The sequence below is a fragment of the Tursiops truncatus genome, chromosome 13 (genome assembly GCF_011762595.2).
Source record: "Tursiops truncatus isolate mTurTru1 chromosome 13, mTurTru1.mat.Y, whole genome shotgun sequence".
Lineage (NCBI taxonomy): Eukaryota > Metazoa > Chordata > Mammalia > Artiodactyla > Delphinidae > Tursiops > Tursiops truncatus.
In genome coordinates, this window is record NC_047046.1 from 54,247,622 (window position 1) to 54,391,800 (window position 144,179).

The window sequence follows — 144,179 nt, forward strand, 5'->3', positions numbered from 1 at the left end:
ACCTATGTTGTATATGTTGTTAAGAAGAAAATCAACTTTGATTGTTCAATGCCCCTAAGATTTGGAGGTTTGTTTGTTATTGCAGTGGAACATAGTCCATCCTGGCTAACAAAAATGCTCATTAAAAATATAGATTTCTGGACCATATTAAACCTCTTGAATCAGAATCTAGAGCAAGTGAAGCCCAGAATTCTTAATTTTTAGCAAGATGTTCAAATACTAAACTTCCTAAATTTTTAGAACGAATGGTGTATAGAGATGTTAGTTAATAAGAAATGTATATCAGGGCCAGATTATAAAAGGACTTAAATGCTAGACTCAGGACTTTGGTTTCTTTCCTGAGGACAGTAGAAAGACCTCATATAATTGAGCAAAAGGCATTTGGGCTCATGAGGTACTATGGAGGAGGGAATTTAGGTACAAAACAAAACAAAGACACAAACAAACAAAAATAACACCACAATTTGAAGCTATTGTCACAACTCAGGATAGAATATCACTTAGGTAGGCATTTTGACTTTGTCCTTGAGTATGAACTTTTGAATTCAGAAGAACTGCCTCTTAGGTATGCGTACATGTCAGAGGTGTGTGAGGTGGGGGATGACCTATTGGCAATTTGACTGAAAATCTAAGGTATAATTTGAAAAAAGACTCATATAGTGAAATCTGCTTAAATTACCAATCACTAGAATTTGGGACATTAGATACTTAGAGACATTGGATTAACTTATTTTTGGCTTTGTATTTAGGCTGAGGACTACATTTCCTTAGGATAGTAGAGACTAAGTTGTTGAGATATAAAGGGATAGATAGATAAATAGATAGATAGATAGGAAATAGATCTAGGTTTATGCGTTTTTCCAAATATATAGAGTGAAATTAATGTAAATTAATTATAAAATGAGGCATTTCCCTGTATCCACTATGCAGACAATGCATAATTAGTATAGCCTGTAACAAATCACTTACTTCTTTCTAAACTTTCCTCTTTTAAACTGTGCTTATGTTTAGATGGAGCTATATCCTAATCTCTATCTCATCAATACCATATTAGCATTTTACCTGGGTCTGACCAATGATGGTGTTTCATTTCCTTTCCACAAAAGTGAGTCCAGATTGGGCATAGACCCTATATGGGTCTCCGTGAGTCACGTCATGACTTTACTAAAGCCATCAAGAAAGAGGAACTATTTTCACTACAGAGTTGATGATATGTTTTCCCTTCTTCCTAATGTAGATTTTTTCTTTTTTTCTTTTTTTTCTTTGCTGCAGTTAGGCATTTTTGTCCTCCAGGAAAGGAGAGAATATGATGTAGAATAAATTCATCTCAGAAATGAAAGTGAAATTAAAAATGGCCTTAGATTCTGGGAGGAGGACATGAAATAAGAAGTGCATGGTTATTGCTTTCCACTCCTCGGCTGAGGTTTCAACCAAGGAAGGAAATATTTAAAAATATTATGTAAGATGAGGAGAAAATCCAAAACAGGGAGGGCTTTCCTACCATTTAGAATTGGTGGAGGATAGAAACACACAGTGCTTAGGACAAACACTGGGTGGAAGTAGCACAATGGAAGAACATCTCTGGTGAAAGAGAACAGACCCAGATTGTGTGTCTATTTTCCCAGCATGGGTATAATGTGGAGTAAGCCTTGGTAAGTGAGGCAGGAGGGATCTGGGAGTCAAGAGCCAATGTCCTTGAAGCAAAGGACATCCCTGAAAGGCCAATGAAAATGGCAGGCAAACCAGCCACATCTACCCATTTCCATGGGATACATGAGCTTTGCCCATACACAGTCACCATATGCGGTAGGAGGAAATACGTGGGTTGATATCTGAGTTGGGAGAAATGTTTGAACCTCAAATTTAATCAAATGTTTATCTGCAACTCCTTGAAATACCCTAAAATAGATTGGTTTAAAGTGGCAGAGACACAACTACTGATCCTGCGCTCTAGAGCCTGTGAGCCACAAGTACTGAGGCCCCATGCCACAACTACTGAAGCCCATGTGCCTAGAGCCTGTGCTCCACCACAAGAGAAGCCACCACAATGAGAAGCCCGTGCACCACAGCAAAGAGTAACCCCCACTTTCCACAACTGCAGAAAGCCCGCACACAGTGACAAAGACCCAATGCAGCCAAAAATAAATAAATAAATGTATTAAAAGAAATAAAATAAAGTGGCAGAGACTGTGGTATTTTTAATAGGTGTGTGTAGAGTGGAGGAAAATGTCACTTTCAGCATTAATGGAGACTCCAGAACAAAATTAGAGCAGTTATACATGCAATATACTTTTATGTCTTTGCATCTCGGAGTATATGTAATGTCTACTTCTGCAGATATATCCTAGGATGTTACAACCATCTTTGCCATTATGTAGGAAATGTGCAAAGAATGAAGATCACAAAGAGGAAAATGTATCAAGGAAAGAGGCTGAATCCCAAACATGTCTTTGGCATACCGAGAATACACTTGCATTGACTGCTCAGGTTCATGAAATAATAGTACATTCTTCCTTTTTTTTTTCACTCTTATCCAGTTTGCATTGTATTGCAACTTACTAAGACAGCAGTGTAATTACATTTACTAGCCGGGTAACCTCGAGCAAATTACTTATATTTCTGAGTCTCAGGTTTCTCCTCTGTAGAAACACAGTGTTTTGGTAACACTTAAAAGAGAGAATCCCTGCAAATAATTTAACATATTACCTTACTCAATTTATAGTAGTTTTGTTATTATTAATAACCATTCTTAGTCATTTAGCAAGAAAAATCTTACAAAAAGGTATAAGATGCCTTGCATTTTTCTGCCAAACACATATTAGAAATATCCATTGTTTTTTTTTCTATACGGTAACAATCAGTCTCTAAATAACTACCCACATGGATGATAAAGATCTGGCTAAAATGTTAACTTTCCCCCCTATCTTCTAGGTTCACAGGACCTAGTTATCATTCCTGGGATATTCTATTTATGTATTTATTTATTTATTTATTTATGTATTTATGGCTGTGCTGGGTCTTCATTGCTGCACGTGGGCTTTTTCTAGTTGCGGCGAGTGGGGGCTACTCTTCGTTGCAGTGTGTGGGCTTCTCATTGTGGTGGCTTCTCTTGTTGTGGAGCATAGGCTCTAGGAGTGCGGGCTTCAGTAGTTGTGGCACATGGGCTCAGTAGTTGTGTTGCACAGGCTTAGTTGCTCTGTGGCATGTGGGATCTTCCCCAACCAGGGCTCAAACCCATGTCCCCTGCATTGGCAGGAGGATTCTTAACAACTGCTCCACCAGGGAAGCCCCTGGGATAGTCTTCTTGGTTAAAGACATTTTTGTTTGCTTGAGAGCTCAATGTTTTTCCATATCACTAAGTCTGAAGTGCAAGGAAAAAAAAAAACAAAACACAGTTTAAATTATTATTTTTTTGGCTTCTCACTGCAGTAAAACATAAGTTGGCTGAAATAATGAGATTCAATTGCTCATAAGTAAACTGCAGCTTAAGCAATGACAGCTGGACAGTATTTGTTGTCAAGCTTCTGTTTCAGAGGCAAGCTTTGTTATTGACTCATTTTTGACATATTTTCTACAGATTAAGAGTTTGGGGAAATGGGCCAAGAAAAACTTACCAGAGTGCTAAACTGAACTCTTATGAAATACAAACTCTTATAGGTTAATTCTGATCTCCTTTTCAAGTACTTAATCTTAACTTACTGACACCAACTCTCAAGTGTTTTTTGTATCATTTATTTTTCAGTTATCCAGGTCCTAGACTCAAATACCTTGATTGGCATAAATTCCAATTAAGTCTGATTATGTTTCTTTGGAAGAGTTAATTAAATTATTTCTTTTAGTGTTCTGGAAGGAAAATGCCAAGCCATGTGGATTGCAAATGACCTTTAGAACACTTAGAGATTTGCAAACATGTGATGCACCAGTTTACTGACATTCCCATCCCTGATGAGACATAGAAAGAATAAGTAGATTTCACTTGAGTGACACTTCTGAGGAAAGATCATTTTCATCATCACCAGCCTCCTTGTGTTAACCCATCTCTATGATTTTAAATGTCCTGATAATCTTGTCATTTCATAGCTATTTTTCTGGCATAGTTATAAAAGTCAGAATTGAGAGTCTTGATCCATAGCATCTTTCTAGGAAAAAAAAAGACAGAAAACTATAAATTGGGGTAGGTAGATAGGGATTAAGAACCAAATCACTATTTAAGTTAGGCCAACACGTAACTGGGTCTTCGGAGTCTTCTCTTGCCTTCCTGACAGGAAAAGTAGACCCTGATTCAGTTTCTTATTGATGTTGTTTGTCGGCATACTTGGTGGTGCTGTTTGGTGGTGGGTAGGATTTTACTTCCTTAAGAAGATGCTGGTCTTTATAGGCAAGAGAACTGGACACGTTGCTTAGAAGGCAGAGAGAGGACCATCCCTTTGGTAGTCTATCCACTTCAGTCTACTCTGACTGTGGCTTCTCTCTTGGCCCTTTCAGACCTCTGCCAAGACAAAGGTCAACTGCCTTTTGTTCTAGTCCCTCAGAATTCAACTTTTTTTCTAAGTGAAAGCTAACTAATAGTACCAACTAATACTTTCTGATGAAATAATTTTTAAAATTCAGCTAAGAATAGAGGTTAATAATCTGTCTACCCTTCAAAGTCTAGGCAGATTTTATCTTTTCCATTTAACCTCCTTTGACTAGTCCATATAAAGGGGTTTCCCCCTCCCCCTCCTCTGGACCTCTGTAAGGTCTATTATGTTCTATCTCTCCCACATGCTGCTTTGTATTGTTCCTTAATGTTTTTGTGAATGAAATATGCTATGGCACCATTTTTTGTCATATCAGAACTTACACTCTCAAATAATTGTTGCCCATTGGGCGATTATACAATTATTTTAATGATGCTGCTATAGCTCACAACACTGTTTGATCTCTTCTTTTGGAATTTACTTCAAAGCTTTTTTTTTTTTTTGGTAGTACTTTTTTTTAAAGACCTCAATAGTGGTAAATCTTCATCTTTTGCAGATGGATTTAATTTTTGGAAATAGCTAAAAGTCATTCAGAACCAAGTCTAGTGAATAAGATGAGTGATCAAGCTGGGTAATACAGTTTGTGGTTAAAAACAAGATTTGATTATAACCTAATGAGACTTGTATTCTTGTGTCATAAACTGACACTGCGAGGAATTCCTAAACAGAGGTCTAAAACTGAACTGTGGTAGTTTTCCTTAAATAGTTGGTGAGCTTTTGTTGGCAACTAGGCTTTTACTTGATGCACAGAAATTGGAACATAAATCTTTCATTGTATAGATGAGAAAACTGAGACTCAGAAAGGTGGGTTTACTTGCTCAAGTTCATCAGACTAAGAAAATCATGTATAACAATTGCAATAATGCAATGATGGAATAAGATATCTTTGGAGGTGGTGAATAATCACTTCAGAGTGTATTGATTAAATCAGGAAGTTCATATATGTTATAGTACATCAGGTAGCTTTATTTTTAATAACTAATGGGAATGTTAAGACTTTGGCTGAGATGTAATTTGAAGAGCTCCAAAACCATTCTGTACCTACAAATCATGGAGCTGGCATTTAGCTCCAAATGTCATCTTGAGTGTAGAAGAATCTCAACAGAATTCATTAAACCTCAGGAAAGTACCATGGAGTTAATTTGGCTCAACTACTCACCTAAGGATTGATCTACTACAGTATTGAGGATCACATTAATATTTGCTTTGTTTTTAATTTTCTAGGGATGGACAACCCAATATATCCAATTGCAGCTCCATTTATTGTCTTTCTTATATTAAGTTGAAATCACTGTATTGCCCAGGTATTGTTTCTACTTCTGACTGCTCTGTGACCACTAGATACATTCAGAATAAATCTAATCACTTTCCTATATATTTGAAGAAAACTATCAAAAAAGCCCTAATATTTTCTTCTTGAAGTTAAATATTCCACTATCCTCAAACATCCTTCATATTAAGCAATTTCAAAAACTCATTCCCATACGAGTGGCTTTTATAACTTGAAATTCTTCTGTGAATTTGATATATATATATATATAGTTTTGTTTTGTTTTTGTTTTTGCTGTACGCGGGCCTCTCACTGCCGCGGCCCCTCCCGCTGCGGAGCACAGGCTCCAGACGCGCAGGCCCAGAGGCCATGGCCCACGGGCCCAGCCGCTCCGAGGCACGCAGGGTCCTCCCGGACCGGGGCACGAGCACGCGCCCCCCGCATCGGCAGGTGGACTCCCAACCACTGCGCCACCAGGGAAGCCTGAATTTGATATATTAAGCTTGTTTTTGCCCTCCTCAGAGCAAACAGGTTCTCCCTTTGTCTCTTGAAATTCGGGATCCTGAAATATGCAGACTGTAAGAGAAACTGGGATACCTTAAGTGAAATGGGACTGGATTTTCCTTCAGTGGGGATTGGAGCCTCTATCAGTACAGAGCATTCCGAAGTAACCTAAAGAACTAGAGTCTTTTTGAGAATTTTGCTTTATGTTTCAGGGTTTTGTGTTTGATAATATGAAGGCCAACTAAATCCTGACTCTGACCTTTATTTCATAATATTTTCTTTGGATTCATATTGCATCTTTTCTCAAACACTTTATATTATTTTCAAAAGACTTCATACTTCCAAAAATCTTTCATTTACAATTTTATTGGATTACATTGCCTTAAAAAGTCAAGCATTATTATCTTTTCTTTTGTCGGTAAACTATCCAAGAGTTGTGCAAGTGGAAGCCAGCTATCAGGGGTTGAATAAATTGTACGTTACTGTGCATGTTGTATAGTAGGCATTACTTTTAAAAAGAAGGTAGATTTAAATTGTAAAGCTTTTTTAAAAAATGTTGTCCTCAGAGCTTTGTTTTGATACTGCATTGGAAATCTCTGAGTGGAATAAAGTTATGAAGAACCTGGTTTGAAACGCTATTCTAAAAACAATTTTAGCTGTATGTACCATATTACAAAACAGCTCTTTCTATTGTTGATTGCTCTGAAGTTTTACAGTTACCTTTCCATCAAATCAACCTATAGGAAGTTACTTAGCCTCTGTGGACTGCAACTATCTCACCTCCAAAAGAAGTGTTTGAGAATTAACTCTGTTTCGGCCTTGATTTGTATGGACCGATGTTGTGTACCTTGCAGTTGGCTGGTTGGAGATAATTTTTTCAAAGGCACAACTTTACATTTTTCCACAAAGTCATCTCTTTATCTATTTATAGGTTTAGAACATAAATCTTTACACAAAATGGCATGAAAATATCTCACTTGACTCCAAACTTCAAATTCCTATACACTAGTTGAATGTTACATGTTTGCTATGTTCCAGATAATACTCCAGATCCTGGACATACATCAGTGAAGGAGACACACATGAGGTGCCTACTGCCCCCAGGGAACTTGTATTTCTATGAGTCAGACTGTATGCATTGTGTGGGTCAGTGATATTTGCTATAATATAAATAAAAGAGCCTCATGTGACCCAAAGGAATTGGGATGCACCTTTTTATTGGGGAGCAAGAAGACTTCTCTGAAGGGGTGACATTTAGTCTGAAACATAAATAGTAAGAAAGAGCCAGCAATGCTAAGGCCTGGAAGAAATACAGTTAAATATGTAATACTTAAAAAATGCAAAGGGATAAAGAGAAGTTGTTTAACTTATTTTATTTATTGTCTGATTGCCTTTCATCTGCCCATTAGCTCCCTATGTATTTATTTCTAAGAACACATTGAATAGAAAGAGAAGAAAGGTATCCATGTCTAGTCTCGCCCGTTGAAATTTAATATTCAGGTATTGAAAAAGGCTGTTTTCAATGATGCAGGCATCTCCTCTCTAAAGAAAAATAGGTTCTAAATAATATTTGGCTGAAGAAATGAAGTTTCATTTTCTTTCCCTATCCTTGTAGAGAGTACATTCCTATGAATATTCCTGGCATTTAACAAAACCACAAAGTATGTATGGTATCTCTCAACTCTCCCATTATTTATGATTTCACCAAATTCAACAATTGCTTCCTGTTACTTGAGGCTGTGAATATTCTTCTTATGTGTCAACTTATCTGGGGGACAGTACTAAGATATGTGGTCAAACATTATCCTGGTGTTTTTATCTTTAATTTGTATTTAAATCAGTGGACTTTGAGTAAAGCAGATTGCTCTCCATAATGTGAGCGGTCCTCATCCAGTCATCTGAAGACCTGAAAAAAGAAATGACCATTTCAAGCAAGAGGAAATTCTCCAGTAGACTACTTTTTGGACTTTATCTGCAACATTGGCTCTTCCTGGTTCTACAGCTGACTGCCTTTGGACTCGAACTGCAACTCTTTCTTGACTATCCAGCCTGACAACTGCCTCCATCAGATTTTGGATTCACCAAGCCTCTACACCTGCATGATCCAGTTCTTTAAAATGAACTGAGTCTATTGATTCTGTTTCTCTGGAAAACCCTTATTAATATAGGGCCATTCAAACTGTAGTGCTCAACACAGGCCTCTTATCCAAAACTAAGCCTCTTATCCTCATTTGTTCTTTCTACTGACTCAAGGTAATCCACATTTGGATAGATAAACTCTTGATATGAACTTTACTGTGTTACCATTCTCAACAGTATTTTTATTGTGAACTCCTTGGTAGGAAGGCCTAAGCCCTGTAGAAAAGTCATACAGCAGTGACAGAGACAATGGGGCCCATATTCCATAGTCATTTTGTTTTGTTTTGGTTTGGTTTTGGTTTTGTTTCTAAATACACTTTACTATTTTAGAGCAGTTGTAAGTTCACAACAATATTGAGCAGAAGATACAGAGATTTCTCTTATATTTCCTGTCCCACACATGCATAGCATCCCCCCTTATCAACATCCCCCACCAGAGAGGTACATATGTTACAATTGATTAACTACACTGACACATCATCATCACCCAAAAACAATAGTTTACCCCTAGAGTTCACTCAGTGTTGTACATTCTGTGGATTTGGATAAATGCATAATGACATACATCCATCATATAGTATCATACAGGGTAGTTTCACAGCCCTAAAATTCTTCTGTGCTCTACATATTCATCCCTCCCTTGCTCCCTCCTAACGCTTGGCAAATATTGATGTTTTTACTGTCTCCATAGTTTTGCCTTTTCCAGAATGTCATGTAGTTGGATTAACACAGTATGTAACCTTTCCAGATTGGCTTCTTTCACTTAGTAATATTCATTTAAGTTTCCTCTATGTCTTTTCATGGTTTGACAGCTCTTTTCCTTTTGTCACTGAGTAATATTCTGTTTTCCGAATATACTACAGTTTATTTATCTGGTCTCCTACTGAAAGACATCTTGGTGGCTTCCAAGTTTGGGCCATTATGAATAAAGATGTTATAAACTTCTGTGTGCAGGGTTTGTGTGAACATAAGTTTTCAACTCATTTGGGTAGATACTAAGAAGCATGATTATTAATTGTATGGTACAAGTATGTTTAGTTTTGTATGAAACTGCCAAACTGTCATCCAAAGTGGCTATTCCATTTTGCATTCTTTCCAGCAAGGAATGAGAGTTCTTGCTGATCCACCTCCTTACCAGCGTTTGGTGTTTTCTGCATTCTGGATTTTGACAATTCTAATAGGTGTGTAGTAGTATCTCATTGCTGGTGACATATAATGTGAAGCATCTTTTCATATGCTCAACTGTCATTTGTACATCTTCTATGGTGAAGTATCTGTCAATGTCTTTGGCCTATTTGTTAATTGGGTTGTTTATTTTCTTACTGTTGAGTTTTTAGTGTTCTTTTTATTTTTGGATAATAGTCCTTTATCAGCTATGACTTTTGCAAATACTTTCTCCAAGGCAATGTCTGGTCTTTTCATTCTCTTGACAGTATCTTTTGCAGGATAGAAATTTTTAATTTTAATGAAGTCCAGCTTATAAATTCTTTTTCTCATGGATCTTGCTTCTAGTGTTGTATCTAAAAATCGTCACCAAATCCAAGGTCATCTGTGTTTCTCCTATGTCATCTTCTAGAAATTTTGTAGTTCTGCGTTTTGCATCTAGGTCCATGATCCATTTTGAGTTCTTTTTTGTCAAGGGTCTGTGTTTTTTGCATGTGGCTGTCCAGGTTTTCCATCCCCGTTTGTTGAGAAGACTATATATCTTTTCTCTATTGTATTGCCTTTGTTCATCTGTCAAAGATTATTTGACTATATTTATGTGTCTATTTTTGGGCCCTCTGTTCTGTTCCATTGATCTATTTGTCTGTTCTTTCACTGATACCATACTGTCTTGATTACTATATCTTTATAGTAAGCTTTGAACTCAGGTAGTGTCAGTCCACCAATTTTGTCCTTGTCCTTCAATATTGAGTTGGCCAAAGTTTGCTTTTTAATCATAGCTTAGAAGCCAATGTTTATCAGACTAAAAGCCTGGCTATAAAATTTTTATGCGTAAAAAAAAGACTAGTAACAAAAGTACAATACCCTTACAAATTTAGGAAAATGATATGCGTTTAAATGAGATTTAATATTATATAAATCTAGACATATATTTAATGCTTGAGAACTTTGGCCTGTGCTCCTTTTCTATTTGGTTGCATTGCTTAAGAATGGGGGTTTAAAGTTTCTCTCTGTGGGAAGAGGAGGGAAGGAGAGACCTACTGATGCCTCAAGGAACTGAGAGTCATAGAGGATGAATGACTTGCTCAAGATAGCCGAGGTAATGCCAGAGCCAGAATTCAGGTGTTAGCTGCCCTCACTTTCTCTTTGGAATTCTTATCATTTCCCATGGAAAGCCCTGGACATCTGGAGCATAACAAATCAGCTTAAAGTATGTTCAATCAGAAGGCAACACATTTTTAAAAAGACCTATTCTCAAAGGGTGAGTAGAATGCAGCCCATGCTGTTTCCAGACTAGCAGACACATTTCAGTCTTTCAGGGCATATAACAAGAACCTTTGGATTTGGATGGTAACAGTGCTTAAAGCTATTTGATGGGCAATTCCCCACAACTGACTTCACCTACCAAAAGAGAATCTGCTTATAGTCACTTCTCCAATAAGCCTTTGCTTATCCCCCTGCACTATCTACTCCATCTACACGCAAGTTTTCAAAAGGGCTAAGTGAAGACAATGCTTCAAGTGGAAACATTGCTTATGTGAATTCCATTTGTTTCCTTAAGGATAAGTGTTGAATGTGAGATTGCATAATATTCAGAATCTAGCAAATGGGCTTAACTGAGCAGAGAAGACATTTTTCTCCCCAGGGAGGTAAAACTAAAGATAAAAAATGCAAGCTGAACTCTGGAGAATATTCTTTCCAGTTATATAGCAATCCGTGATACTGAATCTCAAAATTGTAGAATGCAGAGATTTTCCAGCTCGGCCCCATCACTTCATGGCAATGATTGGTGCCATGTGTGAAATACATACAATATCCTCCTTACTGTGCTAATTTTTATATTGTTCGCTCATGTAGTCTTCACAAAAAAACTAAGAAGTTGGAATTCTCATTTTATTTGCCTTACTCTCATTTCCCAACTTCCTGCTAATCATCCCTTTCCTTTGACTACAGATAAAGACTTCTTCCTTGAACGTCCAATACCTGGCACATGACAGGTACTCTAAAACTAATGAATGGATAAATGAATAGCTAACCTTTGAACTTGGTGATATCAGTATGTTCATTGAATTATTAGAGGAGTGATCTGATATTTGGTTTGGTCAACAGAAATGTCAGATTCTCTTCATGGTTCAACTAGCCAAATATCTCAAAATACAGGGTGACCACATTCTCTATCCTTTTAGAATATTAGCCTCTCATGGGTGTGATATTAAGATACAATTGGACCTGGGAAAGTCCAATCCTAATGGACCCTGATGTGGATGGAAGATAGATGTTTTATACTCTTTAATAATCATTGACTAAATACATTCCTCCTCTGTTAAGTAACTTAAGATATGTGAGAGAAAAGTTGGCATGTGACTGGCATTTAAAGGGTTTACAAATAAATTGGAAGATCAGGTTTATTCACTTAAACCTATGAGATAATTCTAATGTAAGAAAGAACAAAAATGTGACAAATATATTTTGTAATTAAGGGATGGTTCTAAAGTATATCAAGACTATCAACCCAAATCTTACCCATCATTCAAGCCCTTAAGTCTCATCTAGTTCATCAAGACATTTTGAACTAATTTTATCAAATAAGGTATCTTTGCACTGTGATGTTCATCCTCAATAGTTTATCACTAGATGAATAAACAAAGCCCCTATGAATAAGTTTCTATTTTCTTTTTTTTTTTTTTTTTGGTTGAGCAGCATGCGGGATCTTATTTCCCCGACCAGGGATTGAACACGTGCCCTCTGCAGTGGAAGTGTGGAGTCTTAACCACTGGACCACCAGGGAAGTCCCTCAAATGTTAATGAAATGACTTAGAGTACTTAAAAATAAAACTGAAGAGTTTACCACACATTAAAAAATCAACCACTGGACTGAGGGCAGAAGTTTAACTTTTCCCTGAAAACTCTGAAGATAAATGATGGCTCATGAAGAATCCATGTTTAACTCATGGCTTTCTGTGTTCCCCTGGAGCACACAAATTCCTGTTCAGATTCTTAATTTAAGAGTGTAAATTTCTGAAATTGACCTATCTCTGGCAACATTAGCCAGCCACATAAATTGTGTGAAAACTGAGCTTCTGTGATTTGGTCTGCTTCTGAAATCAAGTATTTTGGTCAGTCTCTGAAGTCAGGTGCATCACAAAATTTTGTGAATTGTCCTGAGCTTTTCTTTTCAAACTAGAAATGGCAAGTGACATTATATTTCATAAATCTTGTGAATTAACATTTACTGAGCTTCTAATATACCTTATTAGATCCCATAGCTAAGGGATTACAAAAAACAATATAATCAGTAACCTTTGACGAGTTCATATCACTGTACATTAAAAAAAGAACTTACACTTTGGGGCAGTAAGTGCTATAATAGAGATATTAACAGGGGCTCATGAGGACCCAGGAGACAAAATGACTGAAAGTTAGGAGAGCTATGTAAAATCTCAACAAATGTGTAGAAGCATACTATGATGACTTTCAGCCCCAGTGGTTCTCTTTAGGAGTGTTTCACCATATCCAGTGGTACATAAGTTCTGTTTTTTATGTAATCAACACAAATATATTAGCTATTCACTGTGTACCAGGCCCAGGGCCAGACGTCAGGGATAGAGAGGTTCAAGGCAAATAATATCACTGCTCTCTTCAACCTAACAACCTGTGTCAGATGTTTTATGTACACATTATTTAACAAGAACTGTGATGGTTGTTTAATAAAAAAGAAGTAACAAAGTGAAGCTGACTCAGTCTAGAGCATTAGTAAAGTTCTCCTTGTGAACTGGAGGCAATGATGGTTGAACTGGATACTGAAACTGAATAGGAATTACCTGGTGAAAGTCATATTCATTGGGAAGAAAGTAAGGGGGTTGTAGTGAGAGAGCCTGGTAGAGAAGGACCATTCCAAAAAGAGAGAATAACTTGAGGGGAAAGATGATCCAACTCCTCACTAACTCTTAGCATAAGTTTGTCTCAATTGTCATTTACCCACCACATTGTCTCTGCTTGTCCAAGTACTCTACCTTGAAAATGGGTGATGGCTTAGATGGGCAAGGAAGGTACAGTGAAGTTATTTACTTATCAACCCATGCAAATATGAAAGAGGAGGTAGATGTTCACAAAATATGACATGACAGACCTATGTTGGTGTCCTGAATTACTCACAGATATTTTCCCAATAATACACAGTGACCTCATAGAATCATAGATGCTAGGATCAGAAAGGAATCTTATAAAGGAAAAATTATATTAATTTATTATAAAAAATAGGACAGCTTGGGTGAACTTAGATTTATTCAACTTCAAGGCAGAGCTCAAACTAGCAGCCAAGTTTCTTACACTTTTAATTATATAGTAAACTTCACCCACTGTACAATATACCTTCTGAGGTGATGGAAATGTTCCACATCTTCACTGCCCAAGAGAGTAGCCTTCACCACCAGCCATAATTGGCCATTAATCACTTAAAATATTACTGATGTGACTGAGAACTAATTTTTAAATTTTTCTTAAAACTTTAATTCAGTTAAATTTAAATATTTGCTAGTGGGTATTATATTGGATAGTGCAGCTATAGTACATTCGTCTTATTTAAAAAAAATAAAATAGGAGAGTTCTTTCTATTTTAAAGCAAATGAAAAAAAAATCAGATTCATTCACAGGACTATCATAAGACTGAAGGGAAACAGAAAACATGCAAGGATTGCCACACAGGTTCACATTATTTTTAAGTAATATCAACATACACCACAAAAAAAGCTATTTATGGAACCTACTTTTAGCCACATAAACAGTAAATTTCAATTACAGTATTTAATTGGCACAAGATAAACTGTATGTATATTTAAACTACTGATTTTTGACATATCATGTCTATGCATGAAACCATCACCACAATCAAGATAAGAAATAAAATATGCATCACTCAAGAAAGTTTGCAGATGCCCTTTTGTAATTTCTCCCTTCTGCCAGCTTTTATCTCCCCCCCACCCCTCCAACACCCAGATAGCCACTTATCTGTTTTCTGTTACTATAGATCAGTGTGAATTTTGTAGAAACTTACATAAATAGAATCACACAGTAGGTTCTCTTTCTAGTCTGGGTTATTTGGCTCAGAATAATTATTTTGAGATTCATCCATGTTTTGGTAAGTTGTAATAGTTCATTCATTTTAATTAGTTGTTTACCATTATATAAATATATCCCAATTTGTTTATCTATTCATCAGCTGATGAACATTTGGGTTCTTTCTAGGTCTTGGCTATTAAAAATAAAACTGCTATAAAATTTTTGTGTAGATCTTAGCATAGATTTGTATATTTATCTTTGTGATTGTATCAGGTTTTGCTTACTGTATTTTGAGGCTTTTTTATTAAGTGGGTAAATATTTATAATTGTTTTTTTTCTCCTAATGGAAGAAGTCAATATAATGAAATGACTATATTTGATAATGACTATTTTTAACATTATGTTTAAATATGTTTAAACATAAACATATGTTTATGTTTAAACATATTTTTTAAACATAAAAATGTTTAAAAAACATTGTGTGGTATGTTTTTATTCATTCTTTTACTTTTAACATATTTGTCTTTATATTTAAAGTGCATTTCTTGTAGGTAGCCCATAGTTTTGTCTTGCTTTTGATCCAACTAACAATCTCTGACTTTTAATCAGGATGCTTAGACTATTTTTATTTACTGTGATTATTGATATGATTGGGTTTAATTCTACCACATTGCTACTTATTTTCTATTGGGACAAATGATTTTTGTTCTCTTTTTCTCTTTTTCAGCTTTCTTTTAGAATAATTGAGTATTTTTTATAATTCTGTTTTATCTCTTTTGTGTCTCATTAGCTATAACACTTTGTATTGTGACTTTAGTGGGTGTTTAAAATTTATCTTTAGGATTTCTTCAACTTATAGTAGTCTTTCTTCTTGTGATATTATGCCATTCATTGTATAAGAATATTTCAGTTGTATAATTCTACACCTTTCCTTGTGAACTTTAAATTATTTTTGGCATGTATATGACTTTTATATGTGTTTTAACCCTAAAACACATTGTTATTATATGTATATGATATATATATATATAATTCATATATATATTGTTTTTATTATTTTTATAGTATAGTATTATTTTTTCTCTGTATAGATCTAGTTTTTTCTTCTGCATGTAGGGTTTCCTTTATCCTTCGTATAATGCATGTATGCTATTGATGAGTTCTTCCAGCTTTTATTTTTCTTTCATTTATGAAGGATGTTTTCACTGGATAAAGATTTCTAGGTTTAGTTTTCTCTTGCTAGCTACTTTTAAGATTTTTCTCTTAATTAATGGTTTTGAGCAATTACTAGCTTTACTGAGTTTTGGGGGATTGAATGTCATTGTAAATTTTGAATTACGGTGCTTTGTTTTCATCAAATTTGGAAAACATACGACCATTATTTCTCCAAGTATTTTCTTTGTTTTGTTTTGTTTTTCTGACTCCTTCAGGGACTCTAATTATACCTCACTTATTTCCACTACCCCTCCCAGGGGTAGTTCTGTCTCTTTCTGCCTCTCTTTCCCTTTCATTGTTTCATTTTGGAAAGTTTCTATTGCAATGACTTTAAATTCATTTTCTTCTGCAATATTTAATCTGCTATTAATACCATACAGTATATTTTTCATGGTGGACTTTGTGATTTGCATCTCTACTAGTTTCATTTACATTATGTTTATATCTTTCATGTCTCTGCTTAACATGTTCAATATTTCCTCCCACTTCTTGAACATATGAGGTACAATTATAATAACTGTTTTAGTGTCCTAGTCTACTAATTCTATCATCTGTGTAATTTCTGTGTCAATTTCCTTTGATTAATTTTTCTCTTCATTATGAGTTTTATTTTCTTGCCTCTTTGCATACTTTGTAGTTTTCATCATATACCAGACTGTAGATTTTAACTTGTTGAGTGCTGAATACTTTTGTATTCCTATATTCTATAAAATTTATTGAGTTTTGTTCTAGGATACAGTTAAGTCACTTGGAAACATTTTGATCCTTTCAGGTCTTTCTGTAAAGCTTTGTTAGGTAGGATAAAAACAACATTTGGTCTAGGATTAATTTGCCTTTACTACTAAGGCAAAACCCTTCTTTATCTGACACTCCATGAATTATGAGGAATTTCACTCTAGCTGGTGGATGCACAAAATCTCTCTGTCCGTGTGAGCTCTATATGTTTTTCCCCCTCATCCTTTGGAGTAGTTTTTCCCCAGTTTTAGGAAGTATCCTCGCATTCATGTGCTGATCAGTACCCTCTGCAGAATCCAAGTTGTCTCCCTGGGTAGCTCTTCCCTGTCTGCTCTCTGCCCTGCACACTTTAGCCACCTGGCTTCCCTGGACTTCCAACTCCAACTCCTTAACTGAAGAAGTCCAGTGAACACCTTCTGGGCTCTCAGTTACTGACTGCAACCTGGAAATTCTCTCTTGTCAATAAGCAGGGACAATCAAAGGGCTCATGTAATTTGATTCTTATGTACAGGAATTACTGTCCTTTATAAGTTGATGCTCAGCATCTTGAAAGCCACTGTTTCATACATTCTGTCTATATTTTAAGTTGTTTCAAGTAGAAAGGTAAATCTGGTTGCTATTATTCCATCTTGGCTAGAAGGGAAACTGCCCAAATCACTGTATTTTTTAATATGAATCCTTGATAACCCTCATTCCACTTGTCCCACAAATAAAATCAATAGAATATTTGTTTGATTTTCTAGTAAGTTGCTGTATTTGCCATCAATTATTTAAAGTATTTCTTGCGAGTCTACTAGATACTGAGACTGCTCTCTGTTAACAAAGAGCTTTCTTTTTTTCTCCTCCCTTCCTTCCTTTCTTCCTTTATTTACTAGGCAAAACTTGAACATAAGGTCAATGCAAATAATAATAATGTTTCATTACCCAATGAAAAAATACTGTTAATGTTCTAGGAAAATGAAGAAATTTGTCAGAGAAGTGCACATTTTAGAGATGAAGGGGAAATATGATTGGAGAATTTAGATTGTGAGAGGCCTAGGGAAGTGGGAAAGATGGACTTCTTATGGCACAGTGTGAACGACCAACTTCAATCCTCCTACCTACACAAAACTTGGAACTTGACCTACATTATTAAAAAAAATGCATAGTACAGTGAAGTAATTTATAAGAAGACTTACCCCATGTATTTCACATTTCCCAAGTCTCAAGCTCCTATAGAGTATGAGTAGAATCCAAAAAAGGGAGTTTATTAAATTGGTTTGACCTGTGTTGGAAGCTCTTTTCAAACTTAAAATGTCTCCAAAGTAATAGCTCTCCTGTTCTTTGTTAAAACAGTGCCTTTAAAGATAGGAAAGAGGTGAATCATTCACTCTTGGCCCACTGTTCTTAGGAGGTTTGAAGAAGTTGCTGGTCCTTGTTCCTTCTGCCTTTTGTATCATGCCATCCCAAGGCACTCCTTGTCCTAACATTGCTCTCACCCCTACCAGTATTGTGTACCTTTTGTGGTTATCAGGATGTGCATTCAAATACAGTGTGAGGAGATGTGTCTATATGATGTATCATGGAGTCCAATATTTCTCATCTTGGCTTGGCTGAACAACTGCCTTGGGCAAGCTGAGGATCATTGCCCTCAAGGCGGTTTACTGGGCTCCCTGGAGTGTTGTTATTGTGTCCCCATTAGATGAGAGTCCTGAGATGAGCTAGGGGTTAGAAATGGAAGTCATGGCAGTTTATTGTATTCCATTCATCATGTCTTGCTTGTTAGCATGCTGTTTTATAGCCACATTGCTCCACAGTAGAACCATTTTAGTGTGCAAACTCCATATTTTGACTTTAATTTGAAACAGATACGATATAAAGATAAACGAGTTTATGTTTCTCATTCACCAACAGGAATTGTCCCCGGTAGTTTATAGGTGATCAGTCAAGATGGGACAGGAAGCCTCCCCAATGCATATTAAATATCATATTCACAAAGGGGGAAATAAGCAAGCACTACTAACAAATGTTCAATTTCACTCGACTTTCTAATTTCCAGAGACATGGCTGAAAAGGCATGGACAGATACTGATACTTCAAAGAAAAATCACTGCCTGGTTTCTTGGACAGCCAATGAGAATGGAGCACACCATTTTCCAAAAGGTGCATTCTGTGTCATATGCTTCCTGTTCAAGGTACAGCTGAGACCCTTCTATGCTTTTCAAACTAAAGGGTTTTATATTTATATAAATTTCAAGCACATTGATACTGACAGATCAATCCTTTTCACCCGTATATTTTTTTAAACATGAAGAAAGAAGACAGCTTAGGCATTTGCTGTTCACCTTTGCAATACTTTCAAAACCATTACATCAATCAAAAACCTATTTATTGAGTAGCTGAAATGTGCACATTCCAGTAGTATAAGTGATGTAAATTAAAAGTGAAGTAATATACCTTTTGACTCTGATCTTAAGCAATATTAAAATTAAAAACAGTGAAATGCTTTTGGTAATGAGTAACAATGATGACAATTTATTGAATACATATCACCAGCAGACATTATTAGATATCTTAAAATTTATCTCTAATCCTCATAATAAGTTTTGGAGTATGTATAACAATCTTTGTCTTATAAATGAAGAAATTAATTAGCAGAGTTGGTTAAGTAACTTGCCCAGGCACACAGACATTGAGTAGGAGAACTGGAATGCACACTCCCATCTGTCTTTTGTTCAAGGATAAATTCCACTGCAACACACTAACTCTTTGTATTAGTTTCCTATGGTTGCTGTAACAAAGTACCAAAACTTGGTGGCAAAAAACAATAGAAATTTATTTGCTCACACTTTTAGAGTCTGGAAGTCTGAAATCAAGGTGTCAGCAGGGTTGATTCTCAATAGAAGCTCTGAGGGAGAATCTATTCCATGCTTTGCCAGCTTCTGGTGGTTGCAGGTAATCCTTGGTGTCCCCTGCCTTCCAGAGGTATAACTCCAATTGCTGCCTCTGTCTTCATATGGCATTCGCTTCTCTTTTTACGAGGACATCAGTCATATTGGATTAGGACTTGCTCTAACCCAGTATGACTTCATCTTAACTTGAGTACATCTACAAAGAACAAATGTTTCCAAATATGGTCACATTTATAGATACTGGGGATTAAAGTTACAATATATCACCCTCTTTGAGGCCCAATTTAACCCATAACATTCTTCAAGTTTGTTCTGTGTTTTATTATTCAAATTCATGATTACGTTGAAAATGTGTTAGTTCTTTAAAACCCAGAATCTTACACATAATAGGTGCTCAATAAATTCATGATGAATATTGTTATCCCCATTAATATAACAACTTCATTCAATAAAGCTGAAGTTAGTCCCAACATATCTCCTGAATTTATGACTGGAAAGAGAGATGACAGGGTTTTCCTTTGAGGAAAAAAATTAGCTCATACTCCTGATATTTAATACCATTACATTGCATTAATAATTTAAAAAATTTCAAACTAGACTGACCATATGAAACTTATAAAGAGACCCTAAATAAATAGGTGTACATACAATTGTACTATTAAGAGAGTGACAAATACTATAAAGAAGAAATGCATTGCACTGGTTATAATGAATTAAAGTGCTGAGGCCCATATTTCTATATAATTGAAGAATTAACTTTTGGCATGAGAGAATACAGGAATTATATATATATATATATATATATATGGATTTGAAAGTATTTTCTATAGAATACCTTACCTCAGAAGAGTTTATTATTATATTGATAATTAAATGCATCTTATGAAATGCATCTTCTGACATACTTTTGATGATTTGTAACAAACTGAACCATTATCACTTCACCGAAGCCCGTATTTGTTGATTTCTTATGTAATTAAACATCCATTGAAGAGTTTTGTTTTTCCCTCTAAAGATTGATTGTGATAGTTAGAATAGAATAGAATGTGATAGTTAGCAATGTGGATATAAGTCCATGTTGAATTTTTGACACCTGAAATTTAGCAAAATAAAGAGAAAAGACAGAAAATAAGGGTTTGGATAATATCTATTGTTAAGTAGAAGAGACCCTGGATTGAAAGTAATATGTAGTGATACCAAAATCACTTTGATCTTATTTTGTGACTTTAAAATTAAGGTGGTTGAAACGGATAATCATTAAGGATATTTTTCAGCTTAAATATTCAATGATTAAAGTTTAATTGGTCTAATTAAAGGGCATGCTATTTCTCTCATTGATATTACTTTTTTGCTGTTGTTGTTGAGAGACCATGGGAGAGTGGAAAGAGTGAATGGTTAGAATATGGAAAGTCTTCAAACTGAAAGGGAAAGGAAAGAGCCATCAACTCCAGCCAGGAGAAGGCAGAGCACTTGGAGGTCTCCGTCTAGTTAAGCTCCAAAAAGTCAGGCTCTACCTCAGGTAATACAGAAAAAAAAAAAAAATTGTTGTTGTGATTTTGTTTTAAACATACTACACAACAGATGTTCCATTACACTTTTCTGTCACAATGTCTAAATAAACAGAATGGATTTTGCTTTTTCTTTTGCTATCTCAATTTCAGAAATGTTAATTAGGACATTCAAATAGGTTATTTTCTGTGTTTGAGATGGAATTCTCATGAAACCATTCCCAGAGGTCCTCAGCCTCACTCCAGCTGCTAAGGAACACTTGCACCCAGTACACACTCAACTGTGACACAAAGGACACCATCTCATTCCCTGGCAGGGGAAGGGTCAAGTCAGCAGGTTTTGTCTGAATAATTTGTCATTTTCCTGAATGTCTCTGAAATATCTGGCCATGTGTATGATCAGTCTGATTTTGTATCCACAAAACTGAGAAACATAATATGAAAAGTTTTTCCTTCCAGGTTTTAGTCTGACTGTGATTGGTTTACATTGCATTCACTTCGTAGATATAGTTAAAAGAAGAACACAATGAGCAATTCCAATCCCAGAAATGTTTAATTCAAAGTCTATGCTCATATCTCATTAGATGATGAGTTGTGTGAATGGCCCAGAGTAACAAATAAGGTAGGAATTTGTGCCAGTAACTTAGCCACTTCAAGTCTGTGTTTTCCATTTATAATATGCGGAGACTCAAATGATAATACTGTGAAACCTGTCTCAGGAATAGAGAGCTATTCAATAAGTCTAGTTCTCCCAGATCTATTTTAATTATTCCTTATTCTACCACATGGTCCTATAAACAACATGGAATGTTTCAGCCATTGTTCTTATACTGTGGAGATGATGGAATCTGTATGATTATAATGATCGATGTGTCACAGTTTTCCAGCAATTCATCTCTGTTGTTTACAACACTCAATTTATTTTCTGCCAGTGCTGATTGGATGATACTACATGCTTCACAGTCTATAGTTTTTAGAATACATAACTTTGAGTCTATGGATTCAAAAAAGGATATACTAGTTTTGTACTTTCTAAGAGGACTCACACCCCTGCACCCTGATACCCAGTGTTGTCAGATTTCAAACACATATTTCTCTTCATGAGTAAGAAAAAGTAAATAAAAATTTCCAGGAATCCTCAGAAATTCCTGCAATCATAAGATATCCTATATTTTTATAATAATTTATTTATATATTTTAACTTTGTAGTGAACCACTATAATAATACACAGGAAATTATTTTTCTATGAAAGAGCTATATAAAGCTTTAGATGATTTTGTGTGGAAAACAAGGAAAAGATACAATAATCAGTGTGTAGTTTTGTATTATTATGAACAAGTATATTGTGACAAAATAATGTATTTCAATAATACATAAAAATGATGTCTACCTGATATTGTCATTTGATAATAGAAATCATTAAGAAGCAACTATTTACACAAAATAAAGTTTAAATAAAACTATTTAAAATATTGAAAGATATACCATAAATACTTAAAAGCTACTCTTAAAATAAAAATTTAAAAACATGGCAAGGGTTAATCTCCCTGTTCCATATTCTTGATCTTTGCATCGTGGCAAATATTGCCAATGAGGAAAATTTTCTTTCATTTTTCAGTGATATTGTGGTTGAATTATTAAGAGTGAATCCAAAAGCATCTTCATAGTGCTGTTTCATACAAACTTTCATTAGTTTACTATTGCTGCTGCAACAAATTACCACAAAATTACTGGCTTAAGACAACACAAATGTATTATCTTATATTTGTAGGTCAGACGTATCATTGGGCTAAAATCAAGGTGTCAGCAGAGCTGCATTCTTTCTGGAGATTCTGGAGAAACTGTCATTTTTTTGCCTTTTTCACCTTCTAGAGGCACCTGCATTCCTTGGCTAGTGGTTCCTTTCAGCATCTTCAAAGTCAGCAATGTGGCACTTTCAAATCTTTTTCTCTCTAACCTTCTGCCTCCCTCTTCCATTGTTTGACATCTGTGATTGGACCCACTTGTATAATTCAGGATAATCTCCCCTTCTCAAGATCTTTAACCTAATCACATTTGCAGAGTCCCATTTGCCATATAAGAATATTCACAGATACCAGGGATTAAGATGCAAGCATCTTTGGGGGCCATTATTCTACATACCACAAGCTCATTCCTTTTTCAGTGATGGAAGTGTTGTATCTGCTTTACAAAGAACTATAGTTTATAGCAAATATTCAAACTCCAGCATTCATCATTGGGCAACATTTGATAATGTAACATACATCTCTCCTAGCATCATTCATAATACATACAAACTCACCTGTTGAAATTGCCAATTTGAGGACTTATTTTGCTTCCAACTTTACTGTTTGGAATATCACCTGTACAAATGTATAATGAATATGATACATCTAAGTTTATTAACATATGTATTATTGGCAAGGACAACTCATTGTTTATAGCAGACAGGGCCGCAAACACGTAATATGGTATCAGTTACGATGCAGGAAGGTTAATTATACTGTGACCACTTTTCTCCTGTGTTCCTGTCCTGACTCCCAGAAGTGGCTCCATTTCTTGCTCTTGCTTGGACTTAACATTAGCAGTTTCCTTTAAATTAGTAGTCTCAATGCTGATTGTCACATTTTAAATTTCACAAAATTATATTTTTCCCGATTTCCCCAACTTCTTAACAGATGTTTTCTCAGAATACAGAAAGTCATATAAATTTTCTAAGAAATGTCAGCCTGGAACTCCTACAAAAAAACACTGATTACCAGAGCAACCAAATTCCTGGGTTGACTGGTTACATAGAAGTTTCTAGGCATTTATGGTCTACAGTAAATTGACAGTTCCTTTGTAAGAGATCTTACATCATTTGAGCTAAATATTTGGATATCCCTCCTCTGTTAAAGTTCCAGGGCCATGGGGAAGTGTTTTGAATCAATTAGAAATGGGTTCAAGTCACCTGTCTGCCAATTAATGGAAATAGCTTTTTTTTTTAATATCTACTGAAATAGTTTAACCATTTGACACCGTGTATCATAGTAATTAAGAGCATAGGATGAAGCCAGATAGCCTTAGTTCAAATTCTTACTTTATCCCTAATTACTTGTGCAATCACAGGACAGTTACTTCACTCCTCTGTACATTAGTTTCCTCATCTGTAAAAAGAGGGTCATATTATTATTTTTTTCCTAGAGATTTTATTTTTCACACCTATTTTCTGAGTAATAGAATAGCTATATTTAGTTCCCTCCTCTGAGGGAATCATTGTCTTAAAATTGTTGTGCAAACTTCCTAAGCATTTTCTTTATATGCTTACTATGTGTTGAAGTCACAAAAGACATAATTGGCATCTTTTAAAAATATTATGTATTATCTTGTTTTAGTTTTCATTCCACAGCTTGCTTTTTCTACTCAAAATTATTATTTTTTATGTTTGTCAAACTTGACCAAGTAGATCCCATTTATTCTTTTTAGTTGCTGTATACTATTTCCTTGTTTGGTTATAATCCAACTCCTACATTATCTCTGGTGTACATATGCAAATATTTCTCTAGGATATAGACTAGAAATCAAGTTGCTGGTTGTTAAGTATATTTTCTTCACATTTACTGTGTATTAGTAAATTGCTTGTGGCTTTTCATTTACATGTCTTGCCACCAATGCTTGATATTTACTTTAATTTTTTTCTTTCAACCTGATGGGTATGAAATGGCATCTCATTGCTGTCTTAATTTTCAGCACCTGATTACTTGCAGGGTTACACAGTTTTTCATAGTTTTTTGTTTTTTTTTTTTTTTTTTTTTTTTTGCTGATTCAAGTTTCCTCCTTAGGGATTATTTATAGACTTAAGGCAAGTTTTCTATTTTTTTTCTTAATTTTATGTAGGAATTCTTTTATTACATAGAGATACCCTGAAGTTTAACTTTGGCTTCGGTATTCATAAAAAATATGATACATGGTTTTATCAGACATTGAAAGACAAAGTAACCTGTTTGATTTCTGACACACTGGTCATCTACCTGCTCAGTGCAGGCATGGCCACATACATTCCCATCATCTCTAATCAGCACAGTGATGTCAAGAATATGAACAAGGGGGCTTCCCTGGTGGCGCAGTGGTTGAGAGTCCGCCTGCCAATGCAGGGGTCACGGGTTTGTGCCCTGGTCCGGGAGGATTCCACATACCGTGGAGCAGCTGGGCCCGTGAGCCATGGTCGCTGAGCCTGCGCGTCCGGAGCTTGTGCTCCACAACGGGAGGGCCACAACAGTGAGAGGCCTGTGTACAGCAAAAAAAAAAAAAAAAGAATATGAACAAGGTGTGGACCCTGAATTGATATTAACATCTGAATATTCATTGATATTCATTTTTAAATTTAGATAGGCATTCTAGATGCAACTTGAGATGAAAACCTCCATGGGCTTCTTCAGGCAGTTGAAATATAAGCATATTTATTTATTACAATAATAAAATCTTGAGATAATTAATGCTGATTTTGAAAGCTGTTAATTTGTTGTACAAAAATTATTAAGAACTTTCAAATAGTTGAACAATATTAGCAGTTATTATGAATAGCAGAGAGTGCATTAGATAGATAACATTAACAAGAACATAATATCCACTTTGAGCCAGCAAATGTTTATAAAAATTTAAATGCTAATAAAAAGGCAGGATAATAGAAATTAGATTATATCACAATGCTAATCTTTAGAAGCATAAGAGCTATATTTAATTTTTAGTTAGTTAATTCAGCTCAGGCCAAGTGTTTTCAAGAAAAAAAGTCCCATTTGAAAAATCTTCTGATCCCATGAGGATGAATTAAAAGCAGAATTTCAACTTTGCCACCTCTAAATGTCATGAGGAGGAAAAACTGCAAAATCATGTGCAATGATATCCATGATAAATCATTTTTCATCTCAACATAGTGAAGAATGTGAAGAGTATAAATCCTAGAAGAAAGAGTGGAAGGGAAATAAAATAGTTCAAACAAATTTTCTTCTCATTTATCCAACTTGAAAATCACACTCTTTAAAAGTACACCTTAAGAACACAATTTCTCATCTGTTTGAATCTGGACGCCCAAACTTTAGGCATGGTTGAAATACATTTTAGAGACTGCTAACCATTTTCAGTATCTAAAGTTGAAGGATTTTTGAGATATGCTCAAAACTTAAAAAAAGAGTCTTCTAGAAATGTTACTGACTTTTCCCACCTGAATTACCATTTGATGCATATAACTATATTAGTGATGTATGGCATATCTGCTACAAGTGAACTTCACTCTCAGTGTATCAGTGGGACTGTTGAAGCTATTAGTACTTAATAGTGCAGAGAAATGATTGTTCCTGTACCATGATGTCACACTTTTAAATTTAGCCATTCAAATTCTCAATAAGTAAATTGTCACACTCATTTATATTTGCAAAAATTCAGATTTAATTTTGTACCAGGAAATTGATTCTATAACATTTACATTCAAAGCTAGCCAAATATTTGTTATTCAGTGACAATAGGTATTTGGTAAATGTCTACCCAGTAGATATTACTCTATTATTTATTTGCTTTTCAAATATATATTTTTTCAGCCTGTTACTTTACTTTAGGATTTTGTTTATGGTATTTTTTGCATAAGCTGCAGAACTTTGATGATTCAATTCCATTGTCCTCCTTGCTTGTTATAGCTACAGAGACTTTGACTGCCAGTTAATTCCATTATACATAATCCAGAATAAGTCCAGAGTCAGGTCTTACATTGGTAACTCAGGGTTCCTGCATCCTAGATATATTGTGGTGTAATGAAAGTCGGTCATCTTGTTCAGGTTTTCTTTTTCAGTATTCATCCAGGAGACGAGCATTCTCTTACCACTCCCAGGATTCTCAGATCCCTCAGTGTGGTACTTCTGTTATTGTGTAAGTCCATTTTGCGGACCCTTTTGCACACCATGACAGGAACACAGTTTCAGTCTGCAATGCTCTGGGTACAAATGTTGTCCATTGCAAAGGTGAATAAGAAAAGAGCACTGCCCTCCACACCATGTGTCCCCATGGAAGAATAGATATGTAAAAAATAGTTACAAATAAGCATGTTATTCACTAAAGTAAATGTATGTAATTAAATAATTATGATAATTTTTCTATGTATGTAAATACAGACTCTGATACCTAATTGAGAATAATAGCCATTTTTGTTACTCAGTATAATTCATAAATACCTACCTTGGAAAGATTATAAAAATCTCTCTGAGAATTTCAGATTTTGGAGATGCTGGAAGTCAGTGTTGAACTGCTCATTTCATCCTTTAAAACTGAATATATCCTAGCCCACTGTCCCTGTGAAATCACCAAGCCTGCAGCCAAAGTCTGCTAAAGCATCCTACTCCAGGGAACTTGCTCTTTGATGCCCACTCTCAAGTAGCAAACTCTGGGATTGTTTCGTACTACTCCATTGCACTTGGTGAGCAGGGTCTCCCTGACAGAGTTTTTACAGAACCCAGGGAGTAGGGGATGGAGCTTCAAAACCCATGTGTGAAAATAACAAGGGTGAACTTCTTGGCCCTGACTGATTTCTCACTAACTGCAGTGGTAGCAACAGCAGCTCAGTGCCCTTATGGGGAATGTTAGGGCTCCTAGAAAGCTTATTCTTCCCTGAAAGTCTGCTCCTACTTTGAGTTACCTTCCCCATATCCTTTAACGTGTCCTGTTGGTGTCTTCCCATCAGACAAGGCAGTGTCCCGTTTCAACAACAATAAAAATCTTAGCTAAATGTAAGTTATCTAATATGGTACCTAGAAGATAATAGATTCTCAATAAGTATTATGGAAATAAATATACAATGAAAACATGCATAATCAAATCATCATTATTAAATATGGAAAGAACCCCAGATATGATGCAATAAAATTGCAACTGAACAGGGTCATTTACTTGAGAACTCTCCTGCACAAAGCAGCACATTTTAATTTTGAACAGTTTTTACTGTTAGAACATTCTCATTATTTAGCCAAAATCTGCCTTCTTACCATTCTGTCACCAAGTCTCATTTTGCCCTGTGTATATTTTCAGAGTAACTCTAACTTTTTTCCTATATGAGTCCTTCAAGTATTGAAATATAATCATCTTTATCTCTTCTTTACTTCTCTTTTTCTTTTGTCATTTTTCATTACAGGACTCATTTTTCAGCCTTTTAATACAAAGTGGCCTCCTTCAGAGTACACCGTAATCTCTTAATTCTTTTCATGTGTGTTAATTACAACCTAACAACATCCCTCTTCTGGTCTGACTGCCTGAGGACCGTGGGATTTCCATCTCCCTTGTTCTTTCCAGACACTGCATCCTGGAATCAGCCTCAGTTTGCATGGACCCCTTATTCACCATAATTTGCCTATTAAGCAGTAATACTGAGGTTTTGCTTTCACTTAGCATTTTGAACACACCTCTATTTTCTGTTTCTCATACTGTACACCAGTCCCTAGTTTTCACAGTAACTTTCAAGATCTTTGAGGGGAAATGCAGCTCATTTTTCACCTATAAATTCCTTATACCCGGTTCAATGTGAGGTATCTCTCAGGTCATCAAAAATACTTAATGAGTGTATAAAAATAAATGAACAAATGAAAGACCTAATTTCTATTTTTATGTAAACAGTTTTTAATATGTGTACTACTATTCTCTACATGTGTCTCCCTTTTTGCTCCTAAGTATGGAATTCTATTATTTTATTACTTTTTAATGATCAAAATGCACAGAATTGAATTAATTTTGCTCTGCACTTCATGGAACAATTTTGCCATTGGCCAAAGTCAGACTTTTCATTTGTTCCTATGAAACTTCAGTGTGGTGTCTTGTATCCATTACTCCTGCCTATTATAACTTGTATTTTCTATGATTAGCTATCTCACACAGCTCTGTATCATTTGCAATTTGTTCAGCAGAGTAAGAGGATTAAGAGAGCAGAAACAACAACAAAGAATAGATGATAGATTAAGTGCTGAATTTTAGAGCTGGAGACTTTAAATGCTCCAGGAATTTGGCAGAGACATAGAGCTTGAGCATGTGAACCAGATAAGCAAACAGTAGAATCATGGAGAGGTGAGCTGGGTTAAAAAGGCTGGCTGGGATTAGAAAAGAGAGAAACCTGTGAGCAAAAGGAAACTAAGAGCCCTGTAGTTGCCAGACAAAGAGGGGTAGGCTGTCTAAAGAAAAGTGGTAGGATAGTCATTTGGAGAGTTTGAATCAGGATTCCTCTTCCTTCTTACCCTTTCTCTATTAAGGCAGATGAAGTAAGAGACATTGTTGAGAAGCATCTTGCATTTTCTAAGAGCCTTTCTGTAGGCATTACTTTAGAATTTGGGGATTTGTATTGGAAAGAATACAAAGAGAAAAAAAAGAGGGCAGGTAGCATGTAGAGCAGTAGTGAGTAGTAGTAATGACCTCTGGGTCTCTTGTCACCACTAACCCCCCTTCTTCCATTCCAGGCAGAACGAGCCTTTAAGAGACCTCCTTCCTACTTTTTATTTAATTCATACTCCACCCTCCCATAGGCCTGAGGACTCTCCTACTGGCTGCCAATAGAGAAGTCACTCAGATGGTTACTGTCTAGCAATCTGTGGAATCTTGGAAATCCCATATTTAGCTGGGAGTGTGAAGACCTCATTACTTAATATTTTGGATCTTTTCTTATCAACCACTGTGATGCTGATGTGCCTCTTAGATGCTGGACCTCCATCAGCTCTCCTTCTAACACTATGAATTGTCTAAGTAACATGGTTTTTGTTTTTCACTTCACACTGACTGATAAAATATATACAGCCAGATTTGTTCCTGTTTATTGCTAATATTGATATCATCATATAATTCACTATTTAGATTTATTGCCTTCATTTATTGAACCTCATTTTATTTTATTCCATTATTATGTCACAGTACAATCCTCCAATCTGCCTCCACATCCTGGACATCCTATCTGAAAACCGTTGGTCTAAGAAAGTTTGTCTAAAATATAGACATCAATCTAATCAGAGAATTTGGCTTGTGGCTAAGATAAATAAGAATTGACTAATCAAGCTGCAGATGCTAAACTTTTACTAACATCAAGTTTTAGTTTTAAAGCTCTGTTTTCTTTATTGCATTGTATCAGAATTTGTGAATAATTTGCAAATGATATGTTAATAAAGTTACTGAAGAGCTTCTGCCTGGCTTTATGAATAAATATGGAAATATTCTCAAGTACTAAAACAATAAAGATAAGAAAGGAATTGACATATATGTTTCTTTGCAGCTTATCATACTTCCTTGACTACAATCAAAAGCAGGATTCAGGAGTTTAGTTCATGAAATATGTGATGGTGACATAAACAGAACCCACATGGTTTCAGAAGTGGATGCGTCACATCCAGATTCCTGAATCTCCCACGGTGCTGTTGAAGACATTTGATAATGAAAAAACATTGTGAAAGCTGGTTTTCTTCCATCAAAAAATACCATGCAGATTTTAGATACACACAGTCTATTTACTCCAATATACAATGAGGACAGAAGTGGACTTTTAGAGGATGTCTTGTTGAACATGAAATAAAACACAAATGATAAAAACATTCCTAATGTCTATATATTTTCTTGACATCTGAAGTAACTATTCAACATTAGGGACTATTCAAAATACCACTCAATAGTTTGATTGTTTCCAGGTAGTACAAATTCTACCTTCCCAGTACCTAATCATAGTAAAAAGAAAATAAAGCTACATTTCCTTGCAGCTGGGGTAAAGATATGTTTAGGTGCTACCAGTCAGATGCTCCTTGACAAAACTGATTTGTAACTGAATTATGTGGGAAAAGTGGAAGTGTGCAGAGAACCCATTTTACAAAGGCAAATCAAAGCAAAGCTGATGGGAAGCAGCATTAATCCAGGCTTCCTGATTCAGTAACTACTGCCAATAGCAAAAGTAAAGTGACCCTAACATGATTCTGAAAGTTCAACTTAGACTCTCCTTCTACCTAAACTAGAAAAAGTAAATTCTCTTGTCTGTAGCAAGAACCCTGCCCATTATAAGCATCTACCATTGATCTATCACACATTAATTTATCTGAAACAATCTTAAATGTGTGCCTGTTTTACCTGCTTTGGGATTTAATTTATTATGTTTCCTATAGACATGTAAATACATGCCTGTTTTATCTCTATAATATCATCAAAACTTAATGAGACATACAGAATAAGTTATACATTTAGACCCATCAATATGGACTAAATTAAAGAATTTAAAGAAAAATATTTGGAAAATACTTTCAGTATATATATAATTTTGCTTCCATTACCCTACAATTACAACCTAATCATTACATTTTAAATTTTAAAATATGACCACTTATTACATGCATAAGTGAACACAGTTATATGAGATAATTAGACTATATTAAAGCAATCTATAAATTAATCAATAATCATTTAAGGACCACCATTGTGTGACAATCTTGGCTAGGTACAAGTAGCCCAATACATTGTCCACTTTGCATTCCAACTGGAAGATTCAATATATGTTTATTCGACATAAAACTATATGTTCTAAAATGGCTTTTTCCCAAATTACTCACCTGCAGACACTTCAAACTGCAGTTCCAGCTTAATCCATTTTTTGAGCCAATCTTGGCTCCCCAAATTGAGAACATTAGAGCATCATCATGAAGACACAGTGGGAAGCATGATTGTCCTCAACTGCCAATGACCCAGTACTAGATGTATGCAGGGTGTACCTCAGACATCTGTTTGTTTACCAAACCATGACCTTCCTGTAAGCTCTATTGTATTCACTTGGATTCCTATTTGGCATTTCATTACCCTGGGTGTGGGACCCCATCACCTCCATTTCCAACCATGGATGTGACCTTCTGCCAAAAGACCATCTGTAACCACAGTACTATCATACACCTGATTGTCCTCATTGCCTCTGCCTGAAGCCTCCTGCTATGTGCCCCAGCAGGCAGGGTTGGATACCCTCAGATATGGACATTGGCCTAAATCAAGCCTGAGATAATGACAAATCCTAGAGCACGGCAGTGTATGCTGCTAGTTGTACTCTTCTGGGGGCCAACCCAATAAAACAGCTAATATTAATTAAGTACTTCCTATGTGCCAAACACTGTTTTAAGTACTTTGTGTACACTACTTCACTTAATCTTTATAACAATCACTGAATTATATACTATAATCCATATATTTTATATATAACTAAATCTGACCAAGCATGCTTAGGTAATTTACTCAAAATGTGATAAAGGCCTAAATGCAAGATCTTAATGACTAAGCCATGGTAATACCACTCTGTGACCTGTGAGCTCATGGCTTCAGCCACATTCATTTTTTTTTTTTCTTTTTTGTGGTACGCGGGCCTCTCACTGTTGTGGCCTCTTCCGTTGCGGAGCACAGGCTCCGGACGCGCAGGCTCAGCGGCCATGGCTCACGGGCCCAGCCGCTCCGCGGCACGTGGGATCCCCCTGGACCAGGGCACAAACCCGTGTCCCCTGCATCGGCAGGCAGACTCTCAACCACTGCACCACCAGGGAAGCCCCCAAGAATCTATTTTTAAAAAGAAAGTTCTAATCTTCTGATCTAGGTACCCTTTGCTACACATTTTCCTAACACATTTGCCTCTGAGCAGTTTGCAAACAAAGGCGAAGACAGACAAAGAACATATACTAAATTGATCATTATTGTGTCTGAATATTCACTATTTCAGAGAAAAGAAACTGTTCCATCTGATCTGGGGTATGATTATACTGTAGTCCAAATTGAAGTGCTGTGGAACTGGATTGGGCAAGCTTCTCAGTTGCCAGTCATATCACTTACTCCGAGCGGAGTGAGATGAGAGCACTCATGGGAGACCGTGGAAGTGGTTCCCGTACACCTAGACAGATGGATGTTTCCCTTGCATGCCTGGAGTGCAGACAGAGCCTCTCCAAGGCTGCCAGTGCTATCCCATGCAGAGCTCTAGGGCACCTCCAAGAGCTCAGATGCTGGGTCATATGTTCTTCTCCAATCAAACCAGCAAAAGTGTGTCTGAAATCACTGGGCTTGATTGGTGAGGTTTTGTCCATGACACAGCAATACAGTTAGAGAGATTGGATGTAAACATGTGAAAATTTAAATAATGAAAGATTCAAGTTGTTGTTTCAGGCAACAATAAAAAAAAAGACAAAGTAAATATTTCCTGTATCGAAAGAGGAAGAATTCTTGTGATGAATGACATTTCTGAAATTGATCCTCATCATTTACCAAAAACAATTTAAATCATATCTATCAGTTTTAGCAAGGGAGGTAAGGACATAGTTTGGTTTGCTCTCACAGAAGTGGATGAAAGATTCATTCTTGCTTCTCCCGTCCCACCTGTTTCAGTCAAGGTTCTTCAGAGAAACAGAACCAATAGGAGATGATAGATGATAGGTAGGTAGATAGATAGATAGCTTTAAAGGAATTAACTCAAGCCCTCGTGGGGACTGGCAAGGTTGAAGTCTGGAGGGCTGGCCAGAAACTCAGGAGGATTTCTATTTTACAATCTTAAAGCAGATTTCCTTTTCTCTGGGAAACCTCAGTTTTGTTTTTATTTTTATTTTATTCTTAAGGCATTCAACTGATCGGATGAAGCCCACACACATTATCAAGGGTAATTTCCTTTATATAAAGTCAACTGATTGTAAACGCTAATCACATCTACAAAATACTGTCAACAGCAATATCTAGACTACTGTTTCATGAAACAATGTGGAATTGCAGTCTAGCTAAGTAGAAATGTATAAGAAACCATCAAAGCACACTTAGGGGACTCCTGTATACACACACACACACACACACACACACACACACACACACACACACACTCTTGTAAGGTCTCCTATGATGCAGTGCAATTCCCTTAAAACATATTTCTTCTCTAATTGACCCTGGTTTTCATTTCTTCATACCATTCTTAATATTATTATTATTTGCTTTTGTTAAATATTTACAAATCAGCTCCACCTTTTTCATCATACTATTTTCTTTCATAACTAGTGGCAGGTCCCCAATCCCTTTCTTTATAATATTCTCAGGTTCCCCACAGTCTGAGCACACCCAGTCTCCCAGTCTCACTGGCTGGCATCCTTCAAACCAAGCTTTGGATGTTGTCCATTGGTCCACTCCTTGGAGCCCTCTGACTGAGCTCTTCCTTGCTTTGCTTTTTGGGGTTTCTTTACTCAGGGAACCTTCATTTTGTTTTTAACTATTGACATTTTCACCATGGATTCTTTGTTGATTTGCTAAGTACAGACTTATTACTCTCTGAAGCCCTGGTGAATGGCTTTCTAACTTTTAAGGTGCCTTGGCATCTGCTGACTGGTATATAATTATTCATGTGTCTACACATTTCCTCATTTTTTTGAGCACAAAACAGCATGAAGCTTGAGCAGCTTTCCATCTTTCAGTGTATCTCACTCAGATGCCAATGTGTGGTAGGTCTTTAGGATGTACTTTTACTATAAATTTTAAAAAAGGAAGGAAGTTAAAAAAAGAAGAAAGGAAAGAAAAGAAGAAGGAAGGAAGGAAGGAAAATAAGAATTAAATTAGCTGGAGAGAGAGAAAATATGAAATCATGAAATATCAGAATTTTAATAATGAAAATATCTTTAATGATCTTCTGGGTTTGTTCCATCTTTTAATAAGGAAGGAAAATGAGACCCAGAAGTTTTTGTTTTTTTGTGTTTTTTTTGCGGTACACGGGCTGTTCACTGTTGTGGCCTCTCCCGTTGTGGAGCACAGGCTCCGATGCACAGGCTCAGTGGCCATGGCTCACGGGTCCAGCCGCTCCGTGGCATGTGGGATCTTCCCGGACCAGGGCATGAACCCGCGGCCCCTGCATCAGCAGGCGGACTCTCAACCACTGTGCCACCAGGGAAGCCCTTGAGACCCAGAAGTTTTAAATGACTTGTCTAGACAAAAGACAAATGACCTGGGTAAAGTTAGCAGAAGTGGAATATACTTGTGTTTTCCATGACACCATGCTGCCAACACATGTATGATTCATGTCAGTGGACCACTCAATTACCTCCTCTAATGACCCTCCACATCTGCAGACATTTCATCATTACCTTACCCATCACAGGGTGTGGTATGATAGCCACAGATTGGTTCTCAAGTTCTACAGCCCCCCTCCTTCCTGATGGTGGAAGAGCCGCACTCCCTGCCTGCTCTGGATTTGGGCTGAGCCAGGGACCTGATTTGGCCTGGTAAATGGAAGAGAGAAAGGTTGCCAGGAACCACTTTGGTGGCTTCTCTTTCCTCCACAAGAGCACTTCTCAGTGTTTCTGACAATAGAGGCTCTATAAATCTGTTTTTAAGTCAGTATCACATAGAGCAGAGCCTCAAGCTGGCCTATGAAGGGACACATACAGAGATCAAGAAATAAACCTTTTGTGTTTCAAATATTGAGAGTTTGAATTTACTTATTTCTGTGTAACTTAGCCCATCCTCTCAGAAACTGTGGGCATGCTAATGGTGAGTATATTAATTTGTTATGACTGCCATAACAAAATATCACAGACTGGGTGGCTTAAACAACAGAAATGAACTTTCTCCCAGTTCTGAAGGCTGGAAATCCAAGTTCAAGGTGTTGGTGGGATTGGTTTCTTCTGAGGTCTTTCTCCTTGGCTTGCAGATGACTACCTTTTTGCTGCCTCTTCACATAATCTTTCCTTTGTGTGCATGTACCCTTAGCGTTTCTTTGTATATTCAATTTCCTCTTCCTAAAAGAACACCAATCAGACTGGATTAGGGTCCATTCCACTCATTTTAGCTTAATCACATCTTTAAAGACCCTATGTCAAAATATAGGCACATTCTGAGGTACTAGGGTTTAGGGCTTCAACACATAAATTTGGGGCAAACACATTTTAGGCAATAAAGGTGAGAATATCATAATCTGTTTAAGATGTTGAAAAACACATTGTCTAGTGAAGGGAATGCAAGCAATAAATTGATTTGATTGCCTTCCTCGGCCTCCACTCAAAAATACAGCTACAAGTGGGCAAATTTTATTTTGATTTATAGGATTAGTTTTAGTGTTACTTCCTGCCCAGCTCTGTTTTAGAAGAAGCTGGAGATAAAGAGTGAGGAATGGATAGTCACTGCTCACTCAATGTTTGTGAACTCTCCAGCATTTCCTAGCTTCCTTATTAGATGCAGCCATGTTTTAATAGTCAAAGAACTGTAAATAAAAATGATAAATCTCCCTTCCTGCTCAAAGTGTTTTAGAACTGGGAGGCCACCCTGCAGTTTCTCTTCCCCGTTGGTGTGACTGTGGAGCCTGTGTTTTGGGATGTCAGAAAAAAAGTGGGAACAGCCCAGGTTGCTAAGTTACCACCTGGAAGATAGTTGACTTGTGGAGCTGCTGGTCTTATGTCAGATTTGTGTGAGCAAGAAATAAATTCTTATGTATTAAGCCACTGAGACCTGGAGTTGTTTGTTACTACAGCAAATGCCTATCTTATCCTTACCCTTAAAAGGAGCATAGGGTACATACAGAATAGTTGGGGTGTATATGCCCATAACAGCTATGGGCAACAGAAATAAACAAAGACAATGATGCATTAGCAGGGTGAGCTTTCTTTATTTTTGTTTTTATTCTTTTTCATATAAGATGGAAAGAAACCAATAAAAATCGTCATCTGCTTCACTATTTTACCTCAGGTTGGCCTCAGATACCAACCTAACTGAACCAACTTTTCCCCCTGGACAATTTGTACTTCAGAAAAACATTTGTAGCTAAGTTTTCAAAAGGGAGAAAGCAATTTAATGTTGAAAAGGTAAAGCCAACCATACATGAAAAAATGCATATCCATTGCATATTAATAACACAATATAATAATCTACCTCCTCACTTCTAGAAGACATCTCTGAGTCCTTTCCCAATGTTAAGGCAACTCTGAGCTCCAGGCCAATTCTGACTTTTTTCTCCTTGTTTCTACGAAGTGTTTGGGAGAGTTACAAGTAGACTCCAGGAAATCCATTTGAAATGGTACACTGACAAAATTCTCCTAGCCTAGAGAATGATGAACCAAAATGTGTGTAACTATGTCACCTGAAATAATAAAATGAACAGTGATGATTTATTCTACATAAGAAAGGACTTAGAAAGAGCATGGTTTTAATATTTTACATGGTGTCTTGTATATGATTGTAATGCAGAAATTACAAAATAATTTGTTCGTATGATTTGTTTTGAAGCAGTAGCAACCCCTATATTTTCAGGAATTAAAGTAAAGGAGAAATGACTTTCAGAGCTAATGTAGAAGAAATTTCTCTATTGGAAACTATGTGTTCAGTTTAATGAGAGTTGCCCTTTACAATCTATAGGATCTATTCATTATTCATCCAGAAAACAAATTATTAGTATTGGGTTCAGTGATATGTTTATAAATATCAAATAGGTTATACACCCTGACCTCAAATAGCTCATATTCTAATAGGGGAAACAGATGGATGACAGAAAATTCTATAATGGAGGGAGAGACAATGGATATCCACACATAAACAGAGAATCATACATTCTCCTGGTGGTTACTGGAGGGTTTTTGAGAAGGTAACAATTGGGCTGAGACTTGTAAAAAGACAAGGGCAAGAACAGACCATTACAGGTAAAGGAAACAGCTTATGTAATGGCTCAGAATATTAAAAAAAGTGCGTTCTATATGTTATGATCAGAGAAATGTAAAAAACGGTGTACAGCTAGAGCCTTTCATGGTGTGAGATGAAGATGGGATAGTAGAGAAGCCAGGATGTGGAAGCCTAGGTTTTCTTTAGATTTTATTTTATAAGCAATGGAAAACCATGACAATATCTGAAACCCATGATATGATTAGCCACTTTTGTACAATCTCATCCTTTTCCAAAGTTCCATTATTCCAAGAAATAATGGACTTTTACTTTCTTTTCACTTCCACAGTCCTTTTTCTATACATCTTAATAGTATTTAGCTTTTTTCTACTAAAATAGCCTTTATTTTTATCTTTGAATATTCTTCTTTTTCTTCCATTTTGATTATTCCAACAGCACTTAAGTGTCTTTAGTACAAGACTTGTGACCTCTTTGTCTTGATATATCTTACGGTGACAGGTATATAGGCTTGCCTATAATAGATGCTCAACAAAGGGCTATGACTGAGATGCTATGATTTAGTCCTTGTAGCAATCTCCTTATGCCATGGAGAGAATGCCAGATAAAAGTTATAGCAAAGTCTAAGGGGCAGCAAATATTTAATGAGCATGTAATTAAAGTTAGAATACCTGAGATCAAGAGCAAGACATGCCCTGTACCACATGAATTATTAACACATCTGAGACTCAATTCCCTTATGTGTAAAACTGTACTATAACTATGTTATTTATCTCACAAGGCTTTCGTGAGGATCAGGGAAGATGATGTGAATGAAAGTATTGCAAGAATTGCAAAATAATATAAAATTACTAGCAGTGTTGAAGATGATAATAATGTCAATAATGAAGATAATGATAATTAATTTGCAGGTAGCCAGACATACAGAAATACTCTGTACTCGTATAATTCAGGTATAAGCTTTAGAAATGAGAATAACTTTCTCTATCACATTAAGCCAAGAGATATTTATTATCTAAATAATAATTAGATAATAAATACCTGATTTATTTGTCTGAATTTGGTCAGTGGTCCTCCCTCCTGAGATAGTTTCTTTTTGGAAAGTCGTATCATATATTGTAGAAAACAGAATAGGGATTCAGAATTGCTAGGTGCTGGTTCTGGCTCTAACAATAGCTATCTTTTTGACTTTCGTATCCATGGAATGGATAGTTATTCACTTTTGACCTCCTCCACTGGATTAAATTTTTGGTCAAATTAAAGAATGTCAAAATGCACCCCATTGTTTATGCAAAGAAATATGCTATTCTTATGAATGTAATACTGCATGGTGCAATATCAAACATATTCACTGATTTCTGTGGACCTACTTAGGCGAAGAATGGTGAAGCTTGGGAACTCACAGTTATGACCATCAACTACATCATTGACATCTACCTACTCTAAGCTGCACTTGTACATGCAGAAACTTTACGCATAGAAATGGTTTTCCCAATCACCAAGATTGTTGGAGCAAGGTTATTGCAACTGTATGGGCACATAAAACAAACAAACAAACAAACAAAAATAACAGGAAATGAAATGTCAACAGCAAGTGTAATATCTTTCTAATATATGTCCTTCACTTATTGATAGAGTTACCAGGCAGTTCTTGAAAGAAGAATTATTTGTTTATAAACCAGGTACATTATTGCAGCTCTTTAGAGGAAGAAAAAAAAAACATTTTCATCATATTTTCTTTCCCCATATCATCCAATAATATATTTTCTACATTTTCTTGAATACACATTAATTTATTCATTCTTTCACAACTAATTTCTGGGCAACTACTATGTGCTAGTTACATTTGAGAGAGTCAAGGCTGATGGAATTTTCCTTGCTGTCAAGCACCTTTCAATTTAGTAGGGAAAACCAGTCATGTAAACAAATCAGAGCAATAAAACATTACAGTTGTTATGATAGAAGTATTTGCAGCATACACAGGGAAACACAAAAGGGAATGTTTAATTCTGCCTTGGGAGAAAGAAAAGGTTTTATGAAGAAGGTGGAGTTGATTTTGTTCTTAAAATATGAGTGACTTTACAGGCAGACAACAAGGAGAATACTTTCCTTAGACAAAGAGAATGGGGGACTAAAAATATCTCTGTGTAGAATGGGCCAGAGGTTGGATGATCAGCTTGCTGAGTAAATTATGAAGCCAGAGTGCTCAAGGGAAATCATAGATGAATTTTGGAGTCAGGTGGAGGAATTTAGAATTTATAATCTGAACAATGACAAAGCCATTGCAGATTTTAAGCCAGGGAACAACCTCCCATTTTAGAAAGAGAGTGTGGTGGTTGATGAGATAAGAAATGAGATTAGGCACTAGGACATCAATTAAGAGACCCTTGCCAGGTCTATATAAGTAAGAATGGTCAGCCTCTAGGTCCAAGGCAGTGTGAATTGGGTGAGTGACAACATCCCGCTGTATTATTCCCTTTTATTCCTACATCTCTAGTTTCTGCCCTCGTCCTAACCTATCAGAATTTAAAGATGTTTAAGGGTCTTTCATCTTAAAAACAAAACAAACTTTTGGCTATCCACACCATTTTATCTTCCCCTTCATTGCTAAACTTCTTCAAGTGTTATATTTTTTAAAAAATCTTCAGCTCCAATTAACCTCTCCAGTTGAATTGAAGCCCTCAGTAGTCCTCTGGCTTCTGGGAAGTAATGCAATAGTAGTTAAGAGTTCGGACTCTGTATCAAGCCTCAGGTGTAGTTCCTGGTTCTACCACATTGAACCTTACAACTGGGAATAACAAGAGAAATTTTAATCTCTCTGTGCCTCAGTTTTCCCATCTGTAAATTGGGGATAATAATGGTAACTTTTTAGTGGATTTTTGTGATTCTTAAAAGTGCAGATACATTAAAAGTATTTAGAGTAGGGCTTCCCTGGTGGTGCAGTCGTTGAGTGTCTGCCTGCCGATGCAGGGGACAGGGGTTCGTGCCCCAGTTCGGGAGGATCCCACATGCCACAGAGCAGCTGGGCTGCTGAGCCTGCGCGTCTGGAGACTGTGCTCCACAATGGGAGAGGCCACAACAGTGAGAGGCCCACATACCGCAAAAAAAAACGTATTTAGAGTAGCACTTGGCACTTGGTAAGTCCTCAATAAATGTTTGCTAATTTGGAGACTGGTCCCCAAGAAAAGCAATCAACAGTATAAATTGTGTATATCCAGAAAAATAAAGAATAAGATGAGCTACTGTTGTCTTTAAAGGTTTCATAGAAGAAGTGAGACTAAAATAGTCCATTAAATCATAAGGAAGCTATTTGGAAAGATAGCAAAACCAAGGCCAATGTACCAAATCAGTCTACCATTGATTGAATAAACATGTATAGAATATTACCCACATTAATAGCATTGTGCTAGGCCCTGTGGGAAACGGAAAGATGATTCAGACAGAGTCTGCTATCCACAGAATATAGCTCATCCAGGAAGATAAATAATATTAAAAATAATTTTTAAATAAGTTAAAAAGGCATACATGAATGTAGAGCCATGGTCAAATATCTAGATACGGGACAGAGCATGTAGGAATATTTGTCATAATTATCTACCTCTGACTCTGGTGCTGAGCATTGAGGACAGATGTCAGTCCCCCAGATTACAGGCACATTCCCCAGCTGTATAATTGGCAAACAGTATCTTAGTTAATTCAGTCATTAGATGTGCTTCTGTGTACTTTAGTTGTAAACATCTTGGCCACAAGCAATTTTTGCCACAAACATTGTCACCACATAACTAATAGGCTGTAAGGCAATTTAGCTGTGAAAGAAAATAGCTTGTTGACAGTTTGATTTGACATCTACAATACAAAAATCTTGCCAGCTGACAATGATTTGCCCCAAGAGTTTGTTTCTTATTTTGAAACACTCTACATTGAAGGAAAAAGAGTCCAAGGGCCTCAAAGGCAGAGAGTTGAACCCATATTTCCCATAGAACTTTGGAACAACAATCAACAGACATGAGACAGTATGCTAAGAGCAACAACATTGTAGAAGGCTGTCACTATGCAACAGAAAGCTCAGTTACAAATATGCATCTAGTATTTGGAAATTGATACTTCTCTTAATGAAGAAAAAAAATTAGTGAAAAAGAAAAAGAGGGGGACCTTCAAGATGGCAGAGGAGTAGGACATGGAGATCACCTTCCTCCCCACAAATACATCAGAAATATATCTACATGAGGAACAACTTCTACAGAACACCTACTAAACACTGGCAGAAGACCTCAGACTTCACAAAAGGCAAGAAAATCCCCATGTACCTGGGTAGGGCAAAAGAAAAAAGAAAAAACAGAGACAAAAGAATAGGGACAGGACCCACACCAGTGGGAGGGAACTGTGAAGGAGGAAAAGTTTTCACATATTAGGAAGACCCTCACTGGCAGAGACGGGGTGGTGAGGGGGGAAGATACGGAAACACAGAGGAGAGCACAGCAACAGGGGTGCAGAGGGCCAAGTGGAGAGACTCCTGCACAGAGGATTGGTGATGACCAGCACTCACCAGCCTGAGAGGCTTGTCTGCTCATCTGCCAGGGTGGGTGGGGGCTGGGAGCTGAGGCTCCAGCTTCGGAGGTCAGATCCCAGGGAGAGGACTGTGGTTGGCTGTGTGAACACAGCCTGAAGGGGGCTAGTGCACCACAGCTAGCTGGGAGGGAGTCTGGGAAAATGTCTGGGCCTGCTGAAGAGGCAACAGACCATTGTTTCAGGGGGCACGAGGAGAGGTGATTCCTTCCCTGTCTGCCCAAAGAAGGCAGAGCACCTCCTGAACGAGCTTCAGAGATGGGTGTGAGCCATGGCTATCAGCTCAGACCCCAGAAATGAGAATGGAACGCTAATGCTGCTGCTGTAGCCACCAAGAATCTTGTGTGCAAGCACAGGCCACTATCCACAACCCCCTGGGAGCCTGAGCAGCACACCACTGCCAGGGTCCCATGATCCAGGGACAAGTTCCCTGGAAGAACACACAGTGTACCTCAGGCTGTTCCAATGTCACACCAGCCTCTGCTGCTACAGGCTAGCCTGCATTCTAATTATAGCTACCATACCCTTCCCACCATGGGGACATGAGAGAGCCAGAGCCCCCTAATCAGCCGCTCCTTTAACCCCATCCTGTCTGGGCTGGAACAGATGCCTGAGGGCAACCTACATGCAGAGGTGGGGCCAAAACCAAAGGTGAACTGCAAGAGCTGTACAAACAAGGAAGAGAAAGGGAAATTTCTCAGTGCAGCCTCAGGAGCAGTGGATTAAATCTCCACAATCATCTTAATGTACCATGCATCAGTGGAATACCTGAATAGACAACAAATCATCCCAAAATTGAGGCGGTGAATTTTGGGGGCAACTGCAGACTTAGAGTTGGCTGTCCACGACTGCTTTGTTTCTGATTTTTATGTTTATCTTAGAATAGTTTTTAGCACTTGTTATCATTGGTGGCTTTGTTTATTGGTTTGATTGCTCTCTTCCTTTCTTTTAATATTATTATTTTTTTATTTTAATAATTTATTTTTTCATTTATTCTCCTTTTCCTCCTGAGTCTTGTGGCTGACAGGGTCTTGGTGCTCCAGCCTGGTGTCAGGCCTGACACTCTGAGGTGGGAGAACTGAGTTCAGGAAACTGGACAACCAGAGAGCTCCCAGCCCCATGTAATATCAATTGCCAAGAGCTCTCCCAGAGATCTCCATCTCAACTCTAAGACCCACCTCCACTCAACAGCCAGCAAGCTACAGTGTTGGAGACCCCATGCCAAACAACTAGCAAGACAGGAACACAACTACTGCCATTAGCAGAGAGTCTGCCTAAAATCATACTAAATTCACAGACACCTCAAAACACACTACCGGATGTGGTCCTTCCCACCAGAAATACAAGATCCAGCCTCACCCACAAGAAAATAGGCACCAGTCCTCTCCACCAGGAAGCCTACACAAGCCATTCAATCAACCTCACCCACTGGGGGCAGACACCAAAAAAAAACAGGGACTATGAACTTGCAGCCAGTGGAAAGGAGACCCCAAACACAGTAAGTTAAGCAAAATGAGAAGACAGAGAAATACACAGCAGATGAAGGAGCAAGGTAAAAACCCAGCAGACCAAACAACTGAAGTGGAAATAGGCAGTATACCTATAAAAGAATTCAGAATAAGTATATTAAAAAACGATCCAAATTCTTGGAAATTGAATGGAGAAAATACAAGAAAAGTTTAATAAGGACCACAGAGCAGAATAAAGAAAAAAGAATGAGAAGAATTGAGGACAGTATCAGAGACTTCTGGGACAACATTAAATATACCAACATTTGATTTTTAGGTGTCCAAAAAGAAGAAGGGAAAAAGAAAGGGTCTGAGGAAATATTTGAAGAGATTATAGTTGAAAACTTCCCTAATATGGGAAAGGAAATAGTCAATCAAGTCCAGGAAGTGCAGAGAGTCCATACAAGAAAAATCCAAGGAGAAATATGTCAAGACACATATTAATGAAACTATCAAAAATTAAATACAAAGAAAAAATATGAAAAGAAACAAGGGAAAAACAACAAATAACATACAAGAGAATCCCCATAAGGTTAACAGCTGAACTTTCAGCAGAAAATCTGCAAGCCAGAAGGGAGTGGCAGGACATACTTAACATGATGAAAGGGAAAAGCCTACAACCAAGATTACTCTACACAGCAAGGATCTCATTCAGATTCAAGGGAGAAATTAAAACCTTTACAGACAAGCAAAAGTTAAGAGAATTCAGCACCACCAAACGAGCTTTACAACAAACACTAAAGGAACTTCTCTAGACAGGAAACAAACAGAAGGAAAAGACCCACAGAAACAAGCCCAAAGCAATTAAGAAAATGGTAATAGGGACATACATATTGATAATTACCTTAAATGTGAATGGATTAACTGCTCCAACCAAAAGGCATAGACTGGCTGAATGAATATAAAAACAAGACTCATATATAGGCTGTCTACAAGAAACCCACTTCAGACCTAGGGACACATACTGACTGACAGTGAGGGGATAGAAAAAGGTATTCCATGCAAATGGAAATCCAAAGAAAACTGGAGTAGCAATTCTCATATCAGAGAAAATTTACTTTAAAATAAAGACTATTATAAGAGACAAAGAAGGACACTACGTAATGATCAAGGGATCAATTCAAGAAGAATATATAACAATTGTAAATATTTATGCACACAACATAGGAGTACCTCAATACATAAGGCAAATGCTAACAGCCATAAAAGGGGATGTCGACAGTAACACGATAATAGTAAGGAACTTTAAAACCCCACTTCCACCAATGGGCCAATCATGCAAAATGGTAATAAAAAAGAAAACACAAGCATTAAATAACACATTAAACAAGATGGACTTAATTGATATTTATAGGATATTCCACCCCAAAACAACACAATACACTTTAATCTCAAGTGCTCATGGAATATTCTCCAGCATAGATTGTATCTTGGGTCTCAAATCAAGACTTGGTAAATTTAAGAAAATTGAAATTGTATCAAGTATCTTTTCCGACCACAATGCTATGAAACTAGATATCAATTACAGAAAGAAAACTATAAAAAATACAAACACTTGGAGGCTAAACAGTATGCTACTAAATAACCAAGATATTACTGGAGAAATCAAAGAGAAAAGTTAAAAAAACCTAGAAACAAATGACAATGAAAACGCGACAATCAAAAACCCATGGGATGTCGCAAAACATGTTATAAGAGGAAAGATTATAGCAATACAACCCTACCTAAAGAAACAAGAAAAATCTCAAACAAACAACCTAACCTTACACCCAAAGCAGTTAGAGAAAGAAGGACAAAAAACAAAACAAAACAAAAAAAACCCCACAAAGTTAGCAGAAGGAGAGAAATCATAAAGATCATTTCAGAAATAAATGAAAAATAAATGAAGGACACAATAGCAAAGATCAATAAACTTAAAGCTGGTTCTTTGAGAAGATAAACAAAATTGACAAACCATTAGCCAGACTCATCATGAAAAAAAAAGGGAGAAGACTCAAATCAACAGAATTAGAAATGACAAAGGAGAAGTAACAACTGACACTGCAGAAATACAAAGGATCATGAGAGATTACTAGAAGCAACTATATGCCAAGAAAATGGACAACCTGGAAGAAATGGACAACTTCTTTAAAAAGCAAAACCTTCCAAGACTGAACCAGGAAGAAATAGAAAACATAAACAGACCAATCACAAGCACTGAAATTGAAAATGTGATTAGAAATCTTCCAACAAACAAAAGTCCAGGACCAGGTGGTTTCACAGGCAAATTCTATCAAACATTTAAAGAAGAGTTACACCTAACCATCTCAAACTCTTCCAAAATATAGCAGAGGGAAGAACACTCCCGATCTCATTCTACAAGGTCACCATCACCCTGACACCAAAATGAGGCAAACATGTCACAAAAAAAGAAAACTGCAGGCCAATAACAATGATGAACATAGATGCAAAAATCCTCAACAAAATACTAGCAAACAGAATCCAACAGCACATTAAAAGGATCTTACACCATGATCAAGTGAGGTTTATCCCAGGAATGCAAGGATTCTTCAATATATACAAATCAATCAATGTGCTACACTATATTAACAAATTGAAGGTAAAAAGCATATGATAACCTCAATAGATGCAGAAAAAGCTCTCAACAAAATTCAACACTGATTTATGATAAAAACTCTCCAGAAAATAGGAATAGAGGGAACCTACCTCAACATAATAAAGGCCATATAAGACAAACCCACAGCGAACATCATTCTCAGTGTTGAAGAACTGAAACCATTTCCTCTAAGATCAAAAACAAGACAAGGCTGCCCACTCTCACCATTATTATTCAACATAGTTTTGGAAGTTCTAACCACAGCAATCAGAGAAGAAAAAGAAATAAAAGGAATCCAAATTGGAAAAGAAGAAGTAAAGTTGTCACTGTTTGCAGATGACATGATACTATACATAGAGACTCCTAAAGACTCTACCAGAAAACTACAAGAACTAATGAATGAATCTGGTAAAGTGGCAGGATACATAACTAATGCATTCCTATACACTAATGATGAAAAATCTGAAAGAGAAATTAAGGAAACACTCCCATTTACCATTGCAACAAAAAGAATAAAATACCTGGGAATAAACTTACCAAAGGAGACAAAAGATCTGTATGCAGAAAACTATAAGACACTGATGAAAGAAATTAAAGATGATACAAACAGATGGAGAGATACACCATGTACTTGTATTGGTAGAAACAAAATTGTGAAAATGACTCTACTACCCAAAGCAATCTACAGATTCAATGCATCCCTATCAAACTACCACTGGCATTTTTCACAGAAGTAGAACAAAAATTTTCACAATTTGTATGGAAACACAAAAGACCCCGAATAGTAAAAGCAAACTTGAGAAAGAAAAATGGAGCTGGAGGAATCAGGCTCCCTGACTTCAGACTATTTTACAAGGCTGCAGTAATCAAGACAGTATGGTACTGACACAAAACCAGAAAGATAGATCAATGGAATAAGATAGAAAGCCCAGCGATAAACCCACACACATATGGTCACCTTATTTTTGATAAAGGAGGCAGAAATATACAATGGAGAAAAGACAGCCTCTTTCTCCAGTGGTGCTGGGAAAACTAGACAGCACATGTAAAAGAATGAAATTAGATCACTCCCTAACACCGTATACAAAAATAAACTTAAAATGGATTAAAGACCTAAATGTAAAGCCTCTTAGAGGAAAGCATAGGCAGAACACTCTATGACATAAATCACAGCAAGATCCTTTTTGACCAACCTCCTAGAGAAATGGAAATAAAAAACAAAAATAAACAAATGGGACCTAATGAAACTTCAAAGCTTTTGCAAAGGAAACTACAAACAAGAAAAAAAGACAACCCTCAGAACAGGAGAAAATACTTGCAAACAAATCAACTGACAAAGGATTAATCTCCAAAATATACAAGCAACTCATGAAGCTCAATATCAAAAAGCAAAAAAACCCAATCCAAAATTGGGCAGAGGGCTTCCCTGGTGGCGCAGTGGTTGAGAGTCTGCCTGCTAGTGCAGGGGATGCGGGTTCGAGCCCTGGTCTGGGAGGATCCCGCGTGCCGCGGAGCAACTGGGCCCGTGAGCCACAGCTGCTGAGCCTGCGCGTCTGGAGCCTGTGCTCCACAACGGGAGAGGCCGCGATAGTGAGAGGCCCACGCATCGCGATGAAGAGTGGCCCCCGCTTGCCACAGCTAGAGAAGGCCCTGGCACAGAAACGAAGACCCAACACAGCCAAAAAATAAATAAATAAATACATTAATTAATTAAAAAAAAAAAAAATTGGGCAGAAGACCTAAATAGACATTTCTCCAAAGAAGATATACAGATTGCCAACAAACACATGAAAGGATGCTCAACATCACTAATCATTAGAGAAATGCAAATCAAAACTACAGTGAAGTATCACCTCACACCAGTCAGAATGGCCATCACAGAATGGCCATCTTCAAAATATCTGCAAACAATAAATGCTGGAGAGGGTGTGGAGAAAAAGGAACCCTCTTGCACTGTTGGTGGGAATGTAAATTGATACAGCCACTATGGAGAACAGTATGGATGTTCCTCAAAAAATTAAAAATAGAACCACTATACGAGCCAGCAATCCCACTATTGGGCATATACCCTGAGAAAACCATAATTCAAAAGGGATATGTACCACAGTGTTTATTGCAGCACTATTTACAATAGCCATGACATGGACTCAACCTAGGTATCCGTCGACAGATGAATGGATAAAGAACATGTAGCACATATATACAATGGAATATTACTCATCCATAAAAAGAAACAAATTTGAACTATTTGTAGTGAGGTGGATGGACCTAGCGTCTATCCTACAGAGTGAAGTTAGTCAATAAGAGAAACACAAATACCATATGCTAACACATATATATGGAATCTAAAAAAAAAAAGAAATGGTTCTGATGAATCTAAGGGCAGGACAGGAATAAAGACACAGATGTAGAGAATGTACTTGAGCACATGGAGATGGGGGAGGGTAAGCTGGGACGAAGAGGGAGAGTAGCATTGACATATATACACGACCAAATATAAAATAGATAGCTAGTGGGAAGCAGCTGCATAGCACTGGGAGATCAGCTACGTGCTTTGTTACCATCTAGAGGGGTGGGATAGGAAGGGTAGGAGGAGATGCAAGAGTCAGGGGATATGGGGATATAAGTATACATATAGCCAATTTACTTTGTTATACAGCAGAAACTGACACAACATTGTAAAGCAATTATACTCCAATAAAGATGTTAAAAAAAAAAGGAATGCAAAATAAGAAGATGGATCAATGAATAAACAAATAAAGAATAAAAACTATGTATGAAAGACTTGGAAGACAAGCACTTAGATACAACCTACAAAATGAAACCAATTATTTGTGCAGTATTGCCATGAATCTACAGCCATTTTTAAATGTATTCAAATGTTTTGTATTTCACAAGAAAGTCTTTTTGATATTTTTTATTCATTTCTCATGTTTTATGTGTTTTTTAATATCCCTCTTTTTATTTGTTATATTATCTTTTGCTACAAAATTACCTTACAGTCAATTAGTTAAGTGGTGAAAAGTTTTGCCGCAAAAATGCTTGTGGCAAAGATGTCTAAGATACTTATGGCAAAAATGGTGGACACAATTAGATATGGTTCTTATCCTGCTTGTTCCTCTCAGATTTAGCAGATTTAGAGACTGGTTCTGCATTGAAAAAGAGTCTATTCTCCTCCAGGGCATGTGCCTCTATATAGCTGGTGTCACAAATTTTGTGTTCAGGTAGATAATGTCATCATTACTGGAATGGAAATAAGGTTACCTGGGGCGATCTTTTCATATAGTTGGAAGGCAGCCTTGCATAGTGGCCAAGGGCATGGAGTTAGGCAACAGGCAGCTTGCATTCAGCCTTAAGTGTGAGATCAAAGATAAGACCCTTCACTTTCCTGTGCCTTAATTTCTTTATCTATAAAATGGAAATAACAATAGTATCTGCCTCATAGAGTTGCTGTGAGACATCTAGCATGTGGTAAAAATTAACTTCTGTCATGATTATAATTCTTATGAGGTAAAGATGGTGAGATCTTTGTCCCTAGATAACTGGGTCATAGCTGCTGTTTATGGAACTTCACATACACCAGCTTCGCCAACCACTTCAACCTTTGTATTGTCGAGACTACCTGGGAGCATTTGACTTAAACTTTCCTGAATCGTTGCTTTAGGTTTTTATCTAAACATTTTGATTTTCATGCACTTAGAGGTAAAAGGATGTGTCCTATATTAAATGTTGGTCAAAGCATTTTTTTTTATGATTCTTTAAATAAAACCCCACACTCTCCATGACATTAAATTACTTAAAATCCACATACAGAAGTAGTGACTTCTCTCCCACAAATAAATTAAAAAATCCCAGAATGGAAATGCATTAGCTAAAATAAGTGTTTGATCCCCATTTCCTTCTTCCATCCAGAAAGCCTTGAAGTGTGAGTATTACACTACTGCAGATTTCTATGTAGGCAGGGGATATATAGTCTGCTTCTGTAATTAATAACTATTAAAGCTGTTTGACTGATCATATCTTTGGCCTCCTGAAATCTCTTATGTGCAGGTGTTCATTAATGGAATCCATTAAATTAATATATTTCAACAGATAGTAATGGAATCCATTAAATTAATATATTTCAACAGATAGTAATTCAACGATCTTTTATAAGATCTGTCAGGAGCCGCAGCAGGAGATACAGGACTGTCTCAGGGCATTACAGAACAAACCAGGCTCCCTCCCTCAAAAATGACTGGCCTTTGCATACTAAATATGAATGTCAGTGCACTGGGCAGTCACATTAGGTGACTTTGATGCCATTTGCTGTCTGAGAATATGCAGTATAAGCTTTTTATCACTGGTGAAGCTCTGAACAATTTTCAGAGATGGTGAAGGAAAGGTGTGGGGGAGTTCTAACCACTTTATATGTGCCATAAAAAGGGAGAAATTGAGAATATAGCAGGGCTCTGGGAAAGTAATGGGTTTTCCTAGGAGTGAGTTACTCTCCCAAAGCCAAATATATTTGCAAGTTCTCTTAATGGGGCAGCCTCCCCGTTCTGGGAGGGAAATCAAATCCCCAATCCAAGGAAAATCAAAGTCAGCCTTGAATTCTGCCTCATCCTGCCCTCTGGCCCCCTGCCCCAAATGAACCTGAATCCTCTTAGAGGTGGAGTATCCCTTCAGTGGGGCTGGGTTTCCAATAGACAAAGTAGAAACCACCTTCAGCCACCTTCCTGGGGTAGGTGCAAAAGCTGCAGAGCCATGTTTATGGTATGAAATTATACTTGAGAGGTTTTCATAATTCACTGAAATCTGAAAACAAGCCTGAGAGAATCAATAAAGACATTATATAATTAGCAAATTACATCCTAGGGGCTGGTTAATGGACAGTCAGCTTAGAGCAGAGGGTCAGTGAATGAGGGGTGTGGGGCAGGAAGTCACTCTGAGTCACAAGGGGCTGAATGATGAGAACATGCTGGAAAAGTTAGAAGGCAGAAAACATAAAAAGTCTCTTTCATACTGTTTATAAATGAAGTGAAACAGTTTTCTGGTGCTTTTGAAAGGAGAGTGAGGGTTGAGCTGAGGTCAAAGCACCTATGATTGTGATGAATCTCTCTTATTGATGTAATGCTGTTGTCATTCTGAGAATTCTCTAAGACAACTGGTTGAGGCTTGCAGGCTCTATTTTAAAGGAGGTAACTGAGCCTTATCCCTATTCAAAAGTGAAGTCATGGTATCCATGACGCAGTGATGGTAACTATAATTTACTCTTTTCTTGGAAATTCCTGAGGAAACACAGACTGAAGCATCTGCTTTCAGAACCCACCTAACAAGTCAGCAACACCACAAACACCACCATAAAACTGAAACCAGTGTGTGAGAGTGAGCATCCTTATGAAGGTGGGGGGGTGCTTTTAAAATTTTGTTTTATATCCTTGTTCAATATTATATATATATATATTTATTTATTTATATACACACACATATATATGTATGTATACATATATATGTATATATATATGAATCTCTCAGTATATGATGAACCCTATTTTAAAGAAACTTACTATTTACTGAATAAGCTGATTAGAGGAGTTATTTATTTTTTTTAAATTCTTTGTTTTATGAACCAACTTACCATAGGGTTATCTATAGACAATCTACACCTAACATTTTTCCACCCCCTGATTTATAAATATGGGATTGTTCAAAATATAACTCTTGCATAAATATAGGATAGAACCATGATATAAATCTAACTAAACTAATATACCCATAGCTGGCTAGGTTATAGTCAGAATTTATTTAATTAACTTCCTTATTTCATTCAAATACTTCTGGAGATATTATAGGCAAGATTAATCAATGTTAACTACTTATATTAATGATTCAGGTTAAATCTTTTAAATAATAATTTGTCAAATAAATATTCCAAGATACTTGTTAAGTGCTAAGTTTATGAGGAAAAGTGAAACATGGTCCCTGCTCTTAAGAAACTTATCATTTAGTGAGAAAATCCAGGAGCTAATAATTAAGACAACATGCTAAACATGAATGAAGGTACATAAACCAGTGATGTGAGGTTATAAGACAGTCACAGATCTTAACGAGGGTGGGGCTGGGACCTCCGAGTCCTGGGGACATTTGATCTGAGTCTTGAAGAGGTCTTTCATTTACTCAACTTGTATTCATTAGGTGTCAATTATGTTCAGATGCTAAGTGAATGGAATTGAATTTTGTAAGGAGGGATACAGAAGGTCAAAGGAGGAAGATCATATTCAATCTGGAGCTGACAAATTGACAGCGAAAGGGACGGGAATTAATATTTGCTGCCCATGTATTGCCTACCAGGTATTTGCACCTCCCAACAGTTCTATTTCAAGAATTTTTATTCCCACATTACAGATGAAAAACTTGAGTTTCAGAGAGGTTAATTTGCTTGTCCAGGTTCATAGAGCTTGTATGAAGCAGAGATGGAGTGTAAATGGAGCCTGTCTCCTTTCACAGCCATGGTCTTCCTATTCTTGTAGCAGCTGCCTTTTTGTACAGGCAAAGAAACAGAATTATTTAAGATGAAGAGAGAGTCAGGGATGGCACCAGAGTCAATGTGAATTTGGTTGCTGAGGTACTTCATGCTTGAGCTGAAGAAAGAAGCTTCATAGGCAGTAGAACATAATGGAAAAAGTGTTGGCTTAGGGTCAGAATCAAGTGGGTTCATATTCTGGTTCTGTATTAACTAGCTATGTTGTCATTGATACTGAGCCTAATCAGAGGTGAAATGGGGATAACAATATCCATTGGGTCAATGTATACTGAAGTCCAGTGTTTAAGTAAATAATGCATTGTTTAGCTAATGTTATTTCAACTTTCCACTCTGGTCACTCAAGGAAAATTTATTTCTTAATGTTTTGCAGCAGAGAATTTCACTAAAAGAGAGAATTGATATGAATCAAACAAAAAGGAGCTCTTCATATTTATTTACAAAGTGATCATTAACTGCCTACATGTATCATTGACCAAATTCCATATGCAAAGGGCTAAGAGCACTGGCTTTGATTCCTGTGTGGACTGTCTTGCTTCCTCTCCTGTATTTTTACGTTGCTTTGTTTGGGACTTTGTAACAGAATTGTAAGTCCAAAAGATCCATTGAGTCCAGCCATTACCTGCTTTGGGGATGCTTATTGGTTTTGGTTTTGAGATGTCCTACATGGGCTATACTCCTGTTACCTCCATGATATTAGTGTTAATTAGCTACAATTGCCCTGGGACCACCATTTTTCACTATTTTAGGTAAAGTTTAACTGACTTGAACTGATTTAGAAACTTTCATTTACTACCCAATTCACTGTCCTCACAATGCATGAGATGGGTTGACACAATGAGCTTGACCACAGTTGAGAGCATCCCCCCACTCCACAGGAGCAATAAGCAGAAGTGATTTCTGACATTAAGCAATGTCATATGATGACTACATTGGAACATTGAGACAATTACTTTAAGACCAGGCCCCTGAACTATAAGGAATGAAAAAGGATTTTAAATTGCTGGGTGACTATATAACCAGAGTAATATTCACTTTTGCATTAACCTATAGATAGGCTAACTGGTGACACTTAAGGACAGTAGCCACACAAATGGGCCTGTTACATAATCAAAACTGCACCTTTATGGAGAACACTTTTAAGTTAAGCCTAGAGAGTAGAGTAAAAATGAATTGAATAGTATTTCTAAGAGATTGACTCAAGTAGAAAAGCTGCTAGAACCAAAAACCAAAAGAGAAGAAGCATCCAGTTGGAGAATTTTTTGAGTGAGATATAATCTCTCAGGTGATGGTTAAACCCAGACTAGACATGGCAGTAACAAATGTACTCTAAGGAACAATTTTGGTGGGCGGAATAAGTTGGCCTTATTGCCTTAATGGATCATTCCTTTATCTGCTGTGATATGAGAGCTGATGAGATCCTGCCCAAGACAGCAGGACTGCCTCAACACAGATTGTCTCTCCATCCACAGGGGTAAACACTTTACTGGGAGATTTAAAGTGAAATTTAGAATTACAGGGAAGTACCTAGGAAACGGATATGTTTTCTCTTCATTGAACTCTTAAGAGGGCTTGTCAGTAAAGTTCAAGCAAGCAGGTGTGCTGAAAATTGCTTTAAAACCAAAGGGACAGTAGGAGGCATGCATATGCCAGAAATTATAGCCCCCGTGAGAGAGACAAGCCCATTTTTCAGCAGGAGCAGCTGTTGGTGCATCTGCAGACAGGTTGCTGTCAGCAGTGTTGAGCAGGGAAACTTCAGGAGAAAGGCGCTCCCTAGGAGGGAAGAGGCACAAGGTCTCTGGTGCATGAGATTCAGCCAGGAAACTTGGGTGATGGGCTGAGTCCTGGCCTGACATTCTTGGAATTTAGAATTTCATCTGAGATTGGGAGGCTGGCAGAAAGTGGCACTGAGACTTGAGATTGGAGTTTGTTAAATCCTGAGCAATAAAAAATGCAGTTCACTCTAATGAAACTTCCTGGGAAGACTATTAGTATTAAACAGAGTGACTCTCCCCCCAGAAATAATGCTTAAATCACGGTCACAAATAATTCCAAGTCCAGTTCTGCACAAGGCAGAACATGATTGCACTTTCTAAATTAAATTCACTCTTATTGCTTTGGCGGTTGCTGTTTTCTGGAATTAATAGGAATTGCACACATCAGCCAAAGGGTGGCCACACTGTATAGAGGGCATGAAGGTACAAATGACAGAGGTGGGTGGGCAGGCAGAGGTAGGGACCATGACATCTTTATTAGGCATTTACTTTACAGGAGTAGATAGATTAAAATGTCTGTTAGAGTTCGAGAATGAAAATTTCACAAAACTATTGTTGATGTTAAGGCTCAAAATAACACTCTGTATTATACTATATAAAAATTTAACTGTTTCTTTTAATATCTCTGTAAGCATCATATGTACCAAAATTATCTTATATCCTTTATATGGCCCATAGTTGGTAACAAATTGATGTGTACCAGGTAGATACTCATTACTTTTTAAATTAAATGATAATATTGAAAATAAGTCTTTTGGACCTTTATTCATTAATAGTAACCATCTTTATTCCACAGACCTCAATGTGAATCATTTATTGAATTTCAATAAATCAATCACTTATTCATGAGTTCAGCGAATATATGTTGAGTTTTCTAACTATATACCAGATGGTTATTTTTCCAATAAAGAGATTAATGGCATGTGGTTCCTATCCTCAAGGAATTCACTTTGGAATCAATGAAAGAGACAAGAAAATGAGCAATCACAGTTAAGTGTTAAGTATCTTTATTCACCAACATGGACAATGAGCCTCGAGCTCAGCCTGGGGATTGAAATTAAGAAACACTGCTAGGAGGAGGAGATGCTGGTGGATCCTGCTGGTTTCAGGAGATGAGTGAGGACCAGCCAAGTGGACAGTGTCAGTCAGTGTCTTCTAAATAGCAACAATGTGAACACAAGCACAGGGGAGAGGAAGAACACAAACAGTTAGGGAACTGAATACAAACTAAGAGAACCAAAAAGAGAAGTAAGTAGAAAATCATGGACTGAGAGAAGCCTGAAAAATCAAGTTGAGGCCAGAATCTGAATAAAGTCATGCTAAAGTATGTGAAAGTAATTAGAAACCACTAGAAGAATTTGAATAGTAGTGATGTGAGCAGAGTTGCAGTTTGGAAAGGGAGAGAATAGTTTCAGGAAACATTCTTTCAAATACATGGAATAAATCAACCTATATAATATCAATAAGAGATTGATTAGTTAGATACCAATGTTATATCCATATTGTATATGGGAAAATGGGGACAAATCCAGGCAAGTTTATTCATTGTACTATACTCATCAAAACAAGTTGTTGCAGGATATTGTTGAAGATCAGAGTATTCCAGTGCATCAAATAAAATAATCAGAATCAAAAGCAGCATGCAGATCCTTTCAAGTACACCATCATGGATACAGCAATTGGAAACAGATGAACAAAAGATGAGAATCACATTCCATATAAACCTTGTTGCACTAACCAGCAGTCAAGAGAAAAAATACTATAGAGAAAAACAGACTTCAGTCCACTTGGCAAGTGAGTCCATGCTTACTTTGTCTTCCTTTAATACTATACATAACATTGCCATGTGTTTATTGAAGAAAATGACCTTGGAATATAGTTACTTATAAAAAGAATTCTCAAGGATAAGATTAAAGAGAATGAGAACACCAATGTTCAAAACACAGTGGCTGATTTTTTTCTCAATTTGGAAAATTTCAAGTTTGGCTCTAAAAATTTAGAGCTTTAAGTAAACTTGTTTTGGAGGGGTATTGTCTTCATTTCCTCATCTTTACTGTCATCATAAACTTAGTACCTAAATAATAGGACTCATGATATTAAATATGTTGATATTTTCAGTGTGCTTAAAAGAGTGTTTTCTGAACCAGTCTTCCTCTCCCCACACGCCAATCCTATCACTCTCCAAGTCTTACACATGGAATATTAAAAAAATCCACCCCAGATAGATGTTCATAAAAATGACAAATGTCAAAGTTTAGAAAAACTAGGGGAAAATATATATTACAAATGAAGAGACAGTAATTGGACCAAGAGCAGACATCATCATCCTGGGAGATGTCACTAAAAATGTGGGTAATAATGTCAAAGAAATGGGTAAGAAACTCACCAGTCTAGAATTTTATACCCAGCATTATTGAAGAGTGGGCAAAATAGCTATATTTTTTTTTAGGTAAATGCTGAATTATTACCTACAAGTCTTCAAGGAAATCTCAAGTAAATAATAAACTTTATCAAGAGCTGAAGTAGGATCCAAGAAAAATGGCAAATATTGCAATATATAAGATATAATGGTAATTTATTTATCTATTAAATATAAACACTAAGTGTTAACTATTTCACATCTTTTAAAAGGGAGAACTAAAATTCTAAAAAAAATAGTAATAAGAATTACTAAATTAATTACTAAATTAATATATAGCATTTTCCTTGTCATACCCTGAAAGAGAAACTAGTGAATAATTTATACTTTAATAAAGAATTGCATGTAAATATGTATATATATAATATATAAATATATATGATTAAACATTTGAAAGAATAGATATATAATGCAGCACTTTCAAACCAGAAGAAAAGAGAAAAACAAAATGAAGAAAATAAAGAAAAACCTGATAATGTTGGGAGTTTGGGATTGACATATACACACTGCTATATTTAAAATAGATAACCAACAAGGACCTACTGTATAAAACAGGGAACTCTACTCAATATTCTGTAATAACCCAAATGGGAAAAGAATTTGAAAAAGAATAGATACATTATAAATACAATTGAATCACTTTGCTGTACACCTACAACATTGTTAATCAACTATACTCCAATATAAAATAAAATTTTAAAAAATAAATTAAAAAAAGAAAAATAAGTAAATAAAACAAAAACTGGGAAGAGAATAAACAAAAGACAACTACATAAATAAATAGAAAAAGCTAAGTATGATAGAAATCAGTATATCAAGTATATATATCAAGTATATATATTAAGTATATATCAAGTATATCAACAAACACATAAGCATATTAAACTTGCTTATTAATATCAGAAAATATAATATAGATTATTTAATCCATTATGCTACTTGTTAAAGATGCATTAAAAAAAATGACACAGAGTGGTTAAAAAATGAGAGAAAGAGAGAGAGAAAATATGAAAGGCAAAATAACCATAGGAATGCTTTAAAATAATAAAGTAATATTAAATTTATACAACCTATGTCATAGCAAAGAAAATCTAATGGAAAGAAAGATATAATGTAGTGGCAAAAGGAACAATCCTAAAAATGTATCACAGACATAAGCACGTATATTCCTAAAGTAATTGGGTCAAAAGATATAAAGCAAAATCTAACGTAATTAAAAAAAATCGTCAGGTTATACTGAATATTTTCATATAAATTTATCAGACACTGAAAGATCAAGCAGACAAAATAAAGGTCAACATCTAAATGTTTGGAATAAATATATTAATACATATGAAAATATCTAAGTCTACATCTATTTCTACTTCTTTTATAACTTTTACAAAGCCCTATGCTTAAAAAAATAGACTATTTTCAAATGTATATGAAATATTTTTTTTAATCTATGTTATAGGGAACAAAAAAGTTTTCATGCATTTTAAGAATTAATGTCACATCAGCCATCTTTTCTGACTGCAAATAAATAAACAAGGAAAATTAAATAATAAAAAGATTTTGGATTTGTAATATACATATACACTTATATAAGCCCTGAGTGAAAGGAAAAATAGAAATAAAATAATATTTAGAAGCAAACAAAAAGTAAGTCAATAAACATCAAATTTTATAAGGTAAACTTGTATTTAAATTTAAATAGAAATAGATGGCTTTAAGTTATACATAAAAAAAAAGACTGACAAATTATGAGTAAACTTTCAACTGATAAAGCCAGAAAAATAATGTAATTAATACAAACAGTAAAAGAGAGAAAATAATAACAATTAAAACATACACTAATGAAATAGAAAGCAAAACTAACACAAAAAATATAAAAATAAAATTAAAAGTTGTTTCCTAAAAAGAATTAGTAAAGATTAAAGATCTCTAGTAAGAGTGCTCAAAAAGTAAAAATAGCTCGACTGGTCTTCCTTGATGGCTCAGTGGTTGAGAGTCCACCTGCCGATGCAGGGGACACGGGTTCGTGCCCCGGTCCGGGAAGATTCCACATGCCACCTAGCAGCTAGGCCCGTGGGCCATGGCCACTGAGCCTGTGCGTCCGGAGCCTGTGCTCTGCAACAGGAGAGGCCACAACAGTGAAAGGCCTGTGTACTGCAAAAAAAAAATTAAAATAAAAATAACTCGACTAAACCCTATTACAAACAGAAAGAGAATATTACTGCAACAATAATGTTAATTTTAAAACATTATAGCTGAACACTGTGAATAATTTTATACCAATGAATTTGGAGACAAAAGTGAAATGGGCATTCTGATAGAAGCACATAAACTGCAAAAATAAATTCAAAGAGAAAGAATAAATGAAAACTATATATTACGGAAATTGAAATAATAGTCAATACTTCCTTCTTTTTCCTGTTCAATTTTATACACATCATACCTAGATAGATTTAGAATCATATGTAATCCCTGTCTTAGAGAGAATAGGAAATCTATCCAATTTATTTTTTTAAGGCTAGGATAAATTTTTATTAAACTGAATGAGAACAGTGCAAGAAAATATAAATTAAAGGACAATGATATTATGAACATCTAAGGAGATGTAAAATAAAAGGACAAAATAAAGAAATTAAGGATGATAAACAAAACAATTATAGCAAATTAGGAATGGAAGAGCATGTCCTTAACCTGATCAAGGATATCTAATGATTTGGCACAGCAAATAGATGACAAAACCTAAATGATAAAGCTTTATTGTTTACAAAGTACAAGAGAATCTACAAATAGTCTGTTAGAATTAATGAGAGAGACAACATCTTTGCTGTACGCAAGATTTACCTTCAAAAATCTACCATTTCTTTGTAAACTTACACATCATCAATAATAAATCTGAAAAGTAATAATAAAAGATACCATTAAAAATAGTGGACTTCTGTGGTGGTGCAGTGGTTAAAAATCCACCTGCCAATTCAGGGGACACAGGTTCAAGCTCTGGTCCGGGAAGATACCACATGCCGTGGAGCAACTAAGTCCGTGCACAAAAACTACTGAGCCTGTGCTCTAGAGCCCACGAGGCACAACTACTGAGCCTGTGTGCCACAACTACTGAAGCCCACGAGCCAAGAGCCCATGCTCCACAACAAGAGAAGCCACTGCAATGAGAAACCCTTGCACCACAATGAAGAGTAAGCCCCGTTCGCTGCAACTAGAGAAAGCCCGCATGCAGCAACGAAGACCCAACACAGCCAAAAATAAACATAAATAAATAAATAAATTTTAAAAAATGGCAACAAAACTCAGGCACTTAGCTGTAAATCTAACAAAAGATGTGGTAAATAATATTTAAAAATTAGGGAAAATTACACATAATTTTGAAGAACATAAAGTAAGATTTATATAACTAGAGATATATGAAAATTGCATAAATATATGCTGATTTAACTAAAGTTTCATATAAATTCAATACAATTACAAATAAAATCAAAGAACTTGGCCCACAGAACATTTGAAAGGTTAAAATACAAGGAATACTCCAGAAGAAAAGGAAAGGAAGAGGTGGAGTAAAGATTTGTCACATTATGTACCAGATTTATTAAAACACTGTGTGATCCTGGAGCAATGCAGATATATTACACCAATGAAACAGAATGAAAAACCCAAATTAGATCCACTTATGTGTGAAAACTTGATGGGTGACAAAAGTGGTATTGAAAACCAATGGGAGACATTGTCACAAATATTGTTTGAAAAATATCTGTTCACAGGGAAAATAAACATAGATCTCTAAGTAATAAAGCAGAAATTCATTTTAGATGAAAAAGAGTCTATATGTAAAAAGATGAACTTAAGAAATAGTATAAATAAAATTACTCAAAAATATTCAAAATTATTTCTGTGGAGAAATAGACAAATAATAAAGCTATCAAAACGTGTGGAAATGACACACACAAACTTCAGAATAATGATTATATCTAGGCAAGGAGAAAGGGAAAGGACTGCAAGGTGAGGACTTAGTTCTTTTAGTCATGTTTCCTTGCATTAAAGGGAGAGAGAGAAATCTGAAACAAATACAGCAAAAGATTTCCATGTTTTAATACCAGCTGTTCATTCAAGGAGGTAGGTTATATGACTTTTTAGTCATATTTACGTTTGATTGAAATATTGCCCAATTCAAACTCTTATAAGTAATAAAACAAAATAAGCAATATTGGCATCATCAAAATTATCTTTAAAAATAATATTGACTAAAAAACCTACATAAAAAAATCACTTGTAGGGCTTCCCTGGTGGCGCAGTGGTTGAGAGTCCGCCTGCCAATGCAGGGGACATGGGTTCATGCCCCGGTCCGGGAAGATCCCACATGCTGCGGAGCAGCTAGGCCCGTGAGCCATGGCCGCTGAGCCTGCGCGTCCGGAGCCTGTGCTCTGCAATGGGAGAGGCCACAACAGTGAAAGGCCTGCGTAATGGAAAAAATAAAATAAAATCACTTGTATGGTATAACTCCTGTTGTATAAAGTTGTTAAATTCAGCACAATTCTATATGCTACATGTGGATATAAGAATAAGTAATAAAATAATAATAATACAAATATGAAGGTACTCATCAGATTAAAGAATACTGATTACCCTGGGGGAGGGAAAGAGCAAAATGGCTTAGGGAGCTGTAAAGGTCATTTCAATTGAATTTGCAACATTATAGTCCTCAAAACAATTTCACTTTTGATAAATCTGGATAATAGAACACAGTTCTTCATGTTTTAAAATTTTCATGATACATAATAAAAAAGAAATTATAAATCTATAGAGTGTAAAAGAATGACCCTACTTCTCAAGTCAAAAACAGCAACACAAAAAGAAGACTCCCATCATGCATGGGAATTTGTTAGCACATTCCAAGAACTCTTTTTCCTAATAGCCTATGATATTACCTTAGATCATCGATTATTGATGATTATGATTATACTCACTGATTACATAAGATAATCCTTCTCTGCTTTGTTACCACTATATAATATATATCTTACATTGCATTCCCAAATCATAAAGTATAAAGAGTTCTTACTGTTTCTAGATACAGCCCTCTAATCAAACTGAGGGTCTACCTAAATCATTCAGAACAGTTTTCAATCTGTCTTTTGTTAAGGAGCTGAGATCACAAAGAACATCTAAGAAACTCCCTGGGGAAGCTGCATGTTGGAAACAACTCTTCAAGTTAGCTTCTTGTTTAAGAAAAGTGCAGCTTCAATTAGATCGAAAGCAGATTTAAGGTGGCTGTAATTAAACTATTTCAGGTCCTTACGTGACTTTACCAGCTGAGAATGTCAGCCGTGAAGTTGGGCTCCAGAGTGAGGTGAGCAATGAAGGAGATGCTGGAACCATGTTAGGGTACCTGCTACCAGAAACTAGAGAAATACAAAGGGGCCCTGAACTAGTTATGAGAGAAGAGTGCCTAAAAGTCAGATTTCTATTTCTTTAAGATGGGGAAACTCGGCTAAGATTCCCCTCAATGTGGCCAAGTGTTCAGTGGCTGAACTCAGGGCAACTGGGTAAAGAGATATGAGAAAAAAGAGCCATCAAGGGACCATCAAAGGAGATGCCTACTCATTTTCTCTCTTTCTTTCCCTTCCACAATATATATTTTTTTCCTGGTGAAGGAGCACATTCGCAGCCATGACAAAGCCCGAATCCAAAACCATCTATCAATCTGAAGTGGTTTCTACTTTACAATCTCAAACCACCCCACTTCTATCTCTCTAGAGGAAAAATACAATGGAAATGCAAAATACTAATAACATATACATCCTCAACCCTTTCACATGGGTATTGTAAAGACTAATGAGTTACTGTTTGAAAAGACCTTAGTGGCTTCTTAATGGAAGGTAGAATATACATAGTTTTGAAGGTTTTATTTTGTTGTTGTTGTTATAATTACAATAGTTATATAGTCTGTGAGGCATATAGCCAGCCAAGCATCTCCTCCTTTCTTCTTCCTTGTTTATACTTGAAAAGTAAGCCTGTCTTGGTTGTGTTAATCAGTTTTTACTCTGTTGTCAGATACCATGGACCAAACTCTGGATTATTTAGTTAGATGAAAAGCCAAACACAACATTGCAGAAAATTCCCAGACCTTCATAACATTCCTTTCTCTCCTTTCCCACCCCTAAAGTGTATCCCCTCAAGAGTGCTAGACTTTCTATTCTGATACTTTGTCTAATCTGCTAATTTGGTTAGAGAGATCTGGGAAACAATATTAAGCAGCAGAGGAAGGTTTATTCTGTCCCCTTACAAAATAGAAGCTAGTCTTATTTGCACATCCCTAATAATGAATATATGAGCTCAAAAACATCACTCAAGGATAACTGTGCATAGGTCTTTGTTTGTCTGCAAGTTGATTGCTCTAGGTCTTCTCTGATCCTGGGTTCTGAGGTCTCTTTTGCATTTGCTGAACAGTATACCTTTTCCCTGCTGCCCACCACTCTCTTGTTATGTATGGGCTGTCTCTGTCTAAAATTGCTTATGCTGATTTTCCAGACACATTTATTTATGTTCACTCACTAATTGAAAATCTCATATTTGAAGTTATTATTCTGATTGATGTCTGTCATTTTGATCAAGCAGTAGTTCACAGATGCTTTGTTAGAACAATTTTACAAGTGAGTTTATCATCATGCCTTTCTCTCCTGACCTTCTCTATGGCTGGGAGCAAAAAAACTCAGTGGAGGCTCAGAAAGAGATGTTTGGCAAGCCTTCCAAATTCATGTTTCATTGTGTCTTCACTACTAAAAACAATTCTCTTTTAGACATTGTTGCTGGTAATGGAAGAGAGGCATAGCAAGCAGTCAGACTCATTGCAGGGGAAGAAAAACAAATGGAAATGGGACCTCTCCCCATTGGCTGGAACTAACTCTCTGTCCCTAAGCCAAGCCCACCTTCTCACTCTCCTACACAGCTAATATTGTGGGGTGGGGTTACGGGGGACAGTTTCAGTAGGATCATGTTTTCCATGATATGTGAAGCTCAGAGAAGCTTGCAAATCTGAGTTACTGTAGATGGAAGGGCATTGAAATGTGGAAAGGGACTCAGAAAAGAGAGGTCGGACAGAAAAAGCAAAGTTCCAAGCATTTTACACATTTGCAAAATCTTACTAACTTACTTGTTTTGTTAAAAAAAAAAAAGAAAGTGTTTCCTAAAGTATATAAGTTGCTCTGTAACCAAATATATTCACATTCAAATTAATCTTCTTAATACTGCAACGGATATTCCTGTTTTGAATATTAACAATACCCATTCACATAGTTAAGTTCATTCTGTTAAGAAGCTTATTTCAAATTATTTATTTCAAATTTCTCAAATGTACTTGAATCACAACTTTTTATTTATCACAAAGGTTCAGACCAATAAATTATTACTTTTTGAAATACTTTTTAAAACCCTGTATTCGATCATAGGCCTCCTGTGATTAGGTACTTTTGTCTATAGAATCATGAACCATTAGTGTTGGAAGAAATTTGAGCACATTTAATCCAGTCTTGTGTCTAAGGCAAGGAATTTTTCTACAGGAGGAATTCCTCTTAACACATGAGCACTTAGGGTGTGCTTGAATATTTTTAAAAATCTTACCTTATGAGGCCAGAAGGCTAATGGAGGGAAGCTTCAATTTTTGGAAAGAGATTCAGACTGAGTGAAAATTTTGGTTTCTGATCATTTTTAGACAATGACTACACTTTCCCTTAGGACTCCTCCCTATTCCTTTACTTATTTATTTAAAAAAATATATATATTTAAGGTATTTTTTTTGACGGGCATTGCTGTAGACATTGGGGATATTTCAGGGAGCAAGAATGACAAAGTCCATGCCCTCACTGAACTTACATTCATTAGTGAAATCAAACAGGAGGTAAGTAAGTATAGTAAGTCTCCTATGTACGAACCTTCAATTTGCAAACTTTCAAAGATGTGAACATGCGTTCCCATGTCCAATCACATAAGTTAGTTCACGTGTCTGGTATACATTGTCACATGTGTGCATCCTCTGCAAGTGGTTGTGCTCTTGTGTATTGATACTTTACAGTACTGTATAGAGTACAGTAGTACAGTATCTTTATTTCAAACTAGGTCTGCAAGAGGACAACATCACTGAACTCCTTCCTGTGCAACACAAGGAACTTACTAATGAAGATGTGATGGAATTGGAGGCCCAGAGAAAGGACAAAGAGAGACAAGAGGAAGAAGAAGTAACTGCAGAACCGAAGGGATTCACGATGCAGGAAATGACAAGGGGATTTTCTTTATTTGAGGAGTCACTCTTAGTTTTTGAGGCACAGGAACGGTACACGAAGGCTGCAGCAGCTGTTCAGAATGTGCTACCATGGCATCTATGATGAGAAAAAAAGAGCTACTACCCAGACCTCACTGTATAGTTTTTTCAAGAGGTTGATAGAATTGAATCTAGCAAGGAACCAGAACCCGCGCCATCAACGTCAGGCATAAGTGAAATTGCAGCTTGCCCTCCATCTCCTACTGCTGGTGATCCTTCAGCTCTACCATCTCCCACCTCCTCTCCCTCCTCCAGTCAGTAACTCTTCTTGCCTGTTCACTCAATGCCAGCCCCTCTATGCCAGCTGTTGTACCATACTACTGTACTTTTCAAGGTACTGTACTGTGAGATTAAAAATGTTTTCTTCATATTTTGTATTTGCTTTTTATGTATTATTTGTGTGAAAAATATTATAAACCTATTACAGTACAGTACTATATAGCCGATTGTGTTAATTGGGTACCTAGGCTAACTTTGCTGGACTCATGAACAAATTGGCCTTAAAAATGTGCTCGTGGAACAGAGCTTGTTTGTATGTGGGAGACTTACTGTAAGTTAATAAGTAATATAACATCAAGAGATAGTAAATGATATGAAAATATAATAAAACAATTTTAGAGATAGAGAAAGAAGAGGGGAAAGAAGGAGCCTGTCTTTAGTAGTCTGGTTAGGAAAGTCCTCTCTGAGCAGGAGATGTTTGAAGACTCTAAAGGGAAGTAAGAGGAGAGTGGGTTGAACAGCAGGAATGAAGAGCAAGTTCCAAAGGCGTGAATGAGCTGGGTGAGGTGGAGGAGTAGCAGAAAGGCCCTGAGTGGAAAAGGGAGGAGATGGAGATGAGGCTGGACAATTGTCAGAGACCAGACTGCAGACCTGTGGATAGGATACCAGGTAAGGCCTGTGGATTGTGTTCAAAATGGGATGGAAGCCACTGCAGGATCTGGAGACAATGAATGGTATTTTTAACCTTAAGTTTCCAAAGGGGTCACTCTGTTTGGAGACTAGACCATAAGGGCAAGCAGGGAGCCAAGCACAGAGACCATTGCCAGGGTTGGATACTCTCCCCAGACCCCTTGTCCTTTGTGGTCTGCTGCCCATGTTCCTCTGCATGTCCTTGGACTATAGGTCCAGCAATTTTCAGTGGACTTGGTTGCTTACAAGCTCATCTCCACCACCCCTGATAAACCATCAACTCTGTAGAGGCAAGGACAATAAATTCTTCCTGTCCCTAGAACCAAGTCCAGTGTTGGGCGTATGAACACAAGTAAAGCCAGGCAGAATTTCGCTACTCCTTACAAGTGTCATCACTTAAAGATCTGCATTTAAAGGCAATCATGTCAATGTCTTTACCTAACAAGTCACTTTGAGTTCTGCCCTACCTGCCACATATCCATATACAGGTAAAGCCTACCCTATCTTATGAGGCTATCCATAACTTTACCTGTATTATCTGTGTTAACAAAGATTTCCCTACTTTGCTTACAGTTTCTTGTGTCAGTAATCAGATTGTTTTCATTGTTCTTTTCCAGAGTTTGTGGCCATAGAAAACGCATATATGCATCGCTTTATCCCCAGACCCTCATGAATAACCCAAAAAGTGATTAAGCAATGCTTACCAAGAAAATGAATTTGAGAAATTGAGCAGTATGTACAATATCATATTATTAGGATCCTTTAATATAATAAAGAATTCTTCTATTTTTAAGAGCGGGAGTTAAATGATATTACACTGTTTTATAGTAACTAAAAGGATTTGTATTATAAAAAAAATATGGGGGAGAATGGTCAATCTACCTAGATGAGAAGACAAAAGTATAACATGAGTTTCTTAATATAACTAAGGTTTCCTGAAGGGAATGAAGAGAAAAAACACATTAGAAAATATTTAATAAATCTGATATAGTTTTGAAAATGCTCCTTCAAAATATAGTCATGTAGTCATATTGGACTGACTTAGTGGAGAGTAGTTCCAGAATCAGAAAATTATTTGACACAGATACGTGAGAGTGTGACAAGTGAGGTCCAAAGTAAATCAGAGGTTACAAATAGTATTTGGCATTTTGAGAATTCTAAAGATTAGTAAAAAAAAAAAAGAAGAAGAAGAAAGAAAAAACCCCAAACTTCTAAAACATGGGTTCAAACATCACTAGGGTTCAAACATCACTAAGATTTTTCATTCAGTAACTTAGCTTCATGAAATTCTTGACATTTAGTTCAAAAGCTAGAAGTTTTTGACAGGAAATTGATCATGTAAGTTAAAAATAATATGGAATAATGTATCTATTAATAATATTTGTGGCTGCATTTAACTAGATTTCAAATCCACTGGCCGATTAACTCCAGCCGTTTTTTTTTTTTGTTTTTTTGTTTTTTTTTTTTTTTGATTTTTCAGGGTAGAAACCAGCTGAGCTTTTAAACCAGTCAAGGGAAAGTATATTATTTCTATCCTCTTTTTAAACACTCTATAAAGAACTCTTCCGTTCATAATAGCTTTGTTTACTGCATAGTACAGCATGTTCTAATTATCACCCCTGCCTCACTAACCACATGGCTTATGTTCCCACACTCATTAGTTATTTTTATACCTCCTGCAGAAATGAAGAGAACATTAATAAGAATAATACTTGGGGGATAACATTTTTGATAAAATTAGAAAAAAATATGCCTGATAGTACAGGAAATCAGAGCATTTCAGTTAAACTAAAGAGACCCATTACTAACAGCTTACTTTCTTTTCTGTTTTCATTTGTGATTTGCCTCAGTCTCTAATCTGATTCTTTCCCTCTTTTCTCTAATAATTTATTTGGTTATTATTTGATTTTTCCATTTATTTTTCCTTGTCAGAGTGTGCTTCACTCTTTTCTCACCTTTAACTTGAGTATGTCTTCTATCTTTCCTGTACTCTCTGTATTTGGGAATTTTCTCTTACTTCCATTTTCTTTTACTTTATATTCTTCTCATTTTCTCCTTTGCTTTTTTTATCTCCCTCTTTCCCCTCTCACCTTCTATCTTCTACTTATAATAACTTCTCTAATATATGCACAAGAAGTATCTTTTTATACCCCTGATTGGCAAAAATGTATATACATATATATTGATATGGGAATTAATAAATTTTCAACACAAGAAATGGGACCAGCAGGAATGTCAAATGGCACACTAAAACATTTTAAAATCACCACATAAGCTGAGTAAGTCTTAAATAATATTTGCATGACAAAGAATCTAAATAAAGGAGCAGGAACAACTAAATAATAGAAAGGAAAATGGATATAAAAAAGATTCTTTCAAAAAATAATAGATTCACACAGAATCAAAAAAAAATCTTTCCAATCTGCAAAATGTGGAGTCAATATGCTTTTTTCACACAATCTTTCCTAAAATATCTATGTGCTCAAATATTTCATAGGAGACTGAAGGGGCAACAGGTCTCACCTCATTAAGAACCACATTTGCTGTGCTGTTGATTTCACCATTCAAATAGCGGTTACTGTTTGTAGGAATCTTTTCTAGGATAGAAACTTTAAATGGATGGAAAAGAAAACATACATACACACACACACAAGCGGAGAAGATTGCTAATTAAAAGGGAAAGGAACAGCAAGGCGAGAATCAGTCTGTGGATATAAACATTTTCAGTGATGACTCAGGAACACTTTTGGATAGATTACGTCAACTCTTCCCTCAATAGTTGAATATAATCATCCCTGTGAATTGATTGAAGTTTGAAAAAATAGCAACTAAGATGTCTTTCACATACTTATAATCAGCTTTTGGAAATGTCCCATTTTAGATAAAATGGTTACCAGGAGAACATTGGTATGATGCAGAAATACCCCAGTTGACTACATATGGATTAATAGCATTTAGGGCTGAACACCCCGAGAAGCCACTTATCCCAGTCCTTAAAGGCGGAACCACTTTGCTAGGGTGGAAATCATAGATTTATATTGCCTCTGTCCTCTCCGTCCACTGTCAGACCCAGCACAAATTTTAGCCCTGCTTCCCAAGGCTCACAGTATTTCTAGCCACTTGTTTCTCCATCTTAAGAGAACCTCCCATAAAGGTTAGTGTGATACAAATAAAAGAAGGGAGCAGCATCTCCCTTGTTCCTGGAATCTCCTTGACTTAAGACAGCCATCATCCTTCTTTGCTTCCAGAGCACATGTCCCAGAGGGGATCTCCTGTGGAGCTGAAGAAGGTACAATGTAGATGGACAGACCACAGACGGACAGTAGTCTCCCATCTCAATGCAAACAGTAGGTATGTTTAATGGATTTGGGACACAAAACTAACAAAAGCAATTCTGTGCTTTGTTTTACTTTCTGTGTTCTCTTAGGACAGGTGCATTATGGTGTCTCAGCCATGATGATGTAAAGAAATAAGAGGGAGCTGAGGTTATCAGAAAGCCCACTCACCAGGTCACTAGCTAGAGCTGACTTCCAGGAGAGGTCATCTGCACCCACAGGACCCCTGGAAAGTAAAACTCTCAGACCTTGCTCCCAATAACTCCATACACAGCAAAGCCCACACACAGCAAAGCCATGCAACAGCCAATATTTAAGAAATGAGATTCTCTCTCTCTACCTGCATTTATGCCTTGTCAGACATCTTTCAGTGGGGAGAGATGGAGTATCTGCCAGTGCTAGAGATGGTCATGCTCAATTCCTAGTTAGGAGGGGTAGTTTGAGAAACTGGGGCTGGGATAGGAGAGTACGGACTAGAGCTAAACCAGCCCTATAGCTGAGGACAAAATTGAGTGAGGGGTTAATGACTGAGGTGATGATAAGTGTTCAGGGTTCCTGTAGAATCAGGACCTAATTGTTAGAAAGGAGAATTGGGATATGTTTGCTTGGGGAGAGGGACATTACAGAGATGGGGAATGTGAAGGGGGAAGGGGCTGACAATAGCAGCTCTGTCTGGGAACTTAACTTTTGTGCCTGTGAGTGTCATTCCAGTTCCTACAGATTTAAGTCAGTGTAGAAACGTGGGGGGCCAGTGGATGACAAAGACAAGGAGAAAAAATACAGAAGTTTTCCAAGGTCCACCCTTGTAACACATGGTATGAAAAGGACAAATTACATACCATAGCCAAAGCCTCCCCTTCCCTTCCCATCTTGAAACAGGAGTTCCTATCAGGTCCCATGTTATTTTTCCTGCCCTCTCCCAAATTAAGACACTAGAGAAGAAGCTTGTTGTTGCCATGGTTATGTAAAAGCTAGTGCATCCACACAGCCACATGCCTTTGAAAACATCCTCAGCTGCAGCACATCAGGTTGGTTTGCAGAGGAATCTATAGCACCTTAAAGACATTTATGGAGAAGAAAATGCTTGTGTGTTAAACTTGGTGATGAATTGTTACTTTGCTCTTCTTTGTTTTGGCAAAGAAAATCATTTCCTGGTTGTATACATAGAAATGGAAGGTTTCTCTCACTATAAAATCCAAGCATTTGTCCAGCAGAGCTCAGCCTACGTCCCTTTAGTCAGTAGATGGCATATTGAAGGAAGTACATGATATCTAAACAAAATCTGTTTGTTCCTGCCCACCCCCAATGGTTGAGACCATTAATGACATCATTACTCTCTCCCTTATTTTCTACCCAATCAAAATCAATTTTTGGCCTATGAGAGAGAATTTCTTATTCCACAGGAATGCTCTGGCAAGCAGTTCTCATGCTAAAAAGTCAAAGGATAATACATTCTGGTATTTTAAATTAAAGGGCTTATCAGGAAACATTTTCAGGGTTTATTTTTCAAAAGGAGATAAATGTATCCTCTGTAATTTCATATACTTTATAAAATATAAAGAAAACCCTTCAGTTCACTCCATCCATATGCAAGAACAGTCATTTGTAAGAAATGTTTTTTCTCCTCTATTAAATACAGTTCAGTTGCTTTAGGTACTTTTTCCCTTTCTCTCCTCAGGATTTGCTGTCAGCTGTTACTATCAGCAATGATTAAACACAGCAAGCATTGTGATTCATCAAGAACTGATAGATTCATCACTGATATAAACATTCTTTAGTCCCAAGGTCAGATCAGGTAGGAAGCCAGGGCAACTTCACACACAGATCTATGAAGCTTACTTTATGAAAATTAATTTATTGTCATATCATCACTGAACAACGTGCAGGCACACACACTCTTACACTGAAACCATCATTTGATGAAATACAGATTCTTGGAAAGGAATTATTCAGTTAGGTATAAAATTGTTTGTTTTCTAACTTCTTTTTTTTTTTTTTTGCAGTACGCAGGCCTCTCACTGTTGTGGCCTCCCCCATTGTGGAGCACAGGCTCCGGACACACAGGCTCAGAGACCATGGCTCATGGGCCTAGCCGCTTTGCGGCTTGTGGGATCTTCCCGGACCGGGGCACGAACCCATGTGCCCTGCATTGGCAGGCGGACTGTCAACCACTGCACCACCAGGGAAGCCCGTTTTCTAACATCTTGAAACTTCAAACAAAGACACCAAGAAACTAACAGTTTACCTGAGTAATTCAGCCTTCTATCTCACCAGCTTTCTGAAGCTGATACAGAAATCTTCCAGTGAGAGCACAATTATATTATATGCTGTCTCCAAATATGCATATGTAAAGCTTAAAGCTCAGCAGGATACATAGGAAACTATTTTCTCTTAAACATCAGAGAACAGAAGAGAGTTGACCTTGGGACTATATATTGAAAACTTCTCTTTGGATCTGAGTAATGAATCCAAATCAGTTTAAAAGTCCTTAGAGTTGACACCCTTCACCCTTCTGCATCTTGAAATTGCAATCTGAGATGTAAAGAATTTCTGTCTAGTTTTCAATCCTGGACATTCTTTTGAAACTCTCTCCTCCTTTAATTTCTATGACTCAACATTTCGGATTCTTCTTACTCCTTCTCAATCTTGCCTTTCTTCTCCTTCTACCATAATATTTTATATGCCCTGTGTACTAGGTTCCTATTGCTGCGCTAAAATCTTACCACAAATTTAGTGGTTTAAAACAACAGGAATGAGGAGGAGTCAAGACGGTGGTGTGGGAAGATGCAGAGTTAGTGTCTCCCCACAACTAGGGTGGCTGCTGGCCACTGGTGGGGGACTCTGACTCCCAAGGAGATGGGAGGAACCCCAGAGTGTGGCCCACTCAGGGTGGGGAGCCTGTTGAGCTCCCAAGCTGGTTCACCCCCTCCTAAGCCTCATTCAGGCCACGTGGGTCCTGGGGGCATAAGAAGGAGGCTGGGGATATCAGGAGAGGAAGGAGGGAGGGGTCCTCTGGGAGGAGCAGGAGAGGAACAGAAGGTGACTGCCCTGCCTACTCAGGTCTGGGGAGTCTGCTGAGCTCCCAGGCCAATCCCCTGCCCTCCAAAGCCCCCAAAAGGTCACAGGTCCTTGTGGGCATAGGAAAGAGGTCAAGGGGAGAACAGCACAGTCAGGTGAGAGGGGTCCACTGGGAAGAGTGGGAGAGGAGCAGAAGACAACTGCCTCACTCACTTGGACCCGGAGAGCCTGCTGAGCTCCCAGGCCAGTCCCCTGCCCTCCAAGGTTCCTCATTCTCCCAGGTTGCATTGGTCCTGAGGGCATAGGAATGAGGCTGGGGAGATCAGGAGAGGCAGGTGGGAAGGGCCCTCCCAGACCTCAGACTGGAGGAGCAGGAGAGGAGACGAGGGCATTTTCCCTGCCCACTAGAGACAGGAAGCCTGCTGGGCTCCCAGGTGAGGTCCGCTGTCCTCTGAGACCAGGCATAGGGGCCATGCCTGGGCGCCTTCTGTTCCTTGAGCCTAAGCCCCACCTCCCACAGCCCCCAGGACCTTTTCTAGCCCTGTGAGTCCTGAGAATTGGACCCACCCACTGCCCAAACCTCGCCCTTGCTTAGGCCCTGCTCTCCACAGCCAGGGGTCCCACCAACCTTTTTTTTGTTTTTCTTTTCCCTCCTCTTCTTTTTTACTATTGTGGTACTGATGTACCTTCCAGTTGTTGATTCATCTATATTTTTATTTTTACATTCTTTCTAAAATATCTGTTAGTTTCCTAGTCTAATTTTATTTTTTACTTTGTTATTGTCCTCTTTTTTTTTTTTTTTGCCACCCCATGAAGCCTGCAGGATCTTGATTTGCAAGCCCAGCATTGGGCAGAAGCTCCTGCAGTGGGAGCTCTGAGTACAAACAACAGGACTAACAGAGAACCTCAGACCCCAGGGAATATTCATCAGAGTGAGGTCTCACAGAGTTCTTCATTTCAGCACCAAAATCCAGCTCTACCCAATAGTCTACAAACTAGAGTGTTGGAAGCCTCAGGCCAGTAAAACAGGAACACAATCCCACTCATAAAAGAAAAAAAATAAAAAATTGAGATGGCAAAAATATAAGTCACAGATGAAGGAGCAAGGTAAAAACCTACAAGACCAAATAAATGAAGAGGAAATAGGCAATCTACTTAAAAAGGAATTAAGAGTAATGATAGTAAAGATAATCCAGAATCTTGGAAAAAGAATGGAAGCACTGATTGAGAAAATACAAGAAATGTTTAACAAAAATCTAGAAGAACTAAAGAACAAACAAACAGAGATGAACAACACAATAACTGAAATGAAAAAGACACTAGAAGGAATCAATAAGAGAATAATGGAGGCAGAAGAACGAATAAGTGAGCTGGAATACAAAATGGTGGAAATAAATGCCAAGAGCGGAATAAAGAAAAAAGAATGAAACAAATTGAAGACAATCTCAGAGACCTCTGGGACAACACTAAATGCACTAACATTTGAATTATAGGGGTCCCAGAAGAAAAAGAGAAAAAGAAAGGGTCTGAGAAAAATTTTATAGAGATTTAAGAGATTACAGTGGAAAACTTCACTAACATGGGAAAGGAAATAGCACCCAAGTCCAGGAAGCACAGAGAGTCCCATATAGGATAAATTCTAGGGAAAACACACCAAGACACATATTAATCAAACTAACAAAAATTAAATTCAAAGAAAAAATATTAAAAGCAGCAAGGGAAAAAAAAAAAAAACATACAAAGGAATCCCCATAAGGTTATCAGCTGATTTTTCAGTGGAAACTCTGCAGGGCAGAAGGGAGTGTCAGGATACACTTAAAGTGATGAAAGAGAAAAACCTACAACCAAGATTACTCTACCCAGCAAGGATTTCATTCAGATTTGATGAAGTCAAAAGCTTTTCAGACAAACAAAAGCTAAGAGAATTCAGCACTACCAAACCAGCTTTACAACAAATGCTAAAGAAACTTCTCTAAGAGAGAAACACAAGAGAAGAAAAAGACCCATAAAAACAAACCCAAAACAATCAAGAAAATGGTAAAAGGAACAAAGATATAGATAATCTTGAATTTAAATGGATTAAATGCCCCAACCAAAAGACACAGACTGCTGAATGAATACAAAAACAAGACCCATATATATGCTACATACAAGAAACCCGCTTCAAACCTAGGGACACATATAGACTGAAAGCTAAGGGATAGAAAAAGATATTCCATGCAAATGGAAGTCAAAGGAAAGCTGGGGTAACAATGCTCATATCAGACAAAATAGACTTTAAAATAAAAACTGTTAGAAGAGACAGGAAAGAACACTACATAATAATCAAGGGATCAATCCAAGAAGAAGGTACAACAATTATAAATGTTTATGCACCCGATGTAGGAGCACCTCAATACATAAGGCAAACACTAACAACCATGAAAGGAGAAATTGACAATAACACAATAATAGTAGGGGAATTTAACAATCCACTTACATCAATGAACAGTTCATCCAAACAGATAATAAATAAGGAAACACAAGCTTTAAATGACACAATAGACCAGATACAACTAATTGATATTTATAGAACATTCCATCCAAAAGTGGCAGAATACACTTTCTTCTCAAGTGCACATGGAACATCCTCCAGGATAGATCACATTTTGGGTCACAAATCAAGCCTCGGAAAATTTAAGAAAATTGAAATCATATCAAGCATCTTTTCTGACCACAATGTTATGAACTATGTTCATATCATAGAACTATGTAGGAAATCAACTACAGGAAAAAAAAAACTGTAAGAAACACAAATACATGGAGGCTAAACAGTGTGCTACTAAATAACCAAGAGATCATTGAAGAAATCAAAGAAGAAATTTAAAAATATATAGAAACAAAGATAACGAAAACACGACAACCCAAAACCTATGGGATGCAGAGCAGAAATAAATGAAATACAAATGAAGAAAATAGTAACAAAGATCAATAAAACTAAAAGCTGGCTCTTTGAGAAGATAAACAAAATTGATAAACCCTTAGACAGACTCATCAAGAAAAAAAGGAAGAGGATACCAATCAATAAAATTAAAAATGAAAAAGGAGAAATCACAACTGACACCACAGAAATGCAAAGGTTTATAAGAGACTACTAAAAACAACTATATGCTAATAAAATGGACAACCACAAAGAAATTGAAAAATCTTGGAAAGGTACAATTTTCCAAAACTGAACCAGGAAGAACTAGAAAATATAAACAGACCTATCACAGACCTATCATTTCAATGTAATGAAATTGAAACCATAATTAAAAATCTTCTAACAAACAGAAGTCCAGGCCCAGATGGCTTCACAGGTGAATTCTATCAAATATTTAGAGAAGAGCTAACATCCATCCTTCTCAAATTCTTCCAAAATATTTCAGAGGGAGAAGCACTCCCAAATCCATTGCACAAAGCCACCATCACCCTGACACCAAAACCAGAAAAAGCTAACACAAAAAAAGAAAATTATAGACCAATATCACTGATGAACATAGATGCAAGAATTCTCATCAAAATACTAGCAAACAGAATCCAACAGCACATTAAAATGATCATACACCCTGATCAAGTGGGATTTATCCCAGGGATGCAAGAATTCTTTAATATACACAAATCAATCAGTGTGATACACCACAGTAACAAATTAAGGAATAAAAACCATATGATCATCTCAATAGATGCAGAAAAAGCTTTTGACAAAATTCAACACTGATTTATGATAAAAACCCACCAGAAACTGGGCATAGAGGGAACCTACCTCAGCATAATAAAGGCCATATATGGCAAAACCACAGTCAATGTCATTCTCAATGGTGAGAAACTGTAAGCATTTTGACTAGGTTCAGGAACAAGACAAGGATGTCCACTCTCGTCACTCTTATTCAACATGGTTTGGAAGTCCTAGCCACAGCAATCAGAGAAGAAACAGAAATAAAAGGAATACAAATTGGAAAAGAAGGAGAAAAACTGTCACTATTTGCCAAAGACATGATACTCTACATAGAAAATCTTAAAATGTCACCAGAAAACTACTAGAACTAATCAATGAATTTGATATAGTTGAAGGATACAAATTAATGCAGGGAAATCTCTGGCATTCCTATACAACAACAATGAAAAATCAGAGAGAGAGTTAAGGAAACACTCCCGTTTACCATTGCAACAAAAAGAATAAAACACCTAGGAATAAACCTGCATAAGGAGGCAAAAGACTTGTACTCAGAAAACTATAAAACACTGTTGAAAGAAATCCAAGATGACATAAACAGATGGAGAAATATACCATGTTCTTCGATTGGAAGAATCAATATTGTGAAAAGGCCTATACTACCCAAAGCATTCTCCAGATTCAGTGCAATCCCTATCAAACTACCAATGGCATTCTTCACAGAATTAGAACAAAAAAGTCTTACAATTCATATGGAAACACAAAAGACCCCAAATAGCCAAAGCAATCTTGAGAAAGGAAAATGGAGGAATCAGGCTCCCCAACATCAAACTATACCACAAAGCTACAGTAGTAAAGACAGTATTGTACTGGCACAAAAACAGAAATATAGGTCAATGGCACAGGATAGATTGCCCAGAGTTAAACCCCCACACATATGGGAACCTAATTTATAACAAAGGAGGCAAGAACATACAATGGAGAAAAGACAGCCTCTTCAATAAGTGGTGCTGGGAAAACTGGACAGCTACACGTAAAAGAATGAAATTAGGACACTACATAACATCATACACAAAAATAAACTCCAAATGGATTAAAAACTTTAATGTTAGACCAGACACTATAAAACTTTTAGGGTAAAACATAGGAAAAACACCCTTTGACATAAACCACAGCAAGATCTTTTTTAACCCACCTTCTAGAGTAACAAAAACAAAAATAAACAAATGAGACTTAAAAGCTTTTGCACAGCAAAGGAAACCATAAACAAGGCAAAAAGACAACACTCAGAATGGGAGAAAATACGTGCAAATGAAAAAACAGACAAAGGATTCATCTTCAAAATATACGAACAGCTTATGGAGCTCAATATCAAAAAAACAAACAATCCAGTTAAAAAATTTGCAGAAGGCCTAAATAGACATTTCACCAAGGAAGATATGCAGATAGTCAAGAGGCACATGAAAAGATGCTCAACATCACTAATTATTAGAGAAATGAAAATCAAAACTACAATGAGGGATCACCTCATGCATGTCAGAATGACCATTATCAAAAAAGCTAGAACCAATAAATGCTGGAAAGGGTATGGTAAAAAGGGAACCCTCCTACACTGTTGGTGAGAATGTAAATTGATACAATCACTATGGAAAACAATATGGAGATTCCTTAAAAAAATAAAAGTAGAGCTACCATATGACCTGGCAATCCCACTACTGGGCATATACCCTGAGAAAACCATAGTTCAAAGAGAGACATGCACCACATTTTTCATTGCAACACTATTTACAATAGTCGGGACATGGAACCAATTTAAATATCCATTGGCAGATGAATGGATAAAGAAGATGTGGCACATATATACAATGGAATATTACTCAGCCATAAAAAGAAATGAAATTGAGTTATTTGTAGTGAGGTGGAAGGACATAGAGTCTGTCATACAGAGTGAAGTATGTCAGAATGAGAAAAACAAGTACCATATGTTAACACATATATATGGAAGCTAAAACAAAAAAAGAAAAAAATGGTACTGATGAACCTAGTTGCAAGGCAGGAATAAAGAGGTAGACATAGAGAATGGTCTTGATGACATGGGGTGTGAGGGCAAAGCTGGGGTGAAGTGAGAGTAGTATCGACATATATACACTACTGAATGTAAAATAGTTAGCTGGTGGGAAGAAGCAGCAGAGCACAGGGAGATCAGCTTGGTGTTTTGTGATGACCTAGAGGGGTGGGATAGGGAGGATGGGAGGGAGGCTCAAGAGGTAGGGGATATGGGGACATATGTATGCATATGGTTGATTCATTTTGTTGTGCAACAGAAACTAACATGGTATTGTGAAGCAATTATACTCCAATAAAGTTCTATTAAAAAAAAATAAAGCAAGAGGAATTTATTCTCTTGTAGATGTGGAGGCCAGAATTTGGAAATCAGTTCTCACTGGTTTAAATTCAAGGTGTCAGCAGGGCTGGTTCTTTCCAGAGGTTTTGGGAGATATTTTGTTCTTTGATATTTCCATGTTCTAGAGGCTGTGGGCATTTCCCAGCTTGTGGCTGCATCTCTCCAATCTTTGCTTTCATTGTTACACAGCCATCTCTTTTGTAGTCAAATCTTCTTCTGCCTCTCTCTGAGAACAGTCATGATTACATTTACAGTACACCAAGATAATCTCCTATTTGCAAGAACCTTAAGTTAATCAAATTTGCAAAGGCCTTTGCCATAGAAAGTAACATTTGTGGGTTCCAAGCCTCAGAATATGGATATCATTGGGGGCCTTTATTCAGCCTACCACACCCTGCTTTCTCTGCTTTTTTGTTTTCTACCTTCTTGTGGTAATATTTGCTCTACCTGATTGCCTTCTTTATTCAGGGAACTTCTATTCTAAATGTGTTGTGTAGAGCTTTGCTTTACCACTCAAACTTGACACTCCAAGTAGCTGTTATACATTTCCAAGCAGACGGTGTGCTTAAAACAAACAGAAAACACCTAGAATTTAACTCAAAGAGTCCTTCCTCTCTTCTCCACAGAGATAAAAAGGTATCTATCATTGTCATTATTAACTATATTCGAACCTAGAATAATATTGACTTAGATCTTTCTTTTCTCCCCGTATAATTTCTCTCTCCTATAGTCTAGTCTTCCTTTGAGGTACTCTTGTGTTCTCTGTCTTGTCTTTCCAATGTCTATCATGCTTGAAAGCTCTCTTGTGTTAAAACTTACATTATTTTAACAATCTTCTAATAAATTTTCCTTCCCCAGTCTCTCCCCATTCTGGTTTATCAATGCATTTTGCTTCCAAGAGTTGTCCTTCCAAACTACTTTGATTGCTGTCATTCTCTTCCTCAAAGTATTCAGTGGGCTTTTCAATGACCCGAGTCCAAATGGTTAAGTCTTCATCCAGCTAAAGTGGACCCAACCATTTTCAGATGCACATGAGTTTCTCCTAATGATCATCTCTATGTATGAGAATCAAGTCTCCTATTTTCCCATTTTGTGGATTTACTGATGTCATTCTTTCACCTTGACATGCCCTCTTACAGCCCCTTCCTTTGGAGAGCACCTCAAATGCCTCCTCATCCATTATGCCATGCTTGATCACTCAAGTCAGTTACCTCTTTCTTAAAGTCAAAATTATTTTATGACACACTCTCCTATGCCCATTTATATGAATGTTAGGTATTCAGAACATACTTGTTATGTAGATTAACCAGCTTTTCATAGAGAAGGAAAACACGTAAGATATGATTCACAAAACCTTTACTATTGCAAAAGTGTGTAATGTGTATTTTTTGAAGAAGATAGGTATAATTTTCTTACAGGAATATTTAAAAATTCTCTCACATGACTTTTTAAAATTATATCTTAACTTTCTTGGGCAACAGTTTCTCAACTTACCTTCATCCTGCATTTCAGAAGCAGGACAGAAACTTCAAAAAAAAATTAAACTTCTTTCTTTTCTTTTGCACATTATTTGAGTTTGATGGATACCAAGAGACATATATCAGATCCTGAACAGGATCCCATTGAGAGTTCCCATGGCACTTCAGTCACTTAGTCATGATCTATGCTCTCAACAGTTGAAGATAATGACTTCAGGAACAATCTTTCATGGGTTTCATATTAAATGAGACGAAAGTGCAGGCACGGCATTAAAGCACCTTGTTATTTGCAGAGTAACCTTAAATATGGAGTTGATCAAATTTCATAACCTTTAGTTTTAATTCTTCCATCGTATCTTCTTGTACAATTCCTATTTTTAATAAAGATGTGCGTGTGTATGTGTGTGTGCATGTGTGTGTGTGTGTGTTTCTGCCTAAATTAACCCAGACACTTAATACAACATTAACACTTTAGAGTTAAATACAGAGCCAAGGAATTAAAATTTAAATATGCTTATTTTTATGGTAAGCTTATCTATATTACCTTCAGGACTGTATACTTTAAAGAGACTATTATTTTTAAAGTGTGCTAGGGGCACATTATAATGCTAAGAGCCTCCATCTTTGATTTTCTTTATACTGATTTGCATATTTCAATTTAGAATAAAATGTAGAGCTCATTAAGTTCTATTTTTGACAAGATGTTTTCTTTTAACATTAGTCCTAATAGAAAACTCTCCTTTCCAACAATGAAAGAACTTTCTCCAGAGTATAAAATAGTCCCCAAAAGATGGTGGAAGAATTTGAAAAGAATAGAGCCTAGGGGAATGAATATATGCATATTTTCCCAGAAAGAACCATAAAATCTTGTTAAAATTCATAAACATGAAGCAAATAACCACAGATAACTTCTGATATACTAATATTCATAGGTGCACTTAGAATCACCAGGAGAAGGTATCATGTCATGCACCTGAGGAAACTAATATTCCTCAAGCTCTGTTCCCAGTGAAATCTGGGAAATGTGAATTTCCCCAGGAAAATACTGGAATAAATAACATCTTGTGTTTGAAGATCTCTCTGACTAACTCAACCTAATTTCATAGAACTTACATGCTGCCTGCTGAAAGTGGGTCCTACAATAGCACTTTAGTTTGCAGAAAGTGTCAGTGAATTAAAAAGAGACAGACAGAGAAAGAGACAGCAGTAAACCTGAGTTGACCTAAATAATAAATAATTTCTTAATCCAACCAAAGTGGAAAGTAGTTTGGCTGCCTTCTTGGCTTTTCAATTAAGATTCAAGAAAAGGTCAAATGTCTCATGATTTTTGTAAATCTGGCTCATAGTTTGCCCTTCATTTGTGCTACTTCCAAAGATAACCCGCTGCAGTTGCTTTATCACCAGGCTTCCTCTAAGCAGATGAATGGTAGGAAAGCATAGGCTGTGGGTACTCACTTATGAAGCAGCTGTGGTCTGAGAGACATTCAAATCAGTTCAGCTCTATATGGACCCTTTATTAATGCCCCTCAGCAGTTTGCTCTTAATTTTTTCACATTTGTTTATATATTTATCTCAGTGTTTTTATGTCCTTTTCATATTTGTTTTCTTATCTTTCTATTAAAAATGTAAGTTCCTTGAGGGAAATCATTGTATCCCACATTCCTTTTGTTATTTGGGGCTTTATCAATAAAGGGTAGAGTAAATATATCATTTGCATGCAGTGAATGTTGCTGACTGACTGGCAAGCATTTATTTCCTGAATAAAAATGTCACATTCAGAAACAAATTTTGAAAGACTCTGAAGATTACTCCCGAAACTTAGCAACTCCTCCAAGCGAATACAGTCACATCTATAGAACTACAGGTACACAGCTAATAAACTGCCCGACTCCTGTGCTTCGATTTAAAGATCTTCCAAAGACTGGTTCTCTTTGGGTCACCACACTTGCCAGTTTGGACTTTTGAAACCTACTAATATGGGCTGACATAACAAATTAGCAACAAGAAAAGTTCACGGAAGGACAAGTGTGAGAAAGTGTGCCAAATATATTAGCATTCGTTTTGCAACCTTGTCTCCAGTTTGTGAGAAGTTGATGGTTGGAGGTTATGCTTTCATTAAAAATTGACAACATTTTAAATGCTAATCAAAACTGCTTGTCCTTTCTACTTCTATTTATCCTGGAAGGGGAAAGATAGAGAGAGATAGAGAAAGGGAAAAAAAAGGACAGCTTGCTTTGAGCTGCAACAAATATTCTCCCATTGCCCCCAGACCTCTTTGCTTACTCCTGTGTAGGGCAGATAAGAGCTATGCAGATTGAGTGTCAGGACCTCTGCCAGAAGTGTGAAGGGACCACCATATAAGTTAGAGATGTGCATTCAGGAGGAGGACAGAGAAGATGTGTGTGTGTGCCTGTGTGTGTGAGTGTGAGTTTAGGGGTGGCCTTTCATGTGAGTTGTTTTAATGAATGTTAGGAAAGAATTGTGGAGGTGTTGATTTGACAGTGGGTAGAGAAAAGATATATTTTTATAAAAAAAAGGAGCCATTTGGTAAAGAATCATAAGAAACTGTAAAATTAAAAAGAAAAAAAAAAACTCTTTTAAGCATGGCTAGCAAAACATGACTGGCCATGAACCTTCAGAGACAGTACATTTCATTTTAGACCATTCTTAGGAAGAGCTGAGGAGGGTGGAGGAAAATGCTTGGCTCAAACTCCTTTTTGTTCCAACTTTATTAAGATGTAATTGATGCATAACATTGTGTAAGTTTAAGCTGTACAATATCTTGATTTGATACATTTATATATTGCAAAGTGATTACCACCACAGCATTAGCTAACACTTCCATCCCATCACAGAATTATCATTTATTTTTCTGTGGTGAGAACATTTGAGGTCTATTATTTTAGTAACATTCAAGTATATGACACAGTATTATTAGCTAAAATCACCATTTTGTCCATTAGATCCCTATAATTTCTTATCTTATTAGAAGTTTGTACCCTTTAACCAATATGTCCCCATTTCTGCCATGCACCAGTCCCTGGTAACCATCACTCTACCTTTGCTCTGATTTTGGCTTTTTTAAGATTCCACATGTAAGTGATATCATACAGTGTTTTTCTTTTTGTGTCTGACATTTCACTTAGTATAATGTCCTCAAGTGTCATCAAGTTGTTGTAAATGGCAAGAACTCTTTCTTTGTCATAGCTGAATATTTCATTATATACCTTCTTTATCCTTTCACCAGTTACAGATACTTATGTTGTTTCCATATTATGGCTATTGAGAATAGCGCTGCAGTGAACATGGGAGTACAGATATAAGCTGAGTGTACACAGAGATGTGTTTTCCAATGTTTGATATGGAATTACTTTCTTCCTACTCATTGCTTTCTGGCTTTTCAGGAAGACGGTAAAAACATGAGCCAAAGAAGAAAATAGCTCATATTTTAGTATATACTAAAAGATAGCCTGTATTTATAAACAAAATTACTCAATCAGTTCAGCTGTTCCCTGGTCAGATCAACTTACCGATCTATACATTTAATTTCTCACCAAATTGAAGACTCATTTGACCAAGAGTTGAAGTGTGTTTGTGTGTGTTGTCCATATGTGTCTATGTATAAATGCATACATTTCTTTGTGTGTGTATGTCAACAGAGCTCAGTAATCTATAACTGAGAAGATTATGTATGGAATACATACATAATGGAATAGTTTTCTTTGATGCAGATCTATGCTCTAAATCTGTATTTCTCAAATGAGGCCCCATTGCATTCTTTTTTTTTTTTTTAACATCTTTATTGGAGTATAATTGCTTTACAATGGTGTGTTAATTTCTGCTTTATAACAAAGTGAATCAGTTATACATATACATATAACTCCATATCTCCTCTCTCTTGCATCTCCCTCCCTCCCACCCTCCCTATCCCACCCCACTAGGTGGACACAAAGCACCGAGAGCTGATCTCCCTGTGCTATGTGGCTTCTTCCCACTAGCTAGCTATTTTACATTTGATAGTGTATATATGTCCATGCCACTCTCTCACTTTGTCCCAGCTTACCCTTCCTCCTCTCCATGTCCTCAAGTCCATTCTCTATGTCTGTGTCTTTATTCCTATCCTGGTCCTAGGTTTATCAGAACCACTTTTTTTTGGATTCCATATATATGTTTTAGCATACAGTATTTGTTTTTCTCTTTCTGACTTACTTCACTCTGTATGACAGACTCTAAGAGTGTAATTCATTGTTGAGTAGACTGTCTTGCAAATGTCAGAAATATCCTGTTTAAGATTCAGCTGAAAATGGCAAACTGGAAGGATTTTATCATCTTTCTTCTTCTTGTTCTTCTTAGTCTTCATATTCATTTGTCTTATTCATTTTCTTCTTTGTCTTTGTCTCCTTCAGCCCCTTCATCTTCATGATCATTACATGCTACCATGAAGTTAACATTCATCATCTCATTTAATCGTTCCCAAAACCCTAAAATGTAAATATTATTATTATTTCTATGACAAAATGCAAAGAAGGGCTTTGAAAGTTAAGTCCTCTTTCCAGTAAGGGTTGTGCTGGAATTTGAAATCAGGTATGGATGACAATAATGGAAAGGCTCCCAACCATTAAACTAAACCTGAACCTTCCTCAGGAACCCATCACTGATCTGTATTCAGAAATGAATCTTTGTCTGAATCTATTTATATTTTTAATGAATAGTGAAAGTTGGGATAATGAGTTCTGTAAGTTTATCCCCCACTGTGTTAAAAAAATGGTTCTCTCTGTTTATCCTAAATCCTCCTTTTTCAAGCTTCAGAAGGGGCCCTCTGTTCTGGAATTTGATGAATAAGTCCATCTCAAACCTCTCTATTCTTTTCAATTTTAGAGACTTGTAGATTTTTAGTCAATTCAGCTCTGCTTTATACAGTCTGAAGAACCTGATTATATGATGTCCCTAAAGACAATATTTCCCTTCATTTGGTCATTGTTATATTCTCTAAACTTTCTCTAACTATCTTTGAAACAAAACACAGTTGAAACTTAACACAACCAAGCAAAGCATGGCTAATTCCTGAGGTGAAGCCTGGCCAATTGGACTTGGCTGAGCTTCTATCTAAGCTTTCCAATGATGCAATAGTGTAGCTGACCTAACATACGAGGCTCAATTCATGACAGCACATGGAGAATGTTTTAAAATGAATGGGAATTATCCAGTGCTCCATTCTTTTCCTCTAGGTTTTGAAATCTGGTTTAAAAGATCTATTTATTTCAATAGATCTTTTGTAATGACCCATGAGAAGGACAATGTATCATGGTTTGGTTTTGTTTTCATTATTAAAACCTCAACATGATTTCAGATTCCTGGAACTAGGGTCCTGAGTTGTATTATAGTCTGGAGACAGGGCAATATATTAGGAACTCTTGGTGCTGCCTGGGAAAACTGAATGGGAGAAAAGACTTCTCTGGCTCTTTTGGAAATGAGATAGTGGCTCAAAGTCATTAAATCTAACAGGCAATGGAAGATGTGCCAGGCCTAGGGTAAGAGCCAGTAAAGGTAAACGTAAAGGCAGAGTCCACTTGAGGCTAACGTTATCGTTCCCTCTAAGGCAGCTGAAGGTGTAAATATTCCTTGTAGATTTGCTTCTATCTTTTTATGCTGCAGTTCACTGTGCTAGGCTTGAAATCCCCTATGCTTGAGTTTTCTTAGCTTAAAGACCATCTGATACCTTGGTTTGTGTGAGGAAAGCAGCTTGGAAAAATTACTGAGAGGTGCTTTGCATCAATAAATGCAAATTATATGCTAAATAATCACATCAAATAGATAAAACCTCTTTCCAGTTTTTCAATTCTATTATAGCATTTAAATTTCAGAACCAAAATATAGTGAAATATACTTTTTAGCAGTTGGTAAAAAGGGGGCCTTAGAAACATTACGTGGATTCTCTCCTAACATGATAATTGCAACAACAAGCTTGTGCTGTTATAATCACCTTTTACCCTTCTCAGTGACATAGGACATGCTGTCATTTCATTAATATAATTTTATAGATAGAGAAACTCAGGATACTGAGAGTTGAAGTCATTTCCCCAGGGTCACACTGTCAGTGCTGGGAGTAGAGCTAAGCAAAGACAACAAATTCTTAATTCAAAGAATACTATTTAAGCTGATGGGATATTCCTGTGATCGATAAAATGGGGGCCCACGCTAAATGTGGACAGCCGGAGTGTCACACCAAGATATAAGTGAGAGACACAGTGGCAGGAATATCCTGCAGCTTGTGAAAATAATGGAGGTCAACATCAGCATATTCTGTAACTGGAAACTGTTCAATTAAGTATTCATTTCATTTCACAGTCATTTTTGAAAAATAAATCTGTGTTTCTTTATACCTTTAAGCTCAGTAGTTTTATGCATTAAGTTGATGTGCATAACAAAATGTGGACTATTCTTTAAATTGCCAGATAAGAGCTACCATTTATATATTGAAGTTGTAACAATCACGTGCTTTTAATTCATTTCACCTTCGAATATCCAAATGTTTCCACTTTGTAATATACTGCAGGATGTATTAGATGCACTGAGTCCATCTGATTCAAAGCTTTCTAATTGCTATTTAGAGTTTACACCAAGCAGAAAATCAATGTATTCAAAATGTAGTAGCTCTGTTTTTAACTCTAGTCATTTGCTTAAAGAGTAATGTCAAGCTGATAATTGAAATATGGCTTAAAACCATGCATTTTAATTCAAAATAAAAAATGTTTGAAATATTACTCATTTGATCTTTCCCTACTCCACACGCAAAGGGCAGAGTTTGCTTACCTAGCTCAGCAGTTGCATTCAGGGATAGCTAGGACTTGCAGAAATGTTTGCTGATGGCAGGGTCCGGATTTCACCCCTGTCTCAGGGATGATTTGGCCTTACTGAAAAACTGTGGGGCTTCCAGAAAACCTTGTGATATGTCTCTCAGTAAGCTCTGGTTTATATTCTACTCATGGGTGGGAAGTAGCTGTGCTGATTTTATAGATGTGGGTTCCACCCTCTGCAACTATACTTTGTTGCCTTGCTGTATTAAGGAACACAGAGACATTTGCTGCCAGATGAGAACTGCGGTCTTGTGATCTAATTTAAACACCCTGCATTCAGAAACTTAACATGACCTTTGAATTATGACCTCTATGTAGGGCACTGAGTCATGTCATTCGACAAACAGTTGGTGTCAGGAAAGATTTTAACTTATAAATATATTTAGGGTACGACAACCACAACAACTGTGTTCCAATTTGTTTGAAGTTTTTTACTTATATGAGGGATTTGGCTTATTTTATGAAGTACAATATAAATAAAGTTTGAAAATTTTGCAGAGAGAACTGTCATACAAGAAAGAAAGAACTTTCTAACAATTTAAATGATATGAAAGATGAAATAGGATACCAAAGCGATAAACCTTTCCTTGAGGTAATGTTTTCCTTAATAAAATGGATGCCCAGGGTGTTACCAAAAGCAAGCTCCTGAGCCCTATGCACAGTGAGGCCAAACAAACCAAAACATCAGAATTTGGAGCAGAAAAGGTTTATTGCAGGGCCATAGAAGGAGACTAGTGGCTCGTGCCCAAAATAACACAAACTCCTGGAAGGGTTTTAGCAAAACACATTTAAAGGCAAGTTCAGGGAGGGGTGTATTTAGTTGTTGAAAACTTCTTGGTGTTGGTTGGAATCCTTGTCAGGTCAAGATGTTCCTGTAAACCTCCAATAAAACAAATGTTATTCTCTGTTATGCAGGATTTTTTTTATCTCTACATGAATGTACTCTTAAAGGTCAGAGCCTTGAAAATAGGCTATCCTTTATATTTCAGGCTATAGGCAACGTTCTTTTACAAAAGGTGAAGACCCAGCATGACTAAGAACAGGTGACAAAGCACAAGGGTTACAGATCTACTATGCAGTCAGATTTGTTCTTCACTTTTGCAAGGGGTTGTTTCAAAGACTTGATCCAAATGCAGTATGACGAAGCACAGGGGACAGCTGATATTCAATGTCTCTTCTAATCTTTAGAATAGGGAAGGTGGGGCCTGTGCCCTCTACTCTCCTACTGTCTTGTGCTTGTTCTGAACCTGTCCCTTACCATCATTTATTGAAAATTTTGGCGCCTAGTGTAGTGCATTGTACACAGGAGGCACACAATAAATGTTTATTGACCTGATGATTGGAATACAGTGGGTGGAAAGGCAGATGCCATTGGTAACCAGAAAAAGAATAAAGTCCTGGAGAGACTATGAGCTACTTCATAACTCATCTTTAGGTAAGTGATTGCTGCTGTTATAGCAGACGAGTCTAAGCAAAATTGGTTATTGCTAGACTGCCCAGATTTGTGTCAGTTCTTTCAAATGTTGAATCACAGCTATCTCTATAATCAGACAGGAAGCTACTTAATGTGTCAAAAATATGTGTTCGGGGCTTCCCTGGTGGTACACTGGTTGAGAGTCCGCCTGCCAATGCAGGGAACGCGGGTTCGTGACCCGGTCTGGGAAGATCCCACATGCCGTGGAGCAGCTGGGCCCGTGAGCCATGGACGCTGAGCCTGCGCATCCGGAGCCTGTGCTCTGCAACAGGAGAGGCCACAACAATGAGAGGCCCGCCTACGGCTGTATATATATATATATATATATATATATATATATATATATATATATATATATATATATATATATGTGTGTGTGTGTGTGTGTGTTGCTGAAAAGCAAAGGAAAAAAAATGTATCCTGTTGAATTTTCAGGAAGAAAGCCAAAGATAATAGAACATAATTATCACATATGGAATATGGTCAAAATGTTAAAATGAAAATGTCCACTCTTGTTCAGAGGGTCACCAGATACCTGTAACAGGGATTAAATGAAAAGGAAGTCACCTTCTTGGCTCTCTCGGGGCTTTAAGTATATCTCTTCCAAAGTCCTACTTTTCTTTTAGGAGAGAGAAAGGACATAACAAAGAAGCAATGTGACCCAATCAAGAAAAGAGCTTTGGGCTTCCCTGGTGGCGCAGTGGTTGGGAGTCCACCTGTTGATGCAGGGGACACAGGTTCGTGTCCCGGTCCGGGAAGATCCCACATGCCGCGGAGTGGCTGGGCCCGTGATCCATGGCCGCTGAGCCTGCGCATCCGGAGCCTGTGCTCTGCAACGGGAGAGGCCACAACAGTGAGAAGCCCGCGTATTGCAAAAAAAAAAAAAAAGAAAAAGAAAAAGAAAAGAGCTTTTCTTGCAGGCTTGATTTACAATGGTTCTCAACAAGGGCTGATTTTGCCTTCAGGAGATATTTGTCAATATCTGAACATACGATTGATTGTTAAGGCTGAGGGTGGGCATGGTATTGGCATCTAGTGCACAGAAAACAGGAATGTTGTTTAACATCCTACAATGCACAGGACAGCTCCTTTCAACATGAAATTATCCACCATAAAATCTCAGTAAAATCAGTACTGAGGGTGCAAATTCCTGGATTATAACTATGAATGTATTTATAAAGTGAAGAAGCAGACAGGACACAATCAATATAATTCAAGTCACCAAATTACTTTATTTTTGGAGAAAAAAGAAGCATATAGTAAGTTAACAAAGGACTTTTAGTTTATAGTACCTGGGTGTGTGTCCTATTTTGATTTTTACTTACCTTTGGTGCCGAAAATAAGCTAAAGTGAAATAGAAGAGAAGAAATGGGTAATAAATCATAGGAGAGAAGTGGACAAAGAGACAGTGCCGGGGGGAGTATATAAAGGAGGAATGGAGAAGCAAAAGGAGTAGAAAAAGGAGAAAAAAGAGTGAAAGAAAGAAGTGGAGGAGATGGGCTGACAGTGTAAATCAGAATTATACTTTTATTATAATGAATTTTATGGATACTCTTTAATTATTAAGAGAGTATTCTAATTCTCCTTTTCTCTCACTTCTATGAATCCCTCAGAGGAGCCAATTACCACACCTGTAAAGAGGAATGAGAAGAGATCTTCCTATATTCAAAGTTATAAAAGTACAGTGCCAACATATACTAATAATAGGGACTCATTCAATGTAACCTCATAAGAGCAAGTCATCCCCATGCCCTGTATCTAGAATGGCAGCCCATCTCCATCAACACCTCTGCTTAAAACTCAACCCTGTCTGACATGTTCTTTATGTGTTGACTTTAAAAGCAAAGCAGCTTCATTGAGATATAATGCACATACCATACAATTCATCCATTTAAATTATGCAATTCAATAGCTTTTAGTATATGCACAGTATGTACGAACATTACAACAATAAATTTTACAACATTTTCTACACCTCAAAAAAAACAAAAACCAAAAAACCCTCTAGCCTTCAGCTATCACACTTCTATTTCTCCAATCTCCCCGTTCCAGTCATAAGCAACCAGTAAACTACTTTGTCTAGATAGAAATGCCTATTTTGGACCTATGTTATCTTCTGAGAGTTTTATAGTTTAGTACTTACACTTAGGTCTTTGATCCATTTTGAGTTAATTTTTTGCATATGGTGTGAAGGTTTCAACTTCATTCTTTTACATGTGGGTATTCAGTTGTCCTGGCAACATTTATTGAAAAGACTATTTTTTCTGTTGTTTTTTCTATTCTATATTTTATTAATATCCATTCAAATTGTTACTATTTCCTTCCATCTTCGTCTTTAGGCTTATTTTGTTATTTCCACATCTTAGGGTGCAAAGATAGGTTATTTTTTTGAGGTCTTCTTTGTTTTAATATTGGCATTTACAGCTATAAATTTTCTTGGGTGCACTGCTTTGGCTGCAGCCCACAGGTTTGGTATTTTGTGTCTTCATTTTTATTCATTTAAAAATATTTTCTAATATATTTGGTTTTTTTCCCGTTGACCATTAGTTATTTAGGAATGTATTGTTTAATTTTCACATATTTTTTTTAATTTTCCAAAATTTGTTTCTGTTACAGATTTCTAATTTTATTCCATTGTGGCCAGAGAACAAACTTGTTTCCATACTTAAAAATATATTGAGGTTTACTTTGTAACTTAGCATATAGCCCAACTTAACAGAAGCTTAATGTGCACTTAAGAAGAGTATACTGTATTTCACTGTCATTGGACAGTGCTCTGTAGAAGTCTGTTAGGTATAGTTGGCTATAGGGTTGCTCAAATCTTCTATTTATTTTTTGACTTTCTACGCACTTATTCTATCCACTATTGAAAGCCATTACTATCAAATTTTCTATTTCTGTCAGTTTTTGTTTGGGTATTTTTACTTGTGTTTTGTCTGTCTTCTCTATGAGGTAAATAATGTATTTGTTTTATTCAATGCTATATTTTTAACACCTAGAACAATGTATGTCATAGAGTAGGTTATCATTAAATAATTCACACATTAATATTTTTTCTAATTGTATTGTAGGCTTTATAAACAAAGGAAGGGATAATGGCAAATTTGAGTTCAGTTTTGAAACTTACATCAGCCCTTATACAGAAGCTTACATATCAAATTTTGGCCATCCATCTACTCAATGAATGTTATTGACCATAAAGAGGCCAAGCACAAGAGAGTGGAAAGCTCCACACCACCAGTCCACTACTCACTGGAGTGACAGAAGCAGGAAAACCATGGGGCAAGTACTGGGATTGTCTGTGGTTGTAAGGACAATGTGGATTTCAGTGTCAACCTTGAATGTTTAAGATCATTGGGAATGCTGAGAAGAAGACAATCAAGGATCAGGAGTCTGTTTTTGAAGCTGGATGATAATAAATGTTCTAAAATAAGGCATAAATCTCCAAATTTGCTTAATTGTACAATATGATACCAGGAGGGGAGTTTCCTTCCTGACCTCAGCTGGTGATCAGTTTATGCCCTGATATACACGATTTAATGGTCTGTATCATTTTTATCATGTCACTGCAGATGTTATTCTTAATCCTATGAATGCCTAATCCTCTTGTTGCCTACTTATTCCTGCTAATTATTTCTGCTGAGTCTGAAGTAAGCCACTCACAGCCAAGGCTTAAGAATGGGAGTGTCTCCTCCATGGAGCCAGAACAGAAAAAAAAAAAAAATCTTCAAAGTTTATGGTAGAATATACTTTCGCTTACTGTACAGAAACTAAAGATAGCAGTTTGGTAAAGGTGATGTAGTTTTATTTAAAAAAGATACTGTCCTTGTTTATTTTTCTATCACTTTGCTTATACTATCTCAAGAGAGAGAGAAACCACAATTTAATTTCTCAAGAAACTGAAATCAAATGAGAAAAACTTTGGCCATTAAAAAAGGGAAAAAAAGCAAAGAAATATACCAACATGTCACTTCCCAAGAAGGTCAACAGACATATTTAATGCCCTCTCATACACATAGACTCTGTGAACCCTCCCATAACAGAAGCAAAGAATGGAGCACTGAGGACTGGATAAGACTAAGTTAAACAAAAATAGCAATTTAAATATTTGACATGCCCCTCTAGAGCCAATGGATAACCCAACATTGTGCTTGCCTTTTACATACAAGCATGAAATGATGGTTCCATGTTCTGCAGGCAAGTTTGTAGGAAAAGTCCCTCCACCTCTTCAGGGCTCAGAGGTCCCTCAGTTATAAAAGAAGAAGATTTTCTTCCATCTCAGGGCCAATGTCTCTGGCATGATTATAGCCATGGGAAATATGGTGAATAATACATCCTTTCAGTTCTCAAGGAGATTTAACTTAGTGGGTCAGACCAAACTTTAACAAAGTTCCCCTCTTACTCTAGGTGTCAAGGAAACATTACCATAGAATCTCAGCTATGAAGGGAAGTTAGAACTCATCTAGTTCAAAGTTTTCACTTATTTATGAGTCTCAATTCTAATATTCTCAGAAGTAGGTGAGATCATCCTGGGAACTTCCTCAGAGATGGGCAATATTCAGTCTCACTAGGCAGCTCTTTCCAATGTGTCAAAACACTGCCAGTAGAAAGAACTCAGTTTTAAGAATGTCATTCAGGAACAAATAATAAACCTATGACAAAGTCTCAGGTAAATGAGGAGCAGCAGCTGAGATCTAGTGGGAAGCAGATAGGCACACAAATTGAAAAATGTAGTTTTTAGTGGAAAGTGAGGAAATTAACACATTTTGAGGGTTTTTTTTTGGGGGGAGGGGGTGGTGCCAGACACTGTAGTAAGTCTTTTGCTGACAGCAGGCGAGTGAGCCAGATAGGACTTGCCCACTCTACATATAAGAAAACTAAGCCCCAGGGGTGAGGTAGCTTGACCATTGTCAGAGGACTGTAGGCAGCAGAAGCAAGGTTAATTCCTTGTCTCTCTGAATCTCCTGAACACAGTACATAACGCTGCCTCCCTCTGCTTATTTTGTCCCTATCTGCTTGCCTAATTTTGCTGAGTAATTTGAGGACACTCATTTAACCTCATGGGGACTCATTTTCCTATAGCTCAAAACTGTTGACATTCCCCCAGCACAAAATTATAATGTATACAGTAAACTTCAAGTCTATTAGCTATACAGTTGTTACCACCTCAAGAGTCCATTTCTCAGAAGAGGTGCTGACCACGTATAATGGCATGCCTTGATGAAATTCCCATTCTTGGCAGGATGATGGGATGATTTACCACAGCCTAATAATGTGAGGCCAAGATATAACCACAGATAACCACACATGATGTATTGGCACAACAGATACAAAATGGATGATGCCTATCATTTATTCAATACCAGTGGCCAGTTTATTATACTTTAAGACTAATGCTAGATAAAGTAAAATGTTTAAAAAGTGGTAATTACAAATTTGAGACCAGTTATCACACAGTATAGTAATTTACACTCTGGCATGTTTAAAAAATCTTCATGCATTGTGAGGTCTGCTTCTATGGTTTTTAAACCATATAACACAACTAATAAAACTGCTTTATAAAAATAAACTTTACTACCTAACTTCCATAATTAAATATGTTTATTATAATAGGGATACAATTTACTGGAGCTCTGAATGCTCATCTATATAATTAATAATGAAACATGTTTTAATGAACATTTATTAGCAGTATGAAATGCAAATATCTGGTAGATCAGCTACCATCTAGTAAAACTTCATTTACTCCCTGAGATTAAAAAAAACCTGTGTTACCAGTATTAGTGTTTTTGTCTTGACAACTCAACAATCTTCTCTGTAAAACTCATCAATTTGAATCCACACCGATACGGACACTGTGATAATTCAGAAGGTGGTGGGACTGAAGTTTGCCTTTGTACCATCAATGAAAAACAGTTTGCTAAATAAATTCATCATGTAAGTAAATTATATAAAGGTCTATTTAGCCACTTAAAATAATTTTCTTTCCAATATCTTAGCACCGAGCATTTGCATACGCATGATTAATATGCCAGTTACAGATGAGTCTTATTTATTAATTCAAAGGAATTCAGTCCCTTGCTTACCAAAACAATGACTGAATAAGTATTAAGAAACTACTAAATATAAGGTGATGTATTAAGAACTTGAACAGATACAAAGATATTTAGGAAATGAACAGTTCTCCCAAGAATCTTGTATTCTAATCCAGTGATTCCTAACACTGGCTCCATATCAGAAACATCTGGGAAAAGTTTTTAAAATATTAATGCATAGCCTCCACATCTAAGGGTTCTGGGTTAATGAATCTGAGTTGAGGCCCAGGCAAACATTAGAAAATGATTATTTGGAGTTAAGCATTACACTTCTTCAAATAAGAGTCTTTTAAAATGCAAAAGCTCCCATGAGTATTAATGTATGAAGTTGTTGTCAGTCTTCTTGTCTTCCTGAGCAGCATTGTCAAGACTGCTTTCTTCTAGTCTCCTGGTTCTGGGGCTGGCAAGGGCCTATAAGTATGATCTGTACTATCCTAAGGTGAGCATATGTTCTTGGTGGCCCAGGATAGTCCTGGTTTATACCTGTCATTCTGACATGATTATCAGTGGTAGAGATTCCATGGATTCTCAAAAGTGTCTTGGTTTGGATGTTAAATTATGTGTTACCCAAACTCTCCTATCAATCTCTAAGCTCCTCTTAATCATCTCTAGGGCCCACCTCTTCCTGTCTATACCCACTAACGCCCTTCTAAATCAGGACCATTTTAACTCTTGCATCCAGCCTCATCAATTCCCAGTACCTCACCACAGAATCCTCACCTTCCAGCTGGTCAAATTGTCACCACTGTCATTAAAATAAATCTCACACTCTTAGCATGACAGGCCTCCATGACTTGTTCCCTGCCCATTTTCAGACCTTGTCTCTAGCTCCTCTGCCCTTCTGCAGTCCTATGGACTCCTTTATTTGTTCTTCTGTGGATCCAGGCATGCTGTTCTATTTATCCAGATTCACTTTACCCACATCTTCAGCTAGCACTCCCATACACCCTGGAGCACTAAACACATAAATCACACTCTTAATGAAGCATTCTCTCACTTTCCAGGGAACAATCATTGTGGAGTGGCTTCTTTGCACACAGTTCTCTTATGGTTGTGATCACGTTGCTCTATATTTGTTCATTTGTTTTTTTTTTTCTTTTATTTTTGTATGCTTATATTGACAGTCTGTATTGAAGAGTAGAACTTGCATTTTTGTTTCTTCAACCTCTATCTCAGGGTCTTCACTTAGTAAATATACTCCTCAATTGGAGATACATTCAAAATACTTATCTAACACAAAGGAATGTGTTGAGATAACCACTATGCGTCTCTGGATCCTCTGGGTCTGACTGTGCATGAAGTTCCTAACATTATACAGTGACCTGAAATAAATAACTTGCTCAGCATCCAGATTTAAATAACTAAACCTGAAACTTTACTGTGGTTCATGTTCTTCCATAATGCAGTAGGGGTATATTCATTATAGACTGTTTTGAAGATGATTAATTCTATAGATATAATAGTTATCATAAATATTGTAAGGAATATAACCATTATTTCTAGTTCCCATAAGATCCTAAGTAAAATAGGAATAATGAGATAAAAGATACACGTGTTCACATGCATATGCGAATGAATCATAGCTCTCATTCCAAAATACACACTGATTAGTGATAATGAGATATGTCTTTCAGGCAATAAATTTAAACTTTCATTCTGACTGATGGCCTGTCCTAAGATTTGTGAAAAATATCTTTATTGAAATAATTATAAAATCAATTCTGTTAAAACCAGAACTAACCTTGGCTTCAAGTCAAGAAATTCCAAGCTCAAATGTTGAGGTCTGTTGAGAAAATTAAAATTTAATTGACTTTATTTGACTGGCCTTATCAGAAGCCTATTTCATTCAGGTTTACTGTGCCTACTTAAAGCCAAGTTTTAAATGAAGAGTGACTTCCAAAAAATAAATAAATAAATAAAAGTAGATTATGGTAATTATTTAAATTTAGTTAAATGTTGTATTTACTTTTATAAAAGGCATATGTACTTGTGAGTGTGTGAGAGAGAGAGAGAGAGAGAAAGAAATTAAGAAATAATGAAAATCTGTTTTTTCTAATACAAGATACCCTATGTAACATTGTAGACTGCAAAATTTACAATGAAAAACCAGTTTCATAAAGCCTAATGTGGTTCTTTAAGCACTTATTTAAATATTATTAAGATATTAAAAACTGAAGTCTTTGATAATCACTAATATTTGAGGCACAGATTTTGCTATTAGACTATAAATGCCTATAAGAAGAATCTGGAATTTAGCAAGGAATAGAGAAAGCAGTGAGTTAATAATCACTGTACTTGGAAAAAAACAAAAGCTAATGATTGAGTTAACTGTATATGCCTAAGAGGAGACAAGTAGGTGATTTCATTGGAAATACAGACCACAACGAGATAGAATCTTCAGTTTCTGTCTATAACTTGGACCCAAAATATACAGATAATCATAAAATTTCAAATTAAACTCTTGGTCTAGGTCTCGAGGAAATTGGCAGGAGGTTGCTAATTTTTGTGACAATCATCTTGAGGGCTCATATTTCCCCATCTTCATACTGTGAGGTAAATTCACTTTCTTGGTTGAGGATTATCAGAATGCATCAATAATGAGACAGGAGATAAAAGTTATGAATCAAAAGCAGGTAAACACCCTTAAGTGAAGAAGCAAATTTTATACAAAATTTATTAACTACACTAGAATGGGATTTCAGGGGCACTGAGAATATCTCTCCTGAATTACTCTCCTCTTTAGTAAGCCTGGACATCCTCTCCTTTAAAATGTGAACTCAGCAGGACAGATGTGCTGCTTGATGTTTTATCAGTCCCAGAAAATGTGGGCAAATAAAGAATGAGAGAAAAGATGGCCAAGGGAGGGAATGAGCTGGAGAGCATAAAATGTCACACAACTACTGAAATAGGAAAGATCTGAGAGCTATCGAAAGGACACACATTGGTGAGTGGAATGGAAAGACAACTTTGCCAACTTCAGAATTTTGATGTGTTAATAACCTCATAGAATGATAATGCCTGTAACCAGAGGCTTTGTTTAAAATAAATAAACACTTCAAACTCTACCAAATTGCCAGGCTTAATAAATTGGGACAACTACCATCTTGCTCTACATGTGACTTTTATAAATAGCAAACATTCTGTGGTTTATTCCTGTCTGGAAAGATGATGGTGTGACTGAGACTGTGAAAGGCAAGCATTATCTATTTCCTGAACCACTCCCTCCCTCCTTCTCCTCAAGCCAACCATGCACCTAAGGACTGTCAGACAAACCACACTTTAGCTTCCACATATGGACAGTTCCCTTTTGAGTGAAGGAGAGAAGTGGAAGCCTGAACGGTTGACGTCCTTCAAAATATAGGACTTAGGAATTTTCCATCAACAAAGCATTGAATTAGGGAACCTGGCCCTTGTCTACCTCCAGTTAACAATAGTACAGGATTCACTCCAAAGCCTGCCTAGATGATTCTTTACCTTGAGGTATAGTCCAAAACTAAAATTTCTTGTGTTAAACAATGTAAGCTGTGGACCACATAGACATAGATATAGTGTCTATTCAGTGTCATAATGAAATTTTCTGTCTCCATATGACTTTATCCATAACAAGTCATTTGTTTTGTGAGTTTAAAAGAAGATTTTGAGGGACTGGACACATATTTTAAAGCTAGTAAGCTGCTGATCCATTTATGCAGAAATTATCTATAGCATAACCACACTTGCAATCATCAAAAGTAGCACTGCAGGAAGCAATTTAAGTTAACAGAAAGAAAATCAACCCACATTACATTTTCAGATTACAGATGGCAACAGAATGCACAGGAAACTGTGGTCTTGGGCCAATCACAAACTCTAGAGTGAGAAGAAGGAGCCTTTCTCTGCCCATATCTGAGATACCTCAGCCATGTCCTTTGCTACATGTCCTGCTTCCTGTGTGGCTCTGTCAATGTATCTCTTGCTAATTTCTTCACTAATACTCCGGTGAAAGGTAACTTAAATCCTTCTTGAAAAAACAGATACTCCTTGCCCTCAATCCCCTCACTGGAACTTCTCTAGTAGGTTCACCTCTAACATTCTGGATCATGTTTCTCAGTTCCTGTGCCCTGAAGAATGGAGTTGGAGGCTGCCTTGTCATACTTGTAAATCCAATAATGGCAGGTAACCTTTATTATTCTTGCACAAAAGCCGATAGAAGAAAGGAGGGATAAAACCCTGCCTCCTGCAGCAACTCACTTCACAAATTTAATAACATTTTCTCTGTTAAAGTATTTACTAATTTGAGAAACATTACACCTTTGAGCTGTCAAGTGCTTATAATTCTGCCACTATCTTCAGTTGGTAGTTGTGTGCTGTTATCATTCAAAAAGTATGAACAGAACCCCATTTAAGGTATAAGTAGGCAATCATTCCAAATTTATACCCAGTTTCCAAATTATTTCTGATCTCGGAGCTCCTTTTATTCTTAGATAAAATTTTTTCACTGTGGTTCTGAAATTGGTCTTGCTACTGCAAGATCTGGACCTGTCATAGACTTATAATTAACATCCATAAAATTCTCTCCAGATTCCCGAAAGTTGACTTCTATACATATCTCTTGAGCCAGAATTTTAGTCCATTTCAGGATCAAACTAATAAGGTCAGCTTCACCCATCCAACCTCCCCTAGAGGTGAAGATGAACATTCCCTCTAAGTGAGGAAGAAGAGAGATGCAGGCTGCTAGATGGGTGTGCAGTGGTACCTGTTACAGACAGTTGGACATACAATGAGGTATGCTTTGGTTTGGCTTTTACAATACAAGGATGTCATACAGATCTTTATTTTATCAGGTAGGGCCCTGAACTTATTACCCTCAAAAGGTAATAAATATCTATCCTGACTCTACATTCACTTCCACCCCTACCCAACTTAAGAGGAAGGTAGCACTGGGATTTTCTCAAATGAAAGAATTTGGGTGAGCCTAAACTGAGAAAGAGGTATTCTGTAGGAAATGGGAACTTAAAAGATATTTGTTCTATCCACAACCTATATCAATTCTATGAATTTAATCATATTTCAGACCCAAATAATTTTGGTCATGTAAGAAAATAGTCACAGATCCAGTCAGTAAGTTATCTATTGCCCAAGTACTGCACTCAGCTAGTTAGCAGGCCTTCAGTCCCCCGCTTTTCCTGAGAGCTTTTGCAGGAGACCCAGCTGTCTCTTTCTTTGCTGTAAACTAGTCAGTTTAAAAGCAGTCCTAGGAATGAGACCTGTTCAAGAAAGAATGGATTTTATGCCTTGCTTATTGCCTTCCAAATGCCAGGAGCTTTTCAGAGTAATAGCAACTGGTGTAAAAGAAAGAATTTGAAATAAAAGAAGCTTTTACTACCGCAGAAAGAGGCTGCACATAAACTTTCCAACTGCCTTAACCACTGGGGAATGTGTATGTGTGTGTACATATCAACAATTTCTGGCCATGAGAATTTACCTTTCCTGTTAGCCTCATATCCTCCGGAATAATGTACATGATAAAAACAGAGCAGGAAAACAGGATCAAACCTCTTTAATTGCAGTTGTCAAATGTATTCTAGCCTAACACTTCATACATTCTGTCATCAAGAAGACATTTTACTGCTGGCACTGATGCTTTACCCTTGTGCAAAACCTTTCATCTTGGAATATCAAAGATTTCTGCAAATACTAATTCATTAATTAAGCCTCTTGATGATGGTTCAGAGAAAGAGAGAAGAAAAATGTATTTCAAAAAGAAAGAGATTTAAAATTTGGGTTGTTTGGGTGGCAGCATCAGTGAACAAAGACTGCCATTTCACTTCTGCCTTTGTGACCCCTCACAAATCAGTCACTGAATCCAGAATAGACCTTTCTATGAGAATGTAAACATTGCTCAGGTGAATGATTCTTAGGTTTGTCTTTAGTTTCTAATGAACCTTCTTCATGGCATTGGGTCATATCTTTTGTCTCTGATTCTGTTGTTCTTTGTTCTCCTTTTCTAGTAGAATGTGAACCCTTGTGAACTTGATGAGATTTATCGGTTTACTTCAGAGTTGCAGTAGAAAATTGTGGTGTTAAAACCCCACACCTAGGGAGAGGGAAACCTATCTTGGATTTAAGCCAGGTTTTCAAGAAACTGTCCTCAAATGCAAAGCCAATGAAAATGTTTGATTCTTTTGGTCTTAATTAGTTGAAATGCTGAAACTCAAAATAAATCAAAATAAAACATTATCACCCCAAGTCAATATATAAATAAAAGAGACTGGAGAATATTTCTACTCTTTCTACCACACAACGGGTGTAATTTCAGTAACTCATAGCCAAACCAAAGCAAGCATGTTGCTGTTTCTTAGGCTGTTTGAAGTGTAGTTTATTTTAATACAGGTCCTTATCTGCTTTGAAAGACAGGATTAGGAAGTGGTATATAGAAAATATTAGGAATGTGTGCCCAGAGTCACATGGCCACCCTCCTACACAGAATCACTTATATAAGGCTAATCATTACATTTTCTTAATCCATCCAAATGCATCTGAAGGTTACCAGTATAATCACTGGTAGTGTCAGGAAGAATCTAATTAATTGGCCATTACTCCAGGAAGTAGTTTGTTAATCCATACTTAGAGCCACCAAACAATAGTTAGTAAGTGGTACAGGCACTGTGTTGGTAACACATTTGATAATTTCAAGGTTCTTAGAAATTAAAACCTGTATCTACAAAACACATACAACTTCTATTAATAAATTGATAATTTAACTCTCTATCTTCTCAACTCTCTCCCAACAATGACCAATGAATTTTGTGGAAAATCAGAGGATGTTCTGCTAGGCAGGATGGATAAGCAAAACACATTTTGGTTCCTTTAAACTTTACATCAGGTAAAACAATCAGGATTCTTCAGGGAAGATGGTGGAAGACTAAGACGCAGAGATCACCTTCCTCCCCACAGATACACCAGAAATACATCTACACGTGGAACAACTCCTACAGAACACCTACTGAATGCTGGCAGAAACCTCAGACCTCCCAAAAGGCAAGAAAGACCCCAGGTACCTGGGTAGGGCAAAAGAAAAAAGAATAATCAGAGACAAAAGAATTGGGATGGGACCCGCACCAGCGGGAGGGAGCTGTGAAGGAGGAAAGGTTTCCACACGCTAGGAAGCCTCTTCGCGGGTGGAGACTGCGGGTGGCTGAGGGGGAAAGCTTCAGAGCCGTGGAGGAGAGCACAGCAACAGTGGTGCGGAGTGCAAAGCGGAGAGATTCACGCACAGAGGATCGGTGCAGACTGGCACTCACCAGCCCGAGAGGCTTGTCTGCTCACCCGCCGGGGCGGGCGGGGCTGGGAGCTGAGGCTCGGGCTTCGGTTGGAGCGCAGGGAGAGGACTGAGGTTGGAAGCGTGAACAGAACCTGCAGGGGTTAGTGCGCCACAGCTAGCCGGGAGGGAGTCCAGGGAGAAGTCTGGACCTGCTGAAGAGGCAAGAGACTTTTTCTTCCCTCTTTGTTTCCTGGTGTTCGAGGAGAGGGGATTAAGAGCGCTGCTTAAAGGAGCTCCAGAGACGGGCGCGAGTCACGGCTAAAAGCGTGGACCCCAGAGACGGGCATGAGATGCTAAGACTGCTGCTGCCGCCACCAAGACCCCTGTGTGGGAGCACAGGTCACTATCCACACCACCGTTCCGGGGAACCTGCGCAGCCCACCACTGCCAGGGTCCCGGGATCCAGGGACAACTTCCCCGGGAGAACGCACGGCGCGCCTCAGGCTGATGCACCGTCATGCTGGCCTCTGCCGCCGCAGGATCGCCCCGCATCCTCACCCCTCCCTCCCCCCAGCCTGAGTGAGCCAGAGTCCCCGAAGCAGCTGCTCCTTTAACCCCGTCCTGTCTGAGCGAAGAACAGATGCCCTCCTGCGACCTACACGCAGACGCAGGGCCAAATCCAAAGCTGAGCCCCGGGAGCTGTGCAAACAAAGAAGAGAAAGGGAAATCTCTCACAGTAGCCTCAGAAACAGTGGATTAAAGCTCCACAATCAACTTGATGGACCCTGCATCTGTGGAATACCTGAATAGACAATGAATCATCCCACATTGAGGATGTGGACTTTGAGAGCAAGATTTATGATTTTTTTCCCCTTTTCCTCTTTTTGTGAGTGTGTATGTGTATGCTTCTGTGTGAGATTTTGTCTGTATAGCTTTGCTTCCACCATTTGTCCTAGGGTTCTATCAGTCCGTTTTTTGTTTATTTCTCCTTTTTAAAAATAAATTTCTTCTTAGTAATTATTTTTATTTTAAACTGTTTTATCTTATCTTATTTTATTTTATTTTATCTACTTTGTTTCTTTCTTTCCTTCCTTCCCTCCCTCCTCCCTTGCTCCTGCCCTCCCACCTTTCTTTCTTTCTTCTTTTCTTTTCTCTCTTTCTTTCTTTCTTTCTTTCTTTCTTTCTTTCTTTCTTTCTTTCTTTCTTTCTTTCTTTCCACTTTTTCTCCCTTTTATTCTCAGCCAAGTGGATGAAAGGCTCTTGGTGATGCAACCAGGAGGCAGTGCTGTGCCTCTGAGGTGGGAGAGCCAACTTCAGGACACTGGTCTACAAGAGACCTCCCAGCTCCACATAATATCAAATGATGAAAATCTCCCAGAGATCTCCATCTCAACACCAGCACCCAGCTTCACTCAACAACCAGCAAGCTACAGTGCTGGACAGCCTATGCCAAATGAAGAGCAAGACAGGAACACAACCCCACCCATTAGCAGAGAGGCTGCCTAAAATCATAAAAAGTCACAGACACCCAAACACCCACCACCAGACATGGACCTGCCCACCAGAAAGGCAATATCCAGCCTCATCCACCAGAACACAGGAACTAGTCCCCTCCACCAAGAAGCCTACACAAACCACTGAACCAAACTTAGCCACTGGGACAGACACCAAAAACAACAGGAACTATGAACCTGCAGCCAGCAAAAAGGAGACCTCAAACACAGTAAGATAAGCAAAATGAGAAGACAGAAAAACACACAGCAGATGAAGCAGCAAGATAAAAACCCACCAGACCTAACAAATGAAGAGGAAATAGGCAGTCTACCTGAAAAATAATTCAGAATAATGATAGTAAAGATGATCCAAATCTTGGAAATAGACAAAATGCAAGAAACATTTAACAAGGATGTAGAAGAACTAAAGATGAAATAAACAATGATGAACAACACAATAAATGAAATTAAAAATACTCTAGATGGGATCAATAGCAGAATAACTGAAGCAGAAGAATGGATAAGTGACCTGGAAGATAAAATTGTGGAAATAACTACTGCAGAGCAGAATAAAGAAAAAAGAATGAAAAGAACTGAGGACAGTCTCAGACACATCTGAGAGAACATTAAATGCACCAACATTCGAATTATAGGGGTTGCAGAAGAAGAGAAAAAGAAAGGGACTGAGAAAATATTTGAGGAGATAATAGTTGAAAACTTCCCTAATATGGGAAAGGAAATAGTTAATCAAGTGCAGGAAGCACAGAAATCCCATACAGGATAAATCCAAGGAGAAAGACGCCAAGACACATATTAATCAAACTGTCAAAAATTAAATACAAAGAAAACATATTAAAAGCAACAAGGGAAAAACAACAAATAACACACAAGGGAATCCCCATAATGTTAACAGCTGATCTTTCAGCCATAACTCTGCAAGCCAGAAGGGACTGGCAGGACATATTTAAAGTGATGAATGAGAAAAACCTACAACCAAGATTACTGTACCCAGCAAGGATCTCATTCAGATTTGATGGAGAAATTAAAACATTTACAGATAAGCAAAAGCTGAGAGGGTTCAGCACCACAAATCCAGCTTTACAACAAATGCTAAAGGAACTTCTCTAGGCAAGAAACACAAGAGAAGGAAAAGACCTACAATAGCAAACCCAAAACGGTTAAGAAAATGGGAATAGGCACATACATATCGATAATAACCTTAAATGTAAATGGAATAAATGCTCCCACCAAAAGACACAGACTGGCTCAATGGATACAAAAACAAGACCCATGTATATGCTGTCTGCAAGAGACCCACTTCAGACCTAGAGACACATACAGACTGAAAGTAAGGGGATGGAAAAAGATATTCCATGCAAATGGAAACCAAAAGAAAGCTGGAGTAGCAATTCTCATATCACACAAAATAGACTTTAAAATAAAGACTATTAGAAGAGACAAAGAAGAACACTACATAATGATCAAGGGGTTGATCCAAGAAGAAGATATAAGAATTATAAATATTTATGCACCCAACATAGGAGCACTTCAATATATAAGGAAAGTACTAACAGCCATAAAAGGGGAAAGCGACAGTAACACATTCATAGTAGGGGACTTTAACAGCCTAATTTCACCATGGGACACATCATCCAAAATGAAAATAAATAAGGAAACACAAGCTTTAAATGATACATTAAAAAATAATAACTTAATTGATATTTATGGGCCATTCCATCAAAAAACAACAGAATACACATTTTTCTCAACTGCTCATGGAACATTCTCCAGGATAGATCATATCTTGGGTCACAAATCAAGCCTTGGTAACTTTAAGAAAATTGAAATTGTATCAAGTATCTATTCCAACCACAACGCTATGAGACTAAATATCAATTACAGGAAAAGATCTGTAAAAAATACAAACACATGGAGGCTAAACAATACACTACTGAATAACAAAGTGATCACTGAAGAAATAAAAGAGGAAATCAAAAAATACCTAGAAACAAATTACAATGGAGACATGACAACCCTAAATCTATGGGATGCAGCAAAAGCAGTTCTAAGAGAGAACTTTATAGCAATACAATCCTACCTTAAGAAACAGGAAACATCTCAAATAAAGAACCGAACCTTGCACCTCAAGCAATTAGAGAAAAAGGAACAAAAATAAACCCAAAGTTAGCAGAAGGAAAGAAATCATAAAGATAAGATCAGAAATAAATGAAAAATAAATGAAAGAAATGATAGCAAAGATCAATATAACTGAAAGCTGGTCCTTTGAGAAAATAAACAAAATTGATAAACCATTAGCCAGACTCATCAAGAAAATAAGAGAGAAGACTCAAATCAATAGAATTAGAAATGAAAAAGGAGAAGTAACAACTGACACTGCAGAAATAAAAAAAATCATGAGAGATTACTATAAGCAACTCTATGCCAATAAAATGGACAACCTGGAAGAAATGGACAAATTCTTAGAAACGCACAGCCTGCCGAGACTGAATCAGGAAGAAATAGAAATTATGAACAGACCAATCACAAGCACTGAAATTGAAACTGTGATTAAAAATCTTCCAACAAACAAAAGCCCAGGACCAGATGGCTTCACAGGCGAATTCTATCAAACATTTAGAGAAGAGCTAACACCTATCCTTCTCAAACTTTTCCAAAATATAGCAGAGGGAGGAACACTCCCAAACTCATTCTGTGAGGCCACCATCATCCTGATCCCAAAACCAGACAAGGATATCACAAAGAAAGAAAACTATAGGCCAATATCACTGATGAATATAGATGCAAAAATCCTCAACAAAATACTAGCAAACAGAATCCAAGAGCACATTAAAAGGATCATACACCATGATCAAGTGGGGTTTATTCCAATATACACAAATCATTCAACGTGATACACTATATTAACAAATTGAAGGAGAAAAAACATATGATCCTCTCAATAGATGCAGAGAAAGCTTTTGACAATATTCAACACCCATTTATGATAAAAAAAAAAAAAACCCTGCAGAAAGTAGGCATAGAGGGAACTTTCCTCAACATAATAAAGGCCATATATGACAAACCCAGAGCCAACATCATCCTCAATGGTGAAAAACTGAAAGCATTTCCACTAAGATTAGGAACAAGACAAGGTTGCCCACTCTCACCACTCTTACTCAACATAGTTTTGGAAGTTTTAACCACAGAAATCAGAGAAGAAAAGGAAATAAAAGGAATCCAAAACAGAAAAGAAGAAGTAAAGCTGTTACTGTTTGCAGATGACATGATACTATACATAGAGAATCCTAAAGATGCTACCAGAAAACTACTAGAGCTAATCAATGAATTTGGTAAAGTAGCAGGATACAACATTAATGCACAGAAATCTCTGGCATTCCTATACACTAATGATGAAAAATCTGAAAGTGAAATCAAGAAAACACTCCCATTTACCATTGCAACAAAAAGAATAAAATATCTAGGAGTAAACCTACCTAAGGAGACAAAAGACCTGTATGCAGAAAATTTTAAGACACTGAGGAAAGAAATTAAAGATGATACAAATAGATGGAGAGATATACCATGTTCTTGGATTGGAAGAATCAACATTGTGAAAATGACTCTACTACCCAAAGCAATCTACAGATTCAATGCAATCCCTATCAAACTACCACTGGCCTTTTTCACAGAACTAGAACAAAATATTTCACAATTTGTATGGAAACACAAAAGACCCCGAATAGCCAAAGCAATCTTGAGAATGAACAATGGAGCTGGAGGAATCATGCTCTCTGACTTCAGACTATACTACAAAGTTACAGTAATCATGAGAGTATGGTACTGGCACAAAAACAGAAATACAGATCAATGGAACAGATATAAAGCACAGAGATAAACCCATGCACATATGGTCACCTTATCTTTGATAAAGGAGGCAAGAATATACAGTGGAGAAAGGACAGCCTCTTCAATAAGTGGTGCTGGGAAAACTGGACAGGTACATTTAAAAGTATGAGATTAGATCATTCCCTAACACCATACCCCAAAATAAGCTCAAAACGGATTACAGACCTAAATGTAAGGCCAGAAACTCTCAAACTCTTAGAGGAAAACATTAGCAGAACACTCTATGACATAAATCGCAAGAAGATCATTTTTGACCCACCTCCTAGAGATATGGAAATAAAAACAAAAATAAACAAATGGGACCTAATGAAACTTCAAAGTTTTTTCACAGCAAAGGAAACCATAAACAAGACCAAAAGACAACCCTCAGAATGGGAGAAAATATGTGCAAATGAAGCAAGTGACAAATGATTAATCTCCAAAATATACAAACAGCTCATGCAGGTAAATAACTAAAAGAAAACAAACAACCCAATCCAAAAATGGGCAGAAGACCTAAATAGCCATTTCTCCAAAGAAGATATACAGAGTGCCAACAAACACATGAAAGAATGCTCAACATCATTAATCGTTAGAGAAATGCAAATCAAAGCTACAATGTGATATCTCACAACAGTCAGAATGGCCATCATCAAAAAATCTAGAAAGAATAAATGCTGGAGATGGTGTAGAGGAAAGGTACCCTCTTGCACTGCTGGTGGGAATGTGAATTGGTACAGCCACTATGGAGAACAGTATGGAGGTTCCTTCAAAAACTACAAATAGAACTACCATATGACCCAGCAATCCCACTACTGAGCATATACCCTGAGAAAACCATAATTTGGAAAGAGTCATGTACCAGGATGTTCATTGTAGTTCTATTTACAATAGCCAGGAGATGGAGACAACCTAGGTGTCCATCATTGGATGAATGGATAAAGAAGATGTGGCACATATATACAATGGAATATTACTCAGCCATAAAAGGAAACGAAAACGAGTTTTTTGTAATGAAGTGGATGGACCTAGAGTCTGTCATACAGAATGAAGTGAGTCAGAAGGAGAAAGACAAATACCGTATGATAACACATATATATGGAATTTAAGAAAAAAAAAAGTGTCATGGAGAACCTAGAGGTAAGACAGGAATAAAGACACAGACCTACTAGAAAATGGACTTGAGTATATGGGGAGGAGAAAGGGTAAGCTGTGACAAAGCGAGAGAGTGGCATCGACATGTATACACTACCAAAAGCAAAATAGATAACTAGTGGGAAGCAGCCGCATGGCACAGGGAGATCAGCTCGGTGCTTTGTGACCACCTAGAGGTGTGGGATATGGAGAGTGGGAGGGAGGGAGATGCAAGATGGAAGAGATATGGGAACATATGTATATGTATAACTGATTCACTTTGTTATAAAGCAGAAACTAACACACCATTGTGGAGCAATTGTACTCCAATAAAGATAAAAAAACAACAACAACAACAAAAAAAAAACAATCACAGTCTGTTGAAGAGATTTGCAAAATTTGCATGAGATAATTAGGAAAATAATAAAAGACCGTTTGACTGCAAGATAATATGAACCAATGATGAGGTATGTGATTATTTAAAGACTAACAAAATTTGACTTACATTAATAGAATTATGGTGTCTTGAAAGCAAGAGAGTAATAGACCATGGTTAAAGAACTGCACTTAATTCTAGATATCACGTTTTAGTTACAAACCAAATCCATCAGAAATGAATCCAGGCAAGATATTGAAATAGAAACTAGTTTAATAAGCAACTAGAAACTCTGTCTTATGAGGAATGGTTAAGATGTTTACGTGAAAATAGATGTCTCAAAATATTTTGACTTTTGCATGTGGAAGAGGAGTATATAGAGTGAGCACTCTCAAGGAGAGTAGAAGGAGGGCACTGAGGAAATCTATTAGACTTCCATTCTCAATACAAAATAATTTCTATTACATAGAACCACATAAAGTGAGAGGTGATGATGATGTCTTCGCTAGAAATATTACAGCTGAATTAGATGACCATATTTTTCTGTGCCATACAAGGACTTCATATTAGCTGGGAAATTGCACTCTATGAACCCAAAGGGCTTTCCAACAATACAATTTTATTAATATTTTAATCTATTCATCAAACTATGCTCAGACAAATGATACTCCTCTGCACAATACCTCAATCTGATGCTAAATTGTGGGGATGATTTCCACAAGAGACACATGCTACAGGAATATTAGGGATCTCTCCATTAGAAAACTTCTATTTGTATTGGAAGACATTTTCCATGGTTCTCCACTTCTAAAAGACAATTTCTGAATTTGAACCCAAATCAAGACAAAGTTTTCAATCATGCTGCCTAGTACGTGTCTTCAAAGAAGGTAGAAGTTTGTAAAATATAATTACTTCTCTGTCTATGCACCTTTATGACAATGAGATTACACAATGGAGTTTTATGTCAACTATTTATAAATAAAATATTTCTTTTTATACCATTCATAAGACTTCCTAATCGTTTTTGAACTTGTTAGCTTAACCCTAACATCTTCAAATTCAAATGGTTTTATTATCAGTATTAAAAATAAAAACACCTATTTGTGAATTGGATAATCACAAAGGCTATATGTGGTTTTAAAGTTATTGCATTAATATAAAGTAATTAACGCAAAAGCAAATGACCCAAGGCTGCTAGTATGAGTTTAATAAAGGAGCAGAATAAACCCATCCAGTCTGCGGATCTTTAAATTGTCACTCACGCACAGATTGAAATTTCCATCCACCAATTGGTTTCTGGTGCACAATTCTGCATCTTTTACATGCCATTTTACAGGTAAAATTTCCCGGCTTCTATTTCTTCCACTTTTATCTTCCTTATGAAGGAGTTGGCTTATGTTTCTATGAATTAAGTTGTGCTGGTTTTCTTCCAGCTCATATGGTGACCTATAGAAAGAAAATACTTGAGTTATTTGCATGACCTTTTATATTCATTTTGCATGAAATGAAATCATGTGCGTTCCTTGTAAAGATACTAATGCCACTCAGCAGTGTATAGGGTTAATTGTTATTTTAATGAGAGTGACATGCAGCGCTGGGTAAGAATATGATTTTAAAAGCTACAAGCTATAAAGGTCACATATCAGTGGAGTGGCAAGTTTTTATGGCATATTGCTAGGAACCTGGTCCATTCTATGCTCACAATCATGTTATTCTTTGCCTAGTGAAGGCCATATGCTTTGATAGCATACTAGAATTTTTTACTGGAAAACATTGTGTTTTAAAAATCTCTCCAAATAACTCAATGTTTTCCCATGGGATTATGTGATTAGAACAACCTTAGATGTAGATGGAATATCAAAGATTAATAGTTAAACTAATAAAGTTATAATCCAATGATAGAAATTCAAATCAGATTTCATTAAATATCTACGGAGATAATGCCATTGGGTAACCCCCATTGTCTGTGTACTCACAATTCCAAATAGCATGAGTGCTATAATGACACAGTCTATACGACTATGTCACAGGTAGAGTGACACTTAAGTGGGTGATCAGAGAAGGCTTCCCTGGGGCTTCCCTGGTGGCACAGTGGTTGAGAGTCTGCCTGCCGTTGCAGGTGCAGGGGACACGGGTTCGTGCCCCGATCCGGGAGGATCCCACATGCCGCGGAACGGCTGAGCCCGTGAGTCATGACCACTGAGCCTGTGCATCCGGAGCCTGTGCTCCACAACGGGAGAGGCCACAACAGTGAGAGGCCCGCATACTGGAAAAAAAAAAAAAAAAAAAAGGCTTCCCTGAAGAGACAGCATTTGAACTCAAACTTCCATGGTACCAAGGAGCCAGAAAGGTTAAGTTCAGGCAGAAAGAATAGCAAGTGCAAGGCTCAAGCATGGAACTAAAGCGTTGCATTGAAAAAAATATAAACAGGGCCAGGGAGAGTAGAATAATAGAAAAGGCAGAGAGTTGCTTATCTGAGACCTGAAAGGCCACCAACATGGATATGGAGTTGGATTTCATTCTAAGGGAAATAGGAAGTCATTGGTGAGGTTCAGGCATGAATGTGACATAATTTTAAGTAACTGCTGCTATAGAGAAAGGATAATATTCAAGAGGGGGACCTGTGGGAAGGGTCTTGGTGCTGTCCAGCTGAGAGGTGATGGAGGATAAATTGAGCTTCAGCAGAGGTAAAGAGAAGTAGACAGATCTGGAGAAAATTCTGTAGATAGAGCAGAAAAGACAGTGGCTGCATTGCCCAAATAAATGCATCCCTTGCAAAATGAAATTCAGTGTCTTTTCCTTGGATTTATCTTTTTCTTCATTGTTAGTCTCTCAGCTACTTTGACCTCATGGACAAACTTCTTAGAGATAAGAAGGTATGACTTAGAATCAACATATTTCCCTCTGTCTTCAAACAAGATACAAAAGGAATCACTCCAGAAAGATAGGTGCTCTATTTTATTCCAAGAATGAGTTTGCTTTGGGAATCATTTCCACAGGAACTGTTGTTTTAAATGTCTCACTTTCATAAATTTTAAATTAACAATTGGTGAGCTTACTTATCACTGGAATTTGTACTTGAAGATCTTTGGGGAGATGAGTTTTGCAGAAACACACCTAGGAATTGGCATATATTCTATAGGAACTGATAGAATATAAAAATAAGAGGTAGTTTAGTCACCGCTGATGGAATGAAAAAAGGGCCTTTAGTGAGGGCGTGGTCCTTCATTTGCTAAAGGCCAGGGGTTCAGAGGAGTCACCTGGCTTTTCTCAGGTACCAAAGAGGTTGAGACTGTAAATCAGACTAAAAGGTACTACAACCATGAAAAAAGACTGATTGGGGCTCAGGCAACTGGTACAGAATTCCTGGCTGCTTGTTATGTAAGGATAATTTCATCTGCCTTTAGGCTATAAAGGAGAAAATCAGTCTCTGCTTCATGACTGGCCAGTCTTTATTCTGCACAGTCTGCTTGGTTTTTGTCTCGTCATAGGAGTCTGGAGCATGTGTGAAAAATCAGCCATTGCTGGTCCTTTCTGGATAGTGACATTATCTTTTCCACACAGGGACTGTCACTGACTTCTAACAGAGCTCTGTGGATGCTGGAGATAGGAGACTATTGGGCCAAGGACCTTGTTTCTTTTAATTATTTTCTTTCACAAATGATTAAAGATGTTTCCTTTTTCCTTAAGAGATAGAACCCAGAGAATTTCTAATACATACATCTGACATTTTCCCTCTTGTTTTCCCATCTTTTCCCTGAATCCTTAACATCTTGTATTATACTTCTCCTGTACACCTCCTTCCAATAATACTATTAATAATATCATTCTCAGATCATGGATCACCAAACCTTTTCAAGAGCTTACAAATATGAAATGATGAGACCGGTTAGGTGTACACTGGGATTTCCGTTCTCAAAAACTATATACAATATTTAGGGGAAAGAATAATGTCTATGTATCCCTACTAGTTTTTGTTTCTTACCTAAAATTCAGAGAAAGAGAAAACCTCCTCCAGTGTAAAAGTCAGAACTGAACATCTCAAGGAGTTCAACTAATGCTGTTTGCAAGAACCTGCTATCATAAATAACCTTACTGGACCAGCCACTGAGGCTTTTCTCTTATCACATTGTCACTCAGACATATGCTTAAATTCTCTAACAATGTTTCTTCAGGAGTTGAGTAAGGAGTTGTCATTAGGGACAAGAGATGTGGTCAATCACACAATCTCCACCTCGTCAGTAGGGTAGTTGACAATACTATCCTCATCCACATGGTTAGGGAGTCCATGGGCTGAGGGATCATATGAGAATTTAAGCTGAAAAGTAAAGGAATAGCACTAGACTAGATAAAATTGGTCAACTGCTAACAGTACTGGAAAGAATAGTTCTTTTTTACCAAGAATGGGAGGGCTGGTCCCCTGCTCAGAACTGGAATACATGGCCTCAGTCTTTTTGTATGCTCATATACTCAACCTCATAGAGATATTTTCTCCTGCTGTTTCTAGAGATCATTCTTCACCGAGCAGGCTTGACACAAGCTACTTTATATGACCTTTGAAGTGCCAGAATCTGAAGCAGAGCAAGTGCAGTGACTTCTGGAATGAGACTTGCTTAGACATTCAAGATGCATGTTGGAACCAAATGGTCATGAGCAAAGAGCTGGAGCATATGCCTACACACACACATACCCGTGTGTGTGCACGTTCACATGCATACAAACATATATGTGCAAATGCAGATACATAGTCACATAGACATGCAAAAGGCTGTCAGCATCTGGGACACTTACTGAGAGCTGGATGTCTAAGGTAAGGGCACACATAGGAAATAGAAGTAGGGGAGCATTATTGATTCCAACATATTCAAGTTGACTTACCAGAATTCAACTGGATGATTGTAATAATATCTGAGATCTGTAAAGGCTTCTTAAGCAGTTTATTTTTCCTGTGGGAATTTGCCCAAAGCATGTGTTTATAATGGATAGTTCTAGCCTCTACAGGCATTATAACACCCTAGTGTGTATTTTTGATTCCTCACCTTCAGTGTGACAGTCCTTGTCTCAATCCATAGGCCTTCAAGTGCCTGTTTCTAGAAATAAAGCTCTGTTTAGGGAGTGAGGAGGGGCCTGGGATGAAGGAAGACTTTCCTGACCTCAGGGTTTGGTTAGACTTCCCTTCTGTTTTCCAGGAGTACCTGTGTCTTCTCTCATCAGAGCACTGACCTCAAGTCATTGTGATGTGTGTCTCTCCCACTGGTCTGGAGGCTCCTGGAAATCAGGCTTTTCTTACCTTTGTTACCTAATAAGGCCTTGCACAGTGCCTGGCATGTAGTAGGTTCTCAATAATTGCTACAATTCACTGCTTTAATTAAATCTGAATTCATATTCTTAAAGACAGATCTATTTATTCACCAAAACTTATTAGTACTTGCCATTTATGCTTGGTCATTCAGAGGGAAAAGAAAAAGAAGAGAAAAAAACAAACACTTGGTCTTGAAAGGTTTATTTACAAAGATGGTGTTTGTTTGTGTGTGCGTGTGCATGTGCGTGAACGCTTGTGCATGCAAAAAACATTTGGAGACTAGGTCTAGATGGATCTTAACTAATTGCTAAGATTTTATGCATTTCTCACTGTAATAAAATTTATAATATACTTTAATCTATGTTAATTTGAACAATATGGTGTGTTTTCTAGACTCTGATTTTTATCATCATCCCCAAAAGAGAAGTTCTTACAACATTTTTGTTTCTAATAACGTAAATTCATTATCTCATTATTGGGTGGAAGACAGGTAGAATATATTGAAAACTGACTTAGACCTTTTTAAAAGAAAGCTGCATGGTTATAGATGCTTCTTGTTTGTGTTTTCCCATTTTATGCATCTTGCTCATCCCTGGTCCCTGCGGGCAGCTGGAATGAAAGGTCAGGTTACTGTCAACTGTGAGAAAGGCTGTTTCAGGAATGTTTCCAGCTGAGATCTCTCAGAAGGTGTCACACCTTGACGTGTGGAATAAGGTTTTAGGGAGATGCCTTTAAAATTCATATGTAAATATTATTCCATGTTATTATATGCATGTGTGTGTTATGTTTGTATGAGTATATGAAAGTATGCATATGTTATGTATGTGGGAGCATATAAATGTGTGCATGTTGTATATGTGTATTTTTTGTGTATGGTCATGTTTGTTGTTATAGTGTGCATGCTTGTGTGTGTTGCATTGTAAGTGTGTGTTGCATGTGTGTGCATTGTATGTATGTGTTTAGTTGTACATTTGTTGTATATGTAAGGAAGTATATATGTGCTGTGTGTGTGCCTCTGTGTGACAGTTTTGCATTTTTTCCCATATATACTCATGAAGTGAAAGAGAAAATGTGTCATTATCTGTGGAGAATACAGCCTCAAATTAAATAGATTAAAAACGACCTTTCCTAGGCTGTCAGAGAAAATGTTGAAGGGTTTTCAAAAAGGGAAGGAAATCTCTCGGGCAACCATATCTATATTTGCATTGCTTGTTTCAGAATAAAGACAAAAAAACCCAAACACATCCACACCACACGCTCCTGACACAGAGTCATATTTTGAAAAGTGCCGGTTGGTAGGACCTCCGTGATGTGCCTGTCTGTGACATTTTAAGATCACAAATTGCTGCTAGGAAACACTCCCTCTTTTCACATTTACACTTAAAAAACCTTTTCTTCTTAATGGTTAATTAGGTCACTAATCAAAAGAAGCTCTTAAGAGGAAAATGAAATGTTGATATTTTGCAATTATTTGCTACTGTGAATAATACATAAACATACTACTTATGTAGAAAGTGGCTTTCAACCTCTTTTGCTGTCACAAAATCTCCTGTTGACAGCAGAATTCCTGTGCCTTGGGTCACAGACTACCCCACTGCCTCCTTCCCTCCTTCTATTCACTTTGGGTCAGTTATGTGTCATTTTACTGTGCTTTTCTCAAATGCAGAATCACTGGCTAAGTGTGTATGAGTGTGTGTGTGTAAAGAACAGTGTTCTTGTCTATTTGCAATTACATCATTAGTGTTAATACACTGGCACACCATGAACTAATTTTAGTGGAAACTCCTTTAGAAATCATTTTAATCAGAAATAGATGGTGTTCTAATAATTCTAATAATTTACTCCTGCAGCACTTCCTGAGTTCTTCAGCACCAGTATTGTGACAAGCACTAGGAACATGAAAATGGCTGGGACATGGTGTCTGCCCTTATGGTGCTGAGGGGGAGGTGACATACAGTCCCCAGCTACACTCAGGAACTATCTTAGAAGCATATAAAAAATGTTTGGCTTCTCATTTTGTGTTTCCTGCATTTCAAATGATCTTTCTTTCACCTTGCCTCAAGTATCTAATCCATTGTCAAAACCACCACCAATGACTTCACCCCCACAAAGTCTCCATCGCTAGTGTCCCTCTCTCTAAATCCAGCCTTCTATGATTGCAGCTTACTCATCCCCAGTATTATCACCAGCATGTGGTGAAAGCCAGAGTCCCACATTTCTTGCCACCTCTACCACTACCCAGCTGGATCCAACCACCATCATCTTCTTTCTGGATTACTATGTAGTCTTCTCTCTGGTTCTCTGGTCTCCAGCTTTGTTCTCTTGCTGTTGTATGACCTTTTGAAAAATGTAAATTAGGTCACATCAATTACCTCCACAAATGGTTGTGGAAAGAAAAAATAAATTCTTTAACTCCATTCACTTGAGTTGTCTCAATTACTCCCACTCTAGTCTAGGCTTATGTCATCAGAAAACGTGGGCAAAGACCCCTGCCTCTTAGTAGTTGTATTAATTTCCTTTTGTTGCTGTCACAAATTACCATAAGCTGAGTGGCTTCAACCCACAGAACTTTATTCTCTCAGTGCTCTGGAGGCCAGAAGTCTGAAATCAAGGTGTCAGCAGGGCATGCCCTCTCTGAAGGCTTCTAGGAAAGGATCTTTCCTTGCCTCTTCCTACCTTCTGATGGTAACTGGAAATCCAAGGGTTCCTTAGCTTGTAGCTGCATGACTCCAATCTCTGCCTCTGTCATCACATGGTCTTCTTCCCTGTGTGTCTGTGCATCTGTGTGTTCTTTCCTCTTCTTATAAGTTAGTAGTTATTAAATTTAGAAGCCCACCCTTACCCAGTGTGACCTCTTCTTTACTGAAATAATTACACCTGCAAAATCTCTATTTCCAAATGAGGTCACATTGTGAACTTCTAAACGGGTGTGAATTTTTTGTGAGGACACTATTCAACCCATTACAGTAATGATTGAGTCCTGAGGAAGACAAATGCATTCACAAACATGAGCTCATTCAAACTCTCAAACATTATGTGTTTTCATCTTCAAAAGGGACATTGTACACACCTACCTTCCTCCTTGAGTAGCTGTGAACATCTGAATGAAACATTGATGGAGAACGTTGCACACTACAAGGGTCTACACACATATGTCAAACAATTTTATTATAAAGAAAGCATATTGAGATATATAATTTTTGGAATATATTCTTAAATGCAGAAGCACAAAGTGAAATGAAATACTCCTGCATGTAAAATTCTGAATGCAATTGATTATCCTAAATTGCACATTCAATTTCTAGTATGTTTTCAAATATATATTAATTACCAGTGTTTTATAAAATTGGAAGAGTTTTGATGGTTATCTCTTATACTGCCACATTTTAAAGATGGGGCTAATGAGCACAGAAAAATTAAGTTGTATGTCCAAGTTTGTCCAGCTCATTGGTTGCAGAATGAGAACCCATTTTTTTCTTACTCCTGAGTGAAACGAGCAGCTCATATAAGAAGTCAAATTATCTGATTGGCTCATGGCCCTCAGTCTCTCCTTCTTGCAAACATTCTGCTGGGAATGATATCTTTAATACAGGAGGAAGCAGGTAGACATTGAAATTTAAAAGGCTGATTTGACATAGAGAACAGACTTGTGGTTGCCAAGGTGGAGAGGGGTGAGAAAGGGATGGAGTGGGAGTTTGGAGTTAATAGATGCAAACGATTATATATAGAATGTATAAACAACAAAGTCCTACTGTATAGCACAGGGAACTATATTCAATACCCTATGATAAAACATAATGGACAGAATATTAAAAAATATAATGTATATATGTATAACTGAATCATTTTGCTGTAGAGCAGAAATGAACACAACATTGCAAGTGAACTATACTTCAATAAAAAAATAAACTATTTTTTTTAAAAAAAGGCTGATTGAATTCAACTGAGATATTGACTCATCACTTAATACTGCTTTTGTTTCTCAGTCTCTCTCACATTTGGTTTCCTAAACTGTAAAATGAGAAGAATAATATTTACTGATAGAATTAATGTAAATATTATTTGTTTAAAGTTATGAATCACATTTATTAACTATGCATACATAAAGGAGATTAACTATACATACACACGTTTAGTACATTTTTTATACATACACATACATGCACACATGTATGCAAAAGTCACACTCGACAAAGGAGAGATGAAGGTGATGATGATATGACCAAAATAACAGAGAAAAGCTTGTGTTTTGGGGAAGCAAATATTACTTTTTTCTCAAGGGACTAACAGAATGCACTTAATTTGACCCTGCAAGGTCTTTTGCTTATGTCATTTTATAAAATTTTCTCAATAACATTAGATAACAAAGATCACAATTTTACAGAAGAGAAAATTAAGGATCAAAAAAACATTTAAGTAAGTTGCCCAAAGACACCAACTTAATTACGTTCTAAAGACGGATTTCAAACAGATATCTGTCTAAGGGCAAAAGTTAGGATCTGCCTCGGAGCTGATATACGCAGACTGTGAAATATTTAGAGATGCAGCAACTATAATTGTAGTATTAGCTACAGCAGTTATTTACAAAGCACTGTTGATACCCAGGCATTGATGGACGAGTCAGTAAATGCGTGCTTCTGTACCTGGCAGTTTCCAAGCTCAGATTCTGCCTTCGCTCTGCCTCTCCGGATGACGGCTTGATTAATGAGATTTCATTCATAAAGTCTTCTGATGAGGAATGTGCACGGCTGTAAGTGATAAGTCATATCATTGTTTGCATTGGCATTGAGACATGTCGGCAAAATCTCTCCCCCTGTGGCTAGGGAAATGGAGAGATGATAAAATCAAATCTGTGGATTCACACTCGGCAAGTCTGTAGGCTTATCATAGGGGTTACTTTGAGTAGAAGTCAGTTGAATTCCTGGCTAGATGTTATGTGTTCAAATTCTCTATGTTTATTAAGTATTTTCAAGATTATATCTTAACCTAATCCTTTCTGAGACTTTGGAATTCATTCTAGTTTAGCTCACAGATGAATAAAACACAGCAGAAGTTTTTTTTTTTTTTTTTTTTAAAAGCCCATATATTGGTTTTCTCTGAATATTTTGATTTGGGGCAGAACCTAAGAATGAAGAATAAATTTAAAATATCTTTGAGAGATATAGAAAAAAACTATAGAAAAATTTAGGCATAACCACTAGGGTTTGAGCTTCAGTGAAGAAATTACAAAGGAATGTTGTATATTTGTTAGGTTTTCAGCATCTCAGGGTATATATCTGAGGGGACACATAATTTTTATTTGCCTGCCAATCTGACTGAAATCTCTGAGTGTGTCTACACAACTGGAAAAATATATATATTTTTAAAGTTTTAGTCAAATTTTTTTTTTTGTAGAGTGCTAAACAATTTCTTTGATTTTTGTTTTTCTGAAATAAACTTTTGTTTTATAGGGCAGTACAGTAGACACAGTCCAAATGAAAGCTAGCTATTGGTCCTTTCCAGGTTTATATTTCTATGGGTCGATATTTTTAATTATTCAGGAACTTTTCAATAACCCTCAAACGATGCACAGCTCATAGTTTCCAAAGAAAGACTCAGAAGTATTTTTCAAAGTAAGACAGGTTAGCTTACAAGGCCAGTTGTAAAATTTGCCCATTCATTCAAAAATATTTTTGGAGCAACTATCATACGTGAGTGGTGGTGGTAGGACTAATGGGACTGCAAGAAGTAAAAATCCACAGACGATTCAGCCTTGACTATAGGAGTTTCTTTAGAGACATACATGTAGGCACATTCTTATTTCATTGTCTGATAGGCTGCATATAACAGGTGCCATGTGAATAGGACTCACAAAACATACACTTAAAAAAGGTAAAGGATTCACTAAATGATGTCATGGTTTGATATTTTAGTCCTCATGTTTCTTGTGTACCACCTGTCTCTGTGTGTAAAATGCCACCATAAGCAAATTGCTATTATTTTAATCTTAGAGAAGGTCTAGCCTATAAGATAATTTAAAATTAAAGTGCAGGTACCTTCTTCACAAAGTAGAATAAACAGGGACTAAGCTCCCTTCACCACACTAAACCCTGGTGATGCACACATAAAATGCACACTTCCTGAGAATATATTTATGAAGTTGTCAAAAATACACAATACTTGGTAAATACGGAGGGAAGAAAAGCAATACCACAGTGCAGCAGCTTGTTGGGCCTCACATTAATCAAGTGATCAAAGTGAGCATCATCAGTAATGGGGCCAAATCTTGGCATGCACATGTGGAAGGACGTAACAAGAAGTGCTGTGTTCATCCTTGAGAGTCCTGCCAAAGATGTATAACCTGTATCTAATCACAAGGAAACATCAGAAAAATCCAAATTTGTGGTCATTGTACCAATATCTGGCCTATAATCTTCAAAAGTATCAAGGTCATGAAAGCCAAGGGATGGCTTTCAGGAAGCCATTTCAGATTGAATGTGAGTCAAGAGATGTGGCAACTGAATAGAGCACGGTATTCCGAACTGAAACCTTAAAGGAGATTTCTGGGGCAATTGTAAACTTGACTGATGTCTGAGATTACATGGTAGTAATATAGCAATGCTAATCTCCTGTTTTTGTTTGTTTGTTTGTTTTTTGCGGTACTCAGGCCTCTTACTGTTGTGGCCTCTCCCGTTGCGGAGCACAGGCTCCGGACGCGCAGGCTCAGTGGCCATGGCTCACAGGCCCAGCCACTCCGCGGCATGTGGGATCTTCCCGGACCGGGGCACAAACCCGTGTCTCCTGCAACGGCAGGCGGACTCTCAACCACTGCGCCACCAGGGAAGCCCTAATCTCCTGTTTTGATGGTAGTATTATGATTAAATAAGACAAGGACTGGCAAACGTTTCCGATAAAGTTCAGGAAAGGGCATGGTTTGGGCTTTATGACCCAAAACACCCAACTACTCAATTCCGACATTATAGGAGGAAAGCAATCTTACACAATATATACACATGTAAGTGTGGCCATGTCCCAATAAAACTTTATTTACCAAAACAGGCAACAGATCGGATATGGCCCATGAACAATAGTTTGCTGACTCCTGATTTCTTCATAGGGAATACACAAAAAACTTTCCAGTGGTGTGGGGGCATTGAATCAACAAATTACTATGAAGTGATTCAGGAAAAGAAAAATTTTACACTGTGCTTGCAACAATTTGAGGTTTTCTCAAAATGAAAATATGTATATACAAAAAAATACTATGTTTCAAACATATCAGACATCCATAAAGATGATTGGCCTTAAAAAGTTTAAGTAACCAATGATTTAATATGTACCTGTAATGAAGATGTTAATGTTAATGTCAAAGTTAACCAGGAGTAGTGTAAATTAAAATGTTTCATATAATTTGAGAATACAAAACTGCAATATTTCCAAATATTGCACACACACTTTAAAGTATGTATCATTAGATACACATGTGATACTGTTTAAATCAATTAAACAGTTTTAATTAGACATTTAAATATTTCAGCTACTGCCCTAAATGTTACATTTAATGATTAAAGCTGGGCAAAATGTTTTATTTGGCTTTTTTTCATTGACAAAACAGGGAATTATGATCATATTCAAGTTTGTCTACTATCACTGTGCATGCTATCTCCCACTCTGCTTTCTGTAGAGTTCTTGCCCTTAAACTGAAACAATCTGGTGGAGCAGAAAAGTCAAGCTTTGTAACTCTGAGCAACTTATAACTCTGAGTTCCAGTTTCATCAGCAACAAAATTAAATTATGACATGTATGTAAATAAATGGTCACTTTTTTCTGATGTATTGTATATGCTCAACTAATATTAGCTTCCTTCTACCTCTGTTTCTTACATTATTTAAACTTAATTGAATGCTATCAGTATCAATACAATAAAAATGCTATAGATTTTTGAAGGTAGAAACTTTTTGTATTTCTTCCTAGCAACACACTTGATACAAACTACGGAGATAAATGTCAAAGTGGGCAACTGGTAAATATTTGGTGATAGATTGACCCAATGAGTTTTCTGAATTTTTTTTTCATTATCCTTTTCAATATGTTTCAATATGTCTCTTTTTATGTTGTCATTATCCCATCCTGCATATTTGACCACTTCAGGAAAGTACTAGGAAGGCAGATTAATTTTATTTTAATAAATTAACTTTATTTCCTTTAAGTCCTAGGCCTTGGGGTACAGTACAATAATAAAATAACAACCTCTTCTTAGGTATGTGCCTTTACCAAAATCTATGCTGGCCTGCTCACAGCAATATATATAATACCTCTTACTATAAAGCTACTTCAAATTAAAATAAAACACAGTTCAATGTTATAACCACAGACACACACAGACACACACACACACATGCACACACACACACAGTAGAAAAGTTGTGCTCATTGAAACACATCAATTCTATAAATTATGTAGCTTACTACTTCATAGTTATAGTGCAATTAGGCTCTTAATTCTGTTCCTTACTCCAGAACATTGTCTATTGCTTCTATTGAAATAACTGAGACATTTCTGCTGGGAAGATTTTCTTAAAGGAGAACATCTGATAATTCAAATTCATTTCATTAAGATACAGTAGCAATGGACTTCAGTAGTCATAAAGGTTAATTGATTGACATTTTCATTAAAACTATTAGCTTTTAAAGGAGCTATATGAAGCACTGATCACATTTTGCAGTATGTGTCCAAAAAATAAAGTGACATTTCAAAAATTAATTTAGCAAATCTTTTAGCTAATTGTACATCTATTATGTGGTCAAATATGGAGGTCCAATGAGTTCTGTTTAGAAATTATAGCTGTCTCAAGGAGCACAATTAACAAACACAAAAGCAGCTACAACACAAAGTAATCCATGATTAAGGTCTTGTGAATTGCACAACGTACTCAAGGACTTCAGAGGATGAAGATAATCTTGTTTAATGGGGGTGACTGCGAAAGCCTCAAGGAGGAGGTGGCCTCTGAGTAGGAATAACAAGCAAAGGTAGGATTTCAAAAGAGCAGAATCAAGAACAATGGGCTCTGTGAGTCTGTAGGTCTGTATTTATTCTGGTTTCCTGCCAATAATTTGATTTCCTTCAGACATGGGGAATTTACAAGGGGTTTGTCCACATTCTTGAAAGTGTAGACTTGTGTTTTGGGAAATGTCTCTTATCAAAGCAAAGAGGTTAACTTTTCACTCCCCGATATGTTAGAAATAATCCTATGTGAGTGATTCTAAGTGTCTACATTCAAGTCTACATAGTCAGGCAACGATGCTCTGGATAAAATTTTAACTTTTTTTCAAGAAACATAGATAGATAGATAGATAGATAGATAGATAGATAGATTACTTCCTTTTGTCTTTTCTGGAGAGATTTGGGAGTAATTCAAGTAACACCAATCATTGCATTCTTTCACAATTTTGCTCTCTCTCTCTCTCTTGCTCTCTCTCTTTTCTCTTTCTCTCTTAGTCTCTGTTGCCACTTGAAATGATCATCTTTCCCCACTGACTTCCCCTCCTAGTGGAGGGCACAGCAAACTGTCCTCTACCTGAGTCAGAAACAAAAACTTCACCCCGGTTGCCCGCCTTTACAGCACTTCTGACATAGAGTCAGTCAGGAACTCCTCCCAGTTCTACTTTCTCAATTATCTCCAAATACTATTCACTTTTCTCCCTTCTCGGCTACCACCATTTTGGTCAGACCATCCCCATGTATTTTTCTGATTATGAATTATTTCCTCCAACTGGCCTCCTTATTTCTAGGCTTGCCTACTTCTAAATCAGCTCATATACCTTGGTGAGGACAATATTTCTACAGCGGTAAAGTATTTCTGGATCTTGTAAAAGACCATAGACTTTGGTGTAACTTTCACGTTTGATATGATGTAGGCTGCTCTTCACTGTCTAGTCCTACCTAATGGACACAACTTTCCTCCCTGCGCATTGTACTCTGGCCTTGCTGAAATACCTTTTGTTTTCTAAGTGTCTATCTCTTCCCTTTAGTCTTTGCCCATGATGTTTCCTCTGCTGGAATGAGCAGCAGTCCTGCACACCTGTGAGTATAGGTCTTCTTTTCCAGAAATCCTCCTCCAGCTTTCCTGTCTGATTGGGATCAATATCCTTTCTTCAGGTTCTTTTGAAGCCCCCTCTATATTTCTATCAGATCATTAACTGCAATGCACTGTAATTGTCTATTTGTATCTCTGTTTTCTTAAAAGACTTTAGGCTCTTTAAGGGAAGCAATTAGCCTTTTTATTTTTTTAATGTGAATAGATGGGCCAGTGCAGAAACTCTCTGAGGCTTCACAAAACCTTCATAGAGCTTGACACATAGAGGAATTCAAGAAATGTTTAGAGGAGATGCTAGTATTTTAATCAATGTTCTCAATACAGAGAGACTCTAATGGTATACTTTATGATAATATGAATTCTGATTTTAAAAGAGAAAAGTAAGGAATATTCAAAACTAAACTTCATCTGAGCATATTTTATTATAGTTTTGCATGCATGCATTCTTAATTATTCCCAAATACACTGTCTCCTCCCAGAGTAAGACTTCTATCATACCAGGACAGTTGACATTCATTAAATGTATTAAATGAGTAGCCACTAAGTGTGGAATGCAAAAACAGAATTCTATTAATCTTTATCTCATTTTTTTTCTGTTGATTTATGTTGTCTTTTTGGCTCTGACCAGAAGAAAAACAAAAAACAAAAAAAACTTCTAGCTAGTTGTGCAAACTTAACCTACAATGTTAAATTCACAGATAAGGTAAACACTGAGTTAATGCAAACTACAGTTTGAAATGAAGTCAAGAACTGATGCAACCTCACATAATCGTTTAAAAATCCTGGATGCACAGTCTAGCTGCAAAGTTCAAAGATCACTCATCTCTACTTCCTCAGGGGAAAGAATATGGACATAGACCTCCCAAGGATATGAATGAATGTGAGCAGGCCTGTGTTCACCAGAGGGAACTGGGGAAATCTAGGACTCTGGGTATCTCTCCTAGAGAAAGGGGTAAAAAGCTAATAACAAAACATGTTGGGTTTGAGTCTCAGATTCACTGCTTATTAGCTCTTTCATCCTTATGACTTTCAGTTGGGAATATGAAAAGATAAAAATTTCACGGGCTTATTTATCATGATAAACAAAAGAGTGTATATGAAAACACATTTATAAAAATTAAAATGCTAGGGGTTTCCCTAGTGGCGCAGTGGTTGAGAATCTGCCTGCCAATGCAGGGGACACGGTTTCGAGCCCTGGTCTGGGAAGATCCTGCATGCCGCGGAGCAACTGGGCCCATGAGCCACAACTGCTGGGCCTGCGTGTCTGGAGCCTGTGCTCCACAACAAGAGAGGCCGCGACAGTGAGAGGCCCGCACACCGCGATGAAGAGTGGCCCCCGCTAGTTGCAACTAGAGAAAGCCCTCGCCCAGAAACGAAGATCCAACACAGCCAAAAATAAATAAATAAATTTATTTTTAAAAAACATTAAAATGCTATACATGTATTAAAATTGTATTCTATAATGTAATAATATGCCATTCTAAACCATCTCCAGTGGAGTAGCTCTTGGTGTTGCTTATTTGTTTTTCTAATACATAAGACATATTTATAGTTCCTATTTACTTGAGGGCAGAACTAACAGCTCTTAATCACTGGAAAATTCATTGGACCACAATTTAAGGATTTTGAATTCTCTTGTAATCAGTGGTAGACAACTAGGTGACTTTGGACATGTCACTCAACCTACACGAAAGCACTCACCAGCAGAAAAGTTGCAACAGCTAGGCAGTAGCAGCTGTTCTGAAAAAACAAATAAGCAAACCAACAAACACCAAAAAAACTAGAGAAATGCTTCTTTCTTAATTACTTTTGCTAATAAAGTATTAATTTCAAAATATAGCTAGACAGAGCTGGGTGAAGAAATTTTCCCTTAATTGGAAGGTTTTCAGAGGGCTAGAAAAAGGGACACTTGGAACTCCACAAATACCAGTTAATTAAAAACAAACCAAAACAAGTTCTTATCTCATGTTAAAAACTAGTTAGTGAACAACAACAAAAGTCACAAAATTCAAAAATAGTTACTAAACAAAATTCATATACTGAATGCCCCAGAAATACAAGGTGCTGGGGGTAACATAAAGAGCTCTGAGATAACATGTCATCCAAACAAGTTTATAATGTAGGTGAAAAGAAAGAGATGCACATAGATATTCTGAACTAGATCGGAGGACCATGACCTCTTTCATTCTTCCTTGGCTGGATTTTGTAAGCTGCCAGATCTTTGACCAAGATATGGTACAAGCAGAACTGGCAGGTCTTGATTATCTCAGAGTTGCCTCACTCCTTTACTTCTGTGTGTGTGTTTTCAGCCAAACAGAGTTCACCCAGATACAAAGCAGCCCCCATGGGAGTCTGTATTCCTTTCAGCTTGGGTCTGAATGTGCCTTATTTTCATACACTCTTAGGACTCCTTCTTTGGGGCCAGAGGCAGGGTTGAGGGAGGAAGGAAGAGCTGGAGGAAAGAAGAGAAATGGGTCCTGATTATCCACGTGTTGCCCTTTTCATTGACATTATCTTGTTTCCCTGATCACAGCCTTGTTCTGCCAGATATGTTTCATTTTCTGCATAACTTCATCTGGGTGGGCATTTCAAGCTGTGATTTCCAAGTTTGATCTCCTATTGTAGATCCTGTTATCACTGATAAAGAAGCTTTAAAGTTCAAAGTGACTTAAAATGAGCAATGCCTTAAAAGTTGGTATCTTTCTGATCCTCTCTACTGTTGGCTGCTTCAAAGAATGTCAAATTATTGTACATTGTATTGCAAATATCTCCAATTGTCATTCTTTAAAAATGCACTCAGGAGGGCTTCCCTGGTGGCGCAGTGGTTGAGAGTCCGCCTGCCGATGCAGGGGATACGGGTTCGTGCCCGGGTCCGGGAGGATCCCACATGCTGCGGAGCGGCTGGGCCCGTGAGCCATGGCCGCTAACCCTGCGCGTCCGGAGACTGTGCTCCGCAGCGGGAGGGGCCACAACAGTGAGAGGCCCGCGTACAGCAAAAAAAAAAAAAAAAAAAAAAAAAAAAAAAAAAAGGCACTCAGGAAATCAGTCTTCCAACTCAGAGGTTTGATGGTGCAACCTCTTGTTGTTGATGTGAAAAACTGGCTCTATGAGAGGAACTTCAGCCTCATACATTTCTCCCTTATGGCTCCCAGCTCATCATTCTTGTCCTCAAATAGTGACTGAGGTGATCTGATTGTTTCCAGATTATTTGAGGGAACAATTGGGCTCTTCTATCCACACACAGCGTATTCCCCACCACCTTGAGATACCAAAATGCCCCAAAGATGCTTTTGTATGACCTCCTTATTCAATCCTAGGCATGTCTTTAAAGCAAATGAAACAATTAAATCTTCTTTAGCAAAGCATACATATTAACCAGCTCTTACTCTTCCAGAATTCTAACCACAAGCCATTCTTGAGGGAACAGTCAGTTTCCTTGGATTTGAGCTAAATAGATAAGTGCTAAATTCCCAGATAAATATCTTTATATAATTTGGTGAACAATTGCATTCTACCATTTTAGGACTCTAAAAACTGCACTTCAGAGAGTTTGAAAATACATGCAAAAAGGAAAGTGTTTGGTTATACGATTAAAATACTCTTTTTTTTATAACTTACATTGTATTAAGTATTTAAATAAAGTGTGCTGCACTGAATGTAATTTATCACCAACTTCAACATTCAATATCATATTATGATTTGCATAAAAAGTTAAGTTTCCTAATTGGAAAAAATGCTGAAGTGAGAAACCGATATAAGCAAAAGCAAACAAACAAGAAAGAAGAAGTAAAAATATGCCTAAAGTAGATGGGTAGAGAAACCTCACTACTGTGTACCTAACATATGTTAAACATATGATTGCATAGACACTGACTAGGCTGAAATCAGTCATTGCAATACCTATCGATAAAAACATGTATTTTTCAATGCAGTTAAATAATATGGCTAAAGTGAAGGGAAAATGGCTACCTCCTAAAAAGATAATTGTTTCAGGTATTTAGAAAATCATTGATACTATATTGTTTTTGAATGTTTTTTGAATGAACTTTATTTTTGAATGTTTGCACATGTAAAGTGCTTGTTATAAATATTTATTTTCTATCCTTATAGTAGGCTCTTCAAGGACTGCTTAGCAAACACAAAAGCAAACTGACTCATGCAAAAATGAGTACAATGTTCTATAGTGCTCTGAGCTAAGTAAATTATTTAGTTATTTTGATTTAGTCCCAACTATATAAAATCATTAAACAGTAGTTGTGAACACTAAGTATTCCTCTATTATTTTGGAATAATTAACTTAGCTTTTGTTTGTTTGTTTTGTTTTCTAAAATGTTTTATTGTTGCATTAATAGTACATTGTTCAGAGTCCCACCAGTTTTTTTTCCCCCAGACTAAACTGCACCCATGCAGCAACTTTTGTAAATCGCAGGTAAACTTTACAACTCCATTTCAATGTTTGTGCTGAGAAAATTCACTCTCATTTTAGTATTTTCTTTAATATATTACTCATTTCCTTTTCTTGCTGTGGACTTATTTGCAAATGTATGAAAAAGGCCCTCCTTCCTTCTAGGATATATAAAAATATACAAAATTCCCCTTCTTTCTCCCAGGTCCAATTATGTTTAGGGTTCCTTTATCCCAGGAAAATATTCACACTTTTTTGTATTTCTCAATATTATTAAAAAAGTGTAAATGCAGGCATGAAAATCCTCAAAATTACACTGATTATAGGTATGATTGAAATAATACTGTTCGGTTATCTGCAGGGTGATGGAGCTGGTGCTTCTAGGAGAAGATGATGATACCAGCTAGGGATAAAGTTGGGTTTTCAGAGCCTGAAAGGACAAAGAGGTGGTGGGTTCTGTGACTGGCCATGATGCTCATGAAGGATAGAAAAGGTGCCCAGTCATAGATGCTTGGGCAATAGGCATTAAGCATCACGACCTTGGAAGCTTCAGTGAAAGAGGTGGATGCTTCCACTTTCTAACAGACCCTGGGAGCTAGAAGAAAAGAACAGAGACAAATACATACATACATACATACATACATACATAAAAACTTATGCTTCTAAAAGAGGTCTCAGATCTGGATATGATTCCATTCCAAAAGGTAAATAAATGTGACATTTTTTTCATTCTACACATAGTGAAGAAAAATATACCTCATAAAAAATATAATAAAATAAGAATCTGAAATATAAAAGTTCTCTTCCTTAGAAAATATACACCAATATTTGGGAAAGATTCTTAGTTTATTATAACAAGTTTCTATTGATTTATTAAGGATAGGATTAGTGCATGGAAAGTATTACAGTTTGGGGATTAGTGCCTGGAGAGTATTACAGTTTTGCGATATAATTTTTAAAATGCTGTCCTGACCCAGTTTTGAGGCCTTGGTTAGGACTGGTTGTTCCCCTCTTTGAGTATCCCATTAAATACACACCCCCAAATCACCTCCTATGTTGGGATCTAACACACTGGGCCAGTATATATCCAACTTACTCATCCCAAGGTGAGGTATCAGACAGAGATAAACTTTATGCCCCAGAGCCTACTGAAATCATAAAAATTGCCAATCCTAAACCTGCTTAGCCTGCCTTATCCATTCCTTCCCGTGGAAACCACAAAGAAAATGCTTACCCACAGTCCCCATTTTCCCTCTGCCTTATGACCAACTCCAGTGCTTCCCCTGAGTGACCCTGGGTGGCTATAGTCTCCCCAAAGAACTCTGAGTAATGAAACTGTAAACACTTTCTGTATTTCTCTCTAGATGTGCATCTGGCTTCACCATCCCTCACTCAAGGTAATATGGTTAAAACAGTTTCTCAAGTACATTCACATTCATTACCAGAGCCCGTGTGCACCTGAGGTTGGGAAGTAGGGTCAGTGGCCTTTTTGCTGGGTCCCAGTATGGCTCCCAAATGATGATTTCTTCTCATAAATGAAGTCCTTCTCTTTTGATGCTCTTGCCATTAGAGTTGACTATTTTCTATCTTACCTTAGTTAAGACACTGCAACCAGGTGTGTTCTTGGTTCACTCCTTCATGTCCTGCCATTATTCTGGGTGAATTCAATGCGTATTTGTCCATGTATTCCACACTATAGCATGTTGCTTCATATATGTTGTTTGACCTGTTTGTCTACTGATCTTGACCTTTGTTCATCTTCAACTTCTTGGTCCCCCAGGCACACTTGGATGTCCTTCACTTCTAAAATCATTTCTGGTCAGAAGTCCAAAATCAGTCTCTTAGAGCTAAAATCAATGTCACAGGCCTGGCTTCTTCTAGAAAAAAATATATTTCCTTGCCTTTGCTAGCTTTTAGAGACCAAATTATTCTTTGGTCTTTGATCATGGTCTCTTCCTTAATCTTAAGATTAAGATTAATCTTAATCTTCCTTAATCTTCCTTAATCTTAATCTTTGGATCAATTATTCTTTGGTCATGGTCTCTTCCTTAATCTTCAAAGCCAACAGTATAGAATTGTCACATTCTGCCACTGACTCTACTTCTGTCATCATACTGCCTTCTCTCTACCTTGCCTTTAAAATAATTTGGGGGTTCTAGTTCTGGGGAAATTGAAGTAAACATATCACCCATGCTCTCCTACTGAGTACAACTATCAATCCTGGATCAATTTCATGAAGCAGTTATCTGAGGACTTCTAAAGGAAATAATAACACTCCAGATGGAGAAGGAAACTGAAATTCAAATTTCCACTGAACTGGTGGTGAGCATTTGATATCACTCCACATGATCTCAAAAACAGCCTGAAACCGAGAAGTGTGCAATAGGTGTGGACAAAGAGAATTTCAAAATAAGCACTTACTTTTGGCCTGAGGAGTTGGAAAACAGTTCCAACTGATAAGCAAAGTTAAAAAGCATTTGGGGGACAAAGGGAGAAATCATTTGTTTAGCACTATTTTATTGTTGTTGTTATTTTTCTTAATAATGGCTGCAGTGGACTTTCCTGGTGGCGCATGGGACACAGGTTCAATCCCTGATCCAGGAAGATCCCACGGGTGGAGCAACTAAGCCCGTGTGCCACAACTACTGAGCCTGCATGTCACAAGTACTGAAGCCCACATGCCTAGAGCCCGTGCTTAGCAACAAGACAAGCCACAACAATGAGAAGCCCTCACACCACAATGAAGAGTAGCCCTTGCTTGCGGCAACTAGAGAAAGCCTGCACATAGCAATGAAGACCCAACACAGCCAAAAAAAAAAATAAATAAAAATAAATTAATTAAAAAAATATAATGGCAACAGCAGCCAGTGGGACATCTTAAACTTAGAGGAAAGAGAAATGTTCTTTCTGTTGAGAGGAACTGTGCTCCTCCAGAGCACAGATCAAAATTCCCATTTAGTTTTCTTCCTCTGTCAATTTATCACTTAGACCTGGATTCAGATACAGTCTCAGGAAATACAGGACAGAATAAGGAAACTAAGCCCCTGATTTCTGGCTGGAAAACTGGGAAGAAAATGCTCAGGAAGCCAGAAAATTTCAGGAAGAGTACAGTGAAGAGGAAAATCAAAAAGATGATCACAAAATGTTTTACATGAATACATGGATTAATCTCTGAGTTGTTCATGCAAGAATTTGACTATAAATAGCCTACCATAGGCACTGAGATTCAAATTCAATGTAAATGCTAAAAAATACCCTGAAATGACATGGGAACCAAGCCCATAAAAGTTACATCAGAGCTTGCATCTTGAGTGTAACATGGCCAAATGCATGCTAAAACAAAACAAAGCAAATCAAAAGAACAATACTCGTCATAGGATTAAGACCCAGACTTTTGCATTGTAACTGTCAAAAGGTTTAGTAAACAATTATATTGCTTGGCATACAAAGGATGACGAAAATCTCAACTCAAAAATGAAAATACAGAGGCTTCCCTGGTGGCACAGTGGTTGACAGTCCGCCTGCCAATGCTGGGGACACGGGTTCGTGCCCCGGTCTGGGAAGATCCCACATGCTGTGGAGTGGCTGGGCCTGTGAGCCATGGCTGCTGAGCCTGTGCATCTGGAGCCTGTGCTGCACAATGGGAGAGGCCACAACAGTGAGAGGCCCGTGTAAGGCAAAAAAAAAATGAAAAGACAAATGAGAGATACCAATCCAGCAATAACAAAGATGTAGAAATTATCAGAAAAAAAATTTAAAGCAGCTTTTATAACCATACTCCAACAAGTAAAGAAACACATTCTTTAAATAAACAGAAAGACGGGCTCAGCAAAGAAATAGATGACATAAAGAAGAACTAAATTGAAATTCTAAAACTGAAAAATAAAACAAAGAAAAAAAAATTCCCGAGATGAGCTCAATAACATAGTGGGTATGACAAAGGGTCAATTAACTTGAAGATATATCAATAAAATGTATCTAATCTAACAACAGAGATAAAAATTGAAAAAAGTAAAGAGAGCCTCAGTGACTTGTTGGACAATACCAGAAGGTCTAACATTTATGTCACTGAAGTCCCAGAAGAGAGGGAAAAGAGTATGAAGAATAAAACACATTTAAAGAAATAATGACTAAGAATTTCCCAAATTTGATGAGAGAAATAAACAGAATCCAAATGCTCATCAACTCCAAGCAGGATCAACTCTAAGAAATCTATTCCTAGATGCATTGGAATAAAATTCCTGAAAAGTAAAGAGAAATAAAAGTACTGAAGGCAACCAGAGAAAAATAACATTTCATGTAGGGGAGAAATGATTCAAATAACTGTGGACTTTTCATTGGAAACCATGGATGCCATAAGAAATGGAATAAAATTTATAAACTATAGAAATAAAAGAATTATCAACTAGCTTTCTAGATCCAGGGGAAATATACTTTAGAACTGAAGGTAAAATAAAAGTATTTTGAGATAAAAGAAAACTAAGAAAATTAATTATCTAACAGATACACTCTAAAAGATATGCTAAAGGCTTTTTATATAGAAGGTAAATGACCTAGAGGGAAATTTAGAACATTAGGAATAAAGGAAGCATAGTATAAATTAGAGCTTCTTGGATAAATATATTAGAGTATTCTTCACCTCTTAAATTCTTTAATATAAATGACTGAAAGAAAAATATGTAACATTACCTGAGGATTTTTCAATGTAAGTAAATGTAATACAAATAACAATTACTACATGGAAGGTGGGGGGTGGAGATAAAGAGGAATAGATGGTGGCAAGTTCTCTACATTTTATTTGAAGTGGTTAAATATCAATCTCAAGTAGACTCTAAACACTAAGTATACATATTTTAATACTGAGCAATCACTAAAATATTATACAGAGATGTAGGAAGAAATCAATACATTCATTTAAAGACAGTATTAAACTATTCAAATTATCTAAATCTGCAAGAAGAGGGAAATAAAATAATTAAAAAAGGGGGAAAGAAACAGAAAACACATAATAAAATGATAGCCTTGAATTCACACAAATCAATAATAATATTAATATAAATTGATCTAGGCACATAAATTTAAAAACAGAGATCATAAGAATAGAATTTTAAAAAGACCCAAGTATCTGCTGTCTACATTTAACCACATTAAATAAAATTATATAAGTAGATTGAAAGTAAAAGGATGGAAATTAACACAACATGCAAACTTTCATCAAAAGAAAATTTGAATGAAACTATTAATATAAGACAAATTAGACTTCAGAGCAGAGGAAATAACAGGGATAAAGAGGGGTGTTACATAAAATATAACAATCTACCAAGAAGTTCTAGCAATCCAAAATATGTATGCACCAAAGTAGAAAGCTTCAAAACGCATAAAGGATAAAACGATAGAACCTAAAGGAGAAATAGAATAATCCACAATTATATTTTGAGACTTCAGTACACTTTTCTCAACAACTGTTAAAACTACTAGTGAAAAAAATCAGCAAGGATATAGAAGAACTATATCCAACAATTTGGATCCAATTGACATTTATAGGACATTCTACACAACAACAGCATAATATATACCCTTTCTAAGTGCCCACAAAACATTAACCAAAATAGACAATATCTTAGTCATAAAATAACCTCAACAAAATTAAAATAGTTGAAATCATCAGTGTGTTCTCTGATTATAATGGAATTAAATTACACATTGATAACATAAAGATAATTGGAAAATCTCCAGCACTTGGAAACTAAACAACACACTTCAAAATAATTCTTCTTTTGAAAAATAAATCTCAAGAGAAATTAGAAAATATTTCAAATTGATTGAAAATACAACATATAAAAATTTATATGGTGGAGTCAAATAGTGTTTAGAGAAAAATTTACAGCATTAAATATTTATACTAGTACAGAAGAAATACTTCAAATAAACTATTTAAGCTTCTACCTAAAGAAATAAACAAATTTAAAAAATCATGATAAACCTAAAGGAAGTAGAAGGAAGGAAATAATAAAGAGCAGAAATCAATAAAACTGAAATAAAATGAACCAAAGACCACTTTTTAGAAGATCAATGCAATTAATAAACATTTAGCCACACCAAAAATTTAAAAAAAAAACATAAATCATTAATATCAAAAACTAAAGAGAGATATCACTAGAGATTGCACAGACATTAAAATGATAATAAAGGAAAATGGCACGTAACTCAATGAAAATAAATACAATTTAGATGAACTATACCAATTCTTTGAAAATCATAAATTGTCAAAATTCATCCAAGAAGAAATAGATAACATGAATAGTTCTATTTTATTAAAGAAATTGAATTTATTGTTAAAAGACTTTGGAGAAATCTCCAGACCTAGAAAGTTTCATTGATTAATTCTACCAAACATTTAAAGAGTAAATAACAACAAGCCCACAAAATTTCTTTCAAGAAATATAGGAGGGAACACTTCCCAAATCATTTTATAAGGCTAGAATTACTCTGACACCAAGGCCAGACACAAACAGTACAAAAACAAACAAAAGTAAAAAAAATCCTATAGATCAAGTTCTCCCATGAACATAGGCACAAATATGTTTAATAAAATTCTAGTAAGTCAAACCCAGCAATACAGAAAAGCACAATACACCATGAACAAGTGACATTTATTCTGGGAATGCAAGGATAGTTCAAAATTTAGAAATTAAGCAATGTAATCTACCATATTGCAGACTAAGGATGAAAAAACACATGATCATATCAACTGATGCTCAAAGAAGTATTTGACAAAATTCAAACTACATATATGATAAACAAAACTCAGCAAATGAGGAATTGAAGCAAACTTCCTTCACATGGTAGAGATCATCTACAGGAAATCTACAGTTCACAATATTTCAAATGATAAAAAAAAAAAAAATTACTTACTTCTTCCAAAGACCAGGAATAATGTCAAAATGCCCACTGTTACCACTCCTATGCAACATACTGAATTTCCTAGTCAGTGCAATAAGTCAAGAAAAATGAATCTCTAAGACATACAGTTTGCAAAGGAAAAATAAAACTCTCCATTTGTAAATTATGCCATTGTCTATATAGAAAATTTCATAAGATCTACTAAAAAGGAAACTGGAAGCCCAAATCAGAAAATGATACCATTTACAAAAGCTTCAAATGAATAAAATACATAGGTATAAATCTAAACTAACAGGTGCAGTTTTTGTATTCTGAAAATTATAAACATTGATTAAAGATATTGAAGAAGCCTTAAATAAATGGAGATACATATTATGTTTATTATTTGGAAGATTTCATATAGTTAACAAGTTAATATTCTCCAAATTGATCCAAAGATCTAACACAATTCTGCATACAATCCCAGAATTTTTTCTATATCTACAGACAAACTGATTCTAAAATGTATACATAAAAGCAAAAGACTTGCAGCAGCCAAAACAATTTTGATGAAAAAGAACAAAAATAGAGGACTCACACTATTTAATTAAAAAAAAATAATATACAATGGGACTTCCCTGGTGGCACAGTGGTTAGGAGTCCACCTGCCAATGCAAGGGATACGGGTTTGTGCCCTGGTCTGGGAGGGTACCGTGTGCTGTGGAGAGGCTGGACCCATGTGCCACAACTACTGAGCTTGCGCTCTGGAGCCCACAAGCCACAAAAAAGAAAAAAAAAATAATATACAATGGCAGAAATCAAGGTAGTGTGATTTTGGTGAAGGTACAGTCACATTAATCAATGGAACAGAACAGAGTCAAAGAACAGACTGCCCCCACAAATATGGCAAATTGATTTTTGACAAAGATAAAAGCAATTCAATTGACAAAGGATTGTCTTCTTAAAAATAGTATTAGATTAATTATACCTCCATATGTTAGTAAATAAACAAACAGATACACTAGACTACCTTAATATAAACCTCACATCTTACATGGATCATGGATTTAAACATAAGACTGAAACCCAGCAAGACCCTGTGGGGCTCCTGGGCACAAAAGCCTTTCTGTGTCCTGTTTCTTGTTTGTAGGAAATAGTCTTTATTCAGCCTCCATGACCTTCGCTTAGTTCCAAAGGGCATGTTCAAACTGTTGCTAATTAGGGAAGGAAGGGGATGCAGAGACAGGGAGGAGCAGTCAAGAAACAATAGTGCAGCTGTGAGGCAGAGTCCTGGTTCCTCTTCAAGGGCTACACATAACAATATCTTTGAGCTCTTCTTAAGAAGTAACCCCCCCCAACAGATGGAAGATGTTAACTACTTGATGGAACATTCTTCATTCCAGAGAGAAAGTCACAGTTCAATAACCTCAAGAACCATGAGACCACCTGACGCCAGAGGATATTTGTATTGAAGGAATGCAGGCCCTGCAGCCACCCTGATCCTTATCAGGAACCCCACCCCTTGACTCTAAGACTCCTCACAACCCCCTGTGTCGGGACACACAGTTTTGAGGGCATTAGCCTGCTTTTGCCCTCTTTGCCTGGCAAAGAAATAAGGCTATTATTTTCTGCTTCACCCAAAACTCTCCAAGATTCAATTTAGTACCAGTGTACAGAGGCTGAATTTCAGCTACAAGACATGAAACTATAAAACTTCTAGAAGAAAATTTTCTAGGAGAAAAGTTTTGTGATCTTGGGTTAGGTTCTTAAATAAGATATCAAAAACACAGTCTATAAAATTTAAAAAATATTACCTTTATCAAAAAATTTTAAATCTCCTTTGTAAAAGACGTTGTAAGAAAAATGAAAATACAAATTATAGACAGGGACAAAATATTTACAAATACATATTTGACAAACAATATGTATTCAGAATAAATTAAAAAGTATTCACATATACCTAAACTTTGTGTAGTAATATACTGGATAGAAATACATAAAATTATTAACAACAATGACAAAATGATCAAATCTCGATAGCAATGAAACAAACAACCCTGTTAAAAATAGACAAAATATTTAAACAGACACTTGCGAAGAGGATATACGGAAGACAAACAAGCATGTGAAAAGATGTACAATATCATTAGACATTAGGGAAATGCTAATTATAACCATGGTAGGATACTGTTACACATCTACTAGGACAGTTATAAACAAAATCAAAAAACAAAACAAAACAAAAAAACTGGCAGTGGTGCTAGTGCTGGCTAGAATGAGAAATCTAGAACTCTCATATATTTCTGATGAGATTTAATTATTACAACCATTCTGGAAAACTGTTTGGCAGTTAGTCATAAAGTGAAACATACAGTTATCATATGCCACTGTGATTTCCATCCTAGGTATTTAGGTAAAAACTTACATTCGTGCAAAAACCTGCACATAAATGTGTGTAGAAAACCTATTCATAATTGACCCAGACTGGAAACATACCAAATATTCTTTGACAAATAAATGGAAAAACAAACTGTGGTAAATCTGTACAATGGAACACTACTAATACTAGAACTAATAAAAAGAAACAAACTACTGATACATGCAGCAGTATCAATGTGTCTCAAAGGAGCTATGCTGAGTAAAGAAGCCAGTCTCTTAAGGTTACACACTGTATGATTCCATTTATACGACACTTTGAAAAGGCAACACTAGAGTGAGGAGAGGAGAATGATAGCCATGCTTTACGCATAGCACATGGGAGGTTTCTAAAGATGCTAAAATTGTTTAGTATCCTGACTGTCGTGGTGGATACCTGAATCTGTGTGTGTGTGAAAACCCAGAGCTGTACACCATAAAAAAGCCAATTTCACTGTACATTAATACAATAAGTAAAATTTTTGAATATCTCTAAGTCCACAGAAGAGAAAAGATCATTTCATTTGCCCCCAGCCTTTCACTCATACTCCAGGCACACCTGAATTTTTTCCAATATTATTTTATTCATATCCTATATTGTGTAGGGGGAGAAACAGTGTGGGCAACAGTCGTGTTGGGATCAAGGCTCAAGGGCTGGGTCAATGTTGTGTATCATGATTTTCAGGGCATTGTGAATAGAGCTACCATGTGGCACATTTCCAGGGATGTCTTTCACATTAAAACCACAGGAAGATGCCCCTGGGAGGGGTCTTGACTATGAAAGCCTTGAAATCACAAAACAGTATTCCCTACCTCCACCCTTTATACACAAATTGTTTGTGATAATTCAACTTTTATTAGTAGTGGAACTTTATTTCTGTATCTTAAGCCTTTAATGTTTATTTGAAATGCCAGTTTGGGGGTAGGTCACTCTCTAAACTACTATATTGGTATGCTTATCAAGTAGTGGCTGTCCCTTTTAAAAGGTCTTTTTTTTCCCTTTTTTTTTTAAACATATATATTGGAGTATAATTGCTTTACAGTGGTGTGTTAGTTTCTGCTTTATAACAAAGTGAATCAGTTATACATATACATATGTTCCCATATCTCTTCCCTCTTGCATCTCCCTCCCTCCCATCCTCCCTATCCCACCGCTCCAGGTGGTCACAAAGAAACGAGCTGATCTCCCTTTGCTATGCAGCTGCTTCCCAATAGCTATCAACCTTACGTTTGGTAGTGTATATATGTCCATGCCTCTCTCTCGCTTTGTCACAGCTTACCCTACACCCTCCCCATATCCTCAAGTCCATTCTCTAGTAGGTCTCAGTCTTTATTCCTGTCTCACCCCTAGCTTCCTCATGACAGGTTTTTTTTCTTAAATTCCACATATGTGTGATAGCATACGGTATTTGTCTTTCTCTTTCTGACTTACTTCACTCTGTATGACAGACTCTAGGTCTATCCACCTCATTACAAATAGCTCAATTTTGTTTCCTTTTATGGCTGAGTAATATTCCATTGTATATATGTGCCACATCTTCTTTATCCATTCATCTGATGATGGACACTTATGTTGTTTCCAACTCGGGGCTATTGTGAATAGAACTGCAATGAATATTTTGGTACATGACTCTTTTTGAATTATGGTTTTCTCAGGGTGTATGCCCAGTAGCGGGATTGCTGGGTCATATGATAGTTCTATTTGTAGTTTTTAAGGAACCTCCATACTGTTCTCCATAGTGGCTGAACCAATTCACATTCCCCCCAGCAGTGCAAGAGGGTTCCTTTTTCTCCACACCCTCTCCAGCATTTAGTGTTTCTAGATTTTTTGACAATGGCCATTCTGACTGGTGTGAGATGATATCTCATTGTAGTTTTGATTTGCATTTCTCTAATGAGGTTGAGAATTCTTTCATGTGTTTTTTGGCAGCCTGTATATCTTCCTTGGAGAAATGGCTATTTAGGCCTTCTGCCCATTTTTGGATTGGGTTGTTTGTTTGTTTGTTATTGAGCTGCATGAGCTGCTTGTAAATTTTGGAGATTAATCCTTTGTCAGTTGCTTCATTTGCAAAAAATTTCTCCCATTCTGAGGGTTGTCTTTTGGTCTTGTTTATGGTTTCCTTTGCTGTGAAAAAGCTTTGAAGTTTCATTAGGTCCCATTTGGTTATTTTTGTTTTTATTTCCATTTCTCTAGGAGGTGGGTCAGAAAGGATCTTGCTGTAATTTATGTCATAGAGTGTTCTGCCTATGTTTTCCTCTAAGAGTTTGAGAGTTTCTGGCTTACATTTAGGTCTTTAATCCATTTTGAGCTTATTTTTGTGTTTGGTGTTAGGGAGTGATCTAATCTCATACTTTTACATGTAACTGTCCAGTTTTCACAGCATCACTTATTGAAGAGGCTGTACTTTCTCCACTGTACATTCTTGCCCCCATTATCAAAGATAAGGTAACCATATGAGTGTGGGTTAATCTCCAGGCTTTCTATCCTGTTCCATTGATCTATCTTTCTGTTTTTGTTCCATTACCATACTGTCTTGATTACTGTAGCTTTGTAGTATAGTCTGAAGTCAGGGAGCCTGATTCCTCTAACTCCATTGTTCACTCTCAAGATTGCTTTGGCTATTCGGGGTCTTTTGTGTTTCCATACAAATTATGAAATATTTTGTTCTAGTTTTGTGAAAAATGCCAGTGGTAGTTTGGTAGGGATTGCATTGAATCTGTAGATTGCTTTGGGTAGTAGAGTCATTTTCACAATGTTGATTCTTCCAATCCAAGAACATGGTATATCTCTTCTTCTATTTGTATCATCTTTCATTTCTTTCATCAGTGTCTTATAATTTTCTGCATACAGGTCTTTTGTCTCCTTAGGTAGGTTTATTCCTAGATATTTTATTCTTTTTGTTGCAATGGTAAATGGGAGTGTTTTCTTGATTTCACTTTCAGATTTTTCATCATTAGTGTATAGGAATGCCAGAGATTTCTGTGCATTACTGTTGTATCCTGCTACTTTGCTAAATTCATTGATTAGCTCTAGTAGTTTTCTGGTAGCATCTTTAGGATTCTCTATGTATAGTATCATGTCATCTGCAAACAGTGACAGCTTTACTTCTTCTTTTCCGATTTGGATTCCCTTTATTTCCTTTTCTTCTCTGATTTTTGTGGCCAAAACTTCCAAAACTATGTTGAGTAATAGTGGTGAGAGTGGGCAACCTTGTCTTGTTCCTGATCTTAGTGGAAATGCTTTCAGTTTTTCACCATTGAGGATGATGTTGGCTGTGGGTTTGTCAATATGGCCTTTATTATGTTGAGGAAAGTTCCCTCTATGCTTACTTTCTGCAGGGTTTTTATCATAAATGGGTGTTGAATTTTGTCAAAAGATTTCTCTGCATCTATTGAGAGGATCATATGGTTTATCTCCTTCAATTTGTTAATATGGTCTATCATGTTGATTGATTTGTGTATATTGAAGAATCCTTGCATTCCTGGCATAAACCCCACTTGATCATGGTGTATATCCTCTTAATGTGCTGTTGGATTCTGTTTGCTAGTACTTTGTTCAGGATTTTTGCATCTATATTCATCAGTGATATTGGCCTGTAGTTTTCTTTCTTTGTGGCATCCTTGTCTGGTTTTGGTATCAAGGTAATGGTGGTCTCTCAGAAAGAGTTTGGGAGTCTTCCTCCCTCTGCTAAATTTTGGAAGAGTTTGAGAAGAATAGGTGTTAGCTCTTCTCTAAATGTTTGATAGAATTCGCCTGGGAAGCCATCTTGTCCTGGCTTTTGTTGTTTGGAAGATTTTTAATCACAGTTACAATTTCAGTCCTTGTGACTGGTCTGTTCATATTTTCTATTTCTTCCTGTTTTAGTCTTGGCAGCTTGTGCATTTCTAAGAATTTATCAATTTCTTCCTGGTTGTCCATTTTATTGGCATAGAGTTGCTTGTAGGAATCTTTCATGATCTTTTGTATTTCTGCAGTGTCACTTTTTACTTCTCCTTTTTCATTTCTAATTCCATTGATTTGAGTCTTCTCCCTTTTTTTCTTGATGAGTCTGGCTAATGGTTTATATATTTTGTTTATCTTTCCAAAGAACCAGCTTTCAGTTTTATGGATCTTTGCTATTGTTTCCTTCATTTCTTTTTAATTTATTTCTGATCTGATCTTTATGATTTCTTTCCTTCTGCTAACTTTGCTTTTTTTTTTTTTTTTTTTTTTTTGTTCTTTCTCTAATTGCTTTAGGTGCAAGGTTCGGTTGTTTATTTGAGATGTTTCCTGTTTCTTAAGGTAGGATTGTTTTGCTATAAACTTCCCTCTTAGAACTGCTTTTGCTGCATCCTATAGGTTTTGGGTCGTTGTGTCTCCATTGTCATTTGTTTCTAGGTATTTTTTGATTTCCTCTTCGATTTCTTCAGTGATCACTTCGTTATTAAGTAGTGTATTGTTTAGCCTCCTTTTGTTTGCAGTTTGTACAGGTATTTTCCTGTAATTGATATCTAGTCTCACAGTGTGTTGGTCAGAAAAGATACTTGATACTGTTTCAATTTTCTTATATTTACCAAGGCTTGATTTGTGACCCAATATATGATCTATCCTGTATAATGTTCCATGAGCACTTTAGAAAAATGTGTATTCTTTGGGTTTTGGATGGAATGTCCTATAAATATCAATTAAGTCTATCTTGTTTAATGTATCATTTAAAGCTTGTGTTTCCTTATTTATTTTCATTTTGGATGATTTGTCCATTGGTGAAAGTAGAGTGTTAAATTCCCCTGCTATGAATGTGTTACTGTTGATTTCCCCTTTTATGGCTGTTAGTATTTGCCTTATGTATTGAGGTGCTCCTATGTTGGGTGCATAAGTATTTACAATTGTTATATCTTCTTCTTGGATCGATCCTTTGATCATTATGTAGTGTTCTTCTTTGTCTCTTCTAATAGTCTTTATTTAAAAATCTATTTTGTGTGATATGAGTATTGCTACTCCAGCTTTCTTTTGGTTTCCATTCGCATGGAATATCTTTTTCCATCTCCTTTCTTTCAGCCTGTATGTGTCTCTAAGTCTGAAATGGGTCTCTTGTAGAGAGCATATATATGGGTCTTTTTTTTGTGTCCATTCAGCCAATCGGTGTCTTTTGGTGGGAGCAAAAGACACTTACATTTAAGGTAATTATCAATATGTATGTTCCTATTCCCATTTTCTTAATTGTTTTGGGTTCGTTATTGTAGGTCTTTTTCTTCTCTTGTGTTTCTTCCCTAGAGAAGTTCCTTTAGCATTTGTTGTAAAGCTGGTTTGGTGGTGCTGAACTCTCTCAGCTTTTGCTTGTCTGTAAAGGTTTTAATTTCTACATCAACTCTGAATGAGATCCTTGCTGGGTACAGTAATCTTGGTTGCAAGTTTTTCTCCTTCATCACTTTAAATATGTCCTGCCAGTCCCTTCTGGCTTGCAGAGTTATGGTTGAAAGATCAGCTGTTAACGTTATGGGGATTCCCTTGTGTGTTATTTGTTGTTTTTCCCTTGCTGCTTTTAATATGTTTTCTTTGTATTTAATTTTTGACAGTTTGATTAATGTGTCTTGGCATATTTCTCCTTGGATTTATCCTGTATGTGATTCTCTGTGCTTCCTGGACTTGATTAACTATTTCCTTTCCCCTATTAGGGAAGTTTTCAACTCTAATCTCTTCAAATATTTTCCCAGTCCCTTTCTTTTTCTCTTCTTCTTCTGGAACCCCTATAATTCAAATGTCGGTTTGTTTAATGTTGTCCCAGAGGTGTCTGAGACTGTCCTCAGTTCTTTTCATTTTTTTTTCTTTATTCTGCTCTGCAGTAGTTATTTGCACTATTTTATCTTCCAGGTCACTTATCCGTTCTTCTGCCTGTGTTATTCTGCTATTGATCCCATCTAGAGTATTTTTAATTTCATTTATTGTGTTGTTCATCATTGCTTGTTTCATCTTTAGTTCTTCTAGGTCCTTGTTAAATGTTTCTTGCATTTTGTCTATTCTATTTCCAAGATTTTGCATCATCTTTACTATCATTTTTCCGAATTATTTTTCAGGTAGATTGCCTATTTCCTCTTCATTTATTATGTTTGGTGAGTTTTTATCTTGCTCCTTCATCTGCTGTGTGTTTTTCTGTCTTCTCATTTTGCTTATCTTACTGTGTTTGGGGTCTCCTTTTTGCAGGCTACAGGTTGGTGGTTCCCATTGTTTTTGGTGTGTGTCTGCAGTGGCTACGTTTGCTTCAGTGGGTTGTGTAGTCTTCCTGGTGGAGGGGACTAGTGCCTGTGCTCTGGTGGGTGAGGCTGGATATTGTCTTTCTGGTGGGTGTGTCCATGTCTGGCGGTGTGTTTTGGGGTGTCTGTGGACTTATTATG